The 102,490-nt window shown below is 38.1% G+C and overlaps 1 protein-coding gene and 1 pseudogene across 3 annotated transcripts; both read right to left on the bottom strand.

Moving 5' to 3' along the window:
• Positions 1–5,093: 5,093 nt before the first annotated feature.
• CASP8AP2 (caspase 8 associated protein 2) lies at positions 5,094–66,455 on the bottom strand. 3 transcript variants are annotated; one of them, XM_057489416.1, is made up of 11 exons: positions 66,387–66,455; positions 43,374–43,456; positions 36,822–36,890; positions 31,296–31,396; positions 30,653–30,727; positions 29,685–29,800; positions 13,774–15,986; positions 10,144–13,249; positions 9,029–9,128; positions 8,552–8,604; positions 5,096–6,219 (listed from the first exon to the last, which is right to left on the bottom strand). In XM_057489416.1, exons 2-11 carry the CDS (start codon positions 43,426–43,428, stop codon positions 6,216–6,218), a joined length of 5,892 nt encoding a protein of 1,963 aa, XP_057345399.1. In that variant the 5' UTR covers positions 43,429–43,456; positions 66,387–66,455; the 3' UTR covers positions 5,096–6,215. The 3 variants fall into 3 exon arrangements, with proteins under 3 accessions (XP_057345401.1, XP_057345399.1, XP_057345400.1); XM_057489418.1 differs by lacking the exon at positions 36,822–36,890 and having other exon boundaries at positions 5,094–6,219; XM_057489417.1 differs by lacking the exon at positions 5,096–6,219 and having other exon boundaries at positions 8,548–8,604.
• A 3,982-nt stretch (positions 66,456–70,437) lies between these two features.
• Positions 70,438–78,494, bottom strand: LOC118910859 (60S ribosomal protein L34-like; annotated as a pseudogene).
• Between the last annotated feature and the right edge of the window lie 23,996 nt (positions 78,495–102,490).

The raw sequence follows: 102,490 nt of genomic DNA, 5'->3' as shown, positions 1-102,490 counted from the left end.
ATGGTTAAAGAAGAGGTGGTACATATACACAATGGAATATTATTCAGCCATAAGAAGAAAACAAATCCTACCATTTGCAACAACATGGATGGAGCTAGAGGGTATTATGCTCAGTGAAATAAGCCAGGTGGAGAAAGACAAGTATCAAATGATTTCACTCGTATGTGGAGTATAAGAATAAAGAAAAACTGAAGGAACAAAACAGCAGCAGACTCACAGAACCCAAGAATGGACTAACAGTTACCAAAGGGAAAGGGACTGTGGAGGATGGGTGGGGACGGAGGGAGAAGGGCAGGGGAAAAAGAAAGGGGGTATTACGATTAGCCTGTAACATTAGCATGTGGGGGTGGGCATGGGGAGGGCTGTGCAACACAGTGAAGACAAGTAGTAATTCTACAGATTCTTACTACGCTGATGGACAGTAACTGTAATGGGGTGTGTAGGGGGGACTTGGTGAAGGGGGCAGCCTAGTAAACATAATGTTCTTCATGTAATTGTAGATTAATGATAACAACAACAAAAAAAAACCACAGTATCACCTCATACCAGTTAGGATGGCTGCCATCCAAAAGACAAGAAATAACAAATGCTGGCAAGGATGTGGAGAAATGGGAACCCTCCTACACTGTTGGTGGGAAAGTAAACTGGTGCAACTGTTATGGAAAGCAATATGGAGGTTCTTCAAAAAACTAAAAATAGAAATGCCATTTGACTCAGTAATGCCACTACTAGGAATTTACCCAAAGAAAACAAAACCCCCGATTTGAAAAGACATATGCACCCCTATGTTTATCAACATACTATTTGCAATAGCCAAGGAATGGAAGCAACCTTAGTGTCCAGCAGTAGATGAATGGATATTACTCAGCCATAAAAGGAAAAGAAATTTGCATGGATACAACTAGAGGATATTATGCTCAGTGAAATAAGCCAGATGGAGAAAGACAAATACCATACGATTTCACTTATTTGTAGAATGTAAAAACAAAGCAAAACAGCAGTAGACTCAAAGACACTGAGAAGTGACTAGCAGTTACCATGGGGGAGGGCTTGGGATGGGTGAGTTGGAAAAGTTGGGGGGGATAAAGGGGCACAAAAATTCTCAAGCATAATATAAGTTGGTCATGGGGATAGTGGTACAGCATGGAGAATATAGTCAATGAATCTGTAACATCTTCCTATGTTGACAGGTGGGAACTGCACTAGTGTGAGGATTTAATAATAAGGGTAACTGTTGAACCACTGTGTTGTACATTTGAAACCAATGTAAAATTGTACATGAATGATAAAAAATGTATTTAAAAAAAAGAGATGCCCCCCCCCCCACCCTCCAAAAAAACAACTCCAAATGGATCACAGACAACAACACACCTTTCACCCTCTGGCTGAGGGGTCCATCAATTTTCCTGTTTTCTGCCATAATCTAGGCCAGAGGTCCAGATGGTCTTCATATCCCCCAGATCATACCAGGCCACAGCATTATGCTGACTGGATCTGATGAGAAAGAGGCAGCAAGTACCGGAGATGCTTACGTAACAGGACGAGCAGGAAATAACCCCCACAAACACTAAGTGAAGATGGATGGAGGTCCATCCCTTTCAAAATGAAAGATAAGTTGCTATCCTTTACACTAAAAAACCACTACCATAAAATTCAAACACAGAAACAAAACAAAAACATAAACCTTTCTGAATTCTAGAGGCCATCTGATGTGCTACCCCAGCCCATTTAACAATTAACCTGTAAGACTATGTGAGTTTTCACAGGGGGACAGAGGGGGAAACGGCTCTGCAGCCAACTTCAGGCTGCAGTGCAAGATGCTAGCAAATCAGATGATACTCAGAGAGGTTACAGCTAATAAATACACTGCATGAAGTCTCTGGCAAGCCTCAATTAAAGCATCACAGTGCAGACCTCCAGTGCTTTGGGACAAAGCTATGCCCTGTTAAGAGTTGACATACCTGACCAAGGGACATCAAGTGACCAGGTGAGCTGAGCTGCCCAGAATTAACTGGTTGTGATCTAACCCATCCAACCATAAGGTTGGGCACAAAAAGTGGTATTCATCAATAAATGGAAATATTATACAAAATATCAGGTTGAAGCAGGTTTGGGAGATACAGGCTGCACGAGCAGGTGGCTCAGATTTCTTTAACACGTAATACTGTAGCTGCCTCTCTTTTCACTCAATTCACACATACAGCCTGAAGACCAGTTAATGGAGGAGAAAAAAGATCTAGGCCTGGTTTCCAAATGTTTCTGGATAATATGCTAATACAAGCCAGAAGTAGACTGCTGCAATATTACAACCCCAATCAGGAGATAATGACGAAGGGAAATTCTTCCCAGGTACGTGAGGAGTAGAATTTTTAACAATATTAGTTGTCTCCACTTGAAGAAAGGGCCAAAAGTAGAATCTATTCAAAGACAGTAGTTAAAGATGTGGCTGGATGGTTAAAGACTTGGAAAGAAGATAATTGGGAATATGACAAAGTCTAGGGAAGAATGGACTAATGAATGGGCTTCTAAGACTGGACAGAAAGAGCAAACTTATTTTATCCTGCGTGAATTCTCACCAAACGGCTTAGTGCACAGGAGAATATCAATGAGATGGAGAAAATAATACATTCTGGATATGTCACCTCTTTCCCTTGCACACCGTACTTACTTAATGGACTTAGGTACAAAATGGCCATAAGGCAACAAAGAAAGCTTTGTATGGGCTCAACAACATGGACTTCCCTTAACCGCAGCTGACCTGGATACCTCCACTGCACAGCTTAACCTGTCAACCACGAAGTTGAAGTCATGTCCAAATATGGACTATCAACTACTTAGTAGCAGGTTTATTACATCAGCCTCTATTCATGGATAGATAAAGAGGCGTTTTGTTCTCACGGGGAGAGACATATTCCCCAAGAACAGCTTTATGGAATACCTATTCACCATTATGACATTCCACACATTCTCTGTTCAAGAAATTTTCATAGCAAAAGAAGTTCAGCAATGGGCTTACGCCCATGTCTTTCAATTACACCATGTATCTCCTACAGAGAATGGAAAAAAGAACATTTTCCAATGCATTTTATGAAGCCAGCATAATAACTTGGATACCAAAACCTGTCAAGACATTATTAAGAAAGGAAAATTTCCAAATAAATTGATTCATAGATTCAGTGTGAGATCAGTCAAAAACCCAAACAGGTTTTCTGTGTTTGGTAAGCTGATTCTAAATTGTATGTGGAAATGTAAAGAGCCAAATCTACCCATAAACAGTGGTGAAGAAAGGAAATGAAATGATAGGACTTTTCTACTAGATATCAAGACTTACTATAAAACTGTAGTAATTAAGAGCGATAATATGGGTGCAAGATTAGACAAATAGACCAACAAACAGAATAAGAGATTCCAGAAAGAAACCCATGCATATATGGGCAACTGATTGTTGCTAAGGTGGCAATGAAGAGCAGTGGTGTGTGGACAGTCTTTATAACACATGAGAATTGGTCAATTAAGATTTTTTTAAAATTGAAAACTACCCACTACCTCACACTCTACAAAAAAATTCAATTCCTAGTGAACTGTAGATGCCAATGTGCATAGTAAAACAATGAAAGTTTCAAGACAGTAACAAAAAATGTTAAAGAAGGTATCTTTAACAGGTACTACCATAACTGAAAAGAATGATAAATTAAACCTTCATTACAATTAAGAATGTCTGCTGTCAAAAGATGTGACAGAGTGAAACACAAACCACAAAGTTGGGGAAGGGCTACATACAGGACTTACAAAGGGCTCATCTTGTCTACAATCTCCATATCCAGATTATATAATTAATTCCTACGAATTAATAAGAAAAACGGTCAGAGACTTGAACAGGGACTTTACCAAAAAAGGATACTAAAAGTGCCAACAAACATTCAGGAGATTTCAGTACACCTCCACCAGAATGGCTAAAGTTAAAAACTGACAACATTAAGTGAGCATGTGGGGGAACAGGAACTTTCATATACCATTGGTGGGAATGTAAATTGATAAATGCACATAGGAAAATCGGCAGTACTCACTAAAGCTTCACATATGCACAACACTCCTAGGTATATATCCAACAAAAATATGTCCATATGTGCAGCCAAAAACATGTGCAAGAATGCTCAGACCAGCACTATATAAATAACCTTCATCTGAAAACAACCTAAGTGGATGAATTTCACGAACATAATGCTGAGCAAAAATATGTCAAGTAAAAAATATATATGATTCCCTCTGCGAGCTCAAAAACAGGCAAAACTAACCTATAGTAATGTCAGCAATAGTGTTTACCTCTAGAAGGAGGATTATAACCATGAATAGGGAGGAGGGCTTCTCTAGGGGGCTGGCAAAGTTCTCATTCTTCACCTGGATAATGTTATTTATACAAGTGTTCACACTGTGAAAATTTACAGAGCTTTTTTTTTATGTATGCACTTTTCTTGAGTACTGTGTTTCAATGTGGAACATTTTTGTGTCTATATCTTCATCCTAATAAGGCAAGACCTTTAACATTCTTGTGGTCCTTTGATCTCTATCATGCTGGTACTGTTTAAAATTCATTCTGGCTTATTATGGATATACTTCCTTTATCTTTCTCTACTTACACACTTTACCAACAAGGGTCTGACCACTCTTATCCCCTAGCTCTTGTAATATCTCTCGTGGGCTTGCTTTTTGTTGAGAACTTCCTCCGAAAATGTTTACGATGTGAATCTGAGTGGTAAATGTTAATGTTTTTACTAAGCCTTCACATTTGAATAACAATTTAAATAGATTTAAAATTCTAGGCCCAGTACTTTGATTTTCTTACAGCCAGTATTGCTCTTGAAAAATAGACAGATCAATCTGATTCTGGCCGCTTTAGACAATGATTTACTTCTACAATCTTTGAGATTTTCTCATTCTCTTTAGTATTATCTTTAATAGTCTGTTGTTCACCTTTCAGTCAGTGGCATCTCTCCGTTATCACCTTACTCTGGCTCATGAACTGAGTGGTAGTGTGCCCTGGGGAAGGCCTTTGGACCAGCCCTCTAGGTTACGCTGGGGATTCAAACAGAAGAAGAGAAGCCCTATGGTGCTCTGCCCAGCACTACAAAAACCACACTTAACTATTTCAGTATTATCTATCACTTACTCCTTCTGATCAGAGCTTCCCCTTCAGGCACCCCTGAGAGAAATAGCAATTTCCTAAGTGCTTCCTAGAGTGTAGGGCCTAGACGATAACCCTCAGTCCTCTGAGTCTGGAGGAGGGGTGAACAAATAATGGGCAAGCCCAGCCTTACCTGTTTTACCCAAATCTCCACCCCTCAAGGCTGTTGTGTCACCTGCAGCGGAGGTCTGGTTCATTTTACTAGCGCCTGCCCTGAGGAAGCAGCAAAGGCAGCCGGTTCTCTCTCATCAGTCCACTCACAGATATTCAGCAGGCCACACACCACCAAGAACCACTTCAAAATAACCGCGCCCCCCCCAAACGTCTCTTCCCTGGGAGATTTTTTTTTTCCTTTTTAATTATCTAAAACACAGTAAAGGAAACATTCTAATCAAAATGTAGCAGAACTTTACATGGTTTTATTTACACATTATTGGTATTGAAAACAAACTATACAAAACTGTTTTATACAGATAAAAAAAATCCTTGGCAAGGCAAAGCCATTTATGTGTACACACACACACACACACACACACACACACACACAGTATTTTACATTTTACATTACTGTAATTATACATATTTACAGGTACACTATTTAAAGTATTTTACAATTTACCAAAATGAGAGGCAATAAGAAAAGCAAGTAAAAATGGATGAAAGCAAACTAAATAATCAGTGTTTAAAATGCTACAAAAATATTTTTTAAAATCTAGAATAAAGAAAAAGTAATTTCTGTGAAATATCAAAACTAAGATTTCAATGCAACATCATTGCTGCTTTTATGTTAATGACAAGTTCTAACCTGTTTAAAAGTATTTGACCAATAACAGGCAAGCAAACCAGACGGATGACTAGAACAAGCTGAGCATGCTGACTTGAGATTAAACAGTCAGCAGGTATAAACAAATGGAGCTTATTATCTAGTAATGAAATATGCCGTAAAACTGCCCTCAACTTTCCCATTTAAAACATGAGGAAGTGCAAGCTTCTGAGGAGTATGCAGTATCAATGAAGACTCCAATTCAGCGACTTATCTGTAATGCAAGAGAATGCAAGTTATGATTCTCTTTTTCTGACATGATCACTTCATACAGTGTTATTCTTTTAAATTAGAGCTACTTAGATAATACCAGTGTTAAAGAAATAGCTTTTCAAAAAATCAGTTTGGTAACTTTGTTAACACTCTGACCTTGACAATAATTCAATGAAATAGTACTTGGAGAAAAAAAATCAGTTAAGAGAAAAGCTAAGAATGAAATAACGTAAGATTTGGGCTATCATGCAAGCAAATCATATCTCAAGTATCAAAACCATTTAGAGATCTTAGGTTTGTAATGGAACTTGGAAATTTCACACTAATAAGCTTTACTTCCAGATAAAGTTAATTCTTTCACAAATATATATTATCTTCACAAGAGAATGGAAGTCATATTTTATTTTACTTTATTTATTTATTTATTTTGGTATCATTATTCTACAATTACATGAAAGACATTATGTTTACTAGGCTCCCCCCTTCACCAAGTCCCCCCAACAAACCCCTTCAGTCACTGTCCATCTGCATAGTAAGATGCTGTAAAATCACTACTTGTCTTCTCTGTGCTGCACAGCCCTCCCCGTGCCCCCCACACTATACATGCTAATGGTAAGGCCCCCTTTCTTTTTCCCCGCCCTTATCCCTCCCTTCACACCCATCCTCCCCAGTCCATTTCCCTTTGGTAACTGTTAGTCCATTCTTGGGTTCTGTGATTCTGCTGCTGTTTTGTTCCTTCAGTTTTCCTTTGTTTTTATACTCCACATATGAGTGAAATCATTTGGTACTTGTCTTTCTCTGTAGAAGTCATATTTTAAAATAACATTTGGGTAAAACAAAAATCCCAGTTTAACTTCTTAAGGGAGGTTAAAATTTTAAAGCACAGTGAACATTTTAAAGCACCATGGATCTGAAAAATAATCAGACCGTTTTTGCCTTATACTATTTTTTAAAGGTTTTTTAGAAAAAAGCTTTTTCTTCAAATTCCCATTATTCAATCTGACATTCTAAATTATATAAATAGAATTTTAACTTCACAGTAAATAACTACATGTTTTCTGAAGATCTCATTAGCAAACTAGATGCTTTGAGAGAATACTGAAATTAACAGAATATCTAAGGAAAGTAATTTCCATTAGGTCTAGAAACAAATTTATAACTCAAAAATATTCAGAACCTTCACACAGACATCTATGTCCAATTAAGGGTTCTGTTCAGATTTAATTAAATTTGAACTTAACTTAAAATTGGGTGTTTTAAAATAGCAGTGACTCATAGACACTGAGAAGTGACTGGCAGTTACCATGAGTGAACGTTTGGGATAGGGTGGTGGGGAAGGTGAGGGGGGTAAAAGGGCACAAAAATTCTCAATCATAAAATAAATTGGTCATGGGGACAGTAGTACAGCATGGAGAATATAGCCAGTGATTCTGTAACATCCTTCTATGTTGACAGTAACTGCACTAGGGTAGGTGAGGATTTAATAAAGCGGGTAACTGCTGAACCACTGTGTTGTGTATTTGAAACCAATATAAAATTGTATATCAATGATACTTCAATAAAAAAATAAAATTAGGTGTTTTAGTGTTCAAATAATTATGACCACAAATCAGTTAGAAAATATCGATATGTTATATATGTTTACAATTTTCCTTAGGTGAAAGCCCAAAATATTTAAGCAACTGGTTCAGGTCTTACAGAAAAAAAACTGCCAACACATATTATTGCTTGAATAATCTTCTATTAAGAATAGCTTAAAGAAATTAAGAAAACATACCTGTGAACATTATTAATATTAAGCATTTAATACAGTAAATCATGTCTCTATTCAGGCGACAATGGTTTTCCTGTTTATGAATGTGTTTTGTACTTTAAATCACTTTATCACTATTAATTAAAATACAAAAAATACTAAATTACAATGACTACACAGACATCATTGCCTGTGAAACATGTTACTGAAGGATGTTCTGTTTTTTTGCCTATAAAAAAATTTCTTATTAATCATCAAATGTATTTCCCCTCACCTTAGACTAATAAACAATCAGAAGGCTGAGGAGATATGTAATATGGCATGTCAATTATTAAGAAAAAAGAAAGGAAAGGTTGAGGAGAGATGCCAGGCTGATCTGAACTCTGAGCACATCCCTGCGGATGAGGGGATCTTAGAAGCCTGCACTAGCAACTGTCCTCCAACCTGTGACTGAAGCAGAAACTCATCCAACTGTCTCTCACCTACTACTCCCATCTTTGATGACTAACAGGCTTGCGTAGTTACTGTGTCAAACATTTACTTTTACCAGTCTTCTGTAAGGTAAATAACCATTACCTACCTGCATTTTGACTTTTCAAAGAGCTTCATTAGCTGCTGGAATCTTTCTGAGACCTGAAAATTAAAAATGAGTGTTACTTATCTCAATAATATATTTTTTAATCTTTCATAAATATTTTCTCAAGACATCTAAAGAGAGAAAGTTACCCTCAATACTAAAGAGAGGAAGTAATGTTCGGAAAAATTAAATATCTTCATACTAAAGGTGACTGCTACTTTAAGTTTTCAATATTATATTTTCTTAAGCAAACATCACTACAAAATTACTGTGATCAAATAAGTAAATGCTGAAGACAATTTTTAAAAAATCACGATTGTTTCAAACTTCCTCCACGTTTTTAAGAGTCCTACAAAAAGAGTCACACTTTTTGTAAAGTTGGCTAATAAATACCTACATATTTTAAACATGTTAAAATTTCAATCTAAGGAGTAACACATATGAAACAAAACTACAGAGAAGTAAAAACCGGGTAGTTACCTGATCGGAATTTTTATTCAACTTGGCAGCTAAATAAGAAAATGTTTTCAATGATGGCCCTTTTTTCTGACACTCCAGTAAAATTTCCCGGTCATCATTTCTGAAGGAGGAAAAATGTTACTTAACTTTTGCAGATTAGAGCAAAAAGGTAAGAAAAATTCCACTGCCTTAATGTCCACCAATAGGAGGTGACATTTTTATTAAAACCCATAGAAAAAGAAAAGGTGTATATATTTGACAAAGGTTATCGCCAAGAAATAAGATTATGGATGATTTTAATCTTTGAGCTCAAATGTATTCCCAAATTTTCTAAAACAAATGTACCATTTTTCTAAAACAAAATTAAAATTTTTCTTTTAATTCTATCTTTAATGTATATATAGTACTTAAATTAGGGCCCAAACATGATCCAGATCTTCCAATTCTCAGATCTCTGCTTTTCTACATAGTCTGAACCAATGTATGATCTTACAATCTCTGTGATTTTATTCTGCCATCTGTAAATTACCTGAAATGAAGACATGGAGGACTGTGGTATTAAACAAAACTGATCATTCAGCAAAATTCAGCTTCCCTCATGTACTCTAGTTAGAGATCATGAACCTCTAGTCCAGCAGTTCACAACTGCAGTTACCTTTACGTCTGAAGGCGGGGAGTGGTCTAAATCTGTATTTCTTCAGAAGTTCACAAAAAAATTGAAAGTACAATCTGTTAATGAAACTTTTCTGAAACTCTTAATTTAGGGGAAAACTCAAATTACAAACACACTTTCTGCCTTGTTTCAACACCTGTCATTCCTCCCTTCTAAACTGTGCTTATACCAGTTCCTTAGAAATGAAAGAACTTTTTTCCTGAAAAAGTGAAGTTAAAACGCAATGAAAAGTTCTGTCCATGGTGCTAATGCATACCCTGGCTTAAGAGCCATTGTTCTAGATTGTTCTACAGTACAGCTGGACTGTACCCTAGACTGTATATCTTCTACCAACTTTGGTCATTTCTGAATTTAAGTCATATCACTTTACTTATTTTAGGATGGAATAAAATTATGACATGACAGAAGAGATTTCTGGCCTCTCACAATTTCCTAGTGACTTAATTTGTCTTAAGATTCTTACCTTGTCCAGGAAACTATAATTTCTCCCTTCTTTTTAATAATATTCTTTGCAGAAAGGCTTGTAGAAGTGGCAGGTGTTTCTGGTGGATCCTTAATCCCTGGGCTGCCCTTTAACGACGAGGAGACTTTGGTCACTGCAGGGGCCTTCCTCTTACTGGCCTTACTTTGGTGAGCTTCACCAGAATCTTGAGTACTTTGCTTGGTCTTTTCCCTACTGGTTAAGTCTGTTTCCTTTCTCTGTTTTTTCTGAGAATCATTTAGATCAGAAAAGCTTTTTCTCTTTTTGTGAGCATTATCCAAAGCCCCAGGCAACACTGAATTATCAGAATTTGACAGTGACTCTGGTTTTAAATCATCCTTTTTTTCTTCGTATGAACTGGGAGATTCCGAGGTCAAATCAATATAGGCTTCCTCAACAATGCATTCCAAAGGCCTGCTTGCCTCTTGCACCGTTTCTTCCTTACAGTTATCTTCATCTACACATATCACCTGACATTCCAAGTGTTCAGCAGATAAAGCAGGAGGATCACCTTCAGTTTTACTCTCACTGGAAACATCTTCTGTCAAATCAATAAAAGCACCTACATTATCAGGCTGCATAGGGTCTAGTATTTGAACGTTTTGATCCAAATTGCCACTGGAACATTCCAACTGATCAATATTTAAAACTGTTACTTCTATGAATTCCCCCAAATTTTTGGTCTCAGTGACTGGACCTTTTGTGAGGGCTATGTATGTATTTGGAAGATGATCCTCAACAGAATGTGGAATTTCTTCCACTGGAGGCAATTCTTCAATGTTTCCAGGCACTTTTGGTTCCCATACTTGGTGCAACTCGAAACACTCAGCAACCACTTCATTACTATGACCCACTTTATCTGATGCATCTTTAAGAAATTCGTATATATCGGGAACCTGTGTTTGTATCATACAGTCCTCCTCTTCATGAGCTGATTCACTGCCACCAACATTTTTGTTGGAATTGTTCAATTCCACAGCCTTAAAAGCTCCATTCTGACATGGACTATATTCTTTCTCTGCTGCTTCATCGGTTTCCTTTCCGACTCTGGGCAACGATGCCAATGATTCATCAGCCACCATATTCTGTTTCAGACCAGGGGGGGTAGATGGTGCTGTACGCTGTATTTTCACAACGAAATGATCATTGGACTTTTCCATTATGACAGCATGCATGGGTAGATCAGGATGGTACTGAAAGCCAGGAACAACAGACCAGTTTGTCCACGATGAAGAACAACTTGATTTACTGCTTGAATTATCAGACTCCAGAGCTAAATGAATATCTTGTTCCGATGCATCCTCTTCCTCAAGTAAAGCATCTTCACTAAAATGGGCACTAATCACTTCCTCAGGGGTTGAACTAGACAAAACTTCAGGCTTTAAGAAACTGAGGTGACCATCTGACTTGAGAGGTGATGGTACTGTTAAAGAGACCGCTAGATCTTCAAGAAGGATGGAAGAAATATAGGGCTTACTCTTTTCTGAATTACATACATGATCTTTACTTGAAGCTATGTTAGTCGACACTTCAAACATACAACTTTCATCCAACACATCAGGATGAACTGGCAACGCAAGTCCTGAAGACAGAGATGGACCTTTCTCAGAGGACAATAACGACCAGTTATCATCACTAATCATTTTAGGACATGGAGAACCCTCCCCTGCAACTAGCTCTTCCGTTGTACAAACTGGCATAGATTCACATTTGAGACTCTCTAACAGCTGTTTTTCTGGAGTCTTAAACTCCCACTCACTTTTTTCATTACAGTTAACACTGCTGTCCAAAAGATCAGAATCTTGCAACAAACTTTTAAATATTTCCCCCATCTGTGCATCACTCACTAAATTAAAAGTAAGGCTAGATGCTTGCTGTTCAGTAAGAATCTCAAAGCTGCGTTCCGACTTCAAAGCTGCATGCTGGGATGTCTGGGCATCCTCGATGACACCAACTTCACTTTTTCCTGGCTTTGGGGTGCTTGGACACTTGAGTTCCAAGGAGTGCTCTTCAGAATGAGATTTTTTCATATTATCAGAGCAAGTGTTTAAACTTTTTTTAATGTCATGGTTTATTGTGTTAATATTGGAGTTATTCTGGCCATGATGTTTTTCCTCAGATTTTTTACTTCCCAGTAAAGACTTACAATAAACAAAACCCTCTGATTTGGGGGACTTCTGTTTCAGCGTTTCTTTGCTGCAGTTATCCCTGTTCTCCTTCTGACAATTTGAATATTGTGCTTTTCCTTTATTTATCTTTTCAAGTCTTCCTTTATCATTGTCACTGCCAAAGTTTATGGAATCACAAAACTTTCTTAAGATTTTCTTAAGCTTAGCAAACAAATAATCAAGTTGTTCATCTACAAATTTCCACAATTTTTTTTTCATACCTGGTAGTTGCTGTTCAAATAAACGATCTACTATGCCATTCTTTTTAACTTGCTTAAGTTTGGATTCTATAACATCACAGAGATTCTTCTGCAAAGTAGTTACTGACTTAGAGATTTTGGATAAGTCAAGGTGTTTAATTAGTGATGTAAGACTCAAAACTGCTGACTCAATGATTCTATGAAATTGTACTAATGAAAATTTTACTTTGAATTTCATGTAATTTTTCCTTACATGTTTTCTTATCATTCGTAACATATGCATAACCTCTCGTATAGAAGAGGGTGCAGAAGCAATTGGAACAATTTTTTCTAGGCTAGAGGTGCTCACTGTCTTATTTTTCTTTTCTGTTTTGGAAGATCTGCTAGATTCACTTTGTCTTTTATTCCATTTGCTTTCAGTCTGATGGATTTTTAGAGATGTTTTTCCACTGTCTTTGGGCAAATGCACAGTACTTTTCCTAATTTTTGTATTCCGCACTTCAGTAGCTTTAGGTTTGGCACTTTTCTCATAACTTTTTTGTGGTTTAGATTTTTCACTGTCACTTTTAATTTCTCCCTCTTCTAATTCATCTGAAGATGAATTCTTATGGGAGTCTGTTACTGAAAACTTGTCAGATTTGTGAATTGGTTTTTGATTTTCTTTATTGAGATTAGATGGACTCTTGGAGGTAGAATGAGCTGAATTTGGTGGAAACACATCTGGGGAAGAGAAAAGGCAACCGAGTCTTAGTCATCTGACATTTCCACACTAAATATAACAAAAAATTAAATATTGAGGCAATTCATTATTTTAATAGCTTTTTTATTCTAAAGAATATTAATGCCTAATATTTGTTTATGTCATTGGTCTTTACTGGCCTCAGAAGGTACTCAGAAGGTGTATGACAACAGTGATAGTGTAGTTTGGTCATGCAGATGACCATTAACCAACTGTTTGGGCATCTTTATTTCACATTAACAGCATCACCTATAGTATGCCTTTCCAATAACAAAAATATACCTGAAAGCAAGCCAAGAGTATCTGAAACAATCTATTCATACTGATCCCTTGTTTGTATAAATAAGAATTACCTACACGACTAAAGGCTTAATTTATATTTCTAGTTAACAACACGGGTCTGGATATGTTAATTAAGTGATATAAAAAAGAAAAAACACTATTTCTTCTTACTACATATTTTACATCCTCACAAAAAGTTATAGAAGATAACATAAACAATTACCTTTATGACTGTTATTATACAATGGAATTCGAGATGGGCTTTCCAGTCTAATAACTTTTGCTACAGGTCTCAGTGGACTATTCAGAGGACTGATGGCTTCTGGAATAGGTCTCAGGTGATTAAGATCAATGCTCAGAACCGAGTTCTCATCATCATGACAGACTGAGTTTGTTTCACCAATTTCCATCCTGTGGTCCATTAACTCAGTATGCGGAAGTGAAGATTCCAGAGTCTCTTTAGGTAAGCAAGACTCCAAATGACAAAACTTACCCTCAACCAGTGGTGTATCTACAAGAGAAGGCTCAAATTTTGGCTTGACATCTTCTGAAAGGACTACTGGCAAACTTCCAGCTTCTTCAATTGAGGGCTGCAAAATGCTGTCATTGGATTTGGCCACTTCTGTTGAAAAAGCCTCCTTCTTTTCCCTACCTTCAGAAATACTACAAGAACTTAAATCATTTTTGTTATCCAATTCCAAGTCAAAGTTCTGAGAAACATTTGTTTGTAATATGTCCACTGCCACAGGAACTGTTGCACCATTAATGATTTGTTCCATTTCTGCTGATGGCAACAAAGATTCTGTTTGTTCCATTTCCACAGGTGCTGGAAAGGAAGTCTCTGCATCACAGATGGGCACAGGCATATCACAGTGTGAAGCATTCTCAACAGATTTAACAAACAAACAATTTTCTTCTTCTATTTTTCTTTCTGGGATACTGGTCCTGGATTCAGATGGTGCTGTAAGCACATCCTTTGGTTTCAGTACTTCTGATTTGTTATCTTCTGTGATATGTCCACTGACAGAAGGAACACACGTCACTGTTTCAGTCTGCACCAGGGACTCCAAATCACCTATGCCACTGGATTTGGGAGTATTGGTTATTTTATGTTGATTATCCTGAGAAACAGGTTGCTTTTTAGCAGGAGAAAGAGTTAAGTTCAACTTTTCCATAAAACTCAACTTTAAGTCTTTCTTTTTTGTTTCATTTGGACCACTCTCTGCTTTAACTGCAAGCTCTTTATTATCCACTCCTTCAGAAACATCATTATTAGAAACATCACCTTTATCATTTTTTGGCTCATTCTGTCTCTTTAAATCAGAAGTGGTTTTCTTAGTTTCTTTGTTAGTCTTCTGAAAATGTTCTATAGGTGTTCTTTTTTCATTTCTCATATGCCTATTTTCTTCTTTGCTTTCTCGTTCTCTTATCCTCTTATCTTCAGTTCTATGTCTTTCTGCTTTTAAAGGTGTATTTTCCCATTGGTGCACAGCATCAACTTCCCTGGAGTCCAAGTATTTGTGAGTTCTACTTGTTGAAAGAGAGGATGGACACCTTCCTTCTTGAAAACTATGATTACTTACACCCCTGTCTCTTTTACACTCTTCCCTTCCTCTTCTCTCTTCTAGATGGTATTTACTGCAATTGTAAGAAGACTTTGTTATTTCGTTCTTAGAATGAGGAAGTGATGCTCGTTCAGATCTTCTCCAATGATCCTGGTCTTTTACTACTGATTTAGGTGTTTGATCAACTTTTCTCTCTTCTTTGTCTTGTGATTTAAGTTCTTTTCTATTTGTACTTTGTAATCTTTCACTTTGTCTTTCTAGTTTTTTGTCAGTTTGAGATTCTACTCGACTGTGTGACCTTTCTCTAGAGATCTCTTTTTCCCAAGAAGAACTAATGTGTTCATTTTTATAATCCAAATCTGTGTTACTTTTAAACTTTGAATTTTTGCTTTCTGCCTTTGTTTCACCTTTACCATATTTCTCAGTTCGTCCTTGAAGCCTTTGACCAGCCTCCGTGTTCCTCAGTTCACCATCACCACCGCTAGTATTTAAGTCTTTTCGTATTCTGTCAGTTCCCCTGCTATACTGACTATGTCTAATATCTTTTCTCCCTCGTCTATTATCCTCCTTTGCGCTGCCCTCACTAACTGGATAATGGGTATGTGACCAACTGCCATTGGTGCAGTGTTTTTCAACAGTTGTAGGCAAATGCAAAGTGCTTTTTTTCTCAGAATGTGATTTCCCTTCCTTTTCGAGGTTTGGCAGTGAAGTGCTATGATGTACACCTTTAGAAACATCACTTTTTGCTTTGTGATCAGTCTTTGAGCAATCATCCAAATGGGGAGATCTGGATTTAAAATCTTTTGTTTTAACTATATCTGATGTCCTTGCAGCTTTATGATTATTTCGAAAATGTGGAAACTCAGACAATCTATTGAGAAATAGAAATTAAAACAAAAAACAAAGTTAATCTCTTTTCCTCCTTTTAATAATCCCAATTTTAATCACATGTGATATACTTTAAAATTTGGGGACCCATGTATTGGCAAAATTAATTTTACTTTGTATAAAGGCATGAGTGGTGAGAATTTACTAGCTTCCAACTGAATGTGCCAGTTCTCAAAACAAGGAACTCTTTCACTTGCTTTGCTCAAAGAAAGTATGGAGGACCCTCGGTTCTATCCTAGCATCTGCCAATATCTTTCAGACCTGCTTCAAGACAGTCACACAACTCTCAAACTACCCACATATTCACTGCTTCTGAAACAGTGACTTAATTTTTTGTCCTCACTTACTCTAACCCAACTGGAACAGAAGGAAAAGCAAAACCTTGCTGGACAGCATAGACAATCAAAACAGAACTCTGTGTGAGTCTCTACTCGAGTTTCTGTCTCACAATCTCACAATAAAGCAAAAGCATCAATACCCATCTTAAAGCGGCACATACTACGCAAAAATAAAAGGGAACATAATTGTGATTCTTTATGGCATGTATTTATTGTTTGGAAAAAAAAGCCTAAGTCCAGTATAGCACAGCAAAGACAAGTAATGACTCTATAGCATCTTACTACGCTGATGGACAGTGATTGCAATGGGGTGGGAGGTACTCGATATTAGGGGGAAATGTTGAAACCACAATGTTGCTTATGTGAAACCTTCATTAAGATGGTATATCAATGACACATTAATTAAAACAAAACAAAACAAAAAAAAGCCTAAGTCTTAATTAAGATTTTACATTCATTTTCAGAAAACTGTCAGTTTTCCTAACAATAAAATGTAAACAGCTCATTGTGGTTTTTTGTAATATTACATGTCGATCTTCCTCAACTTCCCTTACTTCCTTGAATTTCCATAAATCTATTCCTAATCAGTACTACATGTATAGAGAACAAAACTTAAAAGGGGAGGAATAGGGGAAATTTTCATAAAACAAAAGAGGACATAGAAGACATACAACCTAAGCAATGTGTAGACCTTATATTGACCTTCTTACAGGTTGAATTGTAGTCCCTCAAAATTTATACATTGAATTCCTAACCCCCAGTATCTGAAAATGTGACCTTATTTGGAAATGGGGTCTTTACAGAAATAATCAAAGTGAGGTAATTTGCTATAATTAATGTCCTTATAAAAAAGGGAAATAGGGACACAGAGATATGTGTGGAGAAAAACAGTGTGAAGAGACACAGGAAGAAAGCAGCCACCTGCAAGCCAAGGAGAGAGGCCTGGAAAAGCTCCTTCCATCAAACAGCCCTCGGAAGGAACAACTTGGCTAATGACTTCATCTTGGACTCCTAGTCTCCAGAATTGTGAGGCAATAAATTTCTGTTATGAAATCCACCCATACTTTGTTTCTAGTACTTTGTTATGGCAGCTGGCAAACTAATACAGGTGCTGACTCAAAAAACCAGATGTTAGAAGCTACCTTTGAGACAACTGGGAAAATGTGAATATAGAAAGCATTAATAGCAAACTAAGAAAAAGGTCTAACAAACTGAATTTCACTAAAATTAAGAACTTCTGTTCCTCACAAGGCAAAGTAAAGAGAGTGATAGACTAATCATAGAATGGGAGATATCTGCAATAAATGTATGCAAGAAAATACTCATACTGAACAACTGATATGCATGTGATATATGCATCATCATGCTTATTAAACTATAAGCTCCTAAAAGATAGTTCTATCCCATAAAGCTTATGATATATTTAGAATAACTATACACTAAATAAGTTAACAGAAGTTTTACTTTAAAATAAACCTTCACATTAAAGTTTCTAGAATTTACACTCTTAAACTTTTACCTTATGTTAATATTCCTGTCTTTCGTATTAAACATGAAGTTTCAACAAAACGATACACATTTTCCATTAGAATACCAGTTATAGCTCACAATTAAAAAGCACAACTATCTGACAGAATATTTATTAGATATGTATAACAACATCAAACAATCTCTCATGATACATTCACCTAGTTTCTCTTTACATTCTGTTCAAACATCACACCCCTCTTCTAAAGATTCAAATATATATATTTCCCCAACACTTCAGGAAACAATCATACCAGCTGTACTGGTGGGATTTAAATTAAACACACATCACCACCTTCATTTTCAAAAGGCCTGAAGTGCTTTATGCCATAAGGTCCCCACATAAGGTTGTCCTCATTCACTCTTCAATCATTTATTGAGTTACCTACCTTATGCCCGGGACTGTGCTGGGTGCTCGATAATACGGTGAGGGTACCCAGACATGGTTCCCACTCCCATGAAGCTTACAATTTAGTGGAAGAGAAAGATATTAATCAAGTAATCCTATTCAAGATGATAAAGACTGCAAGCATACATGAAAGCTACAGAAGAGAGATCTGACCTAGTCAGGGAGCTTATACAAATACCACTGTGAAAAGGATGTTTATGCTACCACATAAGGATGAGCAGGTATTTAGCAAGTTTATGCTGACACCTAAGAATGAGCAGGTATTTAGCACATTAAGGAGACAAGCATTCCAGAGAATAAAAATAGTCCACGCAGAGGCAGAGCTCATGGTATATCTCAGGAAGCAAAAGAATGCCAAAGTAATGGACCAGCTATGACACCTAGAGCAAAGGTAAACACTGAACGCAAGGCCTGAGAAGTAGTTCAGGCCATACTATGAAATGCCTTGTGGGTCAAGTTAAGATTTATAATCTTTTATCCTAAGAACAATGAGAAGCCTTTGATGTGTTTTAATCAAGAAAGGTTGTGGGGATGGGGTGGTTCTGTGATAGTGAGATGTCCAAACTTGTGCTTTAGAAAGTGTCCTGTGGCTGTAATATTGAGAAGAGACAAACCAGAGACTAGAAAGAGCAAGAGTGGATGCAAAGATAACAGCACAAAGACTACTGCCAGTTTAGATGAGACTTGATGAGCAGCAATGACTGTAGAAATGAAGAGAGATGAATGATTTGAGAGATTATAAGGATATAAAAATCAACAGAACATGGTGGTGAATTTCGATCTGAGGATGATTAAGCAGTAAGTGTCAATGACAACTCCAGGCAGAGTGACTGTGGGTCCAAGTTGGCCAAGCAATCTCGGTATAATTATTTATAGCACTCCCTTCAGTTCTCAAAAGTGGTTTGGATAATAAATTAAATGTTCAGCCTACCCTAGGTCTCTAGCTTGTACCAGCTAAATGTGATGATGGTAAATCCACTTAGCTAGGAAACTGAGTTTTAATAGTAAATTCAGTTTTGTATGAAATAACTTTAAAAATTATATACAGATGTGAAGTAATTACATACATATAAATGGAAATGACCTGATAAGTGAGATTACCTCATAACAAAATGTTGTTAGAGAAAAGAAAAGATATAGGTTTATCCATTGAGGAATTCCAACCTGGCCAAGTACAGATATAAATCTCAAAACGAGGAAGAAAACTAAGAATCCTGAAAGCCAGAGAGACTATTTTAAGAAAGGAAGGTCAACTTTGGCAAACAGCATGTGAGGACAATTTAAAATGACAAGAAAAATTATTTGATGGATTTAGTGGCAGTCACTGGTAACCAAAATGACAGCTATTTTGGTGAACCAACAGAGGCAGAATTCAGAGTGGAATGTGTTCAGGAGTACAAATAGGAAACAGATAGAGCCAGTTTAAATACCTGTTCTGGAGGTTTGACTGTGGAAGGGAAGGAGGGTGAAATTCTCTGGAGAAGAATATGCCTTAACCCACCAAAACAAAAAAATATATAAAGCTATCTGAGAGAGAACAGAACATACAAATGAGAAATAGTTTAATGGTTTTCTATTAACACAGGATAGGAGCACAAAATGCCCTCATTAGTTTAGTAATTTGGAATGGGCTGGGAGTGGGATGGAGAAAAAGAGGGCAGAGTAGGAAGGCAAGGTGGAAACACACACACACACACACCAAGGAAGCAGCAACTACAGCAAATACAACTAAACCTGAAAACAACCTGAAGACTGCAGAACATGCCACCTACACCTGGGGAAGAAGAGACTACACAGAAAATGGTTAAGTGGCAGAGCCAAGACTGACTGGGACTCAAGTCCTTCCCTCAACCTAGCCCACAGGACGGAGGAAGGGGAACAGTGGGGACAGGACAGGCACCCAGGAACCCTGCACACCTGGCCCTGGGGAACTGCTGTGGGAACATGAGTCCACAGTGCATTGGGTTCTGCTGATGATCAGGGCTGGACACCAGGGACAGCTGGAACACTCTGGAGGCTGAGACTCCAACCGCTTGTGGAGGACACGCATTATCCACAGGTCCCACTGAGACCCAAAGCAGAGGCAGCAGTTTAAAAGACTTGCCAGCAGTGGGAGGGGTGCCAGAGGGACAAGGGTAGGATGAAGTTCTCTCCACAGGAGAAAGTGGAGGTGGACATACCTCTCCAGCCCTCCCTTGGCCCAACACTTTGGGCACTCTCGAGAGCGCCAGATGCTCCATCACCCTCAATGGCAGCTTAGCCCCAAGGCCCTGCCCAGTGCACCCCCAAATGAAAGCCCACGCAACCAAGCAGCGTCAGACTTTCCTGCCTGGCAGGCAGCGGGAGGCTCTCCCAACTTTATTAGCCCTGTCTCAGCTCAAGTGGGGAGGTGTGCGCAGAAGCCAGCTCTGACAGCTCCTTGCTCCCTGTGGGCAGTCGAGCCCAGAGCTGTGTGACACCCCACAAGGGGGTGCGTCTGAGACTTGCTGCCAAAACACACTGTCACATGACTGTCACACCATACCCTGCCCCAGAGGCAAGAAACTGTACCACCCTTGCTGCAGGGCATCCCTACCATCGCTGCATGGCAGGTAGAGGGCAGCCAAACCTGCCATAATCCCAGAAGAAGCCACTGCGCTGATCACAAAGTGCCAACTGAGGAAAACTGTCAGCTACAGCAGACTGAAACCACTGCCCGCGGATGGAAAGGCTACCCCACCCACTGCCCACCAATAGCAACTGGGGTTCCACCACAAAGGAGAACCAGTCACTGGAAGCAGAGTCCTGAGCTTCTGGACACAACAGAATGCTTTCTTCATAAAGTCATTATTCTAAACCAAGAGGCACAGCAGATCCATCTAATACAAAGGAAGAAACACAGAAACCCTGACAAAATGAGGAAGCAGAGGAATTTGTTCCAAATAAAAGTATACGATAAAACATCAGAAAAGACAGTTAAATGAAACAAATTACCAATCTTCTTAATAAAGATTTCAAAGTAACAGTCATAAATATGCACACTGATCTGCAGAAGAGTATTGAAGATCTCAAGAGAGGACTTCAACAGATACAGGAGCTGAAAGAGAGGCACTCAGAGCTGAAGAATATGGGAAATGAAATGAAAAGTACAATTAAGGGAATGAATAATAGATTGCTGGAAGGAGAGGAGACACAGTGAGATGGAAACTACAGAAGAGGAACACAACGATGTTGAGGGAACAGAGGAAAAAAGGATCTCTAAGATGAAAGAATGAAAGAAGGATCTCTAAGAATGAAAGAAAGCTGTGTGACCAATACAAATAAAATAGTATTTGCATAATAGGGGAACAAGAAGAAGAAAAGCGAGACAAAAATATAGAAAGTCTATTTCAGGAAATAATCATTGAAAACTTCCCCAACATAGGGAGAAAATAGACACGAAAGTACAGAGAATCCCTAACAAAAGGAACCCCAGGAAGAAAACACCAAAACATATAATTATTAAAAATGACAAAAATTATGTACAAAGAGAAGATATTGAGAGCAGCCAGAGAAAAAAAGATTACTTATAAGGGAAACCCCATCAGGCTATCAGCAGACTTTTCAACACAAACTTTCCAGGCGAAAAGGAAGTGTAATGAAATATTAATATACTTAAAACAGATGGACCTTCAGTGAAGAATCTTCTACCCCACAAGATTATTATTGAAATCTGAAGGAGGGACTAAATAAATTTCAGATAAATGAAGGCTAAAAAGGATTTCAAATACCTAAGCCAGTATTACAGGATATGTTAAAGGGCCCACTGTAGCTGGAAATGTTCCTAAGGCAAAATAGTTTACACTATTGAAAATAAACCCACAGTAAAGGTAGTAAACCAATTACTTACCAATCAAGTACAAAATTAAAACTAAACAAAAGTACTACAAAAAACTATATACAAAAATCACTCAAGATATAAACAAAAAAGATCAGATTATGACATCTAATATATAAACTATGCAGGAGGAAGAAAAAGAAAAAAATGTACTTTTGGATTATCTTTCAAATAGAGCAATCATCAGTTTACTATATACTGGTATACAGTCAGGAAGCTATACATGAACCTTATAACTACAACTCTAAAGCCTATCATAAATACATAAGAAATTAAGAAAGAGAAATTCAACCACAAATTAAAGAAAACCACCAAAAACAAGAGTATAAGAAAGGAACAGGAAACAGATGGCAGCATGAGAGGTGAGACAGAAACCTCCTCCCAAAACCACATTTAATACAGCAAATACAACTCATCCTGAAAGAGTAACAGAAAAGGCTGTGACAGACTGCGTACTGGGGAATAGAGCAGAAGACCTCATGGATGAGGGTAAAGTACCCTAGCCACAATCTGGTGGGACCCAAGCCCTTCCCCACCACAGCTCACCAGCAGGAAGAAAACAGGAGTAGGGTAGTGGTGGAGATCTAGGCCTGCTTAATACCCAGCCCGGGAGATCTGCTCTGGGAGAACAAACCTACCTTACACGGTGCTCTGGACATTAGTGGGGTGGGACAGCTAAAACAGGCGGAATACATGGAGAGACTGAAAGTCCAGCCACCTGCTGCTCCTGGACAAAAGAAAAGTGGGCACTCTGAGACATTTCCCAACAGCAAGAGGGCTGCCAAAAGAAGCAAGGAGTTCACAGAGCTGGCTGCTCAGGAAAAAGGACAGGTGGGCAAAAGTGTCCTGGCGCACTCAGCCCAACAGGTTGGGAACTTTCAGGACTTCTAGCTCTCCATCCTCCTGACTGCCCACACACCACAGAGGCCCCCCCTGTGATGACACAGTGTGCCGCTCCTTCCTCCCGTCTGGAAACTACTTGCAAACCTGCTGCTTCTACCATTGTACCAGGACAGCCAGAGGGTGACCCTGCCTACAGCAGCTACAAGGACATAGCATAAAGACTCCTCCCTACACACTGGACTAACTGGCCCTGGCAGTGTAAGCAGGCACTGCAGCCGGGAAGCAGGAAAGAACACTTCCCTCCTGCAGGCACCAGCGCAGCTTGCCTATGACCCCTGCTATCACTCCAGGAGAGCCAGAGGGGAAGCCCTCTATGGCAGCATGGCAGCTACAGGGGTGCAGCACAGAGGCTACTCCCTGCACATGCAGCTCACCGAACCTGACAGTGGAGGCAGGCACTACGACCGGGAAACAGGAAAGAGCCCGCTACTCCTGGAAGGCAGCAGGGACACTCGCCTATGACTCCGGCCATCGGTCCAGGGGCTGAGCAGAAGTGAGAGTAGAGCTTCTGAGCACGAGAGGGCACCACCTACACCAAGTTATTACTACAAACAGGAAACGTCAAAACAACCTGGTACAAACCAAAATCCCACAAACACCAGAAAGAAGGCCAAGTGAAACTGAACTCACGAATCTTCATCAAAAAGATTTCAAAATAAAAATCATAAACATGCTCACAGTACTACAGAAAAATATTCAAGTCCTCAGGGAGGAATTCAAGACACAGAGAAACTTTGAAAACTACAGTATCTGAAATGAAACATACAATGGAGGAATTCAAAAGCAGATTAGATAAAGTAGAGGAGACGGTAAATGAAACAGAAATTAGAGAACAGGAATACAAAGAAGCTGAGGCACAGAGAGAGAAAAGGATTTCTAGGAATGAAAAGAATGTTAAGATAACTGTGTGATCAATCCAAATGGAATATTACTCGCATTACAGGGGTACCAGAAGAAGAGAAAAAGGGGAAGAAAATGTCTTTGAGGACATAATTGCTGAAAACTATCCCAATCTGGGGAAGGAGATAGGCTCTTAGGCCATGGAGGTGCACAGATCTCCCAACACAAGGGATGCTAGGAAGACAACACCAAGACATATAATGGTTAAAATTGCAAAGATCAAGGATAAGAACGGAGTATTAAAAGGAGCCAGAGAGAGAAACAGAAGACATATAAAGGAAAGCCCATCTGGCAAACATCAGACTTCTCAGCAGAGACCTTACAGGACAGAAGGGAGTGGCAGGATGTAGTTAATGCCATGAAGCAGAAGGGCCTTGAACCAAGAATACTCTACCCTGCAAGATTATCATTTAAATTTGAAGGAGGGGTAAAACAATTCACAGATAAGCAAAAGTTGAGAAATTTACCTCCCACAAACTGTCTCTATAGTGTAATTTGGAGGGACTGCTATAGACTGAAGTGCACGTAAGGCTAAATAGCTGAGACCACAGAAAATAAAAGCAAAGTAAAGGAAGTAGACCAATTAATTGCCAAGCAAATGTAAAATTACATCAACTACCACAAAAGTCAATCAAGAGATACACAAAGGGTATAGACGATCACACTTACTACATAAAGAACAGAGGAAGAAGAAAAATAAGGGAGGAAGGAAAAAAAAGAACCTTTACATTGTGTTTGAAATAGCTTTACTAAGTGAGTTAAGTCAGACTGAGATAGTAAAGAAGCTACCTTTGAACCTTTGGTAACCATGAATCTAAAGCCTGCAATGGCAATAAGTACATACCTGTTGATAATCAGCCTAAATGTAAATGGTCGAAATGTACCAATCAAAAGACAAAGAGTAACAGAGTAGATAAAAAAACAATACCTGTCTATATACTGCCTACAAGAGACTCACTTCAAACACAAAGACATACACAGACTAAAAGTGAAGGGATAGAAAAAGATACTTCAAGCAACTAATAGGGAGAAAAAAGCAGGAATTGCAGCACTTGCATCAGACAAAACAGACTTCAAAACAAAGAAAGTAACAAGAGAAAAAGAGGGACATTACATAATGATAAAGGGGTCACTCCATAAGAGGATATAACCATTATAAATATCTATGGAACCCAACATAGGAACACCTACATATGTAAAACAAATGCTTACAGAATTAAAGGGGGAAATAGAATGCAATGCATTCATTTTAGGAGACTTCAACACACCACTCAATCCAAATGACAGATTAACCAGATAGACAATTAGTAAGGAGTAAGAGGCACTGAACAACACATTAGAACACATGAATCTAACAGACATCTACAGAACATTCCACCCAAAAGCAACAGGATACACATTCTTCTCAAGTACACATGGAACATTTTTGAGAATAGATTACATACTAGACTACAAAAAGTGCCTCAGTAAATTTAGGATTAAAATTGTACCAACCAGCTTCTAAGACCACAAAGGTATGAAAATAGAATAAATTATACAAAGAAAACAAAAAAGCTCACAAACACATGAAGGTTTAATAACATGCTCCTAAATAATCAATGTATCAATGACCAAATAAAAACAGAGATCAAGCAATATATACAGACAAATGAAAACAGTAACTCAATACTGCAAAATCTGTGGGACGCAGGAAAGGAGGCGCTAAGAGAGAAGTATACTACAATAAAGGCTTACCTTGGGAAAGAATAATCCCACAGAAACCATCTAAACTCACAATTAATGAAACTAGAAAAAGAAGAACAAATGAGACCCAGAGTCAGTAGAAGCACGGATATAATAAAGATTAGAGCATAAATAAATAAAATTGAGAAGAATAAGACAATAGAAAAAAAAATGAAAGCAGGAGGTGGCTCTTTGAGAAAAATAAACAAAACAGATAATCCCCTAGCCAGACTTATCAAGGAAAAAGTCTACACACATAAACAGAATCAAAATTGAGAAAGGAAACCACAAAAATACAAAGAATTATTAGAGAATACGAAGAAAAATTTTATGCTAACAACTGGATAACCTAAAAGAAATGGACAACTTCCTGGAAAAATAGAACCTTCCAAGGCTGACCCAGGAAGAAACAGAAAATCTGAGCAGACCAATTACCAGCAACGAATTTGAATTGGTAACAAAAATATCTACCTAAGAACAAAACACCAGGACCAAATGGCTTCACTGCTGAATTTTATCAAACATTTAGAGAAGACCTAAAACCCATCCAAAAAGTAGAAGAGGATGGAATACTTCGAAACTCATTCTATGAGGCCAGCATCAGTCTAATAACAAAACCAGGCAAAGACAACACAAAAAAAGAAAATAACAGACCAATATCCCTGATGAACATAAATGCAAAAATACTCAACAAAGTATTAGTAAACAGAATTCAAAAATATACCAAAAAGATCATCTATTATCATCAACTGGGATTTAACCAGGGATGCAAGGATGGTACAATATTAAAAAATCCATCAACATCATATACCACATCAACAAAAAGGACAAAAATCACATGATCATCTTAATAGATGCTGAAAAAGCATTCAATGAAATTCAACATCCATTCATGATAAAAACTCTCAATAAAATGGACATAGAGGGCAAGTACCTCAACATAATAAAGGCCATATATAACAAACCCACAGTCAACATACCACTTAACAGCAAGAAGCTGAAAGCTTTTTCTCTAAGATAGGGAACAAGACAAGGATGTCCACTGTCCCCACTTTTATTCAACATAGTACTGGAGGTCCTAGCCACTGCAATCAGACAACACAAAGAAATAAAAGGCACCCAGATTGGTAAGAAAGAAGCTAAACTGTCACTGTCTGCAGATGACATGATATTGTACATGAAAACCCTAAAGAGCTCATCCCCAAAGTACTAGAACTAATAGCAGAATTCAGCAAAGTTGCAGGATACAAAATTAATACACTGAAATCTGTTGCATTCCTATATAATAGTAATGAACTAGCAAAAAGAGAAATCAGGAAAACAATTCCACTCACAATTGCCTCAAAAAGAATAAAATACCTAGGAATAAACCTAACCAAGGAAGTGAAAGACCTATACCCTGAAAACTATAGGACATTCATAAGAGAAATTAAAGAAGATACCAATAAATGGAAATACATCCTGTGCTCATGGATAGGAAGAATTAATATTGTCATAATGGCCAAACGGCCTAAAGTAATCTACAGATTCAATGCAATTCCTATCAAAATACCAACAGCATTATTCAACAAACTAGAGCAAATAGTTCTAAATTTCATATGGAATCACAAAAGACCCTGAAGAGCCAAAGCAATTGAGAGAAGGAAGAATAAAGCTGAGAGGACTACTCTCCCCAACTTCAAGCTCTACTACAAAGCCACCATAATCAAGACAATTTGGTACTGGCACAAGAACAGACCCATAGATGAATGGAATAGAACAGAGAGCCCAGATATAAATCCAAGCATGTATGGTCAATTAATACACGATAAAGGAGCCATGAATATACAATAGGGAAATGACAGCCTCTTCAACAACTGGTGTTGGCAAAACTGAATAGCTACGTGCAATAGAATGAAACTGGATTATTGTCTAAGTCCATACACAAAAGTAAACTCAAAATAGATTAAAGACCTGAATGTAAGTCATGAAACCATAAAACTCTTAAAGAAAACATAGGCAAAAATCTCTTGAATATAAACATAAGCAACTTTTTCCTGAACACATCTCCTTGAGTGAGGGAAACAAAAGCAAAAACGAACACATGGGACTACATCGAACTAAAAATCTTCTGTACAGCAAAGGACACCATCAACAGAACAAAAAGGCATCCTACAGTATGGGAGAATATATTTGTAAATGACAAATCCAACAAGGGGTTAACACCCAAAATATATAAAGAACTCACACACCTCAACAACCAAAAACCAAATAACCCAATTAAAAAATGGGCAGAGGATATGAACAGACAATTCTCCAGAGAAGAAATTTAGATGGACAAAGGCACACGAAAAGATGCTCCATATCACTAATTATCAGAGAAATGCAAAAAAAACCCACAATGAGATCACCTCACACCAGTTAGGACGGCCAACATCCAAAAGACTAAGAATAACAAATGCTGGTGAGGATGAGGAGAAAGGGGAACCCTCCTACACTGCTGGTGGGAATGTAAGCTAGTTCAACCATTGTGGAAAGCAATATGGAGGTTCCTCAAACAACCCAAAATAGAAATACCATTTGACCCAGGAATTCCACTCCTAGGAATTTACCCACGGAATACAAGTTCTCAGATTCAAAAAGACATATGCACCCCCATGTTTACTGTAGCACTATTTACAACAGCCAAGATATGGAAGCAACCAAAGTGTCCATCAATAGGTGAATGGATAAAGATGTGGTACATATACACAATGGAATACTATTCAGCCATAAGAAAGAAACAAATACCACCATTTGCAACAACATGGATGGAGCTAGAGGGTATTATGCTCAGTCAAGTAAGCCAGGCAGAGAAAGATAAGTACCAAATGATTTCCCTCATTTGTGACATAGAACAAGAAAGCAAAATTGAAAAACAAAACAACAGCAGACTCACAGTCTCCAAGATAGGACTAGCGGTTACCTCAGGGAAGCAGGCAGGGAGGGAGGGAGAAGGGGATTAAGGCACATCATGATTAGCATACATAATGTAGGGGGTCATGGGGAAGGTCGTTTAGCACACAGAGAAGACAAGTAGTGACTATATAGCATCTTTCTATGCTGATGGACAGTGACTGCAGTGGGGCATTGGGGGTGGAGACTTGGTAATATGGTGAATGTTGTAACCACAATGTTGCTCATGGGAAATCTTTGTAAGATTGTGTGTCGATGGTACCGTATTTAAAAAAATGTAGAAACAAAATGATACGGTACATATTCACAATGGAATATAATTTAGCCATTAAAAAAAAAGAAATCCTGTCACAACATGGATGATCTTCAGTTTATTATGCCCAATGAAATAAGCCAGGCAAAGAAAAATATCATATGATTCAATTTATTTATGGGATACAAAAACAAAGCAAAACATGATGAACAAAACAGCAGTAAAGTCATAGACATTGAGAAGTGAGTAGCAGTTATCATGGGGGGGGGTGATAAAGGGGCACAAAAATTCTCAACCATAATATAAGTTGGTCATGGGGATTGTAGCACAGGATGGAGACTACAGTCAATGATTCTGTTAACATCTTTCTATGCTGACAGATAGTAATCACTACTGGGGGTAAGGATTTAATAATATGGGTAACTGCTGAACCACTTTGTTATATATCTGAAACCAATATAAGATTATCTACCAACAATACTTCAATAGAAATTTAAAGAAAAAAAAATTTTTTAATGGGCCTATAAAAACCCATGACATATATACCATCATCTTCTGAAGAGCAAAGTACCACAGCAAGATTCCAGTGTATTAGAAACCTGAATATATGCAGACAGGTATCTGGCAATACATACCAATAATGGTATATAAGCATAATGATACACATATATGCATGCAATAATCATGCGTATATCATTATGATTATCATTAGAATATTAGTCAGAGTATAACCTTAAATTTTTAATAAAATACATGATTTTCATACTTTTCTAAAGTTAAAGATATCCAAATATCAACACCCCATAATTTGCAAACAGAATCACATCCTTCAATTATACCTTTGATGAAGATTATTTATTTCTTCATCCTTGCGGTTTATTTCCACTCTGGCAGTTTTGATAAGTGCTGAAATATTCTTCTTCAGAGATTGATTTTCATTTTTTAAGCTGAAATTCTAAACATCATAGAATATATTCAATAAAGCACATCTCTACAGGGTCATTAAACTACTACCTGCAACAGCTAATGATTATCAAGTGCCATCCACATGCCAGGCATCACATATTTTATCTTATGTAATTACCAAAAAAGTCCAATGAGTAGTGATGCTCATTAAAGATGGAGAAGATGAGACTCAGAGAAGATAACTGGCACCATTTAAAGTGAAAGCACTTAAAATAGCGTTCAAAATGAAAAGCAATAAATAAATAGTAAGAAAAAACTTCTGCCTGGGTCATTATCCTGAAAATTGAAAATAAAAATGATAAAACAATCATTACATTAAGAACTTAGCTTTAACTGGCAACAACCTATTAATTCTCAGTTGAATGAATTTAAAATTGCCTGGTTCTTTGGGGGACAGGGAAAAGGAACAGAAACAACTTTACCAAAACACAAAAACCAGAACAAGACATGACATTCCTGGTTCTTGCAGCATGATCACAAAAGGTCACTGGCAAAACCTGTGAGGGCATCACCATTTTCCCACAACAGCCATTCTAAATCTTTACTCTTCAAACCACTCTCTTTGAAGCCACCTGATATCAAATCTATGAATATTCAATAATTTAACTAGTAGCTCGTCTAACCGATCTTTCATGTCAATCTCATTTAACAAATCAAGTTGTTTTCCTAAACTAACTTCTTTGCACAGGAAAGAATGTGCATATTTTGCCAGATCTGCTATTTCATTTTAATACTAAAAAAGTTTCCTTATAAAAACTTCAGCATTTTAATTTCTAACTAAAAATCTTATTAATTTTGATTTTAAAAGTTAATAAGGCAAACATAAAATATTCAATCCTACCTGTGTCTGAATGTCCTTAAACTTTTTCATTAGCTCTTTCATTTGCAGCTGACATTTTCCATATTCTACTTGCAACTGTAAGGCATAGAAGGAATAATTTAAGCATCATTCTAAATTATTTTTTTATCTCAAATGGTATTACAAAATATTAAAAATTTTGAAAATCAACCTACTAAGAAAGATAGAGGACATCTATTTTTACTTGCATGTATTTAATAAGATTACTGGCTTTTAAAAGTTGGCCCTACCAATAACGTATTCTTTAGTTTCATACTCAATCTTCAAGCCTTAAAATTCAAATAAGGTCGGAATAAATTCATCAGAATTAAGTCTCGGAACATTTTATTACTTAGGTGATATCATGAAAAGATAAATTGTTATGTAACACTGATTGCCTTTGAGGTCGTATATTCAGACACTTATATTTAATCAAGCAAAATTACAACTAAATGTAGACAAGTACTCAGACAACATTTGTCTTATGAAAGAGATCTGCAGGCAGGAACTATCTTAAGTGTTCTTTTAGTCTAAGAGCTACTTTCTAAATACAGAATGTTTCTTCCATCGTAAGCTGGTGCTTGCACTTCAGGAGCTACAAAAAAAAAAAAAACTGTCTGTAATAATTCTGACAACCTGTACATACATCATTATATGTTGCCTCCTTTGCTGTTCCTTCTTCAGTCAAGATTTCTTCATATAAATCCAAACAATTTCTGGATGGCACACAGGATTTTGAAGAATTGTCTAAAACAAAAAACCAAGCAAGCTTTTCAATTAAAATATGTACTTCCAGATTCAATGAAATCAGTATTAAAATTCCAATGTCACTTTTCACAGTAATAGAAAAAATTTATATGGAACCACAAAATTACAAAGAGTGAAAGCAATCTTGAGAAAGAGCAAAGCTGGAAGCATTGCACTTTCTGATTTCAAACTGTAACACAAAACTACAGTAATAAAACAAAACCAGATACATAGATCAATGGAATATAAGAGAGAGCCAAGAAATAAACCCACACATATATGGCCAATCAATGACAAAGGAGCCAAAAAATATATAATGGGGAAAGAATAGTCTCTTCAGTAAATGGTGCTGGGCAAAAATTCTCAATCATAATATAAGTTAGCCTCTGGGATACTAATACAGCATGGAGAATATAGTCAATGATTCTGTAACATCTTTTTATGTTAACAGATAGTAACTGCACTAGTGGGAGTGATAATTTAATAATATGGGTAACCGAGAGACCACTATGTTGTATACTTAACAATAATGTAAGATAGCATATCAATGATACTTCAATAAAAATAATAAAATAATTGGTGCTGGGAAAACTGGTCAACCATGCCAAATATTGAAACTGAAAAAAGAGAAGAACAAAATAATAGAAAAAAAACAATGAAACCAGGAGCTGGTTCTTTGAGGAAAATAAACAGATAACCCATAGTCAGACTTATCAGGAAAAAAGAGAGTGTACACACATGAACAATGAACAGAATCATAAAAGAAGAAGGAATAATTACAAAGGATACAACAGAAATACAAAGAATTATTAGAGAATACTATGAAAAATCATATGCCAATAAATTGGACAACTTAGAGGTAATAAACAACTTTATAGAAAAATACAATCTTCCAAGACTGACCCAGGAAGAAACAGAATATCTGAACAACTTACCAGAAATGAAATCAAACTGGTAATTAAAAACTCCTCCAAACATAAAACACCAGGTCCAGACAGCTTTACAGCCAAATTCTACCAACCATTTAAAGAAGAGCTAATAGCCATCCTTATTAAAGCATTCCAAAAAGTAGAAGAGGGAATACTTCCAAAATCATTCTATAAGGCTATTCTAATACCAAAACCAGGCAAAGACACCACAAAAAGAGAACATTATAAACCAATATCCCTGATGAAAATAGATGCAAAAGTCCTCAACAAAATATAAAGCAACCTAATCCAAAAATACATCAAAAAGATCATCCATTGTGGCCAAGGGGGATTTAGTCCAGGGATGCAAGGGCAGTACAATATTCATAAATCCATCAACATCACACATCACATTAACATAAAGGATAAAACCACATGATCATCTCAATAGATGCTGAAAAAGTATTTGAAAAAATTCAACACCCATTCATGATAAAAACTCTCAACAAAATGGGTATAGAGCACAAGTACCTCAACATAATAAAGGCCATATATAACAAACCCACAGCCAACTTGATACTTAACAGCAAAAAGCTGGAAGCTTTTCCTCTAAGATAGAAGACACGATAAGGATGCCCACTCTCACCACTTTTATTCAACAGACTACTGGAGGTCCTATCCACAGCAATTAGACAAAACAGAGATGAAAGGCATCAAAATTGGTAAGGAAGAAGTTAAACTCTCACTGTTTGCAGATGATATGATATTATACATAGAAAACCCTAAGGACTCCAACAAAAAACTACTAGAACTAATAACTGAATTCAGCAAAATTGCAGAATACAAAATTAACACACAGAAATCTGTTGCATTCCTATATATTAACAATGAATTAGCAGAAACAGAAATCAGGAAAACAACTGCATTTACAATTATATCAAAAAGAATAAAATACCTAGGAATAAACCTAATGAGAGAGGTAAAAAACCTAAACCCTGAAAACTACAAAACACTCATGAAAGAAATTAAAGAAGACACCAAAAAATGGAAATCTACCTCATGCTCAAGAGTAGGAAGAATTAATATTGTCAAAATGGCCATCCTGACTAAAGCAATTTAGGGATTCAGTGCAATCCTTATCAAACTGCCAAGAGCATTCTTCAATGAACTAGAACAAACAGTTCTAAATTTATATGGAATCACAAAAGACAATGAAGAGCCAAAGCAATCCTGAGAGAATAACAAAGCTGGGGAGATTACACTGACTTCAAGCTCTACTAGAAAGCCACAGTAATCAAAACAATTTGATACTGGCAAAAAAAAAAACCAACCCACAGATCAATGGAATAGAATAGAAAGCCCAGATATAAACCCACGCATATAAGGACAGTTCATATATGATAAAGAAGCCATGAATATACAATGGGGAAAAGACAGTCTCCTCAACAACTGGTGTTGGCAAAACTGGACAGCTACATGGAAGAGAATGAAACTGGATTATTGTCTAACTCCACACACAAAAGTAAACTCAAAATGGGTCACAGACCTGAATGTAAGTCATGAAACCATAAACTCTTAGAGGAAAACATAGGCAAAAATCTCCTGAATAGAAGCATGAGCAATTTTTTCTGGGCACATCTCCTCAGGCAAGAGAAACAAAGCCAAAAATGAATAAGTGGGACTATACCTAACTAAAAAGCTTCTGCACAGCAAAGGACACCATAAGAAGAACAAAAAGGTATCCTACAGTATGGTAGAATATATTCATAAATGACTCAGCTGACAAGGGATTAGCACATAAAATACATAAAGAATTCAAACATCTCTAAAACCCAGAAAACAAATAAACTGATCAAAATATGGGTGGAAGATGTGAACAGACACTTCTCCAAAGAAGAAATACAAATGGACAACAGGAAAATGAAAAGATGCTCCATATTGCTAATCATCAAGGAAATGCAAATCAAAACCACAATGAGATATCACCTCACACCAGTTAGGACGGCCAACATCCAAAATGCAAGAAACAACAAATGCTGGTGAGGATGCAGAGCAAGATGAACCTTCTTACACTGTTGGTGGGACTGCAAATTGGTGTAACCACTGTGAAAAGCAGTATGGAGGTTCCTCAAAAAACTAAACATAGAAATACCATTTGACCCAGTAATTCCACTCCTAGGAATTTACTCAAAGAAAACAAAATCCCTGATTCAAGATATATGTACTCCTGGGTTTAGTGCCACACTGTTTGTCATTGCCAAGACATGGAAGCAACATAAATGTCTATCAATAGATGAATGGCTAAAGAAGATGTACATATACACAATGGAATATTATTCAACCATTAAAAGAAAACAAATCCTGCCATTTGTAACAACATGGATGGACCTAGAGGGTATTATGCTCAGTGAAACAAGCCAGATGGAGAAAGACAAATACCGTATGATTTCACCTATTTGTAGAATATAAAAACAAAGCAAAAGAGAAGGAACAAAAGAGCATTAGACTCATACACACTGAGAAGTGATTTGTGGTTACCAAGGGGGAGTGGAATGGGCAAGGGAGAAGGGGAGCAGGGCTGTTAAACCACTGTGCTGTACATCTGATTAAAAAAAAAGAATTAAACTGGACTCCTATCTACATCACACACAAAAAAAATCATCTCATAATGGATTAAAGATTTGAATGTAAGACCTGAAACTATAAAATTCCTAGGAAAAAAGCTTCAGGTAGGCTCTTGGACATCAATATTGATAATGATTTTCTGGATTTGACAAAGCAAAGGCAACAAAAGCAAAAATAAACAAGCTGGACTACATCAGATTAACAAGCTTCTGCACAGCAAAGGAAATCATAAACAATATGTAAAATCAGCCTTCAGACTGGGAGAGAATATTTGGAAATTATATTACCTAATAAAGTGGTAATATCTAAAGTAAAGAATCCACACAACTCAGTAACAACAACAAAAAAAGACTAAAAAAAATGGGCATAAGAACTGAATAGACTATTTCCAAGGAAGACATGCAAATGACCAACATGACTGGTTCATGAAAATGTGCTCAACATCACTAATCATCAGGAAAATGGGACTCAAACCCACAATGAGCTATCACCTCACACCTGTTAGAATGGCTATCATCAAAAAGACAAGAGCTAAGAAGTATTGGCATGGATGCGGAGAAGACGGAAACGTTTCCACTGTGGTGGGAATGTAAACTGGTGCAACTACTATGGAAAACAGAGGTTCCTCAAAAAATTAAAAATAGAACTACATTATGATCCAGCAATCCCACTTTTGGGTATATATCCAAAGAATGAAAACAGGATCTTGTAGAGGTATCTGCACTTCCAATGTTCACCAAAGTATTATTCACAATAGCCAAGATATAGAAACAACCTATGTGTCCTTCAACAGAGGGTTGGATAAAGAAGATGTGTAAATACAATGGATCATTAGTTAACTGTGAGAAAGACAAGCAATGTGTCATTTGTGACAACATGGATGGACCTTGAGGGTATTACACTAAGGGAAATAAGTCAAACAGAGGACAGATACTGTACCACTTATATGTAGAATCTAGAAAGGCCAAATGCATAGAGACTAGAATGGTGGTTATGAGGGGCTGGGAGTGTAGGAAAAGAAGACATGCTGATCAGAGTATAAACTTCCAGCTATTAAAGGATAAGTAAGTTCTGAGAATCTCATGTACAGCAGTGATGATAGTTCAAAATATCATTATTATATAATTGAAAGTTGGTAAGAGAGTACATCTTAAATGTTCTCAGAACAAAGAGGAGATGGAATTTATGTATAATGCAAGTGCTAGCTTACTAAGGCAGCAATCATTTTGCAATATGTAAGTATATCAAATAAACACATTGTACACCTTAAACTTATACAATGCTGTCTGTCATATCTCAATAAAGCTAGAAAAAAAAGTATGTGTTAAGCTTTTTGATTTTGTGTAGGGCTATATATTTCTCCACCTCCTGCATTTCATCCAAATCTATACCGATTTCACAGTGTTGGAGAACCACTTTACCTAAAAGACAGGTAGGTGTGTGGATCCTATTTTTCAAGGCTTTGAGAGATCTGATTATGGACAAGGTTTCTAATCTGGATAGGTCAGCAGACTCTGCATATCACAGTCTTACTGATACATACTGATACATAACTACTCTTTTCAAAAATTCTAATATCATATAAATTATAACTTAGTATATGTAGTTATGCATGTACAGAAACTACTACCAATTGCATTTCAATTGTACAAAATATTTTTGCTGAAGGTCCGATTAAATCTGAGACCTAGACGAACAACAAACCTGAGTGCTAATTTGTTTTACTGATCAATCTTTGGGCAAGAAAATAATTACCCCAGTATACTTATTTCAAAGAATAGGCAGATTGTCCAGGATCTATGAGTTACTCCAAGAATCGGTAACAAAAAAGTAAACACTTCCAATAAACTGACCAAACAAAATCAAACAATTTTCTTGTAGAATTTACATACCAGAAACAGCACTGTCCAACCCAGCATATATGTCCAAAGAACCTTCATCATTATTTTTAAGAGGAGAAGCTGCAAGAAAATCAAAGACTGGTTAAAACTGATGTTATGCACTTAGTGAAGTTTTTCCATTCCTACTCTGAAGGATCAGAGATTAGTCTTCCATCAAAAGACAGAACTGTTTAATAAATTATTACACAACCTTATAAACAGGAAGATCTTAGCACACAGACTTATGACTCTGTTACTTCATATTTACACTTAAAAGGGAGAAGTTTCCAATTCCAGTAATAGCAGAGTAGCTTCTATCAGACCAATCCTCCTCCAGATAACAACTATAAACTCTGAACAAAATACTAAAAGCCAGCTGCAATCAAATGCTCTACCACTAATCTTATTCTGGTGATCACTTTGCAACACATACCAATTTCAAATCATTACATTACAAACCTTGAAACTAATATAATGTTCTACATAAATTATGCCTCATTCTTTTTAAAAAGATAACTGAAAAATTAGAGCAATCGACAGCAGGCAAAAACTGGAAGGGAGACAACATCTGAAAGAATAAAATGACACTGAGTGAGTTCCCTATCCCCCTTTATTATAATCTTTTGTTGAAGGATAGGCTCCTAGCTGGAGCCATGACAGGCAGTGAAAACTCATACAAAAACCTCCAGTCTTAATAGCTTGAAGAACCAGAGAAAAAACTTTGGGGGTAATAATAGCAACTAGAATATAAGTGAAGAAATTGAGAGAACCACAGAGGGGATTCGCCAAATTGTGCCCAAATCTGAGTGACTCCAAAAACTATACAAGTAAAAGTTAGAACCCCAAAAAGTTCCCCTAAAGCTAAAAAATCTGAAAAGATTTCAGCTGCTATCCATCATTGGGAAGGCAGAAGTTTTTCAGCCAAGTTAAATACCTGCTAAAATTAAAAACACCACCACCTTTCAGAGGAACATAATAAAATCCAATGTCTCTGTAACATAACATTTACAATGTCCAGAATGCAATCCACAATTACTAAATGGGAAATCTAGGCAAAGAAATAGAAACAATTAAAAGAGCCAAATGAAAATCCTAAAATTGTAAATGACAATATCTAATGTAAAAAAATTTCACTAAATGTGCTTGACAGAAGAGCCAGTGGCCTTGAAGATACATCAATAAATATCACCCAATCTGAAGAGAGAAAAATATTTTTAAAAAGAAAATTCTTAGTAACCTATAGTATAAGATCAAAAGTTCTCACATACATACATCTGAAATCCCAGAAGAAAAGAGATAACGGAGAGGAAAATGACATTAGAAGATCATTAAAAGGACTAGAAATGGTAAGTACCTGAGTAAGCATAAAAGTCTGATTCTTCCCTTTAACTTCTTTTAATTCCTCTTAATTTCTTTAAATATCAGGACAGTTTAAAATAAAAATTACAGCATTGTATCATGGGATTTATGACATCTTTAACATAAGTGGATGGATAGAAGTTAAATGCAGCATTTATACAAGATCCTACATCTTAGTGGAAAGATACAATATTATTAAATAGATGAAAAATGTGAAAGATATATACTGCAATCCCATGAACACCACTAAAAAATACTACAGAAATACAGCCCAAAAAGCTTATATATACAGTAGAATGGAATCCATATATTCAAATAATATTTGAAAGAAGGCAACAAGATCCGAAAGACAAAAATGATCAGAAAATCATGATGACACAAAGTAAAACTAAATATTAAAATGAGGGCTGTAAACACATTCACAGTAATAAATAACACTATTGGGTTAACTGAAAAATTGGAATAAAAATGGTAGATTAAATAAAAGTATTTAAGTTAAATTTACTGAAACTAATAACTATGCTGTTGTTATGTAAAAAAACAAATTTTTCTTATGAAATACACACTTAAGTATTTGGAGGTAAAGGATAATAATGTATTCGATTTACCCTGATAAGCATCAGAAAAAAATTGGTGTGTGTGTGTATGTGTGTACACAATGATACATAGAAAATGATAAACCCACTGGTATAAAATATTAACAAGAGGTAAATACAGAAGAAACCAGACCTGAATCTAAGTCATGAAACCATAAAACTCTTAGAAAATAACAGGCAAAAATCTCTTGAATATAAACATGAGCAACTTTTTCCTGAACACTTCTCCTTGGGCATGGGAAACAAAAGCAAAAATGAGTAAGTGGGACTACATCAAACTAAAAAGCTTCTGCACAGTAAAGAACACCATCAGAACATATATTCGTAAATGACTCATCTGATAAGGGGTTAAAATCCACAATATATAAAGAACTCAACATCCAGAGAACAAATAAACCAATATGGGTGGAGGACCTGAATAGACACTTCTCCAAAGAAGAAATACAAATGACCAACAGGCACATGAAAGGATGCTCCACATGGCTAATCATCAGGGTATTGCAAATCAAAACCACAATGAAATATCACGTCACACCAGTTAGGATGGACAACATTGAAAAGACAAGAAACAACAACTGCTGGTGAGGATGCGGAGAAAGGGGACCCCTACTTTCCTGTTGGTGGAATGTAAATTAGTTCAACCATTGTGGAAAGCAATATAGAGGTTCCTCAAAACACTAAAAATAGAAATACCATTTGACCCCAGAATTCTACTTCTTGGAATTTACCCAAAGAAAACAAGATCCCAGATTCAAAAAGACATATGCACCCCTATGTTTATCACAGCACTATTTACAATAGCAAAGATATGGAAGCAACATAAGTGTCTATGAATAGATGAATGGCTAAAGAAGATGTAGTGTATATATACACAATGGAATATTATTCAGCCAAAAAGAAAAGAAATCCTACCATTTGCAAAAATATGGATGGAGCTAGAGGGTATTATAGTCAGTGAAATAAGCCAGGTGGAGAAAGACAAATACTCTGTGATTTCACTTATTTGTAGAATATAAAAACAAAGCAAAACAGAAGTAACGGAAGATCATTAGACTTATACACACTGAGAGGTGACTTGTGGTTACCAAAGGGGAGTGGGTGGGAAGTGTGAATGGAGCGGGAAAAGGGGATTAAGGGGCACTATAATTCACAGTCACAATATAGGTAGGTTATCAGGAAGGCAGTACAGCACGGAGAAGACAAGTAATGGCTATAGCATCTTACTATGCTGATAGACAATGACTACAATGGGGGGGTGAGGACTTGATAATATGGGTGAATGTTGAAACCACAATGTTGCTCATGTGAAACCTTCATAAGATTTTATATCAATGATACTTTAATTTAAAAAAAATACACTGGCTGTTACTATCAAAAAATGCATGCATGTGGACAGGAACCTCAGAGAGAGTAATTTGTAGAAATGAAAACAACTGTTTCTAGAAAATGAGATTAACAATGTATCATACTGCAAAATAGTGAGAGGTGTAGATGAGATAAAAGTTAACCATTTGTTAATCTAGGTGAAAAATAAAGGTGTTCATTATATTATACTTTCAATTTTTGTTGGTTTTGAAATTTTTAAAGAAAAAATATCACAAGAGAAATATGTGGCAGCATAACAAACTGAAACTACATAAGCACAAAATAATTAACACACACAAAAAAACAAAAGTACCCAGAGTGGTTAAGATGGCTGTTATTTCATGTGAATCTTCCATATCTATGAGTATGAATTTTCAAAAAAACTGTATTTTCAGCAAAAATGGAATTGTACTAGACATGTACAACTTCCCTTTTTACTTTTTAGCATAGTTACCATAATTGTCAGTAAATATTCATCTGTATTCTGAAAAAATGAGGTTGCCACAGCATAATAATTAAGATAAAAGAAAAACGTCATGCCAGGATCTGGATGTTCACATTCCACATATTATCAAACATCTATTTTATGCACTTATTTTACTACCAGGTCTCAGTTATCTCTTTCCAACTAATCATCCACCATGGTGTCAATTTTTCCCTAAACAACAATAAAGCACCACCAATGGACTGACTAGAAAAAATAACTTCAAGAGTAACAAATACCTATATCTTATCTTTTGTATATGACAATAAAAATTATCACCACTTACACAGCCAAGTTGCTAATTTCATTACATTTAAGAGGCTTGAAAGCAGACAATGGTAAGAAAATTCATACTAAGCACTTCCTATTTGCCAGGCACTTATTGTATTAACTGATTTATGTGTGGGGAGAAAGAGTTGATAATGACAATGTTCTGAATAAGTAAATGATTTTGTAATTAAATACAGACACATCTCATTTTATTGCATTTTGCTTTACTGCTGTTCATAGATATTGCGATTTTTACAAATTAAAGGTTGTAGCAGACAGCATTTGCTCATTTTGTGTCTTTGTGTCACATCTTGGTCATTGCTGAAGTACTTCAAATTTTCATTATTTTAATATTAGTTATAATTTGCTATGGTAATAACCAAGATATGGAAGCAACCTAAGTGTCCATCAGTAGATGAATAGACAAAGAAGAGGTGGTACATATACACAATGGAATATTAATCAGCCATAAGGAGAAAACAAATCCTGACATTTATAACAACATGGATGGATCTAGAGGGTATTATGCTCAGTGAAATAAGTCATGCCGAGAAAGACAAACACCTTATGATTTCACTTATTTGTGGAATATAAAAACAAAGCAAAACAGAAGGAACAAAACATTAGACTCACAGACACTGAAATATGACTAGTGGTTACTAAGAGGGAGGGGAGTCGATGGGGGTGGCGGGAATGGGGAGGGGGACTGTTGAACCACTGCGATGTACATTTGATACAAAAAAAAGACATGGCAAAAAAAAAATTCGCTATGGTGATCTTTGATGTGAGCACTGTAATTGTTTTAAGGCACCAAACACCAGCCATGTGAGATGACAAACTTAACTGATACATTGTGCATGTTTTAATTGCTCCACTAACCAGCTTTTTTCCCATCTCTCACCCTCTCTTCTGGCCTCCCAATTCCAGGATGTAACAATATTGAAATTAGGCCAGTTGATAACCCCACAGTGACCTCTAAGTGTTCAAGGGAAAGGAAGAGTTACATATCTCTTGATTTAAATCAAAAGCCAGAAATTATTAAGCTTAGTGAGGAAGGCACGTTGAAAGCTGAGATAGGCTGAAAGCTAGGCCTCTTGTGTCAAAGTTAGCCAAGTTGTAGATGCAAAGGAGAAGTTCTTGAAGGAAATTAAAAGTGCTACTCCAGTGAACACACAAATGATAAAAACAGGAAACAGCCTTATTGCTGACATGGAGAAAAGTTTTAGTGGTCTGGACAGAAGATCAAACCAGCCACAATATTCCTTTAAGCCTGATCCAGAGCAAGGTCCTAATTCTCTTCAGTTCCGTGAAGGAAGCTGCAGGAGAAAAGTTGGAAGCTAGCGGAGGTTGGATCATGAGGTTTAAGGAAAGAATCCATCTCCATAACATCAAGTGCAAGGTGAAGCAGCAGGTGCTGATGGAGAAGCTGCAGCAAGTTATCCAGAAGATCTCACTAAGTTACTTCATGAGGGTGCAACATAGTAACAACAGGTTCTCAGTGGAGATGAAACAGCCTTCCCTCTATGGGAAGAAGGTGCCACCCAGGACTTTCATAACTAGAGAGGAGAAGTCAATGCCTGGCTCCAAAGCTCCAAAGGACAGGCTGACTCCCTTGTCAGAAGCCAGTGCAGCTGGTGATTGAAGCCAATGCTCACTGGGCACTGAGGTCAACAGGAGTTTGGAAGAAATGGATTCCAACCCTCATGGATGACTTAGAAGGGTTCCAGACATCCTTGAGAAGTAGCTGCAGGTGTGGTGGAAACAGCAAGAGAACTAGAGTGAGAAGTGGAGACTGAAGAGGAGACTCAATTGCTGCAACCCCACGACAGAACTTGAACCCGATGAGTTACTTCTCAGGCAAGAGCAGAGAGAGGTTTCTTGAGCTAGTCTATTCCTGGTGAAGATATGTGAAGATTGTTGAAATGACAACAAAGGCTTTAGAATATTAAATAAACTTAGGTGATAAAACAGTGGCAGGGTTTGAGAGGATTGGCTCCAGTTTTGAAGAAAGTTCTACTGTGGGTAAGATGCTACCACACAGCATCACATGCTACAGAGAACTCATTAGTGAAAAGAAGAGTCAGCTGATGAGACAAAACTTCATTACTGTCTTATTTTAAGAAATTCCTACAGCCACCCCAGCCTTCAGCAACCACCATCCTTATCAGTTAGCAGCCATTAACACTGAAGCAAGACCCTCATCAGCAAAAAGATTACAACTTGCTTAAAGTTCACATGATGGTTATTAATTTTTAGCAGTAAAGTACTTTTAAAGAAGGCATATATTATTTTCTTAGACATGTTATCGCACACTTAATAGACTACGGTACAGTGTAAACATAACTTTTATATGCACTGGGAAACAAAAAAAATCATTTGACTCACTTTACTGCAATATTTGCTTTTTTGAAGAGGTCTAGAACCAAACGCACAGTATTTCCAAGGTATGCCTTAGATAAACTTAAAAAGTCAATTAAAATGAGCTCTTACCAGAAAAGACATCAAATAAGCTTGTTCCATCACCATTATCATCATCTGTTGCCATGATCCTATTTCCTTTTGATAGTTGCCATCTAAAGTATTAAATACAAAGATTTTCCACTGTTAAAATCAACCTCACAATTCAGAAAACAAACCTAGCTTTAAGTTAAAAATCAACTTTCAAATTTGGACATACTGGTAAGTTCACTCTTTATGGTGATTTCAAAAACATGTCTAACATTTCCAAAAGCTTAAACTTGCTGATATGGTTAAGCCATGTCATAAAGTAAATGACGCTGATTTTGTAAAACAGACCAAACACATTAACTTTTATACTAAAATAAGCCAACTATCATACTAAAATAGTTACATGGTGAGTTCTGTAAATCTTCTTAGCAAATCATCAAACCTGGGGTGGTCTTGGGAACTCTAGACATAGATGTTTTCACCAGTAAGAGAGCAAGACAGACTGATAGTAAGGATCTGATACTACACTAGGTTGATAAAGGTGTGGGAAAAGAGGTACTTTTATACATCAGTTAGGTGTACACTGCTACAAGCTCTATGGAGCAATCTGGCAATAGCTATAAAGTTTTTAAATGTAAATACTCTTTGACCCAACAATTTCATACCTAGTAATCTGTTCTACAGATACACAAGCACATGGTTACAAAAATGTAGGTAAAGGAACGCTGATGGACACTGACTGTAATGGGGTTTTTGGGGGGGACTTGGTGAAGGGGGGAGCTTAGTAAACATAATGTTCCTCATGTAATTGTAGATTAATGATACCAAAAAAAAAAATGTAGGTAAAGGAATATTCAATGCAGTGCTGTTTCTAGTGGCAAGGCTGGAAGCAACACAAGAAAAAATGGTGCCTTGCAGGAACCTAGTGCTGGAGAAACCATGTCTGTTGCAGGAAATGAATGCTGGACAAAGCATACTCTTCAGCAGCCAGGCTAGCCAAGCACACTGAAACCTTCCTCTCTCCGGTGTCCCTCAGCACTCTCTACTGACAAGGCTTAGCACTGTGCCTGCTGGCGAAGGAAAAATCTTTACAATCCACCTCCATTATCACAGAAGGATCAATTTAGAATTGAGAGGGTAGGTTTCTTGGAGAAGGCAGCCTCTCCAACTCTTGGATCCCACCACACGTGACAGCCAACAGTATTCAGGAGCTTCCCAATGCACCTCCTCTCCCATACTCAAAACAATGTCACCAGCAAGGCACTTAGCAACTTCTCCACCACTCAGGTAGCCCCAGCCATGCTCTTTCCAATGATGGGGAAGCCAGCTCTTCTGTGGAAGACCTATGTCAACCCTAGAGGGAGTGGTTGCTCCCTGTACCTGCTATTCCTATGTTCTTTAAAGGCATCTTTAACTCTTACATATAATTCTCAGTTACTCCAAACTTTTGTTAATAATTCTTTAGCCTGAGCTTTCTTTTCTCAATGTACTGTGTGGTTTTTGTCTTCTAATTTGGTCCTGCCCTGTTTGATACAGGTAAACAGTAAAGAGATTTTAATACACATTCCTCTGATCAAGCAGTTAAGAAATTTAAAGATATATTGCTAAATATAAAACTGACAGGTTTGATCTGCTGATTTTATATCCTTGAATGCAACAATTAAGAGAACTTAATTACTTTCAGGCACATTTATAAAAATTGACTTTATAATAGAGCAAATTTCAATAAGTATCATAGTCCTTTTATCAAAACCAGTGAAATTCGAAGCTAACAATGTACTTTCAAATTTCCCAGTTCCTTTGGAAATTTACAAACAGGCCAAAAAACAATATTAATGTAAACTGGGAAACATACAGAAATGAGTAACAAATACACCAAAGAACAAAATTTCTAAGACACAATAAAAATAGTACTTTTACAGGAAAAGTTATAGCATTAAATATATATATATATATATATATATATATATATATATAGGAAAAGATGAAAAAATATTAATGAGGTCATCATCCAATTCAAGTAGTTAGAAAAGGGTCCAATAAATGTTTATTGTAGTTTAAACAAAAAGCTAAAGAAAGAACAAACTAAGCCTAAAGAAAAAAACACATAAAGACCAGAAATGAGTAAAAAGAAATGCTATAAAGATAAACAGAAATAAATGCTAGCTCTTTAAAAATTTAAATTAAGTAGGCTTATTCTTGGCAAAACTAGTCAAGAAAAAGAAAGAAAGCACAAACATTAGGAATAAAAAAGGAGTTACAATTTCACATATAGCAGAGACTAAGTTATTAACAAAACAGTAACAGAAGTTCAATGAAGGAAAACTAGAAAATATGGACATATTTAGGATGATTAGATTATTTGGTACAGTAGTAATCTACTCATAAACTACTAAGCCCAGACAGTTTACAGGTTTAGTACAGTGTAGACATCAAAAGTAGGCAAAGACAGGACAAAATAAGAAAATTACAAGACAGGTGAGGATGTGGAGAAAGGGGAACCCTCCTACACTGCTGGTGGGAATGTAAACTTTCAACCACTGTGGAAAGCAATATGGAGGTTCCTCAAAAAACTAAAAATGGAAATACCATTTGACCCAGGAATTCCACTCCTAGGAATTTACCCAAAGGAAACAAGTTCTCAGATTCAAAAAGACATATGCACCCCTATGTTTATCACAGCACTATTTACAATAGCCAAGATATGGAAGCAACCTAAGTGTCCCTCAGTAGATGAATGGATAAAGAAGATGTGGTACATATACACAATGGAATACTATTCAGCCATAAGAAACAAATCCTACCATTTGCAACAACATGGATGGAGCTAGAGGGTATTATGCTCAGTGAAGTAAGTCAGGCAGAGAAAGACAAATACCAAATGATTTCCCTCGTTTGTGGAGTATAACAACGAAGCAAAACTGAAGGAACAAAATAGTAGCAGACTCACAGACTCCAGGAAGGGACTGGTGGTTACCAAAGGGAAGGAGTGGGGGAAGGAGGGAGAACGGGATTGTTGGGTATCATAATTGATGCACATGGTGTGTGCAGGGTCACGGGGCAAACAGTGTAGCTCAGAGAAGACAAATAGGACTCTGTGGCATCTTACTACACTGATGGACACAGACTGCAATGGGGTATGGGAGGGACTTGATAATGAGGGTGAATGTAATAACCACATTGTTTTTCCTTTGAAACCTTCATAGGAGTGTATATCAACGATACCTTAATAAAATAAATAAATAAATAAATAAAAAGAAAATTACAAGACAGAAGAACCAGAGGTCAATCTTATGAACATAGAAAGAGCCTGTAAGTCTGGGGAGACAAAATACCTCTAAAAACCAAAATCAGTCAAAGGGAGAAATAAAGTTTAAAATCCGTTTATTGCTCACAAACTGCAGTCTGGGACGTTTCTCTCCTCTGCTGTGGAAGAAACAAGCAAGCCAGCCAGCCCCCTCCCCCTAACCTCTCAGTTCAGACACACCCTCGGTTGCCCAAGTAATTACCCATTGATATGGAGATGAACTTCTCTCCGCTCAGGACGATATACAAATGCACTATAGCCAGGCGAGATATTCTGGAAATGTTACAATTTTACCCACAAAGCCTTAAAGAAAAAATTATCCAATTGCATCCAGCAAGACATTCAAAAAACAAAAAACAAAAAATATATACTACAGACAAGTAAGATTTGTCCCAAAAATGTAAGGATGGTAAAACATTAATTCAAAAATCAATTAATATAAGCACTGTCCTCTAGTTGATAAAGTTGCTTCCCACTGGAGTATGGGTTAATAGTTCTGATACTGCTATAGATACTGGAATTCAACAATTTAAGTAAATGGATGGCAGATGATGAAAGCCAGTTTTCTCACCATTGAAATGGGAGGTTACAGAAAAGCAAGAGAACAGGCTAGAATGACACCTGAAGTAATGGATTAGAGTTGAAGATATCAATGAAACCTCATACTTATCTAATATAGATACAGATCAGATACAGAAATATTTGTAGGTATGTGTACATGCATGGGTTAGTAGACACGTTTCTTTGTTTAGCTGAGAAGGCCTAAAAAACAATACCCCAGGGCAATAAGCACACCTAATATTCACATCTTGGCTTCTAATACCATTCACCATTAAAATGGACCAGGGCTCCTTAAATAAATGACTGACTGACTAGGGCAGAAAATACACAAGATGAACATGGACATGGTGTGCACAGTGACTTCCTTCCAAAGAGTAGAGTGTGGAATGGGGGAGGGAAGGGTGACTTCACTGTTCACAAACCTACAAACACTACTGTGGTCACACGATCAAGTCAGTGTCAACAGTCATAAATCACACTGACAGTATGTGTACTCTTGGTGTGATGTGATGAAAATGAAAATGGCACTGTACTTGTATCTTCACCAGACCCCATAACCTCTGTATAATTGTGAAATAAACATTAGGCAAATTCTGATAGACGGGTATGCCACAATACACCTGCCTGGTACTCCTCACAACTATCAAGGATATCAAAAACAGGGAAGTGGAGAAACATCACAATTGACAGGAACCTAAGAAGACATGACAACTGAAGAAACATGGTTGGTGCCCTGAATAGAAAAAATATGGATATTTGGTAAAAACGAAGGAAATCTGAATCAACTATGGACTTAGTTAACAATAATGTATCAATGTTGGTTCATTACTTATAAGAAATGTATTACACTAAGGTAATATAATGTAAAATATTAACAACAGGGAAAACTGGGAGGTGGGACTAGGGTGATAAATTGGAATTCTCTGTACATTTCAATTTTCTGTGAATCTAAAACTTCCAAGTCTATTAATAAAAAATTTTTTATCCTATTACATCAGAGAAGAAAAACATGATCATATCAACATTTGCAAAGGAAGAGCATATGACCAATTCAACACTAACTCTTAGCAAACTTGGGGAGTTTTTGGAAGTTTAAGAAGGGACTTTTCTAAAACTGATAAATTTCTACTAGAAAAAAACCTCACATTAAACATTATACATGATTGTGAAACCACAAAACCATCAAGCATCAAAAAAATTTTTTTATTTTATTATTTTGATATTATTAATGTACAATTACTTGAACAATATTATGGTTACTAGACTCCCATTATCGAATCCCCCCCACATACCCCATTATAGTCACTGTCCATCAGCCTAGTAACATGGTATAGAATCATTACTTGTCTTCTCTGTGTATACTGCCTTTCCCATGTCCCCCCTACATTATGTGTGCTAATCATAATGCCACATTTTCCCCCTTATCCCTCCCTTCCCATCCACCCTTCCCAGTCCCTTTCCCCTTGGTAACTGTTAGTCCACTCTTGGGTTCTGTGACTCTGCTGCTGTTTTGTTACTTCAGTTTATTCTTTGTTCTTATACTCCACAGATAAGTGAAATCATTTGATACTTGTCTTTCTCTGCCTGGCTTATTTCACTGAGCATAATACCCTTTAGATCCATCCATGTAGATGCAAATGGTAGGATTTGTTTTCTTCTTAGGGCTGAATAATATTCCATTGTGTATATGTACCACCTCTTCTTTATTCATTCATCTACTGATAGACACTTAGGTTGCTTCTATTTCTTGGCTATTGTAAATAATGCTGCGATAAACATAGGGGTGCATATGTCTTTTTCAAACCGGGCAACTGCATTCTTAGAGTAAATTCCTATAAGTGGAATTCCTGGGTCAAATGGTATCTTTATTTTTAGTTTTTTGAGGAACCTATATACCGCTTTCATCAATGGTTGAACTAGTTTACATTCCCACCAGCAATGCAGAAGGGTTCCCCTTTCTCCACATCCTCACCAACATTTGTTGTTTTTTGTCTTTTGGGTGTTGGCCATCCTAACTGGTGTGAGGTGATATCTCATTGTGGTTTTAATTTCCATTTCTCTGATGATTAGTGATGTGGAGCATCTTTTCATGTACCTGTTGGCCATCTGAATTTCTTCTTTGGAGAACTGTCTGTTCAGCTCCTCTACCCATTTTTAATTGGATTATTTGCTTTTTGTTTGTTGAGGTGCATGACCTCTTTATATAATTTGGATGTCAACCCCTTATCAGAAATGTCACTTATGAATATGTTCTCCCATACTGTAGGATGTCTTTTTGTTCTACTGATGGTATCCTTTGCTATACAGAAGCTCTTTAGTTTGATATAGTCCCACTTGTTCATTTTTGCTTTTGTTTACCTTGCCCAGGGAGATATGTTCATAAAGAAATTGCTCATGTTTATGTCCAAGAGATTTTTGCCTATATTTTTTTCTAAGAGTTTTATGGTTTTATGACTTACATTCAGCTCTTCGATTAACTCTGAGTTTACTTTTGTGTATGGGGTTCGACAGTAATCCAGTTTCATTCTCTTACATGTAGCTGTCCAGTTTTGTCAACACCAGCTGTTCAAGAGGCTGTCATTTCCCCATTGTATATCCATGGTCCTTTATCGTATATTAATTGACCATATAAACTTGAGTTTATATATGGATTCTCTATTCTGTTTGACTGGTCTATGGGTCTGTTCTTGTGCCAGTACCAAATTGTCTTGATTACTGTGGCTTTGTATAAGAGCTTGAAGTCAGGGAGCGTAATTACACCTGCATTATTCTTCCTTCTCAAGATTGCTTTGGATATTCAGGGTCTTTTGTCATTTCACATGAATTTTAGAACTATTTGCTCTAGTTCATTGAAGAATGCTATAGGTATTTTGATAGGGATTGCATTGAATCTGCAGATTGCTTTAGGCAGGATGGCCATTTTGACAATATTAATTCTTCCTAGCCAAGAGCATGGGATGAATTTCCATTTATTAGTTTCCTCTTTAATTTCTCTTAAGAATGTCTTCTGGTTTTCAGTGTATAGGTCTTTCACTTCCTTGGTTAGCTTTATTCCTAAGTATTTTATTCTTTTTGATGCAACTGTGAATGGAATTGTTTTCCTGATTCTCTTTCTGCTAGTTCATCATGAGTGTATAGGAATGCAACAGATTTGTGTATTAATTTTGTATCCTGCAACTTTGCTGAATTCAGATATTAGATCTAGTAGTTGGAGTGGATTCTCCAGGGTTTCCTATGTACAATATCATGTCATCTGCAAACAGGGACAGTTTGACTTCTTCCTTGCCTTTCTGGAAGCCTTTTATTTCTTTGTGTTGTCTGATTGCCTTGGCTAGGACCTCCAGAACTACACTGAATAAAAGTGGGGAGCGTGGGCGTCCTTGTCTTGTTCCCGATCTTAAAGGAATAGCTTTTAGCTTCTCGCTGTTAAGTATAATGTTGGCTGTGGATTTGTCATATATGGCCTTTAGTATGTTGAGGTATTTGCCCTACCCATTTTGTTGAGTTTTTATCATGAATGGATGTTGAATTTCCTCAAATGCTTTTTCAGCATCTATGGAGATGATCATGTGGTTTTTGTCCTTCTTTTTGTTGATGCAGTGGATGATGTTGATGGATTTTCCAATATTGTACCATCCTTGCATCCCTGGAATAAATTCCAGTTGATTATGATGGATGATCTTTTTAATATATTTTTGAATTTGGTTTGCTAATATTTTGTTGAGTATTTTTGCATCTATGTTCATTAGGGATATTGGTCTGTAATTTTATTTTTTTGGGGTGTCTTTGCCTGGTTTTGGTATTAGAGTGATGTTGGCCTCGTAGAATGAGTTTCGGAGTATTCCCTTCTCTTCTACTTTTTGGAAAACTTTAAGGAGGATGGGTACTAAGTCTTCAATAAATGTTTGATAAAATTCAGCAGTGAGAGAGAGAGCCAAGATGGCGGCGTGAGTAGAGCAGTGGATATCTCCACCCAAAACCACATATATCTATGAAAATATAACAACGACAACTCTTCCTAGAATAAAGACCAGAGGACACAGGAAAACATCCAGACCACATCCACACCTGAGAGAACCCAGTGCCTCATAAAGGGGGTAAGATACAAGCCCGCACATGGCGGGACCCGAGGGCCCCTACCCCCAGATCCCGGCAGGAGAAGAGCTGGCAGAGCGGGAGGGAGACGGAGCCCAGGACTGCCGAACACCCAGCCCCAGCCATCAGGGACAGAGCGCAGACACAGTAGGTGTGCAGGGGGCCCTGGATACTAGGGAAATAGGGCAGCAATAACACTGAGCGGGTACTAGAGGCCTGGTGCCAGAGGACATAAGAAAAGCGAGCGGCCATTTTTTTTTTTTTTTTTTTTTTTTGCTGTTTTGTTTTGGCGAGCGCTTTTTGGAAGTCTTAAAGGGACAGGGACCACAATACTAGGGAAACAGGGCAGCAAGACTGGTGAGCAGATGCCTGAGGCTGGCGCCAGAGAATAAAGAAAAACGAGCGAACATTTTTAATTTTTTTTATTTAAAAAAATATTCTTTTTTCTTTTTTTTTTTTTTGTGGTCGTTCTGTTTTGGCGGGTGCTTTTTGGAAGTCTTAAAGGGGCAGGGCGGGACACTTAATCCAGAGGTTGGGAATCCTGGGATCTTTGGGCACCCTAACCCCCTGGGCTGCAGGGAGCAGGGAGGCCCCTTACGGAGATAAATAGCCTCCCAGCCGCTCCCTCTCCAACGCGACTCCACCATTTTGGAGCAGCTGCCCGAGCCAGGCCACGCCCACAGCAACAGCGGAGATTAACTCCAGAGCAGCCGGGCAGGAAGCAGAAACCCTGTCTGCGCGCAGCTGCCCAGCACAAGCCACTAGAGGTCGCTGTTCTCCCAGGAGAGGAGGGCCACAAACCAACAAGAAAGGAAGTCCTTCCAGCCGTCACTCGTCCCAGCTCTGCAGACTATTCCTATCACCATGAAAAGGCAAAGCTACAGGCAGACAAAGATCACAGAGACAACACCAGAGAAGGAGACAGACCTAACCAGTCTCCCTGAAAAAGAATTCAAAATAAGAATCATAAACATGCTGACAGAGATGCAGAGAAATACGCAAGAGAAATGGGATGAAGTCCGGAAAGAGATCACAGATGCCAGAAAGGAGATCGCAGAAATGAAACAAACTCTGGAAGGGTTTATAAGCAGAATGGATAGAATGCAAGAGGCCATTGATGGAATTGAAATCAGAGAACAGGAACGCATAGAAGCTGACATAGAGAGAGACAAAAGGATCTCCAGGAATGAAACAATATTAAGAGAACTGTGTGACCAATCCAAAAGGATCAATATCCGTATTATAGGGGTCCCAGAAGAAGAAGAGAGAGGAAAAGAGATGGAAAGTATCTTAGAAGAAATAATTGCTGAAAACTTCCCCAAACTGGGGGAGGAAATAATCGAACAGACCACGGAAATACACAGAACCCCCAACAGAAAGGCTCCAAGGAGGACAACACCAACACACATAATAATTAAAATGGCAAAGATCAAGGACAAGGAAAGAGTTTTAAAGGCAGCTAGAGAGAAAAAGGTCACCTATAAAGGAAAACCCATCAGGCTAACATCAGACTTCTCGACAGAAACCCTACAGGCCAAAAGAGAATGGGATGATATATTTAATGCAATGAAACAGAAGGGCCTTGAACCAAGGATACTGTATCCAGCACGACTATCATTCAAATACGATGGTGGGATTAAACAATTCCCAGACAAACAAAAGCTGAGGGAATTTGCTTGCCACAAACCACCTCTACAGGACATCTTACAGGGACTGCTCTAGATGGGAGCACTCCTAGAAAGACCACAGAACAAAACACCCAACATATGAAGAATGGAGGAGGAGGAATAAGAAGGGAGAGAAGAAAAGAATCTCCAGACAGTGTATATAACAGCTCAATAAGTGAGCTAAGTTAGGCAGTAAGATACTAAAGAGGCTAACCTTGAACCTTTGGTAACCACGAATTTAAAGCCTGCAATGGCAATAAGTACATATCTTTCAATAGTCACCCTAAATGTTAATGGACTGAATGCACCAATCAAAAGACACAGAGTAATAGAATGGATAAAAAAGCAAGACCCATCTATATGCTGCTTACAAGAAACTCACAGCAAACCCAAAGACATGTACAGACTAAAAGTCAAGGGATGGAAAAACATATTTCAAGCAAACAACAGTGAGAAGAAAGCAGGGGTTGCAGTACTAATATCAGACAAAATAGACTTCAAAACAAAGAAAGTAACAAGAGATAAAGAAGGACACTACATAAAGATAAAGGGCTCAGTCAAACAAGAGGATATAACCATCATAAATATATATGCACCCAACACAGGAGCACCAGCAGATGTGAAACAAATACTAACAGAACTAAAGGGGGAAATAGACTCCAATGTTTTCATTATAGGACACTTCAACACACCACTCACCCCAAAGGATAGATCCACCGGGCAGAAAATAAGTAAGGACACGGAAGCACTGAACAACACACTAGAACAGATGGACCTAATAGACATCTATAGAACTCTACACCAAAAAGCAACAGGATATACATTCTTCTCAAGTGCACATGGAACATTCTCCAGAATAGACCACATACTAGGCCACAAAAAGAGCCTCAGAAAATTCCAAAAGATTGAAATCCTACCAACCAACTTTTCAGACCACAAAGGCATAAAACTAGAAATAAACTGTACAAAGAAAGCAAAAAGGCACACAAACACATGGAGGCTTAACAACACGCTCCTAAATAATCAATGGATCAATGACCAAATCAAAATGGAGATCCAGCAATACATGGAAACAAACGACAACAACAACACTAAGCCCCAACTTCTGTGGGACACAGCAAAAGTAGTCTTAAGAGGAAAGTATATAGCAATCCAAGCATATTTAAAAAAGGAAGAACAATCCCAAATGAATGGTCTAATGTCACAATTATCGAAAGTGGAAAAAGAAGAACAAATGAGGCCTAAGGTCAGCAGAAGGAGGGACATAATAAAGATCAGAGAAGAAATAAATAAAATTGAGAATAAAACAATAGCAAAAATCAATGAAACCAAGAGCTGGTTCTTCGAGAAAATAAACAAAATAGATAAGCCTCTAGCCAGACTTATTAAGAGGAAAAGAGAGTCAACAAACCAACAGTATCAGAAACGAGAAAGGAAAAATCACGACGGACCCCACAGAAATACAAAGAATTATTAGAGAATACTATGAAAACCTATATACTATCAAGCTGGGAAACCTAGGAGAAATGGACAACTTCCTAGAAAAATACAACCTTCCAAGACTGACCTAGAAAGAAACAGAAAATCTAAACAGACCAATACCAGCAATGAAATTGAAGCGGTAATCAAAAAACTACCAAAGAACAAAACCCCTGGGCAAGATGGATTTACCTCCGAATTTTATCAGACATACAGGGAAGACATAACACCCATTCTCCTTAAAGTTTTCCAAAAAATAGAGGAGGAGGGGATACTCCCAAACTCATTCTATGAAGCTAACATCACCCTAATACCAAAACCAGGCAATGACCCCAACAAAAAAGAAAACTACAGACCAATATCCCTGAAGAACGTAGATGCAAAAATACTCAACAAAATATTAGCAAAACGAATTCAAAAATACATCAAAAGGATCATACACCATGACCAAGTGGGATTCATCCCAGGGACGCAAGGATGGCACAACATTCGAAAGTCCATCAACATCATCCACCACATCAACAAAAAGAAAGACAAAAACCACATGATCATCTCCATAGATGCTGAAAAAGCATTTGACAAAGTTCAACATCCATTCATGATAAAAACTCTCAGCAAAATGGGAATAGAGGGCAAGTACCTCAACATAATAAAGGCCATCTATGATAAACCCACAGCCAACATTATATTGAAGAGCGAGAAGCTGAAAGCTTTTCCTCTGAGATCGGGAACTAGACAGGGATGCCCACTCTCCCCACTGTTATTTAACATAGTACTGGAGGTCCTAGCCACGGCAATCAGACAAAACAAAAACATACAAGGAATCCAGATTGGTAAAGAAGAAGTTAAACTGTCACTACTTGCAGATGACATGATACTGTACATAAAAAACCCTAAAGACTCCACCCCAGAACTACTAGAACTGATATCGGAATACAGCAAAGTTGCAGGATACAAAATCAACACACAGAAATCTGTGGCTTTCCTATACACTAACAATGAACCAACAGAAAGAGAAATCAGGAAAACAACTCCATTCACAATTGCATCAAAAAAAATAAGATACCTAAGAATAAATCTAACCAAAGAAGTGAAAGACTTATACTCTGAAAACTACAAGTCACTCTTAAGAGAAATTAAAGGGGACACTAACAGATGGAAACTCATCCAATGCTTGTGGCTAGGAAGAATTAATATCGTCAAAATGGCCATCCTGCCCAAAGCAATATACAGATTTGATGCAATCCCTATGAAACTACCAGCAACATTCTTCAATGAACTGAAACAAATAATTCAAAAATTCATATGGAAACACCAAAGACCGCGAATAGCCAAAGCAATCCTGAGAAAGAAGAATAAAGTAGGGGGGATCTCACTCCCCAACTTCAAGCTCTATTATAAAGCCATAGTAATCAAGACAATTTGGTACTGGCACAAGAACAGAGCCACAGACCAATGGAACAGACTAGAGAATCCAGACATTAACCCACACATATATGGTCAATTAATATTTGATAAAGGAGCCATGGACATACAATGGCGAAATGACAGTCTCTTCAACAGATGGTGCTGGCATAACTGGACAGCTACATGTAGTAGAAAAAAACTGGACCATTGTCTAACCCCATATACAAAAGTAAACTCAAAATGGATCAAAGACCTGAATGTAAGTCATGAAACCATTAAACTCTTGGAAGAAAACATAGGCAAAAACCTCTTAGACATAAACATGAGTGACCTCTTCTTAAACATATCTCCCTGGGCAAGGAAAACAACAGCAAAAATGAACAAGTGGGACTATATTAAGCTGAAAAGCTTCTGTACAGCAAAAGACACCAACAATAGAACAAAAAGGAACCCTACAGTATGGGAGAATATATTTGAAAGTGACAGATCCGATAAAGGCTTGATATCCAGAATATATAAAGAGCTCACACGCTTCAACAAACAAAAAACAAATAACCCAATTAAAAAATGGGCAGAGGAACTGAACAGACAGTTCTCCAAAAAAGAAATACAGATGGCCAACAGACACATGAAAAGATGCTCCACATCGCTAATTATCAGAGAAATGCAAATTAAAACTACAATGAGGTATCACCTCACACCAGTAAGGATGGCTGCCATCCACAAGACAAACAACAACAAATGTTGGCGAGGCTGTGGAGAAAGGGGAACCCTCCTACACTGCTGGTGGGAATGACAATTAGTTCAACCATTGTGGAAAGCAGTATGGAGGTACATCAAAATCCTCGAAACAGACTTACCATTTGACCCAGGAATTCCACTCCTAGGAATTTACCCTAAGAATGCAGCAATCAAGTATGAGAAAGACCAATGCACCCCTATGTTTATCGCAGCACTATTTACAATAGCCAAGAATTGGAAGCAACCTAAATGTCCATCGATAGATGAATGGATAAAGAAGATGTGGTACATATACACAATGGAATACTACTCAGCCATAAGAAAAGGGCAAATCCTACCATTTGCAGCAGCATGGATGGAGCTGGAGGGTATTATGCTCAGTGAAACAAGCCAAGCGGAGACAGAGAAATACCAAATGATTTCACTCATCTGTGGAATATAAGAACAAAGGAAAAACTGAAGGAACAAAACAGCAGCAGAATCACAGAACTCAAGAATGGACTAACAGGTACCAAAGGGAAAGGGACTGGGCAGCATGGTTGGGTAGGGAGGGATAAGGGTGGGGGAGAAGAAAGGGGGTATTAAGATTAGCATGCATGGGGGGTGGGAGAAAGGGGAGGGCTGTACAACAGAGAAGGCAAGTAGTGATTCTACAACATTTTGCTATGCTGATGGACAGTGACTGTAAAGGGGTATATAGGGGTGACCTGGTATAGGGGAGAACCTAGTAAACATAATATTTGTAATGTATGTGTAGATTAATGATACCAAAAAAAAAAAAAAAAAAAAAAGGCAGTTCCTGTGTGGTGACCTCCAATGAGTTCTACACAAGGGTATAAAGGGCATATAATAGTGTAGACAAAGGGTCTGTTTGTGTTTATACAGAGGATCAAAGCCTAATTGGGCTACCCCGAAAATGAACTAAGATATGATATGAAAAAGAACTTCCAACATCAGCACTCTCTGGAAGACTCATGCCAGAAGATGATCATCAAAAAACCCCAACAAAGATCCACGCACTGCTACAGCTGTAGATGCACTCGTCCCACCAGTTCCTGGACTTGCCATGGGAATGAGGAAGGAGATATCTAAGCTGGCCTGTGCATACAGTAAAACAACAAATTTGACTGGATCTATACTGTTGGAACTCAACCAAGAATTAGGAGAAGTGCAAATTGTAGCGCTCCAAAATCTTACAACTACAGACTATTTACTGTTAAAAGAACATATGGGATGTGAACAGTCCCCAGAATGGGTTGTTTTAATTTGTCTGATTTCTCTCAGACTGTTCAAGTTCAGTTGGACAATATCCACCATATCATAGATAAGTTTTCACAAATGCCTAACGTGCCTAACTGGTTTTCTTGGTTTCACTGGAGATGGATGGTAATTACAGGTATGCTTTGGTTATGAAACTATACTCCTATTATGTTAATGTGTATGCGCAATTTAATTAGTAGTTTAAAACCTATACATGCTGAAGTTACTGTAAAAGAAGATATGTCAAAGAAATAATCAGTCTTCCCATGTCTTCTTCCGCCTGCTACTTCTATAGCTTTTCTTCTTCCTTCCTAACTACAACCCTTAAATAGCCTCATATCAAATTTACCGAGTATCATAATTCTTCCAAGTGGTAAAGATACCTCAAGACAAACGCTGGGCACAGAAGACACAGGGCATAAATATGCAAAGAAGTAAAAAGCTAACCTTTTCAAACAATAAGGCTTCCCTCTCACTTACCAACTTAACATTTCCCTGTATGGCCCCGGAAGATGACTGGTTAGCCAGAGACGGCTAAGATTCCTCAAGGGAGGAACAACCTAAGACAGGCAAAGTCGCAGGGGGGCCATCAGGTGAGAAATTGGGGATCAACAGAGGTGAGGCTTACAACCTCACCCCCCCTGTTCTGAGAGAAATCTTCTGCATACGTGGATGTTTTATTGCCCATGTCTAGCTTGGATTAACACATAGTCTACAGGCACACACCTGATCATCTACATTCGCTCTCTTACAACACTAAACTATGTTTTCTACCTTTATCGTGTATCTACCTACCACTTCAGCATTTTATTAAAAATAATAATAATAAAGAGAGAAATGTGGTATCCACATATCAATCAAGTATAAAAATCAAATGAGTATTCATATTTGAACTGTTTATAGTTCATAATGCATGAGCAAAACCAAAAGTTTCTGTGATGACTGCCCTTGTACTGTTCACCATGTAACTTATTCACTATGTAAGAATTTGTTCTCCATGTAAGAACTTGTTTGTTATGCCTCAGAAGATTGGAGACTGACAAAAATTAGGCTTGGGGTGGATTAATGATTGTGCATTGAGCATTGACTCCCCTATACAGCATTTTATTGTTGTTAACAACCATTTGATCAATAAATATGAGAGATGCCCTCACAAAAAAAAAAAAAAAAGTACACACTTCCAATTGCAAAATATATAAGCAACCTGGATGTAATGTATAGCATAAGGAATATAGTCAAAATATTGTAACAACTTGGTATGGTGATAGCTGGTACCTAGAATTATCATGTATATAAATGTTGAATCACTGTGTTGTACACCTGAAACTAATGTAATGTAATACTGTGTGTCAACTACCCTTCAACAAAAAATAAATAAATAAAAATAAATAAAATAAAACAAAATAAATTCAGCAGTGAAACGATCTGGTACAGGTATTTTGTTCTTAGGTAGTTTTTTGATTACCAATTCAATTTCTTTGCTGGTAATTGGTCTGTTCAGATTTTCTGTTTCTTTCTGGGTCAGCCTTGGAAGGTTATATTTTTCTAGAAAGTTGTCCATTTCTTCTAGGTTATCCAGTTTGTTACCATATAATTTTTCATAGTACTCTCTTAATTATTTGTATTTCTGTGGTGTCTGTAGTGATTTTTCCTTTCTCATTTCTGATTCTGTTTGTGTGTAGACTCTCTTTTTTTCTTGGTAAGTCTGGCTAGGGGTTTATCTATTTTGTTTATTTTCCCAAGAACCAGAAAAGCATCAAGCTTTTATGAAAGAAGGGTAAAACATGAAATGAGATATAACTGGAAAGGGAGAAACAAAGCTGACATTATTCATACTATCATCACCTATATAGAAAAAATCTAAAAATTATTTGAATAAGAGTTTCTCAAAGGAATGTAAGGTTAATATACAAAAGAAAATAGCTTTCCTATTTGCCAGCAAACAGTTTTGGAACATCTGACAAACAGTTATAATTTACAACAAAACCATATGGAACATAGGAATTAACCCAATACAAGATGTGTGAGACCCTAATGGAGAAAATAATAAAAGACCTTAAATCAGACATCTGAAAATCTTTTCTTCTAACAGGACCAGAAAGTAAGTATTTTATGCTTGCAGGCCATCTGTCACTACCACTTACCTCTGCCACTATAGCTCAAAAACCATAGAAAACAAATAAATAGGTGTGGCTGTGTTCCAACAAAACTTTACATAACTAGACAGTTTACTTCTGATCAAAATAAATGACAAAATATATCTCAATCATAAATATTCCTCTGTCATACTGAGGAATATCCAAGTTGGCAATTCTCCCCAACTTTATCTATAAACTCAGTGCAATTCCAGTTAACCTTATAATCTGACTATAAAATTCAAACAAATGCACAGGGCCCAAGAGAGTCAGGATATTTTTTTTTTTCGGATGCAGAGGGAGTAAACTTTTTACTGAAGTATAACATACATATAGAAAAGAGCATGTATTATAAGTATATAGTCCTATGATTTTTCAGAAAGCAGACACATCCATGGAACTACCACTCAGATCAAGAAATAGATCATTGTCAGCACCCTATACCTCGTGCTCCTTTGTAGCCACTATGTCAGCTCCCAAATGTTAGCAAAGATGTGTGCAGAATAAAAGCATACACATTGCTGATGACTCGCTTTGTAGAGAAAGGACCTGTACATCAATGGAGAGTGGGAGGTATCTGTGGAGATGTGTATATTTCCAAATAGCAACACCATTAACCTTGGAGGAAAGGCATTATATAGAGCACTGTACCCAGTTCAAACAGACCTCAGGTAGACCAGGACTGGGAGATAAGACTACCAAATTCATTAGAGTCAAACAGAAGACACCTACTATCAAACCAAGGAATCTGGTCTTGAACCTTCAGAATACAGGTGCACTGAAGATTTCTGGGTCAGAACACTGGTACAAAGAAATGAAATAGGAAGATTAGTGTGAGGAATGAACTAGAAAGACAAGAAACTGGGAAGAAGGCTATTATAATTGGACCCACATGATTAGACTTAACACCAGATGGAGGCAGTGAGAATGAAAAGAATGTTTATATGATGCATAATAATGGAAAAAAAGCTAATAGGGTAAATGCCTAGATGTGGGAAGTAGAAACAACCATTCTCCTCAATTCACTCTCAAAACTACAAGCTTCTGTTATCTTAGACTCTTCCCTTACCTCCACATTCAGTGTCAAGTAGTCACAAAGTCATAGTGATTTTATTTTTAAACTTCTCAAATTTAATGTCTCCTTTCAACTCATGGTTTTTCCAGCTTCCAGTACAATTATTTCTCACTTAAATTCTTACAAAAGTCTTCTAGATACCGGTATCTTTCTCCTTTTACCATTTTTCACACTGAAATCAAAATTAATCCTATTTATGTCTACCCTCTGTTTCACTCCTGGGTCAGAAACCTTCAAGTTATCAAAAACAGCATTATTGAGTTAAGCTTCCCTAACACAGAACCCAAGGCCTTTCCAGAAATATCTAGCATTACTTTTGTAACTTCCTCACACTGCCTTTCTTACCTACCCCATTCAGCCACAGGACAGATTCTGTCCTGTTAATACTGCAAGTTAGCACATACATTATTGAGAAATAGAGAAATGCTGTCGGTGTAAGGTAAAAGTTATGTTGGTTCAGACAGGGTTCTTTCACGATGTTTAAGTTTTGCACCGTTATTAACAGCAGCTAAATGCAGCAAGCCCTGAAGGAATCCGGCCCTGTATATGATGCCCTTACCCTAAATGCCCATCACTTCCCTTTCTTCTTCTTGTCTCAGTAGAGTAATAGGCTTTGCCCTGCAAGGGCATAAGCATGGTTTTCCTCAATCTTTACTGGGGGTGGGGCTGGGGGAACCAAGCACAAGGCAATGAGCCAGAGTCATCCAGTCTGCCATGACAGTATTTCACATCAAACCTGCTACTGCTCCCACACTTCTGATGTTTATGTCCCTCTGTTCCTGTCCCACAAATCCAAAGCATCAACCCTTCCTATTCCTCCTTCCATCAAGCTATCCTCATCTTTGTCTTGAGAAACAACCTATATTTCCTAAGGTATTTTTTGTAGGAATTTAACATGTCTTCACTGTGTCAATATTTTTATTAAAATTATATTGTTCCTGGTGCTGCTCTAAAAACACAGGTTGATACGTTTTAAGCATTCTGCCCCTATATTTCCCATTAGCCCTATAATAGTCAGTTTTAGAACTCCCTAAAGGTTTTTCAAGAATGCATACAACAGAGCAGAAATGTCTGCACTTGCAGTTCCTGAAATACACCATGTACTTCAATTCCACAGTACTTTGTTCATTCCGTTTCCTTTCTTGGACTATGCATCCCTTCTCAAATGCAGCTACCATAGAAGAGAAGATCCTTTCCTACAGGCATAGTTAAACTCCATTCCTTTATTCTACTGACACACTGAATACGTTATTGTTGCACTTAGCAGCCTCTACTGCAATCATTTTCATTCTAAAGTTGTTCTTAGACTTTAAGATGCATCAGAAACACCTGGAGAAGCAAAACACAAGATTGATGGGTCCCATCACCAAAGATTCCATAGGTCTCACATGAGGTTTGAGAATTTGCATTTCTAAAAAATTCCCAGGTCATACTGCTGGTTCCAAGGACCACACTTTGAGAACTGTTATTTTAGACCAGTGCTGTCCAGCAGAATTTTCTGTGATGACAAGAGCTGTCTGATATGGTACTACCAGCCACATATGGCTACTGAGTACATAAAGTATGCTTAGTGGCACTGAGTCTATTAGTTCCCTATTGCTCCTCTGACAAATTACCACAAACCTAGTGAGTGAGCGTACAGAGAGGATTTCACAGACCTGTGGTTATTACAATTTCAATAACACCTAACTAGCTCTAAATACAATTGGGCACTTAGAAAAATGCATTTAATACTGTCCTAAGGCAATAAACTTCTGGATGGACATCAGTATCTCATTTTCTACAAGTGCAAAGCAAAATCCTTTCAGGTTAAACACTCGACAGGCAAAGGTAAGCAGGCAGAGGATAAAGAGCAAGTACTGCAACAAAAAGGGGTACCAGGTCAGATTTAGAAACTCCTCTGCTGCCCACTCAGTGCTTGAAAATTAGCAACTGTTTGTACTAAAAGTACAAACCAACAATAAACAATAAAAACTAAATGAACACAGTCCTGTAAGTTCAAGCTCACCAAGTCCAAAACTGAAAAAAGATCATTTCTCCACTAATATGTCATCTCCTGACATCTCTACTTCTTTGAGTAGCATTATGATTCCTTAATAGCCCACCGACATTATTATGCAATGTCTCTCCCACTTATCCCTGTTCTTGCAATCTGACTTTATTTCAGGCTCCCACTATGGCTGTTTAATTATCTCCTCTCTCTAAATACAAGCCACACACAACTCTTGGGTTAGGTCTTCTAAAGCAATCCTACTCATATCACTTCCCACTCAAAAACTTTCCATTGCTTCCCAATGTCTACTGAATAAAGTCCAAACTCCTTACCTTGATATACACTGGCACCTACCTTTCTAGCCCCATTATTCACTATTCAAGGTTTCCAAAATCCCAAGGTTCAGTGAAACTGGGTTCCTATTTGCAAATACAATTCTTGCCACCACACCTATCTATGGGCTCAAGGACAAGTCCGGGTGTGAATACCCACAAAAAAGAAGGTGATAAGTGAGTTTTTGGAGAAGTCACGTGATATATTACATAACTAAGATACTTGGACTTCATGCAGTAGTAGAATGGGGGATCCACTGAAGTTTTTTAAAGCAGGGGACTATCATGATCAAAACTGCATTTCAGAGGTTCAACTCCAGCAAGAAGAGTATAAAAAATATTAGTGACAAGAGGGACAGAAAAGACTAAAATAATGCAGGAGACAATGTGGGGTCACTAAGGTATTAGTACTGGAAATAAAGACAAGAAGCAGATCTGAGAGATTTCCTTGGCAGAATCAAAGACTTAATAGAAAGTATATTCAAATGTCTACTCCTGTCTTTGACAAGACAGCACCTGGGGCACCATGGCATCCTGTAGCCTCTTCCCCAGCACAATGCAAATCTGATCATGGTTCCTCCTCTGCTTAAAACCCTTCAGGGCTTCCTGCTCATTTAAGGTTAAAAAGCAAATTTTGTCACGATTTTGTTTCCAAAGCCCTGAGTGACCTGGCCTCTGCCCATCCCTTCAGTGTCAGCCTCCATTATTCTCCCCAACTCCCCAGCAGTCTTTCCTCTGATCACATTGACTTTTTCAGTTCCATGAGCATGCTATTTGTGCCCTCCCACCACAGGGCCCTTGCAGGGGATACTCTTTCCATGAAGCTCAACCTTCACTTAACTCAACTTTGACATTCTGACTTAAGTAATGTTTGAGCTTTCCCTGGCTACCCTATCTGTCTACTAGGTCAGGCTCTCTGTTACATATTCTTATACTACTGTGTCCTTTCTAGCCTTTTCAGTTTATGATTACATTTTTGTGGGATTCCTGGAGAATTGTTCATCTCACCCACTGGACTGTGAACTCCAAGAAAACCAGGACTGGCTCTGTTCACCCCTGTGTTCCCCAACTCTCAGCCAGGAACTAGCAGGTTGGTAGGTAATTAAAAACAAATTTGTTAAATTAATGAAATTCCCAATTTTTTAAGAGAATTCCAAATTTCCTAGCAGTTAAAAGGAAGTCCTGCTTTTAACTGAAATAAAGAACCAAAGACAACACGTCAAATTATTTGTAGAACATCTAGGTGAAGATGTCTAACAGACAATCAGAAACTGGAGTATGTAGCACAAAAGACATAATCGGTATAGTTGAGATTACTCTACTGAATTCACAGAGACCAGTGATTCTCCTGGAAAGGTAAGGAGGGAGAGGAAGGACTATGTATCAGAATCTCTTGGAAAGCAATTTCACACTTGCTCTCACTTTCCCCCAATTGAGGATCTCAATATATAATGAGAGTTGCTGATAGCAGTGTTGCACCTACAAAGAGTACAGGCAAAAGTTAAAACGTTGAGAACCATAATGATGGAATGAAGAGTTGCAAGTTGACTCATCATAATCTTTTGAAGAACAAATCCAGTGTATTCAGATGTGAAGGCAGAACAGATGACAGAAGGATCACCTAGACGTTTGACACAGGACACTGTCTTAAAAAGACTATATATGTGGAATCTAAAAACAGAACAAAAACAAAACAGCAATAGACTCATACACATTGAGGAGGGACTTACTACAGGGGAGGGGTTGGGGCAGTGGGGGTGAAATACGTGAAGGAGATAAAGAGGTTAAAAAAAAAGACAATCTATAGGAAGTTTTCTTTTTTTAAAAAAAATTGAGGGAATGAAATAAGCGTTTGCAGAAAAAAACAGGAAAAGGCCAAGGGGATGGAGAGTGTATTTTTAGGCTCATGGGAAAGGCTTAATCTAATACAGCAAGATCCCTGAAAAAGATGTAAAGGGAAAACAATAACAAACACTACACCCTGAACACTACATGGCATACACCGATCTCAATGTTCCAGAATACATTAACTTTAAATCGTTCCCAAAACCCTACGTAGTAGGTACTATTCTTTTTCCCGTTTTGCAGATGGAAGAAATAGATACAGACAATTAAGAAACTTGCCTCAAGTCAAACAGCTGGTAAGTGGCAGATCTGGCTGGTTGATATCTCAGCTCTGTCTCTAAAACCAGATGACAAATTAAGAATATTCATTAGAGAAAAGAGTATAATTTTTTTTTTTGAAAGGGGCCATCTCTTGTAAAATGGCAAGAAACGCTAGAGATCTTTGGAGGCAAGGGAGTGAGGATTCGTGCTCTGAAGGTCCCCGTCTCCCTCCCATTAGAGAGGAGCTGAATGAGATGGGGGAAGGGCAGTGAGGGGAGGGGAAAGGTTTGGAACTGGAGCTGTGGAGAATGGAACAGACCAGGCAAGAATCAGTCAACGCCAACCTGATCCCTGAAACCCAAACGCCGAGATTCTGGGAATTCTCCGCTAATATCTGAGTTAGGGCCTACTATGTGTCAAGCATGGTTCTAGGGTGCGTGGAGATCAAGATACCTTCTCTGAGAATAACAGTCTCGGAAACAACCAACATTAATGATCACCCGACACGTAGGAGAAAGCCATTCCTCCAGAGACTCCCATCCTGAAGCCTCTAGGAGTACATTCCAGAACGAGATTGGTGCTTTAGGGTAGGGTCTGAGTGAGCGCTCGAGAGGGCAATTCCTAGGGCGCTCTCCCCCCAGCCCCGGCGTGGGTCCTCTCCGGAGACCGCACAGTAACGCGAGTGCAAACGCAGAAGCTGCACCCCCGGCGGCGGAAGCGCGGCAGCCTGAGGACCCTGGACACCAGGCAAACCTCCGCCCCCCACGCTGGTGACTCTGCCGCTCCCTTGGACTCCTCGGCTCCCCAAACGCCGCCGGCCTCTGCTCGGGGCACCACCGAGTCATGCAGCCTCCTCCCCGGCAACCCCTCGCGGACCGGACGCCCAACTCAACTTACCCGCCCTGAGGGGTCCGAGGCAGCCAGAGCTCCTTTCTAGACGCCAAGGTCTCCCTGGCATCTCCACCAATGCCAGGACGCAATCAGGACGCGGAGGCGGGACTGAGGGCCCGTGGCCAATCCGATCAGACGCAAAGCACGTCCCGGCGCACATAACTAGTTCCCGCCTTTGGGAGGGGGAAAAAAAGCCACAGTTGGCGCCAAACTCCCGTTTTCTGAGCTTGAGAAAAGGGGCCGGGCTGGGCTGTGGGGAGGGAGATGGGGCGGGGCCTTTCTGAGGAAGGGGCGGCACCTTGGGGAAGGTAGGGGTGGGATCAGAGGAAAGTTCTTCAATGAAAAGTACTCTCTGAAACAGACGTTTCACTTCTTTAATCCCATTATTCCACAAATTCTAGTGAGTGCCAACCGCGTGCTAGACATGGTGCTGGGCGTTGGCTTGATAACAGTGAATAAGCACTGTCCCTTGCCCTCAGACTCTTTACTGCATGATAGGCAAACAACTTGGACCAGGATCTTGGGAGCTTTGAGGAGGAGATACCAGCACACTGGGGTGGGAGCGAGACAAGAGCTTTCTAGAGGACAGAATGCCTGAATTGTGTCACAGAACCAGCAGGAACCAAGGGTGCTGGTAGGGTCTAGCCTCCGGAGGCTGTCCCAGTGCCTTTGGTGAGGAAGTAAAACAAAGCCTACTTCCTCTGCTACCTTATCTGAGGATCTTGATCTTAATCTTGATCTCTAGCTGTTTCCTCTGTTCGCTCATATTAACAACTTGAAACTGTCATACCAACTTATTACACCTCATTTGGGAGAGTGTAATGTTTCGAAAAGACCGTCATTTGGGAGAATTTGTTCTGGGAGAAAACTGGCTTCCTAGATTCTTCCCAACCAGCTTTGTTTCTGAGAAGTTAGGCAAACAGGTAGACATTTCAGGCATTGAGACTGGGAAAGAATGAAGGGTGTGCAACCACATGGTGTTCATTGCTCTGGAGCATATAGTTCAAGGTATAAATGCAGGGGTCAAACCTTGAAAGACCATATATATATGGGATTTACCTTTAAATTATGAGGCGTGCAAGAACCACTAAAGGATTTTAAGCTTGGGATGGTCATGATCTGATGCATTATTAAGATCCTTTGACCCTGAAAAGGGAGATTTTCAGATGCTCTTGCAGTGATCCAAGGCTAGGGAAAATGAAGATCTCTTCAGATCTTCTTCAAGAAGATAGGAAAGGGAGGGCATATATTTTAGAATATTTAGGAGATAAAAACAACAAAACTGAACTTAGTAATTGAATGAATATTGGCTTCAGCATGCATGTATAATAATGGAATTCATTTTTAAAAATTTAGAAAATCGTTCTAAAATTCGTATGGAACCACAAAAGACCCCGAATAGCGAAAGGATCCTGAGAAGAAAGAATAAAGCTGGGGGAATTTGCTCCCCAACTTCAAGCTCTACTACAAACCCACAGTAATCAAAACAATTTGGTACTGGCACAAGAACAGACCCACAGCAGTCCATCAAGAGGATATAACCATTATAAATATATATGCACCCAATACAGGAGCACCAACATACCTGAAACAAATATTAACAGAACTAAAGGAGGAAATAGAATGCAATGCATTCATTCTAGGAGACTTCAACACACCACTCACTCCAAAGGACAGATCCACCAGACAGAAAATAAGTAAGGACACAGAGGCACTGAACAACACACTAGAACAGATGGACCTAATAGACATCTACAGAACTCTACATCCAAAAGCAACAGGATACACATTCTTCTCAAGTGCTCATGGAACATTCTCCAGAATAGACCACATACTAGGACACAAAAAGAGCCTCAGTAAATTCCAAAAGATTGAAATCCTACCAACCAACTTTTCAGACCACAAAGGCATTAAACTAGAAATAAACTGTTCAAAGAACAGACCCACAGACCAATGGAACAGAATAGAAAGCCCAGATGTAAACCCAAGCATTATATGGCCAATTAATATATGATAAAGGAGCCATGGACATACAATGGGGAAATGACAGCCTCTTCAAAAGCTGGTGTTGGCAAAACTGCACAGCTACATGCAAGAAAATGAAACTGGATTATTGTTTAACCCCATACACAAAAATAAACTCAGAATTGATCAAAGACCTGAATGTAAGTCATGAAACCATAAAACTCTTAGAAGACAACATAGGCAAACATCTCAGAATATAAGCATGAGGAACTTCTTCCTGAATGTATCTCCTTGAGCAAGGGAAACAAAAGCAAAAATGAACTCATGGGACTGCATCAACCTAAAAAGTTTCTGTACAGCAAAGGACACCGTAAACAGAAAAAAAAAAAAAAGGCATCCTACAGTATGGGAGAATATATTTGTAAATGAGATATCTGACAAGGGGTTAACATCCAAAATATATAAAGAACTTACGTCCCTCAACACACAAAAAGCAAATAAACCAGATTAACAAATGGGCAGAGGATAGGAAGAGACATTTCTCAAAAAAGAAATTCAGATGGCCAACAGACACATGAAAAGATGCTCCACATCACTAATCATGAGGGAAATGGAAATAAAAACCACAATGAGATATCACCTCGCACCAGTTAGGACAGCCAGCATTGAAAAGACTAAGAACAACAAATGCTGGCGAGGATGTGGAGAAAGGGGGATCCTCCTACACTGCTGGTGGGAATGTAAGCTAGTTCAACCACTGTGGAAAGCAATATGGAGGTTCCTCAAAACACTAAAAATAGAAATACCATTTGACCCAGGAATCCCACTCCTTGGAATTTTCACAAAAAATACAACTTCTCAGATTTGAAAAGACATATGCACCCCTATGTTTATCACAGCACTTTTTACAATAGCCAACATATGGAAGCAGCCTAAGTGTTCATCAGTAGATGAATGGATAAAGAAGAGGTGGTACATAAACACAATGGAATATTATTCAGCCATAAGAGAGAAACAAATCCTTCCATTTGCAACAACATGGATGGAGCTGGAGGACATTATGCTCAGTGAAAAAAGCCAGGCAGAGAAAGACAAGTGCCAAATGATTTCCCTCATTTGTGGAATATAACAATGAAGCAAAAATGAAGGAACAAAATAGCAGCAGACTCAGAGACTCCAAGAAGGAACTAGTGGTTACCAAAAGGGAGGGGTGTGGAAGGGCAGGAGGGGAGGGAGGGAGAAGGGGACTCAGTGGTATTATGGTTAGTACACATGGTGTGGGGGATCGCAGGGAAAACAGTGTAGCACAGAGAAGGAAAATAGTGAATCTGTGGCATTACACTAAACTGACGGACAGTGACTGCATTGGGGTATGGGTGGGGACTTGATAATATGGGTAAATGTAGTAACCACATTGTTTTTTCATGTGAAACCTTCATTAGAGTGTATATCAATAATACCTTAATAAAAAATAAAAAATAAAAGATTTATTGAGAACATTGGATATATACCTCAAAAATAACTAAAATTCCCTCCCACCCAACCATTGCCTTCCAAAAAAGTGACCCTACTATTCAAGTCCTTACAAAGATTCTTACTTTACTGGTACTCTCATAAATACACTACACTGAACAGAAAGTACTGATTGGTTTAAAAATATTCCCTTGGGAAAACCTCAATTAATGCCAATTTGGGTACTAATAGATCTCAACCGGATGAATAAGTTTTTTTTTTTTAAGAAGCAAAGAAATAAAACACAGTTATATATTTTATGGAGTCTGAACTCACAGTTGCAAATGTTGCTTCAATAAAAAGTTTCTGTACAGCAAAGGTGTGTGTATACTTAGATGAGGTAATCTATAATCTATAGTGTTGAAGGGGGTAAAAAGTACACTGCAGTGTACATGGTATGCCAGCTTTTGTATAAGAAAGAATGAGGAAAAGAATACACAGATGTTTTCTTGTTTTTTCATAAGAAACATTTGAAGGGTAAATTAGAACCTAATTGAATGGGTAAATTGTGGGGAAGACTGGCTGGAGGGGATAGAGAAGGGAGACTTTTTTTTAAACAGACATGCCTTTTAATTTTTTTAAATTTAGCTTTCTGACTCTGTGCTTGTGCCTTCAATACTTTCTCAACAATTTTCTGCTCTTCCATTAGGAAAGCACGCTTGATCCTGTCACACATTTAGCACACATGGAACCACCAGAGGCCCTGCTGACGTGTTTTTTTTGTTTTAGACAACCTCATATAAGAATTTCAGGTCTTCGGGTTGGAACCCGTCCAAGTCGTCCTGGGCACACGCCACACGCAGATTTGGGTGCTTTCCCAATCTTCTTGGTATAAAGGTAAACAAGTCCACTACCAAGGGTTCTGGGCAGCCTAGTTTTGTTAGAGGCTGTACTCTAGGACAGCCTGCGACAGTATGTCAAACGCTGAGCAATTCTGAGTGCCTTCCTCCTGACCCTTTATCTCCCCCCTAGCTCAAAGCACTGTGCCTGAGAGATCCCGGCTCCTGCAACTCCCGGATATTGGAAAGGGGGTAGGGATGGCAAAGGAAAAGCAACCGTACTTCCGGGGACTCCTTTGTGTCTTTTTTTCAAAACCTCCATTTAAATATTTTTCTATATGAATATGCATAGCTTGTCTTCCTTTTAATAACAGCATTACTGAGATACAATTCACGTACAATGTATTTCACCTGTTTAAAGTGCTAAGTTTGCCTTTTTATAAATATGTTATTTATATAACTTTTGAACCATGGAAGTGTTTCATATACTCAAAGACTGATTTAAATCAGAAAGAAAAATAATTGTTTAAACAGAAAATAAATTGAAATATATGAAACTATGTAAAGAAAAATGCAACCACTTAAACAAAATAATTATTTCAAGTAACATTTGAATGCAGCGCTCTGACTGTAATATCACTAATGAGACATTCTAAGCACAAAAAGAACTGCAAATAAATGTTATGCTTCATGTAGCAGTTTTATTGTTAGTATTAATATTGTAATTTTGAAACTATTTTATATATATTATAGGATACAGAAATATGTAATAAGTTAAATTTTTCAGAACCAACATATTTAGTGACAGAGAAGAGAGATCCAAACATAAAATCAAAAAGGTTAGGGGGGAAATCCTATACTTCATACATGAATTGGAAAGGTCAACATGAACTCTTAATTTTTAAAAATGCATATTTCTGTTCCTTAAAGGGTCTGGAAGCAGTAACACCCCAGGAGTAGTACCTCATTAACACAACCAAGACCCAATACTATTTCCCACAAAAAGGGAGATTTCCTCTGGGACTCTTCCAATGTCTAAGCAGGTAAGTCCCTAAGGGGGGAGCACAGGCTAAAGAAGGAGAAGGAGTATATCTAAAGGAGCAAGTATAAGATACCCAGAACTCTGAATGTGGGTGCTAGGGTTAGTGTGTACATTCCAGTGCTAGCATTATATGTAATTTAAAAAATCCTCTTACTCAAAGAATGTAGATGAAAATGCTGGAAAATTCTGTTAGAAATCTCAAAAAGTGGATCTAGTTGTGGTCTATAAAGATGACTACAAGTTCTTTGCTATTTCCTCCATTTAGAAGTGGAGTTTAATTTCCAGCCCTTCAAATCTGGAGTAGCTTTAGTGACTTGCTTGACTACAGAATTCAAGGAGACTGATTTTCTAGGACTTTCAACTCCAGTACATTAAAATCTTCACAGTTTCTATCCAGGCCTCTTGGAACACTTTCTCGGTCTCAGAATCCCAAACTGCCATGTAGACATTCCAGCTTACAGTTTCAGTGGATCCCAGCCTTCCTGCCCTCCTTGCTAAGACTCCAGATGTGAGTGAAGGCATCTTGGACCCTCTAGAGCAGCCCATACAGTAGCTCAATACCACTGAATGCCCTCAGTTAACACCTCATCCGGCAGAGAATTGCCAGCTAAGCCCTGCCTAAATTCCTGACCTCCTGCCCTAAATTGCGACCTATTATAAAATGGTTGCTGTGCTAAGTCGTTATGTTTTTAGGTAGCTTGTTACTCAGCACTAGATAACTAGAACTGTAGTGATCATAACAAACCACAATAATGTAGAATTTTATTAAAATTTTTAGCTGAAGTGTGACAACAGAAAGTCAGAGGGAGACTTTAATGTTTGATGAACTTAATAATCACTCCCATTTATAGAAAATAACTAATTAAATTCCCTTCAATATTTTAAACTCCATATATAAATGTAATACATTTGATCTGTTTTTCAAACACTTTGAATACCGGTAGGGCAAACATAAAGAACCTGACAATTAAAACATTTCGAAGTAGCTAAACATGTAGTGAATCTCAAATTCTCTCAAACATTCTAAACACTTTTAACATGAGTCAACTTCTCTTAACTTTTAAATTAAAATCAAAAGTCTGTGACTATGAACAAACAAATGAACTTATATGCATTTCAAAGTAATATACCCACCTAGAAAAGGAAAAAAAGGAGACTAATCCTGGGAATTTTGGAACACAGTACTTTGACTATATATATCAAAAACAAAAACAAAAATAAAAAAAAATCTATAAACTTGCAAACAAATCTTAGTCTACATTTACGAAATTTGTTGTTTATAGTGGTAGGAATGTAGCAGTTCTGAAATTACATTATATGTATTGTAAAACTGAGAAAGGGAGAAATACATTGATTATTGTGGGAGCCAGTGTTCCTACTATGGGCAAAGGATTCTTCGAATATGGGCAAGGAACAATCCTGAGGTTTCAGATTGGATGAGGAGATCAACATGAACTTATGATTTGAATCTATATGCCTGTATACACACATGTATATTATATATTTTATGTATTTTCATATTTCCCAGCTCTGTTCTCTGAAAGGGCCTAGAACAGTGATGCCTGAATAACAGTGAGCACTCATAGTGTCCAGATCTGGGTCTGTAAATACTATTCCTCATTAAAAGGAACTATTCAGAGATATGGATGATCCAAGAGTGGGGCAGGAGGGAAAAAGATGATCCTGAAATACCTTGTATGAAGAAATAAGGTGATACTCAAAATATGATGGGGACAAACCCGAAGGCAAATGCTTAAGGATGAACCTGGAAAATGGAACCCTGTGAAATTGTTTGCAGAAACTTATTAATTGCTACATTTTTCTGAGGAAGAAGTCCCTAGCTTTCAATAGGTTCTCAAAGGGGTTGATAACCCCCAAAAAAACTGTGAAGACTACTAGTCTACAGCTTAGCCCAGGGCAAATGTAGGACATGTATTGGTCTGCAATCTTAGGGGTTTCCCAGGTGAAACCTGAAACTGGCTTCCAGGTGCTGGGCCTCTCTCCATGCAGGGCAGACAGGACAGTGATTGAGAGATAGGGGTGCAGGGTCAGCAACAGGGGTCTCTATGAAGGGCTTACTGTATCTTTGTTCTTTCCCTAGATACTGGAGAAATACTATCTAGTGTGTAATTTCTTTGAAGTTTCTCTAAATCTTTAATAACTAAAATCTATGATACCACTTTCCAGCCTGAGCTCACACCTTACCATGTCCAGAAGCTTTTCCTACCTTCTTGCTGGAGTTGACAGCTTTCATATTTGTGTTCTTATAGCACCCTGTCCAGGAATCCCTATTACAGCTCTTTGTGGCACTATCAGTGTCTGTCTTCATCATAACATTGAAAATCTTTTAAGGTCAGGGCTCCTGTCAGTCATCTTTACATTACCCAGACCAGCGGTGTGTCTGGAAAAAGGATTAAAAGCACACTTGTTGATTTGAGTAAAATGACACTGAGTGTGAGAATTAGGAACAGTTGGAACCAGAAAATCTTAAGAGACCTTGTTTTTTCTACCTCTTGCAGGTATTTACAATTCAATATGAATAACAGAAAATTCTAATGGCATGTATTGAATAAACAGTAAAAAAGAAGTAGTCAATGTTTAATGGAGGTACTCATAATAATTACGAGAGTGACTATGTTTCTTCTAATTCTCAATGTGTTTTGGTTCATTTTACCGCTTGTTTTATGTGTGAAATCAGTTCTTTGGGGGGCAAATATAACAAAAACAAAATCTCTTCCTAACCCAGAGACCCTTTCCACAAAAGTAGAAAAAGAAAACAATTTTATTATTGAATAGCATTAAACAGAATGTAATGTGCATCACTGACAATCCCCCAAAGAGATTGCAAAGAAATCTCACCTTTTTTATAGCATGGAAAGATTAACTGAGGTATATTAAAACTTTTAAGAGTTTATTTGAGTGAAAATCGATTAGAATTGGGCATTGCTAAATGAAGTGGTTACGAGCCCTATGCATCAGGAGCCAGGGAGAAGATATTGAGAAAGTATGGAAGCAAAGAAAGGAAATTCTTTGATTGCCTACAGCTTAGCCTAGTTGACTGTTAATGATTGACCATCTTTCGCATTTTGATTTCCTAACATTCTGTGCTTAGGAAGGCCACCAAGACATTAGAGCCGCCTCAGTCTAATGGCTTCCTTATTTAACTAATTTAACAATTGGCCAGTGAATATAATCCATTGCATAAGGTAGGTCTTGCAATTTGTAGTCAGGTGATGAGTTAGGCCCATCTCCTCCCTGGAAATTGAGGGATTGGAAATTATCTTCCTAAATGATGATTTTGATCCAAAGAGATGGCTCCCAGGTACTTGAGGAAAAATGCCTGAGTTGTGGAACTGGTAAGAGGCTTTCTTAAAAAGACTTACATACATTTGAAAAGGGGAGAGAGAAAGAAATTCTAAAAGAAAAGAGAATTAAAAGGCAGAAAGGAGGTATTTGTTCCCTTATTTTTCAACAAGGAGAATTAGGCCTCTTAATTCATCTTTGCTCTTGCACACTTTATAAGTATATAGAGAAATCAGATAGTGCAAAAATTTCCATACAAATATATCTCTTTTATAATTTGCATAAGTGATTTAATTAAGTATATTGTTCCTGGTTTTCTCAGTCATCTAAATACCTGGAAGGTTTGAACATTTATTGTGTGTGAGAGAAGTATGTTAGTGGTGTGTGAGATACAAAGATGAATAAGGCACTTCCAGTGTTCAGAGTTTTGATTGACCCTGGGAGACAGATAAAGAATCAGAACATTTAGGGTAAAACCAAGGCCTAGGAAGAGTAAGTCACTTAAACCTAAGTCACACAGGGAGTTAATGGCAAAGGTGCCACCAATGGCTCAGGTCTTCAGATGAGGGTTTGGAGCTCTCTTAACTTCATGTAATACTTCTGATATCCAATGAGGCACCAGTGATTTTTGACAGCAATCACTAGTGGTTAAAAAGAGGGCTGCAGAGAAATGAGAACTGGTGTATCCTAAAGTCAGAATCCCCCAATTTTTTAGTCTTTATTTGTATTTTCTATATTCATTTAAAAATGTTTATATTGTAGAACATTAAAACTGTATATCAATCAATTATTATTAGGTAAATATCATTGTAACTACCACCCAGGTTAGAAAATTGAATTTAGTGGCTTCGCTCTAAGCCCCATCCCAATCATAGCCCCTCTCCTCTTCCCGAAAAGTAACTACTATCCTGACTTTCAGAGTAAAAACTTCTTTGCATTTGGTTATGGTTTTATTAACCAAATGTGGATCCCTAGGCACTCACTCTAAGTTAGTCTTGCCTGTGTTTTAAAATTTGGTAAATCTCATCAATCTTAGTCTCAGTTCAGGCTACTATGACAAAATACCACAGACTGGGTGACTTCAACAAACATTTATTTCTTACTGTTCTGGAGGCTGGAAGCTTTAAGATCAAGCTGCCAGCCAATTCCTTGTCTGGTGAGAGCGGTCTTCCTCGTTTGCACGCAGCTGACTTATGCTGTATCCTCACAGAACAGAGAGAAGGGTGTGGTCTCCTCCTCTTCTTATAAGGGCTCTGATCCCATCAAGGGGGCTCAGCCCTCATGACCTCATCTAAACCCAATGACCTCTCAATTGCCCACTTCGAAATACCATTACATTGGGGATTAGGGCTTCAACATAGGAATTTGGGGGACACACAAACATTCAGTCTATAGCAGCATCTTATAATCTGCAATTTCTCCTCCCATACATTTCTTTTCCTTTATGTTTATCTCTTGAGAAACTTGTGCTCTTGACCTGTAGAATCTCCCAGTGGTCTAGATTTTGTTGATTATGTTTTCATGGTGCAGGTTAACATATTCCTCTTTCCTCTTTATTTCTGCAGGTTGCCAGTTGGATCCAGATATTTGATTCTTTTGAAAAGACTATAGGTGGCAGTATGTTCTTTCATAAGAAGCCACCTATTGTGATGTTATAGCCATTGATGTGTTATGTCTCAATCATTAATTGGGGGTAGGAAAATGGTGATATTCCAATTCTGTCAATTCTTTTTAATGATTTTTATGGAATGTTTTTATGAAACCATCTTCTGTTTGATGACTCAGTAGTACAATTCATCTATGAAAGTAAGATACATTTTTGATAGCTTTGCTTTATTTACCAGTTTTCAAGATTAATTTCTTGCTCTAATGTTAACCGATTTTTTAAAATATTATGTATTCATGGATTTCAGAATATGGAACATGTGTCAGTTCACCATAACTGTTAACCTTATTGAAGCTCAAATTGTACCATCTTTGGTCAGTGGGAGCCTTTTCAAGGTGATTGTGGGTAAAATTGTATCATTTCCAGAATATCTCCAGGGGCTTTTAGTTCCTTTGCATATCCCCAGGGGTGGGAAGAAGGTCATCTCCATATCAATGGGTAATTACCTGGGCAACCTAGGTTGTGTCTGAACCTGAGAGTTTAAAGGGAGGGGCTTGCTGTCTTGCTGGCCACTTCCAGAGCAGAGGAGAAAGACGGCCCAGGGTTGCAGTTTTAGAGCAGTAAACGTGTTTTAAACCTTATTTCTCCCTTTGACTGATTTTGGTTTTTAGAGGTGTTTTGCGCCGGGATTTCCTGTCTGAGGACTAACACCCAAGGGAGAGGCTGGCTTTTTCAAAGGTCAGAGGCAAGCCACACTGACGGGCTACAGCCCACATTGTCTTTTGCCTCGTGTGCACCAAGTAGCCATTGGGCCACATAAGAGGCAGGCTTTCCTTTTATCCAGCGCAACTGGGCCAATGTGTCTGCTTCATTATTCCCTGGGGATGCCAAAGGCAAATGGCCAGTCACATGACATAAGCTAGATGTTTGTGCCACACCACTCCGTGGCCTTTGGGTCCAGTCTCTCACCCAACCCGCGATGGGATAGGTGGTTATTACCTTGGTTGGAGCTTTTCCGGCGACGGGCTCCATAGCCAGCAAGGCTTGGTATACAACAGCCAGTTGCTTCTCTATTAAGATGGACCGGATCTCTGCTCCTTTCCAAAGTTGGACCAGGCTCCAGCCGGCAGCAGAAGCAGCAGCAGTGGCAGAAGCAGTAGCCTTAGTCTCGGGCCACAGGCCGGGGTCAGCGCAGCCAGCAGCGGTGGTGGTGTCTCCACGACCACATGGGTGTAGACACGTGTCCCTCGGCGTGCGCGCCACTTTTCCCCATCATTTCTTGGGGCGGCCCTCCCAAAGATGACGCCCGTTGTAACAGATTTTGGGTTCAGAGGCACCCTGCTGACTGCGCTAGGTTTTAGTCTGGGGAGAGGAAATCCCGGGGCAAAATACCTCTAAAACTGAAATTAGTCAAAGGGAGAAATAAAGTTTAAATCCCGTTTATTGCTTACAAACTGCAGTCCAAGGCTGTTTCTCTATCCTGCTCCGCCCCTTTGCAGTCAGTACCCCCAGAGGCAACCATTATTACCGTGATTGTCATTATTTTGTCTTGTTCTTGAACTTTATATAAATGTACTCTTACTCTTATATTCTACTTTTTAAAAATGACTTATGTTCTCTCATCCTTTAATTGAAATATTCCCCAGCTGAAAACTTACTCGAATATTTATATTAAGAATGCTGGAAAGGGCGTGCTTGTCATACTTGTGTGTGAATTTCCATAGCCTAGAGGTGTAGAATTGCTGGGTGGGAGGGGGCGAATCTTTCTTCCGTATCTTATCTTTTTGCGTGTTGAGGAGGAGGAAGCACAGTGAACTAAAGATAACACGCCGCAGGGATTCCCTGGTTTCTGAGGCCTGCCAGAAATCTCCTGTCCCACTGTCCCGCCACACGCCCTCACGGGACATCCCTTCACCACCAGCTTAAGCACCAGATCCGAGCAGCCATTTCTGTTTCTATTCCCCTCCCGGAACCGACGCGATAGTGACGCCCGTTGTTTACACTACGGAGGGCGCGGAGCCGGGGCTAGCCTGCCACCGTCGCCGCCGTCGCCGCCGTCGCGGGCTGATGACCCAGAGCGCTGCGTGCTTCCCCACACGTGCCTGGCCTCTCTCGGTGTGTGCTGTTCCCCAGCCGCTTTCCGTTTTTGCTTGGTTGGTGGCATCTCCGGCTCGGGGACATCGGCGGCTCGGGGGCACCGAGCGCAAAGCAGGAAGCCCTGGTGGCCGCCCGGAGCAGGGAGCCCGCGGTCATGGAACATCTCTTCCTAGAGGTGGTCGCGCCACTGCCGTTAATCGCTGCCAAGAACGAGAAGAGCCGCAGCGAGCTAGGCCTACTCTTGGCCAAGCAGGTAGGAGAAAGAGGGAGGGCGCCTGGCGGACCCCGGTCGCTCCTCTGTGCGCGCCCTGCGGCCCTACACGAGAAGCGGCACTTGTCACTCTGGCCCCCTCCCCGGCGCTGGCAGGTGGCGGAGGCGTCCGCGAGTGTTTGAGCAGATTTATATCTGGGCTTAATTCTGTTCCATTGATCTATGGGTCTGTTCTTATGCCAGTACCATACTGTATCTGATTACTGTAACTTTAAGAGTATAGTTTGAAGTCAGAGGATGTAATAGCTCCCCTGTTGCTTTTTTGTAATAGTGCTCATACTGAAAACTTTAATATTGGTATAAATACTGGCTTCTGAAATAGTTCCATATTTTTCTTCGGAAATCAGTTTGTCAACTTTCACAAATCCTTAAGTCACTTAGCTAGAGAAGAAGATGGTAAAATTAAGGCATAAAATCAATCAGTCAATCCAAATGTACAGGAAATCTCTTTCTCCACAGTAAATGTAGTAACTAAGTTTTACTGAGCATTTACTACGTGCCTGGTACTATATTGTTTTATATTCATTGTCACATGAGGTAGAGATCGTTATTATCCCTGTCTTATAGACTAAGAAACAGAGGCGTAGAGAAGTGAAGCAATTTTCCCAAGATCAGATAGTTGTTACGTGGTGGACTTCACAACTGATTATATAAAGCTAATGGTGTTAACTGCCCGATTGTACTGCTAAGACAGGAACTTCCTGAAATATATCTGGACGCCACTCTTCCTCGAGGTTGAATTCTCCAGATAATATAGTAAATATTGATGCTTGCCCTTTCCGCGTGAAGAAAGGCCCAAAGATGTGCAATATGTTTTTTTTTTCTTCGGATTCTTTCATGCCTCACAGCTAAATATACATACGCAGTTACCTCCGTCTGCATTTTTTTCCCCTTGTTTTCTGGGCCATTACTTTTCCCTATGCTGACTATTCCTGTGCACTGAGAACTTGCATATTCTTCTGTGAGACCTTGCTCAGACTGCTCCCCCTTTCTCCTCTGTTTTAAAACTCTTTCTCCCTCTGTTTCATTCTTCCCTGATTTTTACATGTCCAAGTCTCTATTATTAAAGACATGGCTTGAGCTTGCGTCAGATATTGGGATTACCGTGCGTCATGCTCCTTTGGAGCCTGTTTCTAAGTGGCGTTAGCAGACCCCAGATAGGAAAAATGATGTAAATTATGATAATAACTATATCATAATTATTTGGACTTTACCACAACCCTATAAATTGCGCAGATACTTATTTCTGGGCATGGTTATAAGTGTACTACACTGCACACTTCCGTTGAATTTCAGGCTTATCATCAAGTATATTCGTGTAGTAGAATTTTGGAATACTTCTGGTTATGCATGCTTTTAAAAAGTTGATTGAGAGTTCTCTTTAATTTCACATACTGTGATTTTGTGAATTTTTTTTTTATGAATGCTTAAAAATAATGCCTTATTCTGTAAGTATACTATGTTAATTATTTGTGTCAAATGAACATTCATCTTGCTACTTCTACTAAAATAATACATAACTTAATCTAAGTATAATTATTTTTGACAGTTTGACCTTTTATTTGTAAGCCAATACAAAAAATCAAGTCGGATTCACATATTAGAGATCTTACCTAAAATCCAGGTTTACAAATAGTTTCAAGGAAACAGGCAATCGGAAAGCCCAAGTGAAGCAGGGAAGGATCTGGGATTCTGTGTGGTTCCACATGGCCTGCCTTTCTACACCAGACATGCGCTTTTCTAACCCAGAGTGGATGAGATCTTGAAATGAAGAAGTCTAGTTGTTACCTCATAGCAGAGAGCTTATAGATTTTGAAACTTCTCCACACTGTACCCCAGGGTTGTATAGATAACTTACATGATATTATTCCCTAGTGTGCCATGTCTCAAATCTATGGATTCTGGGTTTATTTACTATAAGCATCATTAACAAGGAAGATCCTACAAAGAACATTCTTCAGGTAAGGACTTTCCTTCTAACAAAAATCATTAGTCTGTTTCCAGGAGGACCAGTTATTAGTATGTTACCACATAGATTAAACTCCTTGACCTACTTTTCCCTGAATTTCCTCCTGGTAAAGATTTGAATGGATCCCAGGACAGCTGCTTTAATTCTCTCTGCAATTTTTAATAGCTCCCCTTCAGCTTTGTTTGTGTTTTCCTCCAACATTTTGGATATACTTCAAACCTACAGAAAAATTGTAATACCACAATATGATGATGATAATAGTAATAATAGTAATAATAATAATACATTGTATCACACCCATGTTTGTCCCTTTGCTAGTGATGCTGAGTTACAGTCATTTAGTTTAGATGTTGTCCACTGGATTTTGCCATTTTAAAGGCATGGTTTTTTAATACTTATTAAATATTTTGTGAGATGATAAGTTTGAGACTGTGACTCATACTAGTCTTCATTGCTGTAGTCTTTCATTCAGTGATGTTCTACAACAGAATCAGTTAACAGTTTTTTATCATTTGTTTTTCTCTGCTGGGATTTTTTATTTCTCTGGTAAGATTGCAATTCATTGAGAGGAATTTTTTTCCCCCTCTCATATCATTGAGGATAGTGATAATAGCCATTTCTGCCTGAAGAGAGGAAAAATGTTTATTTCCTGGTTCTTTGTACCCTGGGTACATTTGTATTTAACCTGGTTACGAAGATTAAGTAGTAGAGATTCTGGGTTTGCTTCCTTTTTTTGCAAAGAGTGGTTGTATGGTTTGGCTTCGACTTCAAACTGTTTTTTTGGACAGCAGCTCCAGCCTCAGTTTAAATCTTTTGAAGTGAACTACTTTGAACCTGTTCCTGCATGAGAGGTTCAGGTTAGGAATCTCTTACCTGGTTCCTCCCTTTGTGGGTTTCCCTTGCTCTCTCCGTGGATAAGCTCTCCTGACTTTACTCTTCCACAAGTGGTTCCTTTACCACTGCTCCTGACCATGCAGACTGCAGGTAGCCTCAGGCGAATCTCTGAAGAGATGCTGACCTTGTACAGCTTCCTAACTTTACTCCCAGGAAGCTTGGACTTGCCGTCAGAGTCTGTCTGCTTCCAGGCGCCCTTCATTACCTTCAGGCAGGACTTTCTGTTGTATGTCCAGGTTTTATGGTCTTTATTGGGAGAGGTGGGAGAGAAGGAGGTTAGTCACATCATCGGTTAGTATCTTAGCCTCTCATAACCAGAAATGGAAGTAACCAAAGTTGGAAGTAATTGTAAATAGCTAATGAAAGATGCCTGTGTACCTCAAGACACTGTAAATGTGAATAAGTAAGAGACTGAAGAAGAAAGAGAACCGAGGACAGTATGTCTAGGACACCAAGAGAAGAGACTGTTTCAAGAAGGGAGTGATGAATTAGGGGGTTTTGTTGATGTTGTTGTTGTTTTTGAAGTTAGCAATATTATTTTCAAAGCAGAAACTCATATATTTGATCAAGATTGATGAGTTTATGAAACTGTGGTTTCTGTGGTTTAGCCTACTTAGCAGGACTGTGCTGATAGACTCAAAATGGTTTTTGCTGTTTTTCATGTGATCTAAGCATATTTTCCCACCTCTCCTCTTCTCCCATCTTGTTACTTATGTGTAAGAAGATATCTAACTAACTCTAAATTCTGAATTGTTTCAGTAGCTGTGTTTTATTCCTTCAGGTCTGCAACTTAGAAGGGAGAAGTGTAATGTTTCTTTCTCACTGACTTCCCTTACACCATAAGCCTACCCTTATACCCTACTCAGAGAGGGGCTGTTATGGCTGCATGACCTGCAACAGCCGGTGCTGGGACCAGTGAATCCCTTTCATAAATCTATACTTTATAAGATTATTTTTCCTAAATGCATTAAAGAAACTGAATAATAAGTACTTTCTTGACATCTTTAGTTCACCTTAAAGATCTCCAGTAAAAACTGTCAACTTGGCATAGTATTTTTACCAAGAGGAAGCATTCATACAGCACATCAACGAGAATGGTTCCATCTATATGACTGTTACCTTTATTTCTACTTATCCTGGCACATTTTTTCTTCTTTTTCCTTTGTTTGCCTGTCTCTTATGTTATTTGGTAATCTCTTTTGGTTGTCACTTGACTAAATAGTTAACTAATGTAATAGGTAAATCTGTAGGCTGAGCAAGGTAAAATTTAATGGCTGTTGTACTAAGGTGAGTCAGAAGAAATAGCTGTTCTTGGAGAGGATGTTGCTACACGGACAGACTATTCACTGTTGGAGGGCATAAAATCTGGTGTATCCTTTTGAAACAGACATTTGGCAATAGGTGTTAAAATTATTTACTAAGATTTCCACTTTTAAGAATATATTCTACAAAAATACTTCTAGGTACACAAGGCTAGAGGGGAATATTCATAAAAACATTGTAATACAGAAAAATACTGTGCTTAGTGTAATTTTAAAAATGTTTGAAATCACTAAATTACAAATTTATGTAGATTTACATGTAAGTTATAAAACAATAGATTGTAAAATTAAATGGAGAGTGAATAAAATAAGAAGGGGAAAAGTATCTACCCTAATGAGTTGTTTCATTTTATACATATACATGTATATTTAATGTTTTTACATACAAACAGGTACATTGCTCTTATACAGTAATTTTTATTTAAATAGAGACTTAAGAAAAGTATAAAGCAATATGAATCGAAAAACTTCCTTCTTAAAAAAGTATTCATTGTACAACAAAGATTTATAGAAAGCAGAGATTTATTATATTGGCATCTTAGGGGTGGGTGTGGGCATGTTTGCACATGAGTGAGCAGTGCGTTTTTATATTGTAAAGGTTTTGAAAGTTTTAATGTGTTGCCATTTAAGTTTTTACAATGATTTGTTCTAAACTGATTTTTTTAAAAAGCAGAACTTGTATATTGCTTGTAAAGGCAGAGCAATATCCCCTGATTTAAAGTCCTTCTGTACTCAACTTGTGACATTTGAAATGATAAACAGGAAGCCATACTGGTATTTCAAGAGCTCGGTTATGTACTGCTCTCCTCAGGCGCATGCAACAGAATTTAGAAACAGATCATTACGTTGGAATTTCAGTTTGCCTCCTGGCATATGGTTTCTAAAACTTAAGCCGGTATTTTGAATAGGTCATGTTCCTGAAACTCTTTGCAGTATGGCATTAATATATAGGGGTCATGATTTTCATTTGAAGTTGTATTGATACAAAGATGTTAAGTTTACGGTGGCCTTAAAATATTTTTACCTTTCAGTAAGAGCAATTGCGGCAAATAAAAGTGGTATCCACCCTCTGTTTTCGAACATGCTTGCTTCTATTTGAAAACAAAGAAAAAGTTAGAGGTCCTTGTCGGCAAAGTGGTGAAAGAGCTATTAGCATTTACTGAGTTATTGTATATGCCTAATTTTAAAATAAACTGACTTTGGAATTGCCTCAGTCCAGATAAGCCTAGTTCAGAGGCTGTTCAATGTGTAAGCTGGGTTTAGGGGTTGTAAGAAAGAAAGAAGTATCACAACACTTTTTTTTTAAATTAAATTAAATTAAATTTTTTTTACACGAGGAACATTATGTTTACTAGGCTCTCCCCTACCCCAAGTCCCCCCCACAAACCCCATTACAGTCATTGTCCATCAGCATAATAAGATATTGTAGAATCACTTGTCTTCTCTGTGTTGCACAGCCCTCCCCTTTCCCCCACCCCCCACATTATACATGCTAATCATAACACCCTCTTTCCTCTTCCCCGCCCTTATTTCTCCCTACCCTCCCATTCCTCCCAGTCTCTTTCCCTTTGGTAACTGTTAGTCCATTCTTGGGTTCTCTGATCTGCTGCTGCTGTTTTGTTCCTTCAGTTTTTCCTTTGTTCTTATACTCCACAGATGAGTGAAATCATTTGGTATTTGTCTTTCTCCGCTCGGCTTATTTCACTGAGCATAATACCCTCTAGCTCCATCCATGTTGTTGCAAATGGTAGGATTTGTTTTCTTCTTATGGCTGAATAATATTCCATTGTGTATATGTACCACATCTTCTTTATCCATTCATCTACTGATGGACACTTAGGTTGCTTCCATTTCTTGGCTATTGTAAATAGTGCTGCGATAAACAGGGGGATACATCTGTCTTTTTCAAACTGGAGTGCTGCATTCTTAGGGTAAATTCCTAGGAGTGCAATTCCTGGGTCAAATGGTAAGTCTATTTTGAGCATTTTGAGGAACCTCCATACTGCTTTCCACAATGGTTGAACTAATTTACATTCCCACCAGCAGTGTAGGAGGGTTCCCCTTTCTCCGCAACCTCGCCAAAATTTTTGTTGTTTGTCTTTTGGATGGTAGCCTTCCTTACTGGTGTGAGGTGATAACTAATTGTGGTTTTAATTTGCATTTCTCTGACGTCTAGTGATGTGGAGCATCTTTTCATGTGTCTGTTGGCCATCTGAATTTCTTCTTTGGAGAATTGTCTCTCCAACTCCTGTGCCCATTTTTTAATTGGATTAGTTGCTTTTGGTTTGTTGAGGTGCGTGAGCTATTTATATATTTGGAATATCAAGCCTTTATCGGATCTGTCATTTATGAATATATTCTCCTATACTGTAGGGTACCTTTTTGTTCTATTGATGGTGTCCTTTGTTGTACAGAAGCTTTACAGCTTGATATAGTCCCACTCGTCCATTTTTGCTTTTGTTTTCATTGCCCGGGGAGATATGTTCATGAAGAAGTCGCTAATGTTTATGTCCAAGAGATTTTTGCCTATGTTTTTTTCTAAGAGTTTTATGGTTTCATGACTTACATTCAGGTCTTTGATCCATTTTGAATTTACTTTTGTTTATGGGGTTAGACAATGATCCAGTTTCATTCTCTTACATGTAGCTGTCCAGTTTTGCCCGCACCATCTGTTTAAGAGGCTGTCATTTCCCCATTGTATGTCCATGGCTCCTTTATCGAATATTAATTGACCATGCTTGGGTTAATGTCTGGAGTCTCTAATCTTTTCCACTGGTCTGTGGCTCTGTTCTTGTGCCAGTACCAAATTGTCTTGATTACTATGGCTTTGTAGTAGAGCTTGAAGTGGGGAGTGAGATCCCCCATCCCCGCTTTATTCTTCTTTCTCAGGATTGCTTTGGCTATTCGGGGTCTTTGGTGTTTCCATATGAATTTTTGAACTATTTGTTCCAGTTCGTTGAAGAATGTTGTTGGTAATTTGATAGGGATTGCATCAAATCTGTATATTGCTTTGGGCAGGATGGCCATTTTGACGATATTAATTCTTCCTAGCCACGAGCATGGGATGCGTTTCCATTTGTTAGTGTCCTCTTTAATTTCTCTTAAGGGTGTCTTGTAGTTTTCAGGATATAGTTCTTTCACTTCTTTGGTTAGGTTTATTCCTAGGTATTTTATTCTTTTTGATGCAATTGTGAATGGAATTGTTTTCCTGATTTCTCTTTCTATTGGTTTATTGTTACTGTATAGGAAAGCCACAAATTTCTGTGTGTTAATTTTGTATCCTGCAATTTTGCTGTGTTCTGATATCAGTTCCAGTAGTTTTGGAGTGGAATCTTTAGGGTTTTTTATGTACAATATCATGTCATCTGCAAATAGTGACAGTTTAACTACTTCTTTACCAATCTGGATTCCTCGCATTTCTTTGTTTTGTCTGATTGGCGTGGCTAGGACCTCCAGTACTATGTTGAATAACAGTGGGGAGAGTGGGCATCCCTGTCTTGTTCCAGTCTTAGAGGAAACGCTTTCAGGTTCTCTCACTTCTCTCATACTGTTCAGTATGATGTTGGCTGTGGATTTATCATATATGGCCTTTTTTATGTTGAGGTACTTGCCCTCTATGCCCATTTTTTTGAGAGTTTTTATAATGAATGGATGTTGAATTTTGTTGAACGCTTTTTCAGTATCTATGGAGATGATCATGTAGTTTTTGTCCTTCTTTTTGTTGATGTGGTGGATGATGTTGATGGATGTTCGAATGTTGTACCATCCTTGTATCCCTGGGATGAATCCCACTTGGTTGTGGTGTACGATCCTTTTAATATATTTTTGAATTCGGTTTGCTAATATTTTATTGAGTATTTTTGCATCTACGTTCATCAGAGATATTGGTCTGTAATTTTCTTTTTTGGTGGAGTCTTTTCCTGGTTTTGGTATTAGGGTGATGTTGGCTTCATAGGATGAGTTTGGGAGTATTCCCTCCTCTTCTATTTTTTGGAAAACTTTAAGGAGAATGGGTATTATATCTTCTCTGTATGTCTGATAAAATTCTTAGGTAAATCCCTCTGGCCCGGGTTTTTTTTTCTTGGGAAGTTTTTTGAGTACCACTTCAATTTCTTTGCTGGTAATTGGTTTGTTTAGATTTTTTGTTTCTTCCTTGGTCAGTCTTGGAAGGTTGTATTTTTCTAGGAAGTTGTCCATTTCTTCTAGGTTTTCCAGCTTCTTAGCATATAGGTTTTCATAGTAGTCTCTAATAATTCTTTGTATTTCTGTTGGGTCTGTTGTGATGTTTCCTTTCTAATTTCTGATTCTGTTGATGTGTGTTGATTGTCTATTTCTCTTAATAAGTCTGGCTAGAGACTTACCTATTTTGTTTATTTTCTCAAAGAACCAGCTCTTGGTTTCATTGATTTTTTCTATTGTTTTATTTTTCTCAATTTTGTTTATTTCTTCTCTGATCTTTATTATGTCCCTCCTTCTGCTGACTTCAGGCTTCATTTCTTCTTCTTTTTCAAATTTTGATAATTGTGACGTTAGAGTATTCATTTGCATTTGTTCTTCCTTCTTTAAATATGCCTGGATTGCTATATACTTTCCTCTTAAGACTGCTTTCGCTGCATCCCACAGAAGTTAGGGCTTTGTGTTGTTGCTGTCATTTATTTCCATATATTGCTGGATCTCCCATTTTAATTTGGTCATTGATCCATTGACTATTTAGAAGTGTGTTGTTAAGCCTCCATGTGTTTGTGAGCCTTTTTGCTTTCTTGGTACAATTTATTTCTAGTTTTATACCTTTGTGGTCTGAAAAGTTGGTTGGTAGTATTTGCATCTTTTGGAATTTACTGAGGCTCTTTTTGTGGCCTAATATGTGGTCTATTCTGGAGAATGTTCCATGTGCACTTGAGAAGAATGTATATCCTGTTGCTTTTGACTGTAGAGTTCTATAGATGTCTATTAGGTCCATCTGTTCTAGTGTGTTGTTCAGTGCCTCTGTGTCCTTACTCATTTTCTGTCTGGTGGATCTGTCCTTTGGAGTGAATGGTGTGTTGAAGTCTCCTAAAATGAATGCATTGCATTCTATTTCCTCCTTTCATTCTGTTAGTATTTGTTTCACATATGCTGGTGCTCCAGTGTTGGGTGCATATATATTTATAATGGTTATATCCTCTTGTTGAACTGAGCCCTTTATCATTATGTAATGTCCTTCTTTATCTCTTGTTACTCTCTTTGTTTTGAAGTCTATTTTGTCTCATACTAGTACTGCAACACCTGCTTTTTTCTTTATATACATGATAAAACCAGCTGTCACCATACCAAGTTGTTATAATGTTTTGACTATATTTCTTATGCTATACATTACATCCCAGTTACTTATTTATTTTACAATTGGATGTGTCATATATATATATATATGTGTGTGTGTGTGTGTGTGTGTGTCTGTGTGTTTGTGAGGGCATCTCCCTTATTGATTGATCCAATGGTTGTTGTCAACAATAAAATTCTGTATTAGGGGGTCAATGCTCAATGCACAATCATTAATCCACCACAAGCCTAATTTTCGTCAGTCTCCAATCTTCTGAAGCATAATGAACAAGTTCTTACATGGAGAAGAAATTCTTACATAGTGAATAAGTTACATGGTGAACATTACAAGGGCAGTCATCGCAGAAGCTTTCAGTTTTGTTTATGCATTATTAACTATACACAGTCAATTGAAATATGAATACTCATTTGATTTTTATACTTGATTTATATGTGGATACCACATTTCTCCCTTTATTATTATTATTTTTAATAAAATGCTGAAGTGGTAGGTAGATACAAGATAAAGGTAGAAAACATAGTTTAGTGTTGTAAGAGAGGAAATGTAGATGATCAGGTGTGTGCCTGTAGACTATGTGTTAATCCAAGCTAGACAGGGCCATAAAACATCCATGTATACAGAAGATTTCTCTCAGAACATGGGGAGGGGGGGTGGTTCTAAGCCTCACGTCTGTTGATCCCCCTTTTTCTCACCTGATGGCCCCCGTGCAACTGTACCTGTCTTAGGTTGTTCCTCCCTTGAGGAATCTTACTGTCTCTGGCTAACTAGTCATCTTCCGGGGCCATACAGGGAAATGTTAAGTTGGCAAGTGAGAGAGAAGCTTTATTGTTTGAAAAGGTTAGCTTTTTACTTCTTTGCATATTTATGCCCTGTGGCTTCTATGCCCAGCATTTGTCTTGAGGTGTCTTTACCACTTGGAAGAATTATGATACTCGGTAAATTCGATATGAGGCACGAATTCTATTTAAGGGTTGTAGTTAGGAAGGAAGAAGAAAAGCTATAGAAGTAGCAGGCGGAAGAAGACATGGAAAGACCGATTATTTCTTTGACATATCTTCTTATAAAGTAACTTCAGCATGTATAGGTTTTAAAATACTAATTAAATTGCGCACACACATTAAACTAATAGGAGTATACTTACGTAACCAAAGCATATCTGTAATTATCAGCCATCTCCAGTGAAACCAAGAAAACCAGTTAGGCACCTTAGGCATTTGTGAAAACATATCTATGATATGGTGGATATTGTTCAACTGAACTTGAGCAGTCTGAGAGAAATCAGACAAATTAAAACATCCCATTCCTGGGGACTGTTCACATCCCATATGTTCTTTTAACAGTAAATAGTCTGTAGTTGTAAGATTTTGGAGACCTACAATTTGCAGTTGTCCTAATTCTTGGTTGAGTTCCAACAGTATAGATCCATTCAAATTTGTTGTTTTACTGTATGCACAGGCCAGCTTAGATATCTCCTTTTTCATTCCCATGGCAAGTCCAGGAAGTGGAGGGATTAGTGCATCTCCACCTGTAGCAGTGCATGGATCTTTGTTGGGGTTTTTTGATGATCATCTTCTGGCATGAGTCTTCCCAAGAGTGCTGATGTTGGAAGTTCTTTTTCATATCATATGTTAGTTCATTTTGGGGGTAACCAAAGTAGGCTTTGATCCTCTGTATAAACACAAACAGACCCATTGCCTACACTTTTATATGCCCTTTATATCATTGTGAAGAACTCATTGGAGGTCACCTACAGGACGAATATTTTGTTTACTTGGCTCTCCCCTATACCAGGTCCTCCCTATAAAGCCCTTTACAGTCACTGTCCATCAGCGTAGCAAAATGTTGTAGAATCACTACTTGTCTTCTCTGTGTTGTACAGCCCTCCCCTTTCTCCCACCCACCCCATGCATGCTAATCTTAATACCCCCCTTTTTCTCCCCCCCTTATCCCTCCCTACCCACACATCCTCCCCAGTCCCTTTCCCTTTGGTACCTGTTAGTCCATTCTTGAGTTCTATGATTCTGCTGCTGTTTTGTTCCTTCAGTTTTTCCTTTGTTCTTATACTCCACAGATGAGTGAAATCATTTGGTATTTGTCTTTCTCCGCTTGGGTTGTTTCACTGAGCATAATACCCTCCAGCTCCATCCATGTTGCTGCAAATTGTAGGATTTGCCATTTTCTTATGGCTGAGTAGTATTCCATTGTGTATATGTATCACATCTTCTTTATCCATTCATCTATCGATGCACATTTAGGTTGCTTCCAATTCTTGGCTACTGTAAATAGTGCTGCGATAAACATAGGGGTGCATTGGTCTTTCTCATACTTGATTGCTGCATTCTTAGGGTAAATTCCTAGGAGTGCAATTCCTGGGTCAAATGGTAAGTCTGTTTGAGCATTTTGATGTACCTCCATACTGGTTTCCACAATGGTTGAACTAATTGTCATTCCCACCAGCAGTGTAGGAGGGTTCCCCTTTCTCCACAGCCTCGCCAACATTTGTTGTTGTTTGTCTTTTGGATGGCAGCCATCCTTACTGGTGTGAGGTGATACCTCATTGTAGTTTTAATTTGCATTTCTCTGATAATTAGCGATGTGGAGCATCTTTTCATGTGTCTGTTGTTCATCTGTATTTCTTTTTTGGAAAACCGTCTGTTCAGTTCATCTGCCCATTTTTTTATTGGGTTAGTTGTGTTTTGTTTGTTGAAGTGTGTGTGCTCTTTATATATTCTGGATGTCAAGCCGTTATCGGATCTGTCATTTTCAAATATATTCTCCCATACTGTAGGGTTCCTTTTTGTTCTATTGATGGTGTCTTTTGCTGTACAGAAGCTTTTCAGCTTAATATAGTCCCACTTGTTCATTTTTGCTATTGTTTTCCTTGCCCAGGGATATATGTTCAAGAAGAGGTCACTCATGTTTATGTCTAAGAGGTTTTTGCCTATGTTTTCTTCCAAGAGTTTAATGGTTTCATGACTTACATTCAGGTCTTTGATCTATTTTGAGTTTCCTTTTGTATATGGGGTTATACAATGGTCCAATTTCATTTTCCTACATGTAGCTGTCCAGTTTTGCCAGCAGCATCTGTTGAACAGAATGTCACTTCGCCATTGTATGTCCATGGCTCCTTTATCAAATATTAATTGACCATATATGTCTGGGTTAATGTCTGGATTCTCTAGTCTGTTCCATTGGTCTGTGGCTTTGTTCTTGTGCCAGTACCAAATTGTCTTGATTACAAGGGCTTTGTAATAATAGCTTGAAGTTGGCGAGTGAGATCCCCCCTACTTTATTCTTCTTTCTCTGGATTGCTTTGGGTATTCGGGGTCTTTGCTGTTTCCATATGAATTTTTGAATTATTTGTTCCAGTTCATTGAAGAGTGTTGCTGGTAGTTTCATAGGGATTGCATCAAATCTGTATATTGCTTTGGGCAGGATGGCCATTTTGACGATACTAATTCTTCCTAGCCACGAGCATGGGATGCGTTTCCATCTGTTAGTGTCCCCTTTAATTTCTCTTAAGAGTGACTTGTAGTTTTCTGAGTATAAGTCTTTCACTTCTTTGGTTAAGTTTATTCCTAGGTATTTTTCTATTTATGCAATTGTGAATGGAGTTGTTTTCCTGATTTCTCTTTCTGTTGGTTCATTGTTAGTGTATAGGAAAGCCACAGATTTCTGTGTGTTGATTTTGTATCCTGCAACTTTGCTGTATTCCGATATCACTTCTAGTAGTTTTGGGGTGGAGTCTTTAGGGTTTTTCATGTACAGTATCGTGTCGTCTGCAAATAGTGACAGTTTAACTTCTTCTTTACCAATCTGGATTCCTTGTATGTTTTTGTTTTGTCTGATTGCCGTGGCTAGGACCTCCAGTACTATGTTAAATAACAGTGGGGAGAGTGGGCATCCCTGTCTAGTTCCCGATCTCAGAGGAAAAGCTTTCAGCTTCTCGCTGTTCAATATAATGTTGGCTGTGGGTTTATCATAGATGGCCTTTATTATGTTGAGGTACTTGCCCTCTATTCCCATTTTGCTGAGAGTTTTTATCATGAATGGATGTTGAACTTTGTCAAATGCTTTTTCAGCATCTATGGAGATGATCATGTGGTTTTTGCCTTTCTTTTTGTTGATGTGGTGGATGATGTTGATGGACTTTCGAATGTTGTGCCATCCTTGCGTCCCTGGGATGAATCCCACTTGGTCATGGTGTACGATCCTTTTGATGTATTTTTGAATTCGGTTTGCTAGTATTTTGTTGAGTATTTTTGCATCTACGTTCATCAGGGATATTGGTCTGTAGTTTTCTTTTTTGGTGGGTTTGTTGCCTGGTTTTGGTATTTGGGTGATGTTAGCTTCATAGAATGAGTTTGGGAGTATCCATTCCTCTTCTATTTTTTGGAAAACTTTATGGAGAATGGGTGTTATGTCTTCCCTGTATGTCTGATAAAATTCCGAGGTAAATCCATCTGGCCCAGGGGTTTTGTTCTTGGGTAGTTTTTTGATTACCGCTTCAATTTCATTGCTGGTATTGGTCTGTTTAGATGTTCTGTTTCTTTCTGGGTCAGTCTTGGAAGGTTGTATTTTTCTAGGAAGTTGTCCATTTCTCCTAGGTTTCCCAGCTTGTTAGCATATAGATTTTCATAGTATTCTCTAATAATTCTTTGTATTTCTGTGAGTCCGTCGTGATTTTTCCTTTCTCATTTCGGATACTGTTGATTTTTGTTGACTCTCTTCTCCTCTTAATTAGTCTGGCTAGAGGCTTATTTATTTTGTTAATTTTCTCGAAGAACCAGCTGTTGGTTTCATTTTTTTTTCTATTGTTTTATTCTTCTCAATTTTATTTATTTCTTCTCTGATCTTTTTTATGTCCCTCCTTCTGCTGATCTTAGGCCTCATTTGTTCTTCTTTGTCCAATTTCGATAATTGTGACATTAGACCATTCATTTGGGATTGTTCTTCCTCTTTTAATTATGGTTTGATTGCTATATACTTTCCTCTTAAGACTGCTTTTGCTGTGTCCCACAGAAGTTGGGGCTTAGTGTTGTTGTTGTCGTTTGTTTCCATATATTGCTGGATCTCCATTTTGATTTGGTCATTGATCCATTGATTATTTAGGAGCGTGTTGTTAAGCCTCCATGTGTTTGTGAGCCTCTTTGCTTTCTTTGTACAGTTTATTTCTAGTTTTATGCCTTTGTGGTCTGAAAAGTTGGTTGGTAGGATTTCAATGTTTTGGAATTTTCTGAGGCTCTTTTCGTGGCCTAGTATGTGGTCTATTCTGGAGAATGTTTCATGTGCACTTGAGAAGAATGTGTGTCCTATTGCTTTTGGATGTAGAGTTCTATAGATGTCTATTAGGTCCATCTGTTCTAATGTGTTGTTCAGTGCCTCTGTGTCTTTACTTATTTTCTGTCTGGTGGATCTGTCCTTTGGAGTGAGTGGTGTGTTGGAAGTCTCTTTGAATGAATGCATTGCATTCTATTTCCTCCTTTAGTTCTGTTAATATTTGTTTCAGGTATGTTGCTGCTCTTGTATTGAGTGCATATATATTTATAATGGTTATATCCTCTTGTTGGACTGAGCCCTTTATCATTGTGTAATGTCGTTTGTCTTTTGTTACTTTCTTGGTGTTGAAGTCTGTTTTGTCTGATACCAGAATTGCAACACCTGCTTTCTTCTCTTTGTTGTTTGCATGAAATATCTTTTTCCATCCCTTGACTTTAAGTCTGTGCATGTCTTTGGGTTTGAGGTGAGTCTCTTGCAAGCAGCATATGGATAGATCTTGCTTTTTTATCCATTCTATTACTCTGTGTCTTTTGATTGGTGCATTCAGTCCATTTACATTTAGGGTGATTATTGAAAGGTATGAACTTATTGCTATTGCAGGCTTTCAGTTTGTGGTTACCAAAGGTTCACGGTTAGCTTCTTTACTATCTTACTGTCTAACTTAACTCGCTTGTTGAGCTATTATAAACGCGGTCTGATGATTCTTTATTTCTCTCCCTTCTTATTCCTCCTCCTCCCTTCTTCATATGTTGGGTGTTTTGTTGTGTGCTCTTTTTAGGAGTGCTCCCATGTAGAGCAGTCCCTGTAGGATGCCCTGAAGAGGTGGTTTGTGGGAGGCAAATTCCCTCAACTTTTGCTTGTCTGGGAATTGTTTAATCCCTCCTTCATATGTAAATGATACAGTAGTCTTGGTTCGAGGCCGTTCTGTTTCATTGCATTAAGTATATCATGCCATTCTCTTCTTTCCTGTAGGGTTTCTGTTGAGAGGGCTGATAATAGCCTGATGGGTTTTCCTTTGTAAGTAACCTTTTTTTTCTCTCTCTGGCTGCCTTTAATACTTTGTCTTTGTCTTTGATCTTTCCCATTTTAATTATTATGTGTCTTGGTGTTGCCCTCCTTGGATCCCTTGGCATGGGAGTTACCTCTGTGGTCTGAGAGGCCGTTTCTTCCCCTAGTTTCGGGAAGTTTTCGGCAATTATTTCTTCAAAGACACTTTCTATCCCTTTTTCTCTCTCTACTTCATCTGGTATCCCTATAATGCATACATTGTTCCTTTTTGATTGATCACTCAGCTCTCTTAAAATTCTTTCATTCCTGGCAATCCTTTTATCTCTGTCTGCATCAGCTTCTCTGCATTCCTGTTCTCTGTTTTGTAGTCCATTAATGGTCTCTTGCATCTCGTCCATTGTGTTTTGAAGTCCTTCCACAGCTTGTTTTATTTCTGTGTTCTCCTTCCTTAGTTCTTGCATATTTCTCTGCAAGTCCATCAGCATGGTTATGACTTTTGTTTTGAGTTCTTTTTCAGGAAGACTGGCTAAATCTATCTCCCCAGGTTCCTTGTCAGGGGAAGATGTAGCAGATGCTGAAGCTGTCTGGGTTAGTCTTGTCTGGATCATATTTTTTTGCCTTTTCATGTTGACAGGTGCTATTGACTGTCAGCTGGGAGGACCAAACTTTTCACTTGCTACTGGCCTTTCTTTACTGGGACAACTGCGGCCCCTAGTGGCTTGTGTTGGGTAATTGTGTGTAGGTGGGTCTTTGTGTCTTGTCCGGCCGAAGTGTAGGAATTTTCCTTTCTGCCTTTCTGTGGGCATGTTTTGCCTTAGGCTGTTTCTCTGCTTTCGCAGTGCCCGGAGGGGTAATGGACAGGGGAGCTGTTTGGCTGTTTACCTCCATGAGGGGTCTCAGAAATGTTGCCCAGGGGGTTAGTGCGCCCAGTTTTCACTGTAATTTCCAGCCGCTGGGCTGTGACCTGTGTTGTTTCCGTCTAGCTGTTAAATCCCTGTCCCTTCAAGACTTTCAAAATCACTGGCTTTTCTTTGTCAGAGGGGCATCCGCTTCGGCACCCGCTCAGAGGCCTTGCTGCCCTGTTTCCCTAGTTTCCAGCCCTCCACGCATGCACTGTGTCTGTGCTCTGTTGTGGGTGCCTGGGCCTAGGTGTTTAGCAGTCCTGGGCTCCCTGTCCTTCCCACCAGGATCTGGGGGGAGGTGTGCTCGGGTGCCGCCGGGCCGGGGTTTGTATCTTACCCCTTTAACCAGGCTCTGGGCTCTTGCACGTGTGGATGTAGTCATGCTGTTGTCCTGTGTCTTCTGGTCTCTCTTTTAGGATTAGTTGTATTTGTTGTATTTTCAAAAATACATGTTTTTGTAAGGAGATTCCCACTGTCCAACTCACGCCGCCATGTTGGCTCCTCCTCTTGCCTCTGGCTGCTTTTAACAGTCTGTCCTTATCCTTGATTTTCCCCATTTTAATTACTATGTGTCTTGGTGTTGTCTTCCTTGGGTCCCTTGTGTAGGGGGACCTGTGGATCTCCATGGCCTGAGAGACCATCTCCTTGCCCAGATTGGGGAAGTTTTCAGCAACTACCTCCTCAAAGACACTTTCTATCCCTTTCTCTCTCTCTTCTTCTTCTGGTATCCCTATAATGTAAATATTGTTCTGCTGGGAATTGTCACACAGTTCTCTCAATATTCTTTCATTTTTAGAGATCCTTTTTTCTCTCTGTGCCTCAGCTTCTTTGTATTCCTCTTCTCTAGTTTCTATTTCATTTATTGTCTCCTCCACCATATCCAACCGGTTTTAATACCTTCCATCGTGCTCTTCAACGATTGGATCTCCGACCTGAATTCATTCCTGAGTTCTTGGATGTCTTTTTGTACCTCCATTAGAATGTTGATGATTTTTATTTTGAACTCCCTTTCAGGAAGAGTCACGAGGTCCATATCATTTAAATCTTTTTCCAGAGTTGTATTAATAATTTTACTCTGGACACGGTTCCTTTGGCGTTTCATTGTTGTATATGGCGCCCTCTACTGTACAGAAGCTCTCTTCTGGAACTGCTCAGCCCCTGAAGAAATGTCGGGGGTGGCAGAGGAGCGATACTGGTACCTGGGGGTAGGAAAGAGCTGTTCCCCGCCTCCTGGCTGCTGTGCCTGTCTCTACTGCCTGAGCCAGTGGACTGGTCAGACAGGTATGGTTTTGTCCCAGAGCAGCTGGATATGGATCCCTGCTTTCCACAAGCAGCCGGAATCCCAGTCTCCCCAGGAACTCTGCCTGTATTAACTTTCCAACCCAGTAGTCATGCGAGTCTCATGAAAGCACCATGAAATATAGGTTTGTGCTCCCAGAGCAGATCTCTGGAGCTAGGAATTCAGCAGTCCCAAGCCTTCCACTCCCTCCCTGCTCCGTTTGTCTTCCTCCCGCTGGTTAGCTGGGGTGGGGGAGGGGCTCGGGTCCCGCAGAGCCACAGCTCTGGTACGTTACCCCTTTCAGTGAGGTCTTCTCTTTTCTCCAGGTGTGTGCAGTCTGACGCCATCTTCTTTCCTGTTGCTCTCTCAGGATTAGTTGCGCCAATTAAATTTTCTAATTGTATCCCATTTTAGGAGGAAGCCTCTGTCTCTCCTCTCACGTTGCCATCTATAGTCTGTTCCACAACACTTTTTGTTTTTTTTTTGAGAGGGCATGTCTCATATTTATTTATCAAATGGTTGTTAACAGTTAACAACAATAAAATTCTGTACAGGGGACTCAATGCACAATCATTAATCCACCCCAAGCCTAATTCTCATCAGTCTCCAATCTTCTGAAGCACAACGAACAAGTTCTTACATGGTGAACAAATTCTTACGTAGTGAATAAGTTTTACATGGTGAACAGTACAAGGGCAGTCGTCACAGAAACTTTCAGTTTTGATCACACATTGTGAACTACAAACAATCAGGTTAGATATGAATATTCGTTTGATTTTTTACTTGATTTATATGTGAATCCCACATTTCTCCCTTATTATTATTATTATTATTTTTAATAAAATGCTGAAGTGGTAGGTAGATGCAAGATAAATGTAGAAAACATAGTTTAGTGCTGTAAGCTAGCAAATGTAGATGATCAGGTGTGTGCCTATAGGCTAAATATTTATCCAAGCTAGACAAGGGCAACAAAACCTCCACGGATGCAGAAAATTTCTCTCAAAACAGGAGGGGTGAGGTTCTAAGCCTCACCTCTGTTGATCCCAAATTTCTCACCTGATGGCCCCCCTGCGACTGTGCCTGTCTTAGGTTGTTCCTCCCTTGAGAATCTTACCCGTCTCTGGCTAACCAGTCATCGTCCGGGGCCATACAGGGAAATGTAAAGTTGGTAAGTGAGAGAGAAGCCGTATTGTTTGAAAAGGTTAGCTTTTTACTTCTTTGCAGATTTGTGCCCTGTGGGTTTTATGCCCAGCATTTGTCTTGAGGTATGTTTACCACTTGAAAGAATTAGGGTACTCAGTAAATTCGATATGAGGCACGAATTCTATTTAAGGGTTGTAATTAGGAAGGAAGAAGAAAAGCTATAGAAGTAGCAGACGGAAGAAAACATGGGAAGATAGGTTATTTCTTTGACATATCTTTTTGTAGAGTAACTTAAGCATGTAATGGTTTTAAACTACTAATTAAATTGCACACACAGATTAAAATAATAGGAATACAGTTACATAACCAAAGCAGACCTACAATTACCACCCATCTCCAGTGAAACCAAGAAAACCAGTTAGGCACCCTACGCATTTGTGAAAACTCATCTATGATATGATGGATACTGTCTAACTGAATTTGAATAGTTTGAGAAAAATCAGACAATTTAAAACAACACATTCCTGGGAACTGTTCACATCCCATATGTTCTTTTAACAGTAGATAGTCTGTAGTCTCAAGATTTTGGAGCCCTGCAACTTGCACTTCTCCTAATTCTTGGTTGAGTTCCAACAGTATAGATGCAGTCAAATTTGTTACTTTACTGTATGCACAGGCCAGCTTAGATATCTATCTCCTTCTTCATTCCAATGGCAATTCCCGGAACTAGTGGGATGAATGCAGCTACAACTGCAACAGCGCCCGGATCTTTGTCCACAACACTTTTTTTGTAAAACATTTTTTATTTCTTTTTGTATTGGGTTGATTTGATTTTTTTAAAATTTTAGTCTGATTACTATATAATCACATGAGCAACATTGTGGTTTCCCCTCTTTATCAAGTCCCCCCCACATACCCATTACAGTCACTGTCCATCAGCGTAATAAGATGCTATAGAATCACTACCTGTCTTCTCTGTGCTATACTGCCTTTCCCGTGCCCTGCCCCCCACCCCACGGTATGTGTGCTCATTGTAATGCCGCTTATTTCCCTTCTCTTTCTTTTTAAGTATTGTAATTCTGGATATTTGAACTTACAACCTTGGCAGAACATTTCTACTAACTGAAGGTATTGATACTTAAGCAATTTTAAACTATTAATTAAAAAGTTTCGGACAACTAATACTACTGTCATCCCCGTATGAAATAGTGTGGTGATTGAGAGAAGAGGCAAATATTTCAACATATTTTCTTGGAAAAACACAGTGGCAGACAAAGGGCTCTAGGGAAAAGCAGTAGTAGCAGTAATTAGTCATCTCACAAAACAAAATTTTGTTTTTTATATAACTGGAATGTCTCCTGAATTTTGGGTTAAATGGAGACAAGTTATTTTCAAACATTTTCATCCATTAACTTGGAGAACATATTTTACTAGATTTCTGTTGTAATGGAAATCATGTATGCGTTTTGTTTTTTTCTTATATGTTAGAATAACCAGTATTGGTGATTTGGCCTCTCAAGGAATTAACATTTTGTGGTAACAGGAGAAAATCAATCATGAGTTTTTTTCTTGAATATGAAGAATTTTATTCCATTTTCTCTACCTACTAGTATATTATGTAAGCTGTGCAGTCTCCTACCAAATAAAAATAACCCCAAGGAGAATTACTGTTCCAATTTAAATGTTTTTTTTTAGAAGTTTACAATGAAAAGGTATAGTTCACTTTTATTTTCTCATTTCTTCTATAAAAAGTAATGAGTTCGTTTACATGTTGTATCTATTGCATATATTGGAGGTAGGGAGAGAAAGTCTCACCTTTTAAATTCTTTATTCTTGATGAAACTCAGTATAATAAAACAAAGCCTATTATAAATAATAAAGTAAAACTCAGCATAGTAGAACAAAACTTATTCTTTTGTTCATCACAATCTAAATAGCATTCCAGTCTATTAATGATCATATTATCTTAAGACATATAACATTTGCAACCAGAAAAGAAAAACAAAAGTCCAAATGAAACAAAGATTAGAATTTTTAGAACAGCTATTATAAATCCGTATTACATGCTCAGGTTAGTTAAATACATTTTAATTTAGAGCGTACTACGAATGTAGATAAATAGATTTCTACTGCCAGAGAACATACTGTTCTATGGGACACAGCAACAAACACGAATCTGTGTATGATATCTATATGCTACACCAGTGTTAAATCAGAGAGTTGCAGGGACCTAGAGAAGGGATGATTAATTAATTACTTACAGGTCTTAGGGAGAGTTTATTAAACATGGGGGGTGGGGGGCACTGAGTTGCAACTTGAAGAATAAGTATTATTTTACTTAGGAAAAGGCAGTCTAGGCAAATAGAGCATTCCAAGAACAAAGCATTAGGTCTGAAAGTGCACGGTGTGATTGAAAGCCCTGTTCAGTACTCTGCTCCTATTACAGCGTTTAGAACATTGAACTTATCCCTTTATCTGTTTCCTTTTTTGAAAAGAGGATGTCGTCTATCTCCAGTGCATTATAATGCGCTAATTGGCATAATGCAGACATTCAGCAAGTATTTCTTCAGTGAATTAATATCCTGGCTGGAATATGGAATGAATGGAAGAACATGTGGTTGGAGATAGTGCTACAGTGGTAGATGAGATTACTGTTCAAAGCCTTTTAGGAAATGTGGATTCATACGTTATTTTGTAGAAGGATAAATCTGGAGGAGCATGGAGGCACGATAACCAGATAAGGAGCAATGACTGAGTTTTTTCATGCATTAAGGAGACATTTATTAAACCTATCTTTTTGGAAGTTAATACGCCTTGCACTGTTAGAGCAAGGAACTACTATTCAGAAATTTTAAAGATAGGTTAATTATGATAGGTGTTTTGAAAATTTTAGAAGAGCAAGAACTTGCTTCTAGCAAATAATCAGGGAAGATTTATTGGAAAAAGTGACAATTTAATTAAAAAGTAATTATTATTACCGTTTTACCAAATTGAGATGATTACCAAATTCTTAATTGAATCTCAATTGGTTAGCAAAGATACTGTTTCATACAAGTTCACATCCCAGACTTAAATGTTTATAACACTAAGAAGCTCGATTTCCGATGTAAGAGCCACTGCTGCTCATAAATAATGATATTAGTTATTAATTATTGAGCACCTACTGTGTGCACACCCTTTACTGCAGCCCGTGTGTGTGTGTGTGTGTGCGTGCGTGCACACACACGTATAGTAGCTCTGCAAGGTTATGGTTCAGCGCCAATTTACTGCTGTGGAAATGGGACATAAGGATAATTACTGTGTCCAAAGTTACACTTCTAGAGCTTGGCAAAGCCAGAATTCAATCCAAATCTATCTGAATCTATAGCCCATATTCTTAATAGTCTACTAATCTAATTACTAAGTATTATGTGCACAATTTTATCAAGAGTAAGTATTATGAAGAAATGTGCTGCTGCATTGTAATTTTAATGATCACTTAATTTAAAAATGAAAAGTGATAGTGAAATACTATAGTATATCATCATTGCCTCTTGGGATAAAAAACAAGATTTCTTTATAATTTTGACCTAATTAGAATTGTTGGGACTTCTAAACATAGAGACTGCCTCAATATCCCTAACGGTGCATAAAAGTGCATTTAACATTTAGAAATAAAATCCGGAAGCTAAATACTGAAGTGATTCCCTTGGGACCATGAATTAGTAGCAATGATTAGGTTTCAAAGAACCATTCAGTCCTTGCCAAATTTGGTGCTATATTTTAAACCAATTTGAATGTAACATGATCCTAGTATTAACTGACATAAGATCTTTAAACTGCTAACACATGGAAATATAATTAAGAAATGAGTATGGATTTTATATATATTGTCATATATACCCGTGAAAAAAGATAACTGGAAACGTGAAGTTTCTAGAGGAAATACTTTTAAGGAGTTAGAACTGCAATAACCAATTGTTTCAGTTTCTTAAACTTTTGAAAGGTCTAAGTCCAGGTCTCTGCCTACGAAATAAAATGCCATATGAGTAAAACTACACTTGAGAATCATGCATCGTAGGAATTATAGATATTTTAATGAACACAAATATTAACATGGTGATTTATAACCTTAGGTATAACCTAGAATGGAAATGAAGTCCAGTTCATATTAAATGTACTGATACTAGGATTCTAACTCTACTACTTCATTTAGAATCCATTTTTTTCAGGCAGCATTTTAAAGGAATGAACATGGCATGTTAGAGAGCCCTTTCATTTTTAGACTGTTTATGTTCACATTGTACATTCTTAAAATTCTATTCAAAATTGAACACCAAACGCTTGTGCTCATAATAAAAAGTAATAAAGGTCCGCTGTTTAGGTCCTTGCATTAGGGCCTTCGTGGATGCTAAGGAGGAGGAGGAAGGGGAGGAGGG

Source organism: Manis pentadactyla, chromosome 12 (assembly GCF_030020395.1).
Source record: "Manis pentadactyla isolate mManPen7 chromosome 12, mManPen7.hap1, whole genome shotgun sequence".
In the NCBI taxonomy this organism is placed as follows: Eukaryota; Metazoa; Chordata; class Mammalia; order Pholidota; family Manidae; genus Manis; species Manis pentadactyla.
The sequence above is the reverse complement of the archived record's forward strand: the minus strand, read 5'-3'. Positions and strand labels throughout refer to the sequence as shown.

What these genes read in the sequence shown, in the direction of transcription:
- CASP8AP2 (XM_057489416.1), bottom strand. Translation starts at nt 43,428, where the DNA reads ATGGCAACAGATGATGATAATGGTGATGGAACAAGCTTATTTGATGTC. An exon ending in ATTATAGTTTCCTGGACAAG is followed by an intron (nt 9,129 to 10,143) that starts GTAAGAATCTTA and finishes TTCCTCCTTCAG; the next exon opens with AAATGATGACCGGGAAATTT. An exon ending in TGAATAAAAATTCCGATCAG is followed by an intron (nt 8,605 to 9,028) that starts GTAACTACCCGG and finishes TTTAATTTTCAG; the next exon opens with GTCTCAGAAAGATTCCAGCA.